General features: G+C 43.2%; 5 protein-coding genes across 16 annotated transcripts; 3 read left to right on the top strand and 2 right to left on the bottom strand.

Annotated features, from left to right (window-relative positions):
- The first annotated feature begins 359 nt into the window (after nucleotides 1–359).
- LOC129818640 (protein FAM222A-like) lies at nucleotides 360–42,176 on the top strand. 3 transcript variants are annotated; one of them, XM_055874736.1, is made up of 3 exons: nucleotides 360–656; nucleotides 26,122–26,285; nucleotides 37,634–42,176. In XM_055874736.1, exons 2-3 carry the CDS (start codon nucleotides 26,168–26,170, stop codon nucleotides 39,019–39,021), a joined length of 1,506 nt encoding a protein of 501 aa, XP_055730711.1. In that variant the 5' UTR covers nucleotides 360–656; nucleotides 26,122–26,167; the 3' UTR covers nucleotides 39,022–42,176. The 3 variants fall into 3 exon arrangements, with proteins under 3 accessions (XP_055730711.1, XP_055730710.1, XP_055730712.1); XM_055874735.1 differs by having other exon boundaries at nucleotides 360–660; XM_055874737.1 differs by lacking the exons at nucleotides 360–656; nucleotides 26,122–26,285 and adding an exon at nucleotides 33,265–34,224.
- A 12,660-nt stretch (nucleotides 42,177–54,836) lies between these two features.
- Nucleotides 54,837–77,470, bottom strand: LOC129818636 (ARF GTPase-activating protein GIT2-like). 3 transcript variants are annotated; one of them, XM_055874726.1, is made up of 21 exons: nucleotides 77,199–77,470; nucleotides 74,645–74,778; nucleotides 73,982–74,094; nucleotides 73,674–73,779; nucleotides 73,450–73,536; nucleotides 73,189–73,319; nucleotides 72,785–72,879; nucleotides 72,651–72,696; nucleotides 71,981–72,032; nucleotides 71,826–71,898; nucleotides 70,720–70,817; nucleotides 70,473–70,584; nucleotides 70,192–70,346; nucleotides 66,218–66,370; nucleotides 65,504–65,713; nucleotides 65,198–65,287; nucleotides 64,346–64,428; nucleotides 64,016–64,180; nucleotides 63,520–63,708; nucleotides 57,365–57,428; nucleotides 54,837–57,081 (listed from the first exon to the last, which is right to left on the bottom strand). In XM_055874726.1, exons 1-21 carry the CDS (start codon nucleotides 77,257–77,259, stop codon nucleotides 56,872–56,874), a joined length of 2,427 nt encoding a protein of 808 aa, XP_055730701.1. In that variant the 5' UTR covers nucleotides 77,260–77,470; the 3' UTR covers nucleotides 54,837–56,871. The 3 variants fall into 3 exon arrangements, with proteins under 3 accessions (XP_055730701.1, XP_055730699.1, XP_055730700.1); XM_055874724.1 differs by lacking the exon at nucleotides 63,520–63,708 and having other exon boundaries at nucleotides 77,199–77,469; XM_055874725.1 differs by lacking the exons at nucleotides 63,520–63,708; nucleotides 65,198–65,287 and having other exon boundaries at nucleotides 77,199–77,468.
- A 388-nt stretch (nucleotides 77,471–77,858) lies between these two features.
- On the top strand, nucleotides 77,859–95,515 carry LOC129818635 (small G protein signaling modulator 1-like). 2 transcript variants are annotated; one of them, XM_055874722.1, is made up of 23 exons: nucleotides 77,859–78,130; nucleotides 78,235–78,278; nucleotides 80,133–80,208; nucleotides 82,603–82,765; nucleotides 82,884–83,030; nucleotides 85,086–85,153; nucleotides 85,594–85,736; nucleotides 85,837–85,968; nucleotides 86,138–86,259; nucleotides 86,387–86,454; nucleotides 86,552–86,715; nucleotides 87,675–87,804; nucleotides 89,719–89,910; nucleotides 90,019–90,164; nucleotides 90,379–90,507; nucleotides 90,643–90,810; nucleotides 90,959–91,021; nucleotides 91,168–92,634; nucleotides 93,176–93,383; nucleotides 93,478–93,587; nucleotides 93,678–93,774; nucleotides 94,058–94,225; nucleotides 94,473–95,515. In XM_055874722.1, the coding sequence occupies exons 1-23, from the start codon at nucleotides 78,124–78,126 to the stop codon at nucleotides 94,559–94,561; spliced, it is 4,101 nt and encodes a 1,366-aa protein (XP_055730697.1). In that variant the 5' UTR covers nucleotides 77,859–78,123; the 3' UTR covers nucleotides 94,562–95,515. The 2 variants fall into 2 exon arrangements, with proteins under 2 accessions (XP_055730697.1, XP_055730696.1); XM_055874721.1 differs by having other exon boundaries at nucleotides 82,881–83,030.
- Nucleotides 95,506–96,895, top strand: triap1 (TP53 regulated inhibitor of apoptosis 1). The gene is made up of 2 exons (XM_055874734.1): nucleotides 95,506–95,948; nucleotides 96,256–96,895. Exons 1-2 carry the CDS (start codon nucleotides 95,802–95,804, stop codon nucleotides 96,331–96,333), a joined length of 225 nt encoding a protein of 74 aa, XP_055730709.1. The 5' UTR covers nucleotides 95,506–95,801; the 3' UTR covers nucleotides 96,334–96,895.
- Nucleotides 96,896–97,078: 183 nt separating this feature from the next.
- LOC129818637 (serine/arginine-rich splicing factor 9-like) lies at nucleotides 97,079–100,576 on the bottom strand. 7 transcript variants are annotated; one of them, XM_055874733.1, is made up of 5 exons: nucleotides 100,485–100,576; nucleotides 99,067–99,246; nucleotides 98,690–98,883; nucleotides 97,950–98,122; nucleotides 97,079–97,830 (listed from the first exon to the last, which is right to left on the bottom strand). In XM_055874733.1, the coding sequence occupies exons 2-5, from the start codon at nucleotides 99,222–99,224 to the stop codon at nucleotides 97,597–97,599; spliced, it is 759 nt and encodes a 252-aa protein (XP_055730708.1). In that variant the 5' UTR covers nucleotides 99,225–99,246; nucleotides 100,485–100,576; the 3' UTR covers nucleotides 97,079–97,596. The 7 variants fall into 7 exon arrangements, with proteins under 7 accessions (XP_055730708.1, XP_055730702.1, XP_055730703.1 ...); XM_055874727.1 differs by lacking the exon at nucleotides 100,485–100,576 and adding an exon at nucleotides 100,266–100,358 and having other exon boundaries at nucleotides 99,067–99,539; XM_055874728.1 differs by lacking the exon at nucleotides 100,485–100,576 and adding an exon at nucleotides 100,266–100,356.
- Between the last annotated feature and the right edge of the window lie 21,320 nt (nucleotides 100,577–121,896).

Here is a 121,896-nt window from a genome sequence, read left to right as displayed (position 1 = left end):
CCTTTTAGAAGAGGCTTAATTTTTGTGGTAGCCTAATTGATGACACTCAAAACGTCTTATTTCAGAAACCATGGATCTATTGGTGTAGGTTACATTTGTGTTCGATCATGTGCTAATCGAACAACAATGAGTAAATTAAACATATTTTAATCTCCTTTGTTGTAGAGTGAGACCCTGACAGAAGCCATGCAATACCCCTTTAAGTTTTTCCGCGAAATAACAACGTGCTCACCTAGACGCTTGCGGCGTCACCGTGGTTACCGCCTTCTGTTTCAAACGATTGGTTGAGCCGTGGGAATATTCAAATGTACTCTTAATTGATTGGTCGGATGCCCGGTTTGTGCAGTCGGGAGAATTCATTCCTTGCACTTCGACATCTTTCATTTCGGTCGGTTTTGGGGAGAGAAGAGGACATGGGAGACAATTTGAGCAGAATATAGCTACAAACTAATTTATTTTCAATATCAACCCATTTGGCATTTCGAACATACTTTTTAAAAGTGGTTCTCATGGATATTTTCAGACCGATAATTCCCAGTCTCATCGGACTTCAGCAACGTCTCTTTGGAAAAGGAAATACGCCTTCCGAACAGGGGAACAAGCATCCAGCAGTGGCGAGCCAAAGATAAACAAGCCTTATGATAACACTGAACACTGTATGTAAGAAATAGTTTTTATGTGCTATTCTAGTCTTCGTTGCATTACTTCATTTGACATAATCTCGCCAGGCTATCCATTCAGTTTAATGCATTGTTTGCGGTCATCAGCAGGTGCATTCATTTGACGAGACTATGGTTAAGATTTGTAGACCTTAAGAATGATGGGAATGGGAGGGAAATCAATCTCCTTTTATGAAACGTGGTGCATTTATATTGCCTAGATTGTTCCACTTGGATCAAATAAAGGTGAATTAATCCAGCTAATCCATCAATGTCTTGTGCGCAATGAGACCAGTAGCCCACTAATATGCGTATGGTCCCAGACCCAGTCTAGACTTGTTCATTATTTGTCCTGTAGTCTAGAATGACTTTCCTTTAGATTAACTGTTTTATGGAAACAGTCTTGAATGCGGCATCTATTGGACCTGGTTCGAGAGACTGTGGGACAGATTTGAGTAATACTAGAATATTAAATATATTGAACTGGGACACAGGGTGGAAGGCTACTTTCATGTCTTTGATTGTCCGCTCCGTTTTAAGGCATATCCAGATACCTAACTGCTAAGTTTATTCTTTAAATGTAGTATTAGACTAGCGTTTTTCAGTTCCCCTTTGTGCGCATTTGGAACTAGTCATAGCTGCGGAGGGTACTGCCCCACCCACTAAAAAAGTATAAAAAAAAGTATTTTTTTATACGTTTTTGTTTTTACTAGTATTAGCAGACTAGTTGTTGCCCTGTCCCCTTTTCTGCGCATGTCATTCTAATGGCATCCAGAAAGAACAAAACCCTGTCCTCAAACATTTACATCAAAAGGTGCAAAGTTATGGACAAAGACACAAAACATCCACATCAAATTCAATATTTTTCTTGATCAAATAACATGTAAAACTACAATGTTTTGTCCAGTATTCATTTACCGTCTTTACAAACCACAATGTAAATGTACATTACTGTATTGTACATAGGCTGTTCATCTAGGTTTGTACCCGTAGACTTTCCATCACCATGAAGAAAAACAACGTGCAATACAGTAATTGAGTACTCATGTGGCTCAGTTGGTAGAGCATGGCGCTTGCAATGATAGGGTTGTGAGTTTGATTCCTGCGGGCACCAGTATGAAAATGTATGCACTCACTACTGTAAATTGCTCTGGATAAGAGCATCTACTAAAATGGAAAAGGAATGAATAAGGCATTTCAGTTTTCACAGAACTAAGTTGCAAAGTATTTCAAGAAACTGGAAAACATATATCAAGTAATTGTTTTTCTATTGTATTATCAGTAACTTTTTTGTACAGATAATTATCATACTTTTCCAAAAAAGTGGTCCACTGGGCCTTTTACTAGTTCTGTATTAGCGGACCGATATAGAGGTGTTCAGCATGGCACCCCCAAACTACTTCTCTTCCATATGGAACCAGTCACTGATTGAAAGCTCCAAATGGGTCTAGTCTGGCATGAAGTTCCACTCTGTCTCTGAGGCCAGCAGAATGTTCTTTTGGCGGATGTACAGCCTGCAATAAAGGAGGACTTATGTGTCAGAAACCCAGTGGTTACAGGAAATGCTTTGAAGTATATTATTGGCCCTTCAAAGCTGCATCCAAAGGCTATCTTCCACGTCTATTGGCAAAGCCGGAGGAGGAATCCTCACACCTCATTGCACCTAGAGGCAGGGCTGAAGGTTGGCCGCAGTAAAGGGCCATCGATAATAGGCCGAGGTGTGAAATTCTATCCTGCATGCTTTCCTGACGGTGTCAGATCATTTATAGGGTAGAGAGCGGTCACATCTTCTTCCCATCTGAGGTTTAGCAATAAAAGAGAGACACAATGACAAATTAACAACTTACTCTACTATCTGACTTTTCTGGCAATGACAAAACTAAAACATTTTTTATTGAAGACATCTTTAAAAGCACATTTTAACCAGACTAAGTCTGAAATGCAAAGTTTTCAGTTTATGTTCTCAGTGTAGTATTTTGAAGCCCATCAGGCCATATGTATGATGGACAGAACTTGACTTGGACTGAAATAGGTGCCGGTACTCATTTTGTTTATATTTAGGTGCAGGAGCTCCACACTACTTTTGAGCTCATATTCTATAAGAGGAGCAGTAGAAGATTTGAGGTGCCGGTACTCCGCTCCAGTGAGCTCCTGCCCAAGTCAAGCACTGATGATGAATAGTCCTGAGAACTCATTCCATCCGTCTGCATGTCTCTTGCCTCAGTACCTGAAAGGCCTCTGTCTGTATAAATGTTATACCCTAAAGCATCTGAAACAAAATTAGGCAGGACCTGCTCTCACTCCAGCCCACTCACATAATTTAGCATCATTATGGGATTGCCTCTGAATATATTTAAATCATGAAATAAACATTATGGCCTTTTGAGTAGAGCGAATGTAATTAAACTAAATGAAAAATGCTCTGACTTACCCTCCCCCACATCCCCACTAAGGAAATTGCTTTATTCACACATCTTGAGTTGACATTCAATCTGTTTGACTGGGCTCTACTTTAATAATTCTGTCAAGTCTGCAGTTTGAATAGCAGTGGCAAAAAAATGTTACTTTCAGCTGCCACTCTGTGTGTAGTGCTGTATGTTTAATATATGACTGAGCATAAAGTCAATGTAATTACTCTGAAATTGCTTTGGCTTTGCCTGTAATGTCTGTATTGGTTTTGACAGACAACATCCTTCATTTTGGGGAACATTTGGGTTGGAGGATGGAAAGTGTCCTTGTGTTTATTATACTGGAGTGATATAACCCAGGCCTAGTGGGGGTGTCAGACATTTTACTGAGTAGCCTAGTAGCAAAACTGATATATCGGCATACTCCGCTCTAATTAACATTCTAGATATTGGCTTGGCTTGTGCTTTTTCTTGATCTGAGAAACAGTTAAAACGCTTAGCTTTTTATGGCTTGGCCAGCCTGTAGTCCGTGTATCAGAGGCTAGCGGGTAGAATTACAAACAGTCATGTGCACGTCTCCCTGGGGTTTTCTACAGATCACCTCACACCCATCAGCATTTTATCTCCGGATCCATGATGGGGATTTTGTCATCTGCTGGCTTGTTTCTCTCTGCTCTCCATGCAGGTCACCATAGGAGTAGCTCTTTTGAAGGTTCTGCGTTGGCCCCCCGGTCCACTCGTCTAGCCACTCAAGTTTTCAAGTTTTAATGTCACATGCACAAGTACAGTGAAATGCCTTTCTTGCAAACTCAAAACCCAACAATGCAGTAATCAATAACAATACAAAAAATAACACAAGGTAGAACAAAAAAACACAAGAAATAAGAACACGATTAAGTAAGTAAGCATACTATATCCTGTTTGGGCTGCAGGGGCAGTATTGAGTAGCTGGATAAAAGGTGCCCATTTCAAACGGCCTCGTACTCAATTCTTGCTCGTACAATATGCATATTATTATTACTATTGGATAGAAAACACTCTCTAGTTTCTAAAACCGTTTGAATAATATCTGTGAGTAAAACAGAACTCCTTTTGCAGCAAGCTTCCTGACAGGAAGTGGAAAATCTGAAATCGATGCTCTCTTCTAGGGCCTGCCTATTAAAGTCCTTGATATTTATTCGTTTAGATGCACTTCATACGTCTTCCACTAGATGTCGACAAGCAGTGAGAGAAGAAATTGAGTGTGTAACTTGATCTGGGCTCGAATAAATGCTCTTTGTATGACGTGTCACCAGTTTCCTGTTTTCTGGAGAGCGCGTCAAGGGACCTGGATTTGCCTTCTGTACAGCTGTCGTTATAGACGACTAATATCTCCGGCTTTGATTTTATTTGATACATGTGACAATATCATTGTAAAGTATGTTTTTTCAATATAGTTTAATCAGATTATTGAAATTTTTTCGGGAGTTTTGCCGTGTTCCGTTCTCTGAGTTTGTTGACGATGGAGAGATTCGCGCCACTTGGCAAGTGTGCTTGCTAAATCGAGAGGTAAAAAGGCCGTTCTAAATCCAAACAACGATTGTTCCCGACAAAGGACCCCTTGTACAACATTCTAATGAAAGATCAGCAAAAGTAGGACCCATTTTATGATGCTATTTCATATATCTGTCGAACATGTTGTGCTAGTCGTTTGCGCCCAGCTTTTGGGTACTCTCTCGCTATACCTAAGCAGGATGTCGTAATGAAGTTATTTTTAGAATTCTAACACGGCGATTGCATTAAGAACTAGTGTATCTATCATTTCCTATACAACATGTATTTTTTAGTTATGTTTATGAATAGTTATTTGGTCAGAATATGTGTGTCAGAAAAAGTGTCAGAAAAATATCCGGACGTTGTGGGAAAAATATGCTACGTTAGCACAATGTATAACCACTGATTTCAGCTCTAAATATGCACATTTTCGACAAAACATAAGTGTATGTATAACCTGATGTTATAGGACTGTCATATGATGAAGCTTATCAAGGTTAGTCAAAAATTATATATCTTTTGCTGGTTTGTTACGATCGCTAACTTTTGCTACTGGGGAATGGCTTGTGTTTCTGGCTATTGTGGTAAGCTAATATAATGCTATATTGTGTTTTCGCTGTAAAACACTTAAGAAATCGGAAATATTGGCTGGATTCACAAGATGCTTGTCTTTCATTTGCTGTACACTATGTATTTTTCAGAAATGTTTTATGATGAGTATTTAGGTATTTGACATTGGTGTCTGTAATTATTCTGGCTGCTTTCGGTGCAATTTCTGATTGTAGCTGCAATGTAAACTATGATTTATACCTGAAATATGCAAATGTTTCGAACAAAACATAGATTTATTGAATAACATATTATAAGACTGTCATCTGATGAAGTTGTTTGTTGGTTAGTTTGGTTGGTTCTTGGTTAGTTAGGTTGGCTTTGTGCATGCTACCTGTCCTGTGAAAAATGTCTGTCCTTTTTTGTATTTGGTGGTGAGCTAACATAAATATACGTGCTGTTTTCGCTGTAAAACATTTTAAAAATCGGACATGTTGGCTGGATTCACAAGATGTGTACCTTTCATTTGCTGTATTGGACTTGTTAATGTGTGAAAGTTAAATATTTCAAAAAAATATATTTTGAATTTCGCGCCCTGCACTTGAAGTGGCTGTTGTCATATTGTGGCCGGCCTCGGGCTTGCAGCCAAAAGAAGATATACAGGGTCAGTTTCAGTAGCATATTTACAATGTGCAGGGATACTGTATTGATAGTATGTTATGCCTCTGTTGCATGTTATGCTCTGCTAGGTTTCAAACCAATGAGGTGTGTGCATATTTAGCCTGGAGTTCTATGATTATCTTAGCTACTATCATTTCACCAAGAGATTTGGAAATGATTTTGGAGTGTGTAGGTGACATGCACATCCCAAATTTCTCCACCGGCTAAAAAAAAAGAAGAGTGATGATAAAAAAGACATTGAAAATAATTCTGCACCACCACAGGTAGTGCTACATGAATATCACATTGTATTATGTATCCCGTAGTTACTCTGCAGGAGGCTATATTTCCTACTGTGTGCAGCAGGCCCACCCACTCTCATGTGCCGATGAACTGTAAGATAGAATTGATAGGTTCAACCAGTCTTTCCCTTTATGCAGTCCTTTGCGCTTCATATCCAACACACAACTAGGCTATTAGGCCTAGTCATGGGGCAAAACAAAATGGCTATTATTACCAAGATGGTTTGTTGATGATAACCTAATAGTGGGAATTTGTGTTTCCTGCCCAGTGACTGTTTGCTTTTTTTTTGTTTGTGAGATCGAGAGAGTCAGTGGAGGTAAAGTGACCTCAGAGAGTGCATGGACGGCCAATCACCATGCTCTGCTTAAAGGGATATTGTCAATGGCTTGGTTGCTAAGCTGTTTCTCCCATGCATCCATAGTAATCACCTTTTATCTCCTAACAATGTCATGTGTAATTATGAACTAGCTGCCATCTTTTGAAATCTGCCTAATTGGTCTTTTTTACATTTTGATGGGATGAGGAGGCTAAGAGACAGGGGGTTAAGGGTGGGGGTTAGAGGATTGGATCTCCGGGGTCATTGGGGAGGGGAAGCTCTGGGGGCTGTCGTTGCTGTGTTTGCCATTTGAAACAGCCCGTTGTTTTGTGTACATTATGGTGCTCCGAAACCTCAAAGAATACACGTACTGCCTGATTGCACGCAAAGCAATGTTATCTGCCCTTACTGGGAAGGAAGCAGGCAGAGGTCGTTTTGGATTAGTCTAGGGACTAAAGTCCTCTTTCTCCAAGAACAGTTTGGTTTTTCCATGCCGCCCTGCGAGGACCAGAGCTTATCATTAAGTGTGGAAAAGGAGTTCTCTCCAGTGTGCGTACCCTGCAGGGAGCATTTTGCCAATCTTTTCTCATGACTTCTCTGTTTTTATTAAAATGTTTAATGACTTGAAGGAATCAGTGACCCTTAACAGCATAATGAATGGCCTTGCCTGCACTGACAGGAGAGGGGAGGGCATGGTGGGTGGGTATGTAGGAGTTTGGCAGTGAGAAGCACTTTAGCCAAAGCTATACTGTAGGAACATTTTTACTTTGTAGACAACATCTCATCAGGCAGGCATAGCTGCCACTTTGTCTCTAGAGGGTGGGTAAAAGAAACAGTTAGGATCTTGATGGGAAATTGATTATTAAACCCTAAGGACATACAAAGACTAGTTAAAGGATTTGTTCTTGGCCAGTTTGAGAGCATAAACTCAATCAAAGTACTTGTAAAGCCCAGTAACAATGATTGCTTGAGATGGTCAATGAGAATATTCATGAGAGGTCTAACTTGACTTTAGTCTGCCCTGTCTGTGGTATAGGCCAGTCCAGTCTAGTCTGGTTCTGTAGACTCTTCACCAACCATGCTAATCTGTAGAGAGAGTCAGAAGAACATCTGTCACTGTGTTTTGACTAGAAAAGCTTCCATCTCTCCCATGTGTGCTCTAACTGATTAAAGACAAAGACAGGCCTTTTGATTATTGCCGGGTTCATCTTTTGCGGTTTCCACTCCCAGCAGGTGAGACTGGCAGTCAGTAGGCGGATCATAGACGCAAAGCATCTGTAGATCAAAACGGATAGTTATTGCTCTGACGTTGTGTGTATGTTTATACCTAGCTAGCTTTTGAACATTGCTCATTACAATAACTTGGGATTTTCTTTGTTTGTCAAAGCTTCTTCTGTCAGAAAGCTTGAGTACCTGCAGCATAATATGCATGTTTTTGTAAGGCATGGACCATTTCTCAAGTTGATTCATTGGAAACAAACATCTGTTATGTCTGTAGTTGTTGGGCTGTGTTCTGATAGCTTAAGGTGTGTTTTGATTAGATCCAGGCATCTTGTCAGTGCCCTCAGTGAGCAGTCGTCTCTCTCTACCCATTTGTCAGCCCACCCACACCCGTTAAAACCTGTCAGAAACTGTTCAGGGTAAAAGAGCAGGCTTTATGGGAAGCACAAAGTCTAACATGTCATACAGAGGAACTGTATTTTGTCGTGAAAGCATTCATTCACAATTCAGTTCAAGGCCATCCAATGTGGTAGTCCACAATAAACAATTTTTACAAATATATTATGATGACATTTACATGCAGAGCACACAGCGGGCATATCGACGTACATATTATTGTTGGTTATTAATAGAGGCAGACTAAATAATGATCTCTGATGCAGCCAATACAAAGTGTCAGTGGTGTGGGACGGGAAGCCCAGGAATGGGGCATTTGATTGGCAAACATCTGTATGGACAACAGACAGGAAGAGATCTGTCTGTGCACTCTGCCTCACTAACTGTGTGTTTATATATATATATATATATATATATATATATATATATATATATATATATATATATATATATATATATATATATATATATATATATATATATATATATATATATATATATACCACACACACACACACACTAGAAGTCAAGGTTGGCCAATGTTCCCCAGGGTTATCCAGTCGGTGTGTGGGATGAGGATAAGATAAGGCCCTGTTTACTTTTTATGCTCCCTCGGCTATTGCCAGGCTCCATGCCCAAAGCACGAGCAGTGATTTTACCTTGGCACCTGTGCAAGGACAGGGTTGAGGGAGCCCAAGGCTCTGTTCCAAGGCTCCCTACTGTGAGATCCATTAATGATGCCCTGACAGAACTGAATGAGTTCATGGGATTTATGAGTAGCCTACATGGGCTGTATGTTTAGGTTACCTACTCCCCCCAAGTTGACAAGGTGTCTGGTAAAATATATATTTTTCTTTCATTCTAGTAGAGAATTTTATTTTTGGTTGGCGATTTTAGTATTTTTTTTGTGGTTGTGCATGTACTTGGCCTAGGTCTAAAGAAACGTTTAACTGAATTTGAATACTCTACTGAGTCTAGGCTTCTCATCCCCTCCCGCTCTCAAAATGCATCTGCCAGAAGTCTCTCGAGGGATATTCATATCGACCCATTGTATTTATATTCCATACATTTTCGAGCAAGTGGATGCATTGTATAGAAATAACAATCCTCCAAACCCTGCTTAACACTGTAGTAATACCTTTTTATAGAAGCTAATCTCAATGGAAATGAGGCTCATTGTTGTCGGCCTCAGGCCTTGTGCAGCTCATTGTTGTCGGCCTCAGGCCTTGTGCACGCTCATTGTTGTCGGCCTCAGGCCTTGTGCACGCTCATTGTTGTCGGCCTCAGGCCTTGTGCAGCTCATTGTGTGGGCCTCAGGCCTTGTGCAGCTCATTGTTGTCGGCCTCAGGCCTTGTGCAGCTCATTGTGTGGGCCTCAGGCCTTGTGCAGCTCATTGTGTGGGCCTCAGGCCTTGTGCAGCTCATTGTTGTCGGCCTCAGGCCTTGTGCAGCTCATTGTTGTCGGCCTCAGGCCCTGTGCAGCTCATTGTGTGGGCCTCAGGCCTTGTGCAGCTCATTGTGTGGGCCTCAGGCCTTGTGCAGCTCATTGTGTGGGCCTCAGGCCTTGTGCAGCTCATTGTGTGGGCCTCAGGCCTTGTGCAGCTCATTGTTGTCGGCCTCAGGCCTTGTGCAGCTCATTGTTGTCGGCCTCAGGCCTTGTGCAGCTCATTGTGTGGGCCTCAGGCCTTGTGCAGCTCATTGTTGTCGGCCTCAGGCCTTGTGCAGCTCATTGTGTGGGCCTCAGGCCTTGTGCAGCTCATTGTGTGGGCCTCAGGCCTTGTGCAGCTCATTGTGTGGGCCTCAGGCCTTGTGCAGCTCATTGTTGTCGGCCTCAGGCCTTGTGCAGCTCATTGTGTGGGCCTCAGGCCTTGTGCAGCTCATTGTGTGGGCCTCAGGCCTTGTGCAGCTCATTGTGTGGGCCTCAGGCCTTGTGCAGCTCATTGTGTGGGCCTCAGGCCTTGTGCAGCTCATTGTGTGGGCTTCAGGCCTTGTGCAGCTCATTGTGTGGGCCTCAGGCCTTGTGCAGCTCATTGTGTGGGCCTCAGGCCTTGTGCAGCTCATTGTGTGGGCCTCAGGCCTTGTGCAGCTCATTGTGTGGGCCTCAGGCCTTGTGCAGCTCATTGTGTGGGCCTCAGGCCTTGTGCAGCTCATTGTGTGGGCCTCAGGCCTTGTGCAGCTCATTGTGTGGGCCTCAGGCCTTGTGCAGCTCATTGTGTGGGCCTCAGGCCTTGTGCAGCTCATTGTGTGGGCCTCAGGCCTTGTGCAGCTCATTGTGTGGGCCTCAGGCCTTGTGCAGCTCATTGTGTGGGCCTCAGGCCTTGTGCAGCTCATTGTGTGGGCCTCAGGCCTTGTGCAGCTCATTGTGTGGGCCTCAGGCCTTGTGCAGCTCATTGTGTGGGCCTCAGGCCTTGTGCAGCTCATTGTGTGGGCCTCAGGCCTTGTGCAGCTCATTGTGTGGGCCTCAGGCCTTGTGCAGCTCATTGTGTGGGCCTCAGGCCTTGTGCAGCTCATTGTGTGGGGCAGAGCTGTTCTGGGTTGTTTGGATGTCCTGCAGTTCAACCTTGTTTTCTTTTTTTGTTAAAAAAAATGGAGAATAAGAGGAAAAATCTGTCTCTCTCAAACCATGTTCTGATACCAATTATGGAAACTATTAGAGAATTTAAACAGGATGGCTCTTATCGGCTAATCCGGGAGTAATAGATTCCATTAAAAATGCATGAGGGGGTGCAGAGATGAAACCGGCAGCTGCAGTAGCAGTGCTGTCTGTCAGTCTGTTTTAGACTCAGACTAGACTGCTTGCCCTGTCTCCCTGGCTCCATCGCTTTGGCAGGATCCTGTGTCCATTTAGAGGAGGCCTTTGAGAGTCAGTAGATAGCTTGCAGTCACACTTAAAGACTATCAGTCTGGCATTGCAGGTCATTGATGGATGTTAATACTTTAGGGCTCACTTTTGGCATGAATTATTCACAAAACCTCCTGCATTTTCAGTGCTTTTAAAGCAGTCATTTTATAACCATTTTTACTGTCATCCCCAAACAGAACCTGTTGTTTTGCAGGTCTTTGTGACCATATCACTAATGGTGAGTCTTATCCAATGTTTTTACCAGTGTACTGTAACACCGTTGATGCAGGGTGCCTATATTTCAGGTTGTAAAGAGCCTGTAGGTGGCTGACTGCTCTTTGCAAGGTTAAAGCTCTGTTATTCAGAGTGATGACGTTGTAAGGAGGCCACTCAGTGTAGAGACGTAAAAAAAAAAAAGAAGTTAAATTAGGTCAACGTTACTGTATGAAGTTTGTGTTCCTCCTGTGTCTGTGTTTGCATTTGGACCTGTCAGGGATTTCACAGTAGTTAGGGAAGGAAGGACGTTAGCATAGCACTCTAATGAATCCAACTAGAGAGTGAAAAGGGCGCTCAGCCTAAACCTTTTTTCATGATAATCTAATTATTAACTGAGGATTCTAAGAACTGCAAAGACAAGCTGAGACGATTGGGGGAGGAAGGAGGTGGAGGGGTTGAGGGAGGGGGGTTAGTGTGTGTTTTTTTTGTCTGTGTGTTTTAGTATTTATTGAAAGGAAGGGTCACAGGGCAATGTTACTCTGCTCCAGTCAAGGCCCTGGAGACCGTTCAGAGGAGAGAAGCGTCTGGAAGGTCAGGCAGATCACCGCCTTTTTATCTGTGTAATTTCCATGTAAAAGGACCCATGAGCACCAACGTGAAGTTCATAAGAGGATATCAAATTGGGTGTCAAATGAAGGCTGTCTATATTTTGAGGAAATGATACATACATTTTTCAACCATTTTCCATCTTAAAAATATGGCAATGGCTTTAATTTCTAGTCAAACAGATGGAAAAGGGCTCTTAGAAAACATCTACCAGAAAAAGTCTTAAAAGATAGAAGGGTTGGCTGAAAACGTCACGGAAAATGATGTGCGCCCATCGATGGGGCGGAAGCTGTGTTTTGCTATGATTCTGAATGGTCAGATCGCTGGCAACAATAACAAGAAGCTGTGTTTTGCTATGATTCTGAATGGTCAGATAGCTGGCAACAATAACAAGAAGCTGTGTTTTGCTATGATTCTGAATGGTCAGATAGCTGGCAACAATGACAAGAAGCTGTGTTTTGTTATGATTCTGAATGGTCAGATAGTTGGCAACAATGACAAGAAGCTGTGTTTTGTTGTGATTCTGAATGGTCAGATAGCTGGCAGCAATGACAAGAAGCTGTGTTTTGTTATGATTCTGAATGGTCAGATAGTTGGCAACAATGACAAGAAGCTGTGTTTTGTTGTGATTCTGAATGGTCAGATAGTTGGCAACAATGACAAGAAGCTGTGTTTTGCTATGATTCTGAATGGTCAGATAGCTGGCAACAATGACAAGAAGCTGTGTTTTGTTATGATTCTGAATGGTCAGATAGTTGGCAACAATGACAAGAAGCTGTGTTTTGTTATGATTCTGAATGGTCAGATAGCTGGCAACAATGACAAGAAGCTGTGTTTTGCTATGATTCTGAATGGTCAGATAGCTGGCAACAATGACAAGAAGCTGTGTTTTGTTATGATTCTGAATGGTCAGATAGTTGGCAACAATGACAAGAAGCTGTGTTTTGTTATGATTCTGAATGGTCAGATAGCTGGCAACAATGACAAGAAGCTGTGTTTTGTTATGATTCTGAATGGTCAGATAGCTGGCAACAATGACAAGAAGCTGCCATGTGGGGAATCGTAGGTGGCTAATTTCAGCAAGTTTTTATCTTGTTCTTGATACCATGTCTTGTTTTTAAGGTGTTTTGACTGATTTCATGTCGATGCTAATATGGCAAAAGAATTAGCTAGTTAACAACAGCAACGATGTATTTGATAGACAAGTGCTCTTTTTGCAAATGTATTTGGAGACTAAATATAATGTACATGTCGGCAACAATCTAAGCCAACCCTGTCTGTTTTGCCCCATAGTTGCGCACGTGTCGGTTTTGTTTCTAAACAACCAATCCATCTATTAGAAATACATCAAAACGCAATAATGTTGAAGCGACGACCCCTGCCAACCAGGGTGTCTGTTAGGAAAATGTGACACCTGACAACGTGACAGGGAATATTTCAATTGACTGGCTATTTGAGACATTTTCCGGACCCATATGCATTGGGTTCATAACAAATTAGGGCGTCTACCAACGGTGCTCAGAATGACAGAAATCACATGTAGATTCTGGTAATGCATCTGAACAGAACATGCAACTCATGTAATGAAGCAGCCAATAAAACGTCATTTTCAAACATTTGTCAAAATGCAATTCGCGGGAAAACTAAGAAAAGAGGGGGGATCTAAAGATGCAACAACTAGGATAGGTTGTTAATATGACTAGGATTGGCTTCTGGACAATTAAATAAAGTTTACATGAAAACCAATAGAACAGGAGAGAAATGGCATAGCGGTGGGTCCAATAGTGGAGTAAATGGAAAAATACATTTGCTAAAATTATATAATTACTACTCTTTATACAGAAATAAATAAAATCATTCAAAATACTTCACCAGAAGCATCGATTAGCCACAGAGGAATTGAGGATCATTAGCTTCTTTAAGAAATAGCTGTGGATTGTTTCAAATCACAAGCTCGTATGCGTATTTGGGAAGCCCGCAATTTGGGCAGCATGTGTGGCAATAGGCCTAGCTGATTATTGAGTTGCGGCTGTACGTGAAAAGCATCAAATATCTGTGACGATAATGTGTCGTGAGTATAATTTCAAATGTTGACAAGAAGAGGAGGGTGTGTGGTGACGATATAGGTGAGTTTCTCTCCAGAATGGCTCAGCTGTCTCCCGCCAATTCTTTCGCATTCATTGTTTCATTGTGTGAATTGTTTGCCCTTTTATTAAAAAAATAAAAAATAATCCCCATAATGACAGAAATCACACTCAGCAAAAAAATAAACGTCCTCTCACTGTCAACAGCGTTTGTTTTCAGCAAACTTAACATGTGTAAATATTTGTATGAACATAACAAGATTCAACTACTGAGACAAACTGAACAAGTTCCACAGACATGTGACTAACAGAAATTGAATAATGTGTCTCTGAACAAAGGAGGGGGTGAAAAATTAACAGTCAATGCAGCTGGTGGCCACAGATACTAAGTACTGCATAGCATTTCCTACTCATGGACTGCACCAGATTTGCCAGTTCTTGCTGTGAGATGTTACCCTACTCTTCCACCAAGGCACCTGCAAGTTCCCAGACATTTCTGGGGGGAATGGCCCTGGCCCTCACCCTCCGATCCAACAGGTCCCAGACGTGCTCAATGTGATTCGGGCTCTTCGCTGGCCATGGCAGAACACTGACATTCCTGTCTTGCAGGAAGTCACACACAGAACGAGCAGTATGGCTGGTGGCATTGTCATGCTGGAGGGTCATGTCAGGATGAGCCTGCAGGAAGGGTACCACATGAGGGAGGAGGATGTCTTCCCTGTAACGCACAGCGTTGAGATTGCCTGCAATGACAACAAGCGCAGTCCGATGATGCTGTAACGCACCGCCCCAGACCATGACGAACCCTCCACCTCCAAATCGATCCCGCTCCAGAGTACAGGCCTCGGTGTAACGCTCATTCCTTCGACGATAAACGCGAATCCGACCATTACCCCTGGTGAGACAAAACCGCGACTTGTCAGTGAAAAGCACTCTTTGCCAGTCCTGTCTGGTCCAGCGACGGTGGGTTTGTGCGCATAGGCGACGTTGTTGCCGGTGATGTCTGGTGAGGACCTGCCTTACAACAGGCCTACAAGCCCTCAGTCCAGCCTCTCTCAGCCTATTGCGGACAGTTTGAGCACTGATGGCGGGATTATGCGTTCCTGGTGCAACTCAGGCAGTTGTTGTTGCCATCCTGTACCTCTCCTGCAGGTGTGATATTCGGATGTATCGATGCTGTGCAGGTGTTACACGTGGTCTGCCACTGCGAGGACGATCAGCTGTCCGTCCTGTCTCCCTGTAGCGCTGTCTTTCGCGTCTCACAGTACGGACATTGCAATTTATTGCCTGGCCACATCTGCAGTCCTCATGCCTCCTTGCAGCATGCCTAAGGCACGTTTACGCAGATGAGCAGGGATCCTGGGCATTTTTCTTTTGGTGTTTTTCAGAGTCAGTAGAAAAGCCTCTTTACTGTCCTAAGTTTTCATAATTGTGATCTTAATTGCCTACAGTCTGTAAGCTGTTAGTGTCTTAACGACCGTTCCACAGGCGCATGTTCATTAATTGTTTATGGTTCATTGAACAAGCATGGGAAATAGGGTTTAAACCCTTTACATTGAAGATCTGTGATGTTATTTGGATTTTTACGAATTATCTTTGAAAGACAGGGTCCTGAAAAAGGGACCTTTTTTGCTGAGTTTGTCACAAGTAGTAAATCTACCGTTATCCCTGTCATTTGGTTGCATTAATTTCTGTTAATACATGTAATTACAGTCATTTACAATTCTCATTCTGAGTCAACGTTCTTTGCAGAGTTCACAACCTGCTGCACTTCTGCCATTTTCGGTTTATTTCATAACCATAATTTATGAGATTTTTCCATTTTTTTCATTGTCTTTTGTTTGGAGTACTCCATGTGAGCAGTGATCAATGAGCATGACTGGTTTCTCTGTCCTGTTAATGTTGAGGGAGCGCACGCGCCTGAGGACGCATAGAAGTACCTGTCCTGCTTGGAAATGTAGTAAAGTGTTTTTTTAACATCCATTGTAAATTATAATATATTGAAACAATAGTTCCTCACAGTAAGCTATTTGAAAAAAATCTTTCTAGCAATCTCCCTCTTGATAATCACCAATCCTCGGTGTGAAAGAGCAATGGAAGTTATAGGCCAATGCAGATGTAGGCATATAGGCAATGAGTTCCATGCCCTCCTTTTTATCTAGCCACCAATGGATCACGGTGTATCAATGAGTGCATATGGCAGAGGCTGGTGATCTCACATTAGTTGACTTTTAACTTTTACATTTGATCATTTTAATTCAATGATTTTGAGAAATTGTAGGGCCCTGTGTGGCTCAGTTGGTAGAGCATGGCGCTTGCAATGCCAGGGTTGTGGGTTCGATTCCCACGGGGGGCCAGTACAAAAAAAAAGTATGAATGTATGTACTTGTAAGTCGCTCTGGATAAGAGCGTCTGCTAAATGACTTAAATGTTAAATGTTAAATGTTAAAACGTTATTATTGAAATGACTGTTCCCAGAAAATGCGCATATGAAAATCAGAACTGGCACGCAGAATGGTAGAAATGGTAGGGTAAAGCTTCCCTAAACTTGAAACTCATGCGCTGCCTATGAAGTGTTTTTATAAATGAATTGCCTCCACATTTCCATGGTCATATTTTGCCAATAGTCTACATTAAAGCAAGGTAAGACATGCCTAATAATATTAAATAAAAAAATTCAAACAATTAAGTATGTTTCCAAAATGCATACTGCCTCCAGCTCACATTGTAAAGTGGCCTGATATAGACTGATAAGCATGACGGTCAAATGTATTTACATCAATCAATGAAAATAATTATTTTGCAATGGGATTTTTTTCTCCTGGTCATTTAGGCCAGGAACAGTTTCATTTATCAACTTTACATTTTTTGGCTGGTCCAAAAGCCGGCAATTGACGGCTAACGAAAACCCTGCTGCCAACTAATATCAGCACTTATATTTAGTTTTGGATCTTTTTTTTGCCTTTTGTAAGTTTTAAGAAGCATTGCCTTGTGCCTTGTAATTCCATGACCAAAACAATCCATGTATCTTTTAAGATATTTTCACATTTTTCTCCTTCATGAGGAGACAGGATAATGAATGTTCACAGAAGTAAAGGTAGACCTACCAATTACTTAGTCTTTTTACTGATCTCAATGTTTGTTTATGCATTATTAAGTGATTAAAATGTGTAGTTCTGTTACCAAATCAGTAACATAATTACGGACAAAACAGTAATGGAATGAATACAATTGAATTGGCTACAATGGGGAAATCATAATATTCGCAGTTGGGTCACCTGCTACTGTCCTACCTTCCACTGGCATTCTGTTATGCTCAGTTCAGTTCATAACTGATTTCTTTCTGTTGTATGGTCGTCAAAGCGAGAGTGTGAAAACAGTCTGGACAACTCCTCCCTCTCTCCAGTTAATGTTAACTCTCCCAACTCTTACTGATACCTACCCAATTTGTAAGTCGCTCTGGACAAGAGCGTCTGCTAAATGACTTAAATGTAATGTAAATGTCCCATGAGCCCCCCCCCCCCCCCCCCCCCCTCTTTCCATTTACTGTAGCCAGCATCTGAGCACCGACCAACACCGGACGTCAATGGACATTTCAACGTCCACAGACGTCATTTCTTTGGACCATTCCAGACCGGCCTTGATTTCCGCGTCTACAGACGTTGATTTTTTTGGTCTGGACCGGCCTTGAGTGAGCATAGGCGTCCATGATTGGTGACCGGATCAATCTGAACCAATCATAGACGTCTATGTTTTACATGTTTGGACAGTACAGTACGTGAAGCACAGAGTACATTAAAGAAAAGTATAGTACAGTAGAGCACACGAGTACAGTATAATGTACTGAACTTTATTGTGCTCTAGTGTTCTGTGATACATACTCAGTGCGTTCAGAAAGTATTCTGACCCTTTGACTTTTTCCACATTTTGTTACATTACAGCCTTATTCTAAAATTGATTAAAAAAAAATAAAAAAAAAATCCTCATCAATCTACATACAGTACTCCATAATGACAATTTGAAAATATATATAAATACATTATTTACGTAAGTATTCAGACCCTTTGCTTTGAGACTGGAAATTGAGCTCCGGTGCATCCTGTTTCCATTGATCATCCTTGAGATGTTTCTACAACTTGATTGGAGTCCATCTGTGGTAAATTCAATTGATTGGACATGATTTGGAAAGGCACACACCTGCCTATATAAGGTCCCACAGTTGTCAGAGCAAAAACCAAGCCATGAGGTCGAAGGAATTGTCTGTAGAGCTCCAATACGGGATTGTGTCGAGGCACAGATCTGGGGAAGAGTACCAAAACAATTGTGCAGCATTGAAGGTCCCCAAGAACACAGTGGCCTCCATCATTCTTAATTGGAAGAAGTCTGGAACCACCAAGACTCTTCCTAGAGCTGGCCGCCCGGCCTGACTGAGCAATCGGGGGAGAAGGGCCTTGGTCAGGGAGGTGATCAAGAACCCGATGGTCACTCTGACTGAGCTCTAGAGTTCCTCTGTGGAGATGGGAGAACCTTCCAGAAGGACAACCATCTCTGCAGCACTCCACCAATCAGGCCTTTATGGTAGAGTAGCCAGATGGAAGCCACTCCTTTAGTAAAAGGCATATGACAGCCCACTTGGAGTTTGCCAAAAGGCACCTAAAGGACTCTTAGACCATGAGGAACAAGATTATCTTGTCTGATGAAACCAAGATTGAACTCTTTGGCCTGAATACCAAGTGTCACGTTTGGAGGAAACCTGGCACCATCCCTACAGTGAAGCATGGTGGTGGCAGCATTATGCTGTGGAGATGTTTTTCAGCGGCAGGGACTGGGAGACTAGTCAGAGATCCTCAATGAAAACCTGCTCCAACAGGACAACAACCCTAAGCACACAGCCAAGACATTTAGAATTTTTTGAATTTAACCATTTATTTAACTAGGCAAGTCAGTTTAAGAATTTGTTCTTATTTACAATGATGACCTTCTTGTAAAGCCCCCCTGGCCAAACCCTACCCTAATCCGGACGACGCTGGGCCAATTGTGCGCCGCCTTCTGGGTCTCCCGATCACTGCTGGTTGTGATTATAGCCTGGGATCGAACCTGGGTCTATCGTGATGCCTACTAGCACTGCGATTCAGTGCCTTAGACGCGGGAGACCGAGTGGCGCAGGAGTGGCTTCAGGACAAGTCTCTGAATGTACTTGAGTGGCCAAGCCGGAGCCCAGTATTGAACCCGATCTTACATCTCTGGAGAGACCTGGAAATAACTGTGCAGCGACGCTCCCCATCCAACCTGACAAAGCTTGAGATGATCTGCATAAAAGAATGGGAGAAACTCCCCAAATACAGATGTGCCAAGCTTGCAGCGTCATACCCAAGAAGACTCAAGGCTGTAATCGCTGCCAAAGGTGCTTCAACAAAGTACTCAGTAAAGGGTCTGAATACTAATGCAAATGTGATGGTTTCGTTTATTTATTTATTTTAATAAATGTTCAAAAATGTTTCAACCTTATTTTTGCTTTGTCATTCTGGGGTATTGTGTGTAGATTGACGAGGGATTATTATAAATAGTTTTAAATCCCTTTTAGAATAATGCTGTAATGTAACACAGTGTGGGGGGAAAAGTCAAGGGGTGGGATTATTGTTTTAAGGCACTGTACGTCTATGACTGGTTCAGATTTGGACTGGTCCTGACCTAACACATTTGGTTTTGTTTGGGGAAGGAACTCATTAGAATAATAGCCCGTATGTAAAATAATACCTATATATGCAAATTATGATCTTGCATATTTCTAAATTTGTGTACCTATTCAGCATACATCACCATGAAGAGAATGGCATTAATATCCATAATTCTACATTTCTGTGTAGTACAGATCAGGGACCCATGATATATAATTCTGCACCAAATTCCGTTACCGCAATTCTGTTCCCGGGTGTAAATCCACTTCACTTACTGTAGTTCAATAACCAACTTTTTTTTTAAACTCAAGGTGTCATGTCATAGCTGACACCCCATTCTTTCCGCAGACATATTTGAATCTTTAATTCGGAGCAGATATTTATTAAGAGCTTTGGGAAAACGTGAACGCATAAAACAACTGAGGGAGATTTTACCGTAATTCTGTTGCAAAGTTTGTATCTACGCAGTTCTTTTAGTGAATGTGTTTTTTGTGAAATGTTTTGTGTAAATTGTTCAAAGTAGTCCTTGTGCATGGAGTTGTATGGTTTGTTAACCTTGGAATCAGTTTTTTTTTTTTGTTTGGCATACATTTTAAAGTAAAAAAATCTGAATGGCCTTTCACACTTTCTGAGGTTGTTTATTTCAACACACTTTCTTGTTTGAGGGAAAATTTTAAGAATCTATCCTGCACGTTTCATAAAATGTTTCCATTAATAGTCCAAACCATATTCTTCGACACTCCAAGGTTAATCCGTATGAGATCATACATCAATATTCTTCTTCCAGTGTCAATGCATAGCCAGCTTTCTTACTGCAACAGAGTAGGTACTGGCACCTCAAATGAGCTACTGCTTGAGTTCCTGCACCTCTTAGGGCGCTTTCACGTATCCTTTTATGATCAGGAGCATTTGGTACCCTGATCTGTTCAATAAAGCATGTGTGAAATGCAAACGAACTCTGGCTGAAACTAATCCTGGACCTGCGGGAGTAGTGGATCCAAGAGCAGAGTACAAGGTATTGTGACACGGCAGTGTGAGTGGCGTGGAACCTTTTTGCCTGTTGTAAACATGCTAGCAAGATGCACATTACGTTAGCGAGCTAACCGCAACCTGAAACGGTATTGTGAAAGCAAAACGTATTCTGTAGAATTCTCACAAACACTTCAGGAAGCCGAACCAGGGTGCTGAATTTCATATGTGAAAACACCCTGAAGAATATTAGGTCAAAGCCATTGTTGAGTTCCTGCACCTAAATAAACAGTACCGGCACCTTTTTCAGTACAAGTCAAGCGCTGATCTCATCCATAGGGGTGTTTCACAAATGACAGCCAGCCACCAAGTCAACCCACTCTTCATCAGTCGCTAACTGATTCTCATACTGTTGATGGATGCAGAAATCGGGGAGGAAGCTAAGGAGGATACTCTCTTCTGCCAGGTTCCGAGATAAACAGCCATGGCTTGACCGAAAGGACAATTGTCTGATGTTTAGATAAACAAACTAATTTTGAGGAATATACCTGGCTCATAATGCTAACTGAAGTGTTTACGGTCTGACAAACAAACTATTAGGCTATGTCACTTTGACTGTGATTCTGAAAACTGAAAATATTTTTGCCTGGTTTAAGACATTTTCAGCCTGACAAATGATTTCGGTAAATCTAAGGCAAACTTTCTAGATAAGAGATATCAGGTTTATGTGCCTTATCAATTGCTCTCTCAAGGGTAGGCTACTCTGAAGGATAGACTACATGTCCTTGGGGGACCATCTGGATCCAGTAAGAATATAAGAGGATCATTTTTAGACCTCTGTTCATTTAAACCATGACAGCCATCTAGCTCCCCATCACTACCCCTCTCCCTCTCAAAGTGACCTTGTTATCTTCCAATAAACAATCGTCTTTCTTCCCGAGCCCAGGACAAAAGGCAATAACTTGTAAAATGAGACATTTTATTTTCCAATGCCATTCCCGCAGACCCCCTCCCCCCAAAAAATGAGCCCTTAGCCCATCATTGATGGAGCGGCCAATTTGTCTGCCAAAACGTCCTTATCAGGGGAAACCTTGGGAGACAAAAGATGGAGTGCAGAGCCAGGGGTCTTATCAATGTGGCATACCCTCAGCGGACCTGCATCACGCCTGATAACGCCTCTTATCGCAGCCACTGATGTCACCCCAAAGTGGCAAGGATTTACTGTCCTTGCCACTCAAACTTTGTCCCCTTTTTTTGATTTTTGATTATTTATTTTTTATCCATCACCGTGGAGACCTTGCAGACAAAAAAAAAGGAAGAGGGAGAAGAAGAGGAGGAGCTGAGTAGATCTATGGGATTAAGCTGAGGTTTTTAAGTCAAATCAGGAGCTGAGGTTAGCTGGTGTTAAACTGCATGGTTCATTTGAGAAAAATGTGGTCAGCACTCAGCAGCAGTTTGAGGTTTTGTGAATGTCGGCAATTCTAACAAGAAAAAAATAAAGCAGGTGGGGAATCGGATAGATGACCATTACCATGCTTGAAATCCCAATTGGGTCATAGTCATCAGGCTTGAGTAGAGCTGTGTCGATGAATCTATCATTGTACCTTGACAGTTGTCTTCTTGCTGGCTGACTGATTGACAGGTAGCAGAGACAATTCACTTCAGATATCTTGGGTTTTAGTTACAGTTTTAACGATATGAGCTGTTGAGTTTCATGTATTTTTGAAATATGCATCTCGTCTAAAGTAAGGAGAACTGATGGGGATATCACTGAGCGAGTAGGGCTGGAAAAAAGGTCTGACAGACAATAGAAGGAGCCCTTTATCTCAATGGCACTGGTACTCTCTGAACTCACTTTTAGATCTGTCTGTACTCTGTCCTTTTTAAAGTCTCATTGAGAATGCAAAAGTACTTTTAGAGCCCTAAAATAACTGTTTATTTTACATGTACATTTTGATGGAATGAAAACAACATTCTGCCAGTTATGCCATTTCCTTTTTCTTCCTTTTTAATTTTGCTTAAATAAAGCAGCGGCCTCTCTCTGAATAATGCCTGCCTTGATGCATTTTTAATCAGGAGAAAATTGGGAGAGTAATGGAAGTTATTCTGATACCCGTCGCTCTCATTTTTCGACAGTAAAGTAGTGGAGGCATTTCCCTGGAGATTTCTCTTTCTCTGTGCCTTTTCTCCTCAACCCTCTTTTGACAAATGCGTGGTAATGGAAGGGTTGTTGTGAAATTGGTATTCTTTTCAAAATGGAGTCTGACCATAGAGAGGCTTTTAGCTTGTCAGCTGTGTGTGAGCAGATGAGAGAGCGAGAGAAAGAGGCTGTGCTGGGTGGTTTGAAGTGGGGCTGTCACATTGTGAGAGGCGAGGCAGGTGGGGGAGGAGGAGAGGACGAAAGGGGTGAGAGAGTTGGTGGGGGGGGGTCTCTTCAGGCACCTGACTAGAATGAAAGCCACTCTGTTCCTCCTTTCTTTTGGGGTGGAGGTAATCATGTTTCTGTAGCCAGTCACTGAGCTCTCTATCCTGTGGCTGACTCACTTAAGCTGGCCTGTGGACATTGAGGGGGAAATGAAAACAAGCCAAAGAATTGTAAAAGAAAAGAGGAAGACAGGGAGAATAAAGAAATGAAGCCGCTCTGAGACAGCTGTGTGCAAGACATTCACTTGAATTGAAATTTCAGGGGTGCTGTTTTTTTGGATAGAAGTAAAAGATTTGCTGACCATACAGTACCATTTAGATGTTGTTGCAGGTATATAGGCCTATGTGCCTACCTATAGAGAGTAGAATATAGTACTCTGCTTAAGTCTAGTATTCAGAATGATAACTACAATCAAAGATACTGTGGTAAAACACTTCTTAATCATACACAAACACACCTACACTCCCCTTCCGTATGTATTTAGACAATGAAGCTAAAATTGTGAATTTGGCTGATATATTTCAGCATTTTGGATTTGAGATCAAATATTTCACCCTTTTATTTGAAGGTATTTTCATGTATATCTGTTTTACGGTTTAGAAATGATAGCACTTTATTCAACTAATCCTCACCCCATGTGAAGAAGTCATAAGTATTTGGACAAATTCACTATTAGTGTATCAAAGTAGTTAAGTTCATTATTTGGTCCCATATTCCTTGCACGCAATGACCCCTCAAGCTTGTGTGGCGAGAATCTCGTTGGATGCATTTGCAGTTATGTTTTTGCCCAATAGTAACTGAACGGTGAAGGAAGACCGGAGTAAGTTTCTTTCTAAGTGACTAGATAAGATGTTTCTGACCACTTCTAAGTTAATCCTGATAATGCCGTGATTGAAAAAAAATCAGGACTGAATGAATCATGAATATTGATGAGTGAGATGCTGTTTAGAGGCTACACCTCTCACATTAACCAATAACGGGGGAGGTTAGCGTTTCTTTGTGGGTATGATCACTGTGCCTCTGTAACCTCATCATTAGTCACGATTTTAATTCATGATTATCTATAATCATGGTAGCATCCACATAGATGTAGAAGTGTTCAGAACATCTTTCTTACTTACAATAAAAATTACTACAAAATGGCACAATCCAGAACAAACTGCCAAATGCATCCAACAAGTTTGTAGTCACAAGCTTGATGTAGTCATTGAGTGCAAGGAATATGGGACAAAATACAAACATTTTTGACTACTTTAATACACTAAGTTAATTTATCCAAGCACTTAAGCTTTATCCCCTCCACCCTCCATTTGAAGAAGTCGTAAGTGCTTCCATTTCTAAACGGTAAAACCGTCAGTTAAGAACAAATTCTTATTTACAATGACGACCTACCAGGGAACAGTGGGTTAACTGCCTTGTTCAGGGGCAGAAAGACAGATTTTCACCATGTCAGCTCGGGGATTCGATCCAGCAACCTTTCGGTTCCTGGCCCAACGCTCTAACCACAATGCTAGCTAGTGCTAGATGACAATTTTCAGGTCTTGGCATAGATTTAAGTAGATTTAAGTCAAAACCGTAACTAGGCCACTCAGGAACATTCAATATTATCTTGGTAAGCAACTCCAGTGTAGATTTGGCCTTGTGTTTTAGGTTATTGTCTGGCTGAAAATTGAATTTGTCTCCCAGTGTCTGTTGGAAAGCTGACTGAACCAGCTTTTCCTCTAGGATTTTGCCTGTGCTTATGGCTGTATTACATTTTTATTTACAAAAAAAACTCCCTAGTCCTTACCGATGATAAGAATACTAATAGCATGATGCAGCCACCACCATTCCTGAAAATATGAAGTGTTACTCGGTGATGTGTTGGATTTGTCCCAAACAATGCTTTGTATTTAGGACAAAAATTTACTTTCTTTGCCACATTTTCTACAGTATTGCTTAAGTGCCTTGTTGCAAACAGTGTGTTTTGGAATATTTTTCTTTCTTTTCACTCTGTCATTTAGGAGAGTATTGTGGAGTAACTACAATGTTGTTGATCCATCCTCAGTTTTCTGAAATCACAGCCATTCAACTCTGTAACTGTTTTAAAATCACCATTGTCCTCATGGTGAAATTCCAAAGCAGTTTCCTTCCCCTCCGGCAACTGAGTTAAGAAAGGACGCCTGTATCTTTGTAGTGACTGGGTGTATTGATACACCATCCACAGTATAATTAATAACTTCACCATGCTCAAAGGGATATTCAGTATCTGCTTTTTTATTTGTACACATCCTCACTTGTCTTTGTGGTTGAATCTGTGCTTGAAATTCACTACTTGATTTGAGGGACCTTACAAATAATTGTATGTGTGGGATACAGTCATTTAAAAATCATTTAACCACTATTAATGAACACAAAATGAGTCCATGCAACTTATTATGCAATTTGTTAAGCACATTTTTACTCCTGAACTTATTTAGGCTTGCCATAACAAAGGGGTTGAGTACTTATTGACTTAAGCCATTTCAATTTTTGATAAATTTCAAAAATGTTCTACAAACAAAATTCCACTTTGACATTATGGGGTATTATGTGTAGATCATGGACACTCTCAATGTAATACATTTTAAATTCAGGCTGTAGGCTAACACAACAAAATGTGGAAAAAGTCAAGGGGTTTGAATACTTTCTGAAGGCACTGTACATATGGAGGGGAGTGTATCCTTGTGTGTGCCGAAGCCATTTGGTGGGAAAGAGCTACTTTTTGCTTTTCACTCCTGATCTGTATCAGCATCAATTCATAGAGACATTCTACACTTCCTGAGCTCCAGGCTAGTGACTGGGTAAAGGATACAGCCGACAGCAACAACAGGCCTTGTAAATGCGCTGTGTTATTTGCAACAGAGTAAGATGGAGAGCAGAAAAGACCCATCATAGCATCTGAGCAGAGTGGGGGAAGTTGACTTGATGTTAAGTGATATTACATGCTTAGATGTGTAGCCTCTGTAGTTCGAAGGGGGGGTTGCTGAGTTTGAATATGGTGTTACGGACCCGAGTGGGATTTTTATTTTTTTATTTAGGGCTTAAAAGGAAAGAGAGCGAGCACAGGAAACTCTGGAGGGGCAAAACATCCATCAGCATGGTAGCAGTTTGCTTTCAGGGCTTTGACTTAAGATTAGATAAAAGGTTTTGCATTCAGTTCAACTGCCAGCTGCTTATAATTTAATACATGATAAAAAGTCTAACTGATGTGTTTTTTTTCTCTCTGTCTCTCTCAGGATCCCCCAAGGTCCGAGCGGCTGTAGATCCCAGAAAGCAGCAGCCATGTTAGCCTGCCTACAGAGACGGCAGCAGAACCTCTCATCTCAGCGTCTGGTATGCACCCCCAAGATCCTGGATGCTCCGCAGCAGCAGCAGCAGCAGCAGCCCAGCACACGAAAAAGTGAGTCCCCGTGTCTCTGCTCTCAGCAGCTGAGGACAAATCAAATCAAATGTGTATTTGTCACATGCGCCAAATACAACAGGTGTACACCTTACAGTGAAATGCTTACTTACAAGCCCTTAACCAACAATGCTTTAAAAAAAGTGTTATGTGAAAAATGGAAAATAAAAGTAAAAAATAATTAAAACAGCAGCACTAAAATAACAATAGCGAGGCTATATACAGGGGGTACCGGTACAGAGTCAATATGCGGGGGCACTCGTTAGTCGAGGTAATTGTGGTAATATGTACATGTAGGTAGAGTTAAAGCGACTATGCATAGATTATAAACAGAGAGTAGCAGCAGCGTAAAAGAGGGGTCTGGGTAGCCCTTTGATTAGCTGTTCAGGAGTCTTATGGCTTGGGGATAGAAGCTGTTAAGAAGCCTTTTGGACCTCGACTTGGCGCTCCGGTAACGCTTGCCGTCCGGTAGCAGATAGAACAGTCTATGACTAGGGTGGCGGGAGTCTTTGACAATTTTTAGGGCCTTCCTCTGACACCGCCTGGTATAGAGGTCCTGGATGGCAGGAAGCTTGGCCCCAGTGATGTACGGGGCCGTACGCTCTACCCTCTGTAGTGCCTTGCAGTTGGAGGCCGAGCAGTTGCCATACCAGGCAGTGATGCAACCAGTCAGGATGCTCTTGATGGTGCAGCTGTAGAACCTTTTGAGGATCTGAAGACCCATGCCAAATCTTTTCAGTCTCATGAGGGGGAATAGGCTTTGTCGTGCCCGCTTCACGACTGTCTTAGTTTGTTGGTGATGTAGACACTAAGGAACTTGAAGCTCTCAACCTGTTCCACTACAACCCTGTCGATGAGAATGGGTGCGTGCTCGGTCCTCTTTTTCCTGTAGTCCACAATCATCTCCTTTTGACAACAGCCTCTGACTCTACATTTCACTACAGAGACCCATTTTGTTTAATTTGTGGCGCTGTGTTTGTATCTCTGTATAGTGACAGTCGGATTTCGCGAAAGAAAGCCCTGTATAAGATTTTTAGTGGGAAAGCTTCACTTTACATACACAACTGTAGTTTAGTTGAGAGAAGTAGAGCGTTTCACCCGGGTAAACCAGACTCTCCTGTAGCAACCATTTGTACCACTGAGCCTCCATCTGATGGAGTTGATTGGCTTCAATTATGCCACTCGTCTCTATGCTGCATCGGAGGTGTGGAGTTCTGCCTGCGGGGCTACGGAGCAGGAGCCCACAGGGCTGTTCTGTGGTGAGGAAGGGCAAGTTCACCTTGGTCTATCTACCTCTGCCTGCCAGGCTGTCTGGCCTGCTGAAGAGAACCGTGCAGGGTAGATATCTCCCACTCAGATCTGTGTGGATCCTCTGGGTCTTATCACAGGCAGTCATCTTGCACTCTTTCATTTCCTTCTTAAGAGCACTGATCAATGATGGAGCGGAACGCTGGTATGTTGTTGTTGCTGATGATGATTTACCCTGCCAAGGGCATACTAGCACACAACCCCCCCCCCCACACCTTCTCCTAGTCAGCCCTGAACTTTTGCCAATATATCTATTTTACACTTCTTACCTTATTATATGCCTCTTTCACATGTACTTGCACGCTCTGCCATTTTAACTCTAAACACACCGTGCTTACAGTTTATTATTCAGGTGTTTGCTATTTATGCTGCGTTTTGCTGCATTATATGGCTGGTACACGGTCAAAGAAAACCCTGTTGTCATGGCCACTCTCGCTCTGAGACCTAAATGACATAGGGGAGAGTGGGGTATGTTGAGGTGTTTTTTAAATTCAGCATCACTACGTCAAGGGAAATATATTATTCTTTCTAACAAATACAGTACCAGTCAAAAGTTTAAGAACACCTACTCATTCAAGGGTTTTTGTTTAGTTTTACTATTTTCTACATTGTAGAATAATAGTGAAGACATCAAAACTATGAAATAACACATATGGAATCATGTAGTAACCAAGAAATATTTGAGATTCCTCCAAGTAGCCACCCATTGACTTGATGACAGCTTTGCACACTCTTGACATTCTCTCAACCAGCTTCATGAGGTAGTCACCTGGAATGCTTTTCCAACCGTCTTCAAGGAGTTCCCACATATGCTGAGCACTTGTTGGCTGCTTTTCCTTCACTCTGTGGTCCAACTCATCCTGAACCATCTCAATTGGGTTGAGGTCAGGTGATTGTGGAGGCCAGGTCATCTGATGCAGCACTCCATCCCTCTCCATGGTCAAATAGCCCTTACACAGCCTGGAAGTGTGTTGGGCTATTGTCCTGTTGAAAAACAAATGATAGTCCCACAAAGCGCAAACCAGATGGGATGGTGTATCGCTGCAGAATGCTGTGGTAGCCATGCTGGTTAAGTGTGCCTTGAATTCTAAATATATCACTGACAGTGTCACCAGCAAAGCACCATCACACCTCCTCCTCCATGCTTCACGGTGGGAACCACACATGCAGAGATCATCTGTTCACCTACTCTGTGTCTCACAAAGACACGCGGTTGGAACCCAAAATCTCAAATTTGGACTCATCAGATCAAAGGACAGATTTCCACCAGTCTAATGTCCATTGCTTGTGTTTCTTGGCCCAAACAAGTCTCTTTTTCTTATTGGTGCCTTTTAGTAGTGGTTACTTTGCAGCAATTCGACCATGAAGGACTGATGAAGGCCTGATTCACACAACAGTTGAACTCTGAAGCATTTATTTGTCCTGCATTTTCTAAGGCTGGTAACTCTAATGAACTTATCCTCTGCAGCAGAGGTAACTCTGGGTCTTCCTTTCCTGTGGCGGTCCTCATGAGAGCCAGTTTCATTATAGCGCTTGATGGTTTTTGCGACTGCACTTGAAGAAACTTTCAAAGTTCTTGAAATGTTCCGGTTTGACTGGCCTTCATGTCTTAAAATAATGATGGACTGCCGTTTCTCTTTGCTTATTTGACCTGTTCTTGCCATAATATGGACTTGGTCTTTTACCAAATAGGGCTATCTTCTGTATACCACCCTACCTTGTCACAACACAGTTTATTGGCTCAAACGCATTAAGAAGGAAAGAATTTCCACAAATGTACTTTTAACAAGCCACACCTGTTAATTGAAGTGCATTCCAGCTGGTTGAGAGAATGCCAAGAGTGTGCAAAGCTGTCATCGAGGCAAAGGGTGGCTACTTTTAAGAATCTCAAATACGAAGTCTATTTAGATTTGTTTTAACATTTTTTTTGGTTGCTACATGTTTCCATATGTGTTGATACATGATTCCTATCTTTACTGTATGCCTTCATTCAGACTTCTCTGCTCAATATCACTTACCCTTATTTCTGGAACAGGGCTTTCGTTTTGATGTGCCAATTCGTAAGCAAGTTTTCTGCATTTGAGGCTACTAAGTTCATTAAACTGGTTAGCGAGATTCTTAATTTGTTTAGCAAATTCAGACTCCATGTAATCAGATAAGACCTTGTGTGACTCTGCTACTCTATCATAGCCTGTCTTTATCATAGCCTGTCTTTATCATAGCCTGTCTTTTGCACAGTTACATTTTTGTTTTCTTTTGTGTCAGTGTACCTCAGTGTCATTCAGTACATTTTATATTTTTTTCCCCCTCCCTGGCTGCTGCTCGACTGGACTTCTTCCCTTCTCTCACGTCCTTGGCTGCTCTCGCAAGAACCTCAAGGGGGGGCTAGACCCCCTGCTTGTTTTACGGGGCATGATGTCTGCTCTGTAACACTAAAAATGCACTATTTTGAGTTCATATGCATGACACACAAAAATACTATGCATATTATACATAAAATGTCATCCATTATTTGTATGGGGTATGGTGGCCATTGGCTCAACTTATCCTAAGGCAAACATTTAGACTATTATCCCACACAGATTCAAGGATGCACTTTCATGCTAGGTTTAGGACCTCATATTGTAGCTTATACAGACCCCAACTGATGTATAAAACGATCTACTTTGGTTTAGATAGAAGCATCATGAAACCTATAACACATCAAATTCATTTGACTTTGTGAAAATCTGTTTGTTTACCACTTTTCCCATGTCTTCCTAAATATTTGGTCACATGATTCATTTTGTGTATTGTTTCCTACAAACAAAGGGTGGCTCAACTAACCCTTTGGCTCAACTTACCCCGCTCTCCCCTATGTAAAATAAGCTAGAGATGACCTCATTCCCTAACCAATTGAGGATCTTCCTTTTGAACTTGGATCAAAGAAAATGCTTGCTCAAGCACATGTGTTAATCAGTTGATAAGTGATCGCAAGCCATGTTATCCATGTCATAAACAGAGATTTCAAAAGACCGTGTTTATTATTCCCACTGCCAGTGCACATTATTATCACATTTAATGAGAGTATATGTTGTGGCAGTTGTCGGCTGATGAAACCAGCACAGGGCATTCTGAGTTTACGTATCATATTTCCATGATTCAATTCAGAGATAATGTTTAATCACTGTGTTTTATACTGCTCTGTCAGATTTCTGTGGAAGTTTATGACATGAATTTATGGGAAACCACATATCATGCCGTGCCTATCCCCACATAGCTAGCGTAATAACATATTCACATTTTTTTTTTGTGATATAAATTGCCTATGGAAAATGCATAAATCGTCTGAGTGATTAACCTCTTGGCCGATGAGTAATTGTGTGGAGACATTCAGACTAAATGCAAACTGATGGATTTGTAATGTATATTGTACTTCTCTAGCTTCACTTCCCAGATTTGGGCCATGAAAACAAATCCTGTGTATCCCCCAGCTTTCCTTCACATTGAAACCTTTCACTAAGGCTCTCTGGGAGACTAGCAGTCTCTCTTCCCTATCTCATATCCCCATGTCCCTCATCTCTCTCCCGGGGTGAAACACCTCTTTTTGTCTCTCATTATTAAATATTAATTGGGAATCAGTAGAGCACTTGTCTGCTAAATGCTGGAACAGAAGGACCTAGTTTGCCTCAGGCAGAACCACGGGCGCCTTTCACATCCTGTTTACCTGCAGGAATCATTTCTCCCTCCCGGAGCTCTGTGTCTGTGTGTGTGTCTGTGTGTGTCAGTGGCGTACTACAAAACAGCTAATTTCCTACAATTCTACACATTTTGCAATGAGGCTGAGAAAATGTTAGTTTTACAGCTTTTTTTGTCACTGCTTCTGACGTGTTCATATGATATCAGGGGGGACGGGGACGCCAGTGGTGTGTGTGCGTCTGTGTGGAGCAGCATCCACCCCCCCTTGCCTCCAGCACTAACCTGACATTTCAAGCACATCCATATGAAACAAACTGCTCTACTGATTGGAGCCTGCTGGTTGGACTTGATTAGACCCAGAATAGTTCTCTAAAAGGTTTTTGAGTTGATGTTTTTCCCATTGGGATTCTGTGTTGAAAGAGTGGTTTTCACGCAGATTTTTTGGGAAAAGCTTTTGCAGGGGATTCAGAGGTTACAGATTTAGATGGACGAACCATTCTAATGGATGTCTGTGGTTTGGTTTCACAGAGGAATCCCTGACAATGCCAACCCATCTCTTAAATATGAGGAAGTGTGTATGTGTGACTGAGTGCGACGGTTTATGTGATGAAAGTTAATGAGTGCTCTGCTCTACTCTGCTCTTGGCCTGAACGGCAGATCAGAGCCGGGTATGCTTTTTCCCACGCTGCCGGCCTGTCTTTCCGGAGGGCTCTTTTAGAGCGGCGCACTGCTTTCCTCGGGGCTGCTGAGCAGAGTGGCACAGAGACAAATGGGGAGTGACACTCGCGTAAAGAGTTACCCGCCTGAGTCTCTTCAAGCACAAATAACTAAGTGTTCACCACTGAGGTTATTCTGTTCCACGACCAACACCCCTCATGAAGAGATTACAGAGAGCGAGAGAGCGAAAGCGAGGGATGGATGTTAATGGGTTGAATGAGTGCAGTTTCTCTTCATGTGTGTATGAGAGCGGGCGGCCTTATGTCCCACCCGGGACGAAGAGGACTAACTAATGAGAGCGAGGGAGCGGTAGACTGAATGGAGTGCTAGGCTCTGTGTGTGTGTGTGTGTGTGTGTGTGTGTGTATCAGTGCTTCAGCTTTGTCTTTCTCTCGTTCTGTGTCTTGGGGCTGATGAGCCTCTGGTTTGCCAGGGTCAGGAGCTCAGGAATAGTAACCTCAGTGGAGTTGAGTATGTAGGTCTGCACACAGAGGACTGGAACACAGGGGCTCTGTCCAGCCTCTCTCGACTCTCACTCCAGATCTATGTGAGGAGGCCTCAGCCTCGACCCAGCTAACCTCCTCAGACTCCATTAATATTAATGCATGTTAATATGGATGCAGAGGTGAAGAGCGCTGCAGGCGCTGCATCTCAATACCTCTGCTCTATAAGGGCACCGACCTGTGCACAGCTAGACACCATTCAGATGCTCTACCGTAAGATCCAGACAGCGCCCTAGATCCCCACTCCTGTGCACAGCTAGACACCATTCAGATGCTCTACCGTAAGATCCAGACAGCGCCCTAGATCCCCACTCCAGATGCTCTACCGTAAGATCCAGACAGCGCCCTAGATCCCCACTCCAGATGCTCTACCGTAAGATCCAGACAGCGCCCTAGATCCCCACTCCAGATGCTCTACCGTAAGATCCAGACAGCGCCCTAGATCCCCACTCCAGATGCTCTACCGTAAGATCCAGACAGCGCCCTAGATCCCCACTCCAGATGCTCTACCGTAAGATCCAGACAGCGCCCTAGATCCCCACTCCAGATGCTCTACCGTAAGATCCAGACAGCGCCCTAGATCCCCACTCCCCTCATGGATATCGAATGCATGCATGAGGTTTCTGACTTCATTTTCATTCACAGCAGTTACTGTATGCCTCGGTCAAATTGAAAGGAAAGTAACCATGTGGAGCTGTATTGTGTATTATATTGTATTGTGTATTGTACTGTATTGTGTATTGTATTGTGTAATGTACTGTATTGTGTGGGACGTGAGGCAGGTCCAGATAGTCGATACGAAGCGTCCTTGCGCTGCCTGAGCAGCAGGGGGGGATAGTCAATTACAGTGCCTTGGCGCTAGGAGCTGAATGGAGTCAGGGTCAATTAATTACATGGGCCCTAATGAGTGGGCTTATTAGGGCCAACTGTGCTCGTACCAGAGGTTGTCATGGCAACACAGAGGCCTAGGTTTTTGTGTTAATCAGCCTAGTTGTCAAGGACAGTCTGTGGTTGTGTAGGGCAGGTAGGTAGGTACGGTTAGTGTATAGTGGTGTTGATATTTTTTATGTTTGGATCGCCATCGTGAAACACTGGTGTGTAACACGATGTTTGGCAATGAGTGTTTGTGTGTTTGCTGGTGATTTCTGAGAACAGCACTAATTAACCTCCGTGAGTGCTGCTGTGTGGCGTGTCCCCAGTGAGGATTAGCTATTAATCATGTTTATCAAACAAACATTTTAATCTTACAGGCATTTAACACAAAATACCTTTCGTACAACCTAGACTTTTGGGTTTCTTGCCCTGTTTTTCAAATTTGTCTGCTAAGGATCTTTTTGTGATAGTTGCACAGGGACAATCACCAAGCATAGGACTACATTACTGGTTTTCCTGTTCATTGTAATGGAGGGAGATGTAAAGGTCATTTTGTTCGGTTCCTTCTGTTGGTCTCGGGGTGTTTTGTGAGAACCAGAAGAGCAGCAGTTGTGTTCTGTGGAACTGGAAATTCAGTGAGCCACTCCAACTGCAGTTTTTAGCCCTGGCTCAGGGGCTTGTTTTGCCTGTTAATCAGTGATTAACTCAAACCGCTCCAAAACAACGAGGTCTCCACTCTGATCTGTGGGGTATTGCATTAAGCTTGACCATGGGAAAAAAGATTAGCCAGCTTCCCGCGACTGAAAGCGTGGTGTGGGATTGTACGGAGGTGGACTCGGCGCAGGGTTACGGAAGACTGTGGTATGGTGAAGAATACTTAACGCTGTACATCATCTCCCCTATCTGTTTCTCATTGACTGTTTATGTTTGACACATTGTAAACCTTAACTATTAGGCCTACACACATTCATGCATGGAAATGTGTACACACACACACACACAACTCCTCACTCTCACATACAGATACACGGGATCAGGCTGCTGAAAATTGTTCATTTGATTTCCAGAATGTGCCTGTGGTTAATTCTGGATGGAGAAATTCTAGAGAAACTAGAGGAATAGACTCTGACTTCAGGCTAGACTTTAGCTCTCTCTCTGGCATGGCTTCTCTTCGGATCCTAAACACTGAGTTCACACGGAGGCAGTTCCTGGTGCACAGCAGCACAGCAATCCACATAATTCCAGGTTTCCACTTTCATTTGAACCACCCTAACTGCTGTGATATGCCATTCGTGCCACTGCCAATGGTATTCAATTGATAAGTGACTTTAATATTTGAGCGGGTGAGTTACAAAACGGCAGAGGCCTGTGTGTTGCCACATGAGCCGTTACTGTGGTGGCATGGCCACACTGCGTCTTTGTGCCGCTGACAGGGCTGTAATCTGTGGATTTATGGAGCGAGACGGCCTTTGAAGATGAGTTAGCATTCCGAGTGTTTTGAAGTGTTTACGGAAAACCAAGCCAATCTGGAGGGATCAGGGCAAAACATTGACTCCATACCAAACAGGAATGGCACCAACGGCACTCCGTGATTGGTTTCACAATATTTATCTCGCTGTGGTAATTGGGCGCGAGAGATGATTTGGAGCAGAATAGATCTCTCTTTGTGTGGTACATAACTTCTGATTGATGCTGGTGTGTTGTGATGGAAGATGCTGATGATGCCTTGAAGTGGTTTTCTGTAATTAACCAATAAGTCCTGAAGGGTGTGGTGTGTGTGTATATATGGGCCATAAAGCGGTGAATTGGGAGCATAAACAGTGTGCTGGGCTTCCTGTTCTTCCCAAGTATTCTTTATTAACCCAGCACCTGCATTTTGAAGGACGTGTGTATGACCACAAACGTTTGTATATGGCCAATATACCACGGCTAAGTGCTGTTCTTCGCGCCATGCCTGGATACAGCCCTTAGCCATGGTATATTGGCCATATACTACAATCCCTGAGGTGCATTATTGCCATTATAAACTGGTTACCAACCTAAATAGAACAGTGAACAAGTATCTTTGTGTCATACCCGTGGTATATTAGCTGACATAGCCTTCACATGGCTGAAATGCTGGTTCAGCCAGTCAGCATCCAGGACCCAAACTACCGGGTTTATAATAGATATTATATCACTGAAGTAGGTCAACTCATTATCGTGGAGAAGATTAGTGCTTTCAGGTGAACATGAAAGCACTAATCTACTCTAGTTATAACTGTCGAAGGGTCATGAACTCTCTCCCTGTTGTGACCAGAAGGCAGTTAAAGGCAGCTCATTCTTTATACACTCCTGGGTCCTGTTCAGTGTGACGCATAGTATCAAAACATTCTGCAACGGAAAAAGAACACCTCTGCTCATATTGGACAAGTCCAGGCAGTAACTCCCCGTTTCAAAAAGTATTCTCCTTACGGGATTAGTTTTTCACCTTAATGAGAGACTTGATGCTCACGCAGGATCACAGGGTTGTTTAGACGTCTAGAGGTTGAGTAGGCATCTGTTTAACACTCCCAGATGTCCTTGTTCTCTTTACCACTGGTGTATAGTGATACATAAATAACTAGTGTTTTTCTCTGTTGTATTTCTCTGTGGAATTCACTCTGGCTGCTGCTGGCACTGCTGCGGTGCTGTTCTGTTCCCTTGGCTCCACTGGGAGATGCTTGGATGGATAAAACACTCCGCCTCTTCTCTTTCCTCCATTTTAAACACCCAATTGTATTTCCTTTATGAGATGGATCTTGTAGATTGAATCATTTTCACAGTTGGAGGCTCATTGTGGGCCTGAAATGAAATTAACTCCCCAATCAATTCCGAACGGGCACAACAAGTGAGTTCTCCCTTGCATGGCTGAAGTGCCTCTTCAAATGGGTTCTGTTATTGAAAACGAAATGAAGTGTTTTGTTTTTCACGCTCCCTTTGTCGCCTCTCTCTGCCTTGTTCTGTGTGCTGTGGCAGTGATTTTCGCTGACGATAGAGTAGGTTAATTTCAGCACTTTTGGTTTTCATGTCAGGAATTCCATAAGTGTCGTTCAGAGGGGCGGTGGTAATTTCTGTCAGGTGATTTATTGCTTTTAAATGGAGCGCCTTTTGCGCGTCTCCTTTGTCGCTGTGAGCTAAGCAGCCATGAAATTGCCTGAATAATGGTGTTTTAAATCCAATCTTGGTTTGTCCCCTCAGCTTTCCCGTAGACCATTCAATAGCCTTCCCTGTGGAGATTGCTCTTTCTCAGTGTGCCCTGACTTCTCACAGTTTAAGCTCCAGGCTTTTACATTGCAGTTAATACAGGTCTGTAAGAGGCTAGCTGAATTTTTACTTTACAGGTAGGCAGCCTTGGAAGATTTGAAAGCGATCTTCATCTTCAAGTCACATTAGAGATGGTTGGATATAGGGCTACATGGTAGAACATGAGTGGGGGGGTTTTTATCAGTGAAATTTGAAGATGTAACAGTGAGAAATTACAAGGAATAAAAACATGATTCTCCTCATCATTTTCTTTCAAGGATATTGGCTGTCAGACTGTATGAGAAACCACAACAGCTTTACATTTCTGTTTTAGATTGGCCAACAATAAAAACACATGAGCACAGCTGTAATTTCTTCACTTCCAGTCCCATCCGCTCCAGCTTTTAACTCGAGTACATCCGACGGTAGTTTCATGGCCAAATGTCACCAAATGAATCCCACTTGAGCCGCTGCGACAAAATTGGCTTTCTCTCTCTCCCCCGCTGCCTCCTGCTTCCCTCCCTGATTTCCCAGGGTAATCCGATTCTGGGTTGAAATAAGTCCAAATTAATTTTATAAAGCACTGATCAAACAGTGCCGTAGGTGTTTCCCTCCCCCAAATGAGTTTATAAGAGATGCAGATGTCGACGGTTCATCTTCCTAAAGAGATGGAGGGAGGAGGGGGGGGGGGGTTGGGGGGGGTGAAACAGGAGAGTGTGAAAGGGAAATGGAGGAGATATTACAATAAGTGTGTTTTTATTGGTCTATTGGTCTTGTCTCAGCTCTGCTCCTTGGACATTGTGTTCTCTGTTCTGACATGCTTTGTTTATTTGTTTGAATATTTATCACCAGGAGCTTTTGTGGAAAGGTCAATTGATTGTTTTTATTTTAGTCCCAGCTGGCAAGTATCATCAAGCCTGCCCTTGTACTTTATAACCAGGCACATAGTGTGAGAGAACTCGTATGGAAGTATAACCATTTCTTTGTGTGTGTGTTTGTGTTGCAGGTGAGCTGTCCTCCATGAATGGCCCTCGGTATCCATCCCCTGCAGAGCTGGATGCCTTTGCCCAGAAGACGGCCAGCAGCCCCCTGTCCATCAAGATCTTCCCATCCAACATCAGAGTGCCGCAGCACAAACAGCTGAACAGGACGGTCAACGGCCTGGACACCACATGCACCCAGCACTACAGTCCCTACTCAGGAGCCTACCAGGGCCTACTGGGTGTTGTAAAGGCCTCCGTCTCCGTGGTCAAAGGCGTGCTGAAAAATTCTGAGGGCAAGAGGACGAAACATTCCCCCGCCCAAACTGCAGCGGCACCATACAACCTTTTCTGTAACAACAGACACGGGCAGCAGAAGAGCTACCGCATAGGCTCCTGCAAGCCTCATGACGGGCCAAATGTGTCTGTACCCTCTAATATCATTGGGGCTGCGTCAGTCATTCCCACCCCGGTAGAGCAGACTCTGGCCCCTCAGTCGGACCTGGACGTCCAGAGCCTGCTGAGGCAGATAAACAGACACACCCACAGCCAGGCCCTGCAGCACGGGGGAGGGGCCCAGCCAAGCCCTTCCCTTCAGGCTGTGGCCGCTGTAGCCTGCTCAGACTCTGGCTTTACGCTGGGAGTAGCGCCCCAGAGCAGTCTGGCATATTCGGGGGCCGTGCTGCCCACCCAGAGTGCAGATATGGCCAAGGCTGGCTACCTGGACAGAGTGGATTATAGCACATGGCAGCACAAACAACAGCAGCAGCACTATCAACATGGGGCGCTAAGGATATACAACAATGCTCGGATGGGCAGCGGGGGAGGTGCCGTGGTCAGCCGCTCTCCAGAGAATTGTCTCCCTTTGGCCTGCTCGGCACAGCTCTCCTATAGGCCTCACCCCCTCAGTGCAGGCACTAACGGGGCAGGAGCAGGGATAGGGCAGGACCGGGTTAGCTCCTCCCCTCTGAACTGTGCTGCCATGCATGGGGAGTTCTCTGTGGGCCAGTACTTCGCCCCTCCCTGGAACAGTGTTCTGGTCACTCCGGACAGCGACTGTTACAACCCTCAGGAGCTGCTGCCTGGCTCCTCTATTGTCCGGCCCAGAGACATGGGGCTCTCCCACCCTCATCCAAACCATCACCCCAACCGCCAGCTCCACCCCCACCCTCACCCCCAGGCCTATGCCACAGACCAAAGCCTGGGCCTCTGTTTTGGGCTGCCAAGCACCAGCCTGTGCCACGCCTCTGTGCTGAGCAGCAGCCTGCAGTCTCTGGAGTGCCTGATCAGTGAGATCCACCCACCCTGCATTAAGGAGCGCATGCTGGGACGAGGCTATGAGGCGGTAGGGATGCCCCAGCTACTGGACCACAACCTACAGCACACCCACATTCAGCTGCCTGTGTTCCGATAAGACGGGATATATCCACACAGGGCATACAGTGCCTTCGGAAAGTATTTAGACCCCTTGACTTTTTTCCACATTTTGTTACGTTACAGCCTTATTCTAAAATTGATTTTTTTAAATTAGCAACATTTTTAAAAAATGTTTCCAAATGTATAAAACTTTTAAGACAGAAATATTATTTATCTAGGTATTCAGACCCTTTGGTATGAGACTCGAAATTGAGCTCAGGTGCATCCTGTTTCCATTGATCGTCCTCGATGTTTCTACAACTTGATTTGTAGTAAATTGTGGTAAATCCACCTGTGGTAAATTCAATTGATTTGGAAAGGCACACACCTGTCTATATAAGGTTGACAGTTGACAGGTCATGTCAGAGAAAAAAACAAGCCATTAAGTCAAAGTAATTGTCCGTAGAGTTCTGAGACAGGATTGTGTCGAGGGAAGGGTACCAAAAAATGGCTACAGCATTGAAGGTCCCCAAGACCACAGTGGTCTCCTTTTGTTCTTAAATGGAAGAAGTCTGGAACCACCAAGACTCTTCCTAGAGCTGGCCGCCTGGCCAAACTGAGCAATCGGGGGAGAAGGGCCTTGATCATGGAGGTGACCAAGAACCCGATGGTCACTCTGACAGAGCTCTAGAGTTCCTCTGTGGAGATGGGAGAAACTTCCAGAAGGACAACCATCTCTGCAGCACTCCACCAATCGGTCCTTTTATGGTAGACTGGCCAGACGGAAGCCACTCCTCAGTAAAAGGCACATGACAGCCCGCTTGGAGTTTGCCAAAATACACCTAAAGGACTCTCAGACCATGAGAAACAAGATTCTCTGGTCTGATGAAACCAAGATTGAACTCTTTGGCCAGAATACCAAGTGTCACGTTTGGAGGAAACCTGGCAGCATCATGCTGTGGGGATGTTTTTCAGTGGCAGGGACTGGGAGACTGTGGCAGGGACTGGGAGACTGAACAGGAAAGAGGAAAAGATGAACAGAGCAAAGTACAGAGAGATCCTTGATGAAAACCTGCTCCAGAGCACACAGCCAAGACAATGCAGGAGTGGCTTCGGGACAAGTCTTTGAATGTCCATGAGTGGCCCAGCCAGAGCCCGGACTTGAACCCGATCGAACATCTCTGGAGAGACCTGAAAATAGCTGTGCAGCGACGCTCCCCATCCAACCTGACAGAGCTTGAGAGGGTCTGCAGAGAAGTGGGTGAAACTCACCAAATACAGGTGTTCCAAGCTTGTAGCGTCATACCCAATAAGACTCAAAGCTGTAATCGCTGCCAAAGGATGTGTGTCCAATGTGTCGGAGGAAACACTGTACACCTGGCGACCGTGTCAGCGTGCATGCGTGTCACGCCAAAGGAGTCGCGAGAGCGCGATGGGACAAGGGCATCCCGTCGGCCTAGGTCTCCCGGTCTCGGCCGGCTGCGACAACCCTGTATCGAACCAGGATCTGTAGTAACGCAGCTAGCACAGCAGTGCCTTAGACCGCTGCGCCACTCAGAAGGCCCATTTGCTAAACATTATAAAGAGCTATTTTTGCTTTGTCATTATGGGGTATTGTGTGTAGCTTGATGAGGGGGAAAAAACGATTTAATCAATTTTAGAATAAGGCTGTAACAACAAAATGTGGAAAAAGTCAAGGGGTCTGAATACTTCTTGAAAGCACTGTATACTGTATAACAGTAAATATGCTGTATAACAGGAACTCTATGGATGCAGCGTTTCATTTTGAAGCGACCACCTCAGAATGAGAAATGTACAGTACCTTTTATTTAGTGTGTGTGTGTTGTATTGGTAGAGGGCTATGTGGTTTGGATGTGACCAAGTGTTTTAAACCTTTAAAGGGTAATGATAATCATGACCTAAAGGGTCATCTCATTTGACATCTTAATGTTTTCATTTCGGAGGGTTTGTTAACCAATCATATCAGTTCACATCTTCTGGGAGTTCCTCAGAAGATTCCAGTGCTGTGCACTTTGTCAGAATCGTGTTTTGGAGCTTGTTTTTCCATCTGTCCATTGTTTAATTTTTAAACCATTTAAAAACAGTATGGCGAAAAGGTGACGTGCAGGCAATCCCCCTATTGCCCTTTACAAAGTGCCAAACTGGAAAATTTTATACTTAGGGGATACAAGGGCACAGCTCCAGGGCTCAAGACTGTCATGCTTTAACCCTTACACTTAACTGACCAATAAAGGTCACTGATTATAATGCACTGCTGTAAGAATGGCAAAGAGTAGGTTAGACATGGGGAAAGGTGTCTGGGATCTGTTATTTTAAAATAAAAACTTGAATATTTCTTGTCGTTTTGTATTTTTCTTTGGCATAACCTGTGTTGGCTGCTAATGGAGCATAATGTATTTTATATAATGATTGACCTTTTTTTGTTAATGTTTTGTCTGATCTTTGATTACTGACTGTCTGTTGCTAGGCTGCATGTCAGATATCTGCAAGCCATCACCGTTAATGTTTGATCATTTAATTTATTGGAATGACAGAGAATTATGTTTTACCCAAAACAACACTGAGACATTGAGGACAGGATGTGCCGTTTGATTATCTAATTTGTTCACATCTTGCTATTTTCTTAGCTTTTGTTGACATTCATCATTCATCCTTTTAGGTCTGAATGACAAAAATACTACCTTAATCATCAGGAGTCCCTCAGAGTTTCCCGGTGACAGGAGAACTGTGAAAGCATGACTATCAAAGTCCATGGAAGACCATTTGATTTACAAATTAGTCGAGTTCACTGGATAGGTGTCCCTGTTTTCACAATCACTGGAGAACAGGCATTCCTTATACAGTCACTGCTTTTCTGTCAATGTTTTCTTTCTAAATATGATATGTATTTATTTGATTTGGTGGTCTTATTTGATGGCCTGAGAAGTATGGCTATATAAAGAATCTCTTTATGTCAGCACTGTCTAAGATAATTGCTTTTTATTTTCTTCAACCAGTTAGTCAGGATTTATGTTGGTTAACAACATAAGTAACCGACTCAATGACTATGAAGTGCAATTATAATATGGAACAGTGAGGCCTCTACAAACATGTTGAAATGACTACATTTACATGAGTACATGTATGACCCCAGACTCCCATACCCAATCCCCTATTCTTAATTAAGATTGTCAAATAAAAAATCTAAACCCAGCACTTTGTTTCAGTTGTTGTTTTTTGGTGCATAAGTTGAAGTATTGCAGGCAAGGAAGCGGTTCGACTCAACTGCGTTCAGATAAAGTACAATTGCAAGCAAGCGAGAAAAAAGTTGTCAAGTTCTTCTCTGAAGTGTAATGCTTTAATTTTATTATAGGTGTGTATCATATATAATGCGAAAGAAAATTGCAGCGTGCGGAACATAGAAAGACCCAACACAAACATTCTGTTTCTCTGAGCCTACTTGGCTCCTCTAAATATTATCTAGGCTTAGTACAGTCACCTAAGTATCAAAGGCTAATCCGATTTCAGTATGACCCAACTGCTAACAAGGCAATCAACCCAGCTCACATCTCTAAGTACACGTACTAGATCTCAATGTAGCTCTAGTATATGTAAGCGCATCAGGTGCTGCCAATTAAGGTGATCGTCAGTCAGAGTGCCAGCTTGGAGAGCCGTGAGGCTGCTGGTTTGTTTGGTGACCATGAGGACTTTCCTTTTGGTTTTGAGTCTTTAGTTTGGACATGCCTTTTTTTTTAAACATATTTATGTCTCGTCCTCATCTGAACAAATAATAATCTGCTTGGACTGGCCAACCAAGAGGTCAAGAAGGAGCTGACCCTGGACCAACACCTCAGCGCAAACGCTTAGATCATACATTAAGCACACATAAAATCAGGTTACAGGCCATGTAGCTAGGCCTTAGGCATAATGAGTTCAGCAAAATCAGCGGGCTAGTTATTGGTTTTGTAACACTAGGCTTTGGAGAAAGGGGGAGTATACTACACATTGGAAGTGGTTGGACTGTTAATGGCCACTGAGGTTCTGTCACTGAGTGTGAACCCATAAAGAAATTATAGGTTAAAACGTTTTCTAAACGGCACATCGATTACATGATTATAGCATCATTGTCTAAGGATTTACTATGGACTGGGGAAATGGGGTGCTTTTTTGTTCATTTTGGAAGGGGGGATTCTATTCTCTTCAGTGGCTATTATTACAGTAGCCGCAATGGCTGGAAAAGCTTGAGGTACCTTGGAGCTAGTGCAACCTTAAAAGAGTCATATACAGTACCAGTCAAAAGTTTGGACATACCTATTCATTCAAGGGTTGTTTTTTTATTTAATTTTTTTTTTTTACTATTTTCTACATTGTAGAATAATAGTGAAGACATAAACTATGAAATAACACATATGGAATCATGTAGTAAACCAAAAAAGGCTGCTTTTCCTTCACTCTGTGGTCCAACTCATCCCGAACCATCTCAATTGGGTTGAGGTCAGGTGATTGTGGAGGCCAGGTCATCTGATGCAGCACTCCATCACTCTCTTTGTTGGTCAAATAGCCCTTACACAGCCTGGAGGTGTCTTGGGTCATTTTCCTGTGAAAAAACAAATGATAGTCCCACTACGTGCAAACCAGATGGGATGGCGTATCGCAGCAGAAAGCTGTGGTAGTCATGCTGGTTAAGTGTTTCTTGAATTCTAAATAAATCACAGTGTCACCAGCAAAGCACCATCACACCACTTCCATGCTTCACGGTGGGAACCATACATGCGGAGATCATCCATTCACCTACCCTGAGTCTCACAAAGACACAGCGTTTAGAACCTAAAATCTCTAATTTGGACAAGACCAAAAGACAGATTTCCACCGGTCTAATGTCCATTGCTTGTGTTTCTTGGCCCAAGCAAGTCTCTTCTTATTGGTGTTCTTTAGTATTGGTTTCTTGAAATGAAATGTGTTCCAGGTGACTACCTCATGAAGCTGGTTAAGAGAATGTCAAGAGTGTGCAAAGCTGTCATCAAGGCAAAGGGTGGCTACTTTTAAGAATCTCAAATGTAAAATATATTTCGATTTGTTTAACACTGTTTTGGTTACTACATGATTCCATATGTGTTATTTCATAGTTTTGATGTATTCACTATTATTCTACAATGTAGAAAATAGTACAAATAAAGGAAAACCCAGGAATGAGTAGGTGTTTCCAAACTTATGACTGGTACTGTATATGGAAATATGATTCCATAGGCCTTCCCTCACTCCTCTAACTGCAGTGTTGCATTTGTGTGTGAAAAATGCACGCTCTCCTCAGGATAAATGCGCAAGAATATATTACTTTTAATAATGTATATTATCCCATTCTTCAGAAATGGGCTAGCCAACTCTGAGCTGTTGAATATTTAGCCTGGTGCCGGAGGTTCTTTGTCTTCAGCACTGGTTATGCATCATTCCCAAAATGTCAGCTCACAAAAGATCTGATGATACCTGTAAATCAGGGATGTCAGTTAGTTTGGCCATTTTTATTAACGCAAACATCGGGAGAAGGGTTAAACGTCAGTGTGAAGAAAAACTGAAATAGAAAGAGAAACACTTCTGCTTACACGGTGGTGACACGTCATTCAGGGCAGGTGGGTCAGAGCCTGTTTTGCTTGTTATTTTGGCATTAATACATATCAGTTTGCAAACAATGTAAATATATATATATATCATTGAGTTAATAAAGCTGCATAACAAACATGGTCTCTTTTTTGTTTTCTTGAGTAAGGCAGCTCCAAAATGCAGATGTTCCAGCCTAGCTCAGTGCTTTCTGTGGCAGTGGGGCAAGCCAGCAGAAAATACGGAGCGTTGCACTGTGATTGGCTTAGTGTTCTGTCACTCATGAGGACACTAAGTCACTGCCAAGTCTAAGGGTAGAGCTTGAAAATTAAATTCCCTTGAGTGCTGCCATAGAGTTACATTAGAAGTGTCCATCCAAGAAGGCTCAAGTTCATTGGACACAGATAAAATGACGTCAAATCACGTTATATCTACAGTAGCTTTGATCATACTGATCATACAACATCATACTTTCAAAATCTTAGCTAGCAGTCATCATGAATCAAGTCGACAATCTACTGGCAAATAATTTTTAATCCTTGTCATATGAAGAGAAATAATGAAGAGAAATGTTAGATAAAAGGCATCGGTGCTCATCAGCCATTGGACATAAAGGCTTACACAACAAGTTGGAAATCGCAAATTCAACAATGAGTGGTTTGGAAGGAATCAGTGGATAACTGCAAGCATTGCAAAGCAATCATTAGACTCCTAATCAGTGTGGTCCCAAATCTAAGATTAAGGTCTCTTTTCGTAGTTTAAAATTATAAACATTCAACATTGGCCATACTGTCAATGAAGCATGATTTGTGCCGCGCTCAAAACAACTATTAATTCGGAACAGTAAAATCTGACTTTAGTTAGTTCAAGACAACTAGGAGCTCGGGAAAAAGGAGCGTTTGGAACTTTCATCCAACTCTGAATTGTAAATCGGGAACTCTGGCCTATTTCTAGAGCTAACACCCGAAGATCACTGACGTCATCATGATTCATCCTTTTTTCCCCCTGAGTTCCCAATTGTCGTGAAAGCACCATAAAGCCAGAGAATGCCAGACTTTAATGACAAAGTTTCACCTCTTAATTTCACCTACTGTTCTGACTTGGTGGTGCACATGTAGCCTATAACCTGTTTTTGAGAAATGTAATCATCGATAATTGTAAGAGCTTTCATTGTCTGCTTATATGTCCCCTTTATTTATCCTACGGTTCTGACTTGGTGTACAGGGAGAACACTGTAAGAATGGCCCATGTTCTGAATTCTGTCGTTGTACATTTCAAACGTGCTGAACAAATAGTTATATTGACTACGTCCGTCCGAGCTCGCTCATAAATGTCTTATCGAAATTATGGATTGCCTCTTATCCGCATGTCGTCCCCTTATGCCATAGTTTGTACATCTCAATTGTCAGTAGATACCACATTTGGTTAAGCAAGTCAATTGCCTCTTATCGTCCCCTTATGCCATAGTTTGTACATCTCAATTGTCAGTAGAAACCACATTTGTTTAAGCAAGTCAACCATATCAGCTATGTTTTTTTTTAAAGGCAGTAAATGAGGCTGAATGAACTGTTTCACTGGCAGACAAGGCTCCACTGATAGCCAGGTGTAGCAGTGGTGTAGTGCAATTCATGTATTGTTCAGTGTTGTGTTGTGTAGTGGTGTTGCTGTGTAGAGGCTTTGCTGGCATGCATCCCACATTTTTTTGCCCCACCAAGATTTACATGCTAAAATTGCCACTGTATTCACACCCCATGACTTATACCACATTCTGTTGTTACAGCCCAAATTCAAAATAAAAATATTCTTACCTATCTACACACAATACCACATAATGACAAAGTGAAAACATGTTATTTTTTATATTTGCAAATGTACTAAAAATGAAATACAGAAATCTCATTTACATAAGTATTCACACCCCTGAATCAATACTTTGTAATCGCTGCACATTTGGCAGCGATTACAGCTTTGAGTCGTCTTGGGTATGTATCAGCTTTGCACATCTGGATTTGGGGATTTTCTCCCATTCTTCATTGCAGATTTTCTCAAGCATTGTTAAGTTAGATTGTAAACAGATTCTCAATGGAATTAGCTGGGCCACTCAAGGACTTTCACATTCTTGTTCTGAAGCCATTCCAGCGTTGCTTTGGCTGTATGTTTGCGGTCATTGTCCTGTTGGAACGTAAATCTTGGAAATCTATGGACAGTTCCATGGACTTCATGGTATAGCTTCTGCGCTGACATGCACTGTCAACTGTGGACCCTCATATAGGCAGGTGTGTATCTTTCTTAATCCTGTCCAATTCAATTGAATTGGCCACAGGTGGTCCAATCAACTTGTATGGACAGCTCAAGGACGATCAAAGGAAATTGGATGCACCTGAGCTCAATTTGGAGTGTAATAGCAAAGGGGTGTGAATACTTATGTAAATTAGATATATATGTGTTTCATTTTCAATAAATTTGCACAAATCTCAAAAAACATGTTTTCACTTTGTCATTATGGGGTATTGTGTGTAGATGGGTGAGAAAAAAGTATATAATGCATTTTGAATTCAGACTAACACAAAAAAATGTGGAATTAGTCAAGGAGTACGAATAATTTCTGAAGGCACTGTATGTAAAAAGCTCATTCATGTTAGGCGCACAAATGGGGCCGCAATAAATCAGATCGGGACCGCATGTTTGACACTACTGCTGTAAATAGGGGCTGTTGATTTAGCTTTGTTTCTTCAGTGTTTAGGTGCTGAGTAGACCTGTCGTAAAGGTGGAGCTGTCGGTGAGGCCCCGTCTCTGGTCTTTTTGTCTGTTCTTGGTCTTTTGTCTGACCTGCCGGGAGGCTTCCCTTCCTGTTCCTCCCAGGCTGTCTGTCTATCCTGGCTGTCTGTGTCCTGGCTCCTGGCTGAGCTTTGAGGCAGCTGTGCTGATAAACCTGCAGGATTAAGAGGCCTGTTCAACCTGCACAGCACACGCTCACAAAGGATTAGAGGGACAGGAGCCACTCTGTCCTTTAGCACTACCACAGTCCCTCAGGGACAGAGAGGGGAGATAATGGGGGTCGGTGAAAAGGGGAAGGCTCTCTCATTAGAGCGGTCACCCCATTACATTGACTGCATAACACTATTGGTAATAAAGATGCTAAGTAAATGTAGAGGGTGAAAGTGTTCCAGTATGTTATCAAATACATGCCCTTTAATTTACAGCACATAAAGTATGTACACAATTTTTATGTTGTGTGTAAATAAACAGAAGGTGACCTCTGTTGGATAAAAGTTGCAACTGCATCCCATGAGAAGGGCACAGTCAATGAATTAACATTTATTTGGTAAATGTCCCTCCCATGAGGTTGACAAGTGAATTGCTTCTTATGACAGGTAGGCAGTAGCTGGTTTTATCCATTGGCTTGTGGTATAAAGTGATGAAGGACACCGTGACTCAATACACAATACTTCAATTCACATTTTAATGTTTAAAATGCAATAAAAATTAGGTTCATTATTTGAAATCTACAGTGCGTTCAGAGATAAAAATAAATAAATAAATAAATCACTATGACGTGAGCAATGCACATAACCATATTCCAGGTGTATGTACAGTACAAACCCAAGCATGTATCTTGCAAATGAACAAATATATGCATTGACTTTGTTCTTTTGATTGGCCCAAAACCAATCACCAGCACTATAGAATGACTCCCCTCAGTTTCCAACAATTAGCAAATACATTACAATTTCTGAAATAACCTTTCTGGAAAAAGAAAACAAAATGCTTTCAAAATAGTATGAAGTATGACAACCCGATAGTGAATGAAACTGACATGTAAATGTATGTGCCAAATACTGTTTGGCATTGTGTTGACAAAATTGAAGGAACTGAAAATATGGATTCCACTAATAGAAACTCTTACAGACTGAAATCGTTAACACAAAAAGACATGAAAGAAGTGCAACCCTACACAACTAAACGTTCAGTTGTTCAAACAAGCATGCAAAAACCACGCAAACAAAACATCACTTGATAGACAACTTAAGAACACCTATGTGAGAATGCTCTTCATTGACTACAGCTCAGCGTTCAACACCACAGTGCCCTCAAAGCTCATCACTAAGCTAAGGACCCTGGGACTAAACACCTCCCTCTGCAACTGGATCCTGGACTTCCTGATGGGCAACCCTCCAGGTGGTAAGGGTAGGTAACAACACATCCGCCACGCTGATCCTCAACACAGGGGCCCCTCAGGGGTGCATGCTCGGTCCCCTCCTGCACTCCCTGTTCACTCATGACTGCACGACCAGGCACGACTCCAACACCATCATTAAGTTTGCCGATGAGTTTGCTGATCAACGACAACGATGAGACAGCTTATAGGGAGGTCAGAGATCTGGCCGTGTGGTGCCAGGACAACAACCTCTCCCTCAACGTGATCAAGACAAAGAAGATGATTGGACTACAGGAAAAAGAGGACAGCGCACGCCCCCATTCTCATTGACGGGGCTGCAGTGGAGCAGGTTTAGAGCTTCAAGTTCCTCGTTGTCCACATCACCAACAAACTAACATGGTCCAAGCACACCAAGACAGTCGTGAAGAGGGCACGTCCAAGCACACCAAGACAGTCGTGAAGAGGGCACGACAAAACCTATTCCCCCTCAGGAGACTGAAAAGATTTTGCATGGGTCCTCAGATTGTCAAAAGGTTCTACAGCTGCACCATTGAGAGCATCCGGACTGGTTGCATCACTGCCTGGTATGGCAAGTGCTCGGCCTCCGACCACAAGGCACTACAGAGGGTAGTGTGTACGGCCCAGTACATCACTGGGGCCAAGCTTCCTGCCCCCCCCCCCCCCCTCTTTTACACTGCTGCTACTCTCTGTTGTCATCTATGTATAGTCACTTTAATAACTCTACCTACATGTACATATTACCTCAACTAACCGATGAGCACATACCTACATTCACATTGACTCTGTACCGGTACCCCCCCTATAGTCTCGCTATTGTTATTTTACTGCTGCTCTTTAATTACTTGTTACTTTTATTTCTTATTCTTATCCGTATTTTTTTTTAAACTGCATTGTTGGTTAGGGACTCATAGGTAAGGATTTCACTATAAGGACTACACCTGTTGTATTTGGTGCATGTGACTAAGAAAATGTGATTTGAAGTCACTAAAACCACTAATGGTGGTTATAATCTCTAAAGGCATGGGATAGTTGACTTCCCAGTAGCTACCAGGCAGTGAGGGCACTATCTCACATTTCAGGGCAGAGTTACAGTAGGAATTTTATGAGTCATGTGCAATGCTAATCAATAGCAAAAATATTCTCCCCTCCCACAGAGAAAGAGATTCTGTCTTAAAATAACACTGACCAGATCTCAGGATATCACTTCTGAATGTCTCTTACCTGTGGTGAATCACGTGTAACAGCATCAGACCGCACCAAGAGCTGTGCTAGACCTGTACGAATTAAAAAACACTCAACACGGAATATGCCACTGTCCAGTAGCAACTCATCAGGGGCCAAACTATCAACATTCAGTAAGGAGTGATTTAAAAGGAGGGACAGAAAAGTAATAATAACAATGGTGCCACGGATAAAAACGTCTTCTTTGAAACAGAATCCTCAATCCTCAAAAGATGGAATGTTCCATCACCTGAGAGAAAGGACGAAAAACAGAAGACTGAAAAAAAGTACCAAGCAGGATGCTGCTGCAGTCCGGTTTGGGGGACAACATCAAACGCTGTAGTCCAGCTCTGCATTCAGCGTTGTGTACATCTCATAGATGGCATCCACAGTTGCCGTGAAATTGATGAGGAACTGGCGTACACTAGCCATGCAGTCCTCCTCTGTGACCTCTTGACCTTTTGACAGGGCCTTGATAAAGTCTGACTTGTAGGGTGCTGCAAGCAACATCGCCTGGAGTGGACAAGGGGAAATACAGTTGTGTGTGTGTACTCAAATACGTGTGTATTTGACTACATGTTATTTAAATACTTATTTTCTGTGTATTTGAATATTTTCAAATTATAGGACCTGAATCAACTACTTATATTGGAAGTATTTGAAAGTATTATCAAATAATTTCGCAAACACTTTACTTGACATCCAACGTTATAACACATTATGACCAATATTGCATCTAAGCTGCGGGTTTAGAAAAAATATCATCCCTCGCAGAGAAGCACCAGATTGAACTTCACTTAATTTTGTATTGTTTTCCCCTTTAGTTAACACTATCAATGTTTTGCTCTACTGTGGGAATTTTGGTCAAACCAAAGCAATATTAGCCACTTTTAATGTAACATACCAAAACAAAACGAACTATGCAAGTTTTAGTATGCAAAACTAACTGTGCAAGAGATGGTCACGTGGGCAGAGTGCATTGGAGTAGGATTCTATTGCAGTGACAGGCACTACTCAGGCCCCTACTTTACACAGAACGGTGCACCATAACCAATCAGAGCTGCAGTAGGCCTATAAACAGCCATTTCCATATATGGATCTGTGACATTCACTTTGAACTGGATTGTGTTTATAGCAAAAGCCGCCACGAGTAGATGAGCTTGTTTTGGTATCAAAGCGAGAGCTGCATGTGCACATTTGTTCATATTCTTTGCTAGTTAGTGAGTTATTAGCCCAGTTATAGTCAACAATGGGGGAGTGATTGCTTCCTACAAGAGCACAAAATATGTGCATTTCTAGCCATCTTTGAAAAACTAATCAGGTAAAGGGGTAGTGTTGTATTTTGAATAAGCTAAATAGACAATAGGTAGAGGGTAGTATAATTTGTCTGATTCTCTCTAATAATGGTATAGTAATAATAATTAAAAAAAAAAAAAAAAGTGGTTTCTTGCATCAAACATCACATTTTCAGTCACCTCCTTGTCTGAAGGATAAACAGGTTAATGTCAGGGGGGGGGGTAAGACAGATGTATTATTTAAGATACACTCTTCTCTGAAGAGATAAGGTTTCAGATGTTTTCGGAAGATTGTATATTTTCAAATACCTGGGTTAATGCATGGGAGTGTATTTGAGTCAGTGTATTTGAGTATTTTCAAATACTTTCCAAGTGTATTTCCAAATACATTCCCATATTCAACTACTTGTCTTTTCAAATAAAACTTTTCTAAATACTTACTTCCAAATATCTTTGAAAGTAATACCCTAAATAGTATTTGAATCCAGGTATGTTACATAGTTAGTACACCTTCACTGAGCAGTTCATACACATTCAAATTCAATTATGTAGTTTTCAGTTATTATATTTATAAATGTTTTACTTTGGGTGAATGAAGTTCAATATGAAAGCAATACACTCAGAGGTGCTTGAGAACCAGGGTTAAGTAGAAAACCTGGTCAAAGGTCAAAGGAGGTCAAGACTATGCTACCACATGACTTCAGTCACATGGTCTTACCTTAAAGATCTTCTGCACGAGCCAGCCGTGGTATTTCTTCAGGGCCTGGTCGTAGGCTTTGGTGATGTTAACACGGATGAGGTTAGGGTTGTTCTCGTCTTTCTCTCCGTCTGCCAAGCTCTGCAGCAGGACCTGGATGAAACAGAGGCCTCTGTGGGAGAGGACAATCAGCTTAACTCACCTGATTTCAGTCCCACCATTATTCATGAAGTGTAGATCTCTATCTAGACATAAGCACACCATTTCACGGCCTGTAGGCAGTACAAACCTCTGATTAACACATTCAGATGTGATGATGCTGAGCTCACCTCTTCAGCCACATTAGGGCCAAGGTGGCTCCCACTTTGGGCCACTCTGTGCCATGTGTCTCCTTCTCTGCCTCCACTATCTGCTGTAGAGTTGCATACTTGGCAGGGTCCTTGTCAAACACAACTCGGATTTTCTGGAAGGAAAATATTACCATCCAAATATGAAGTCTTAGACATTAGTTATAGACGTAAGTTGCAGTAGGGTTACACACAAGGCACAATTACAGTTTGTGGAAAACATGCTTACTGTTATATTGCCACTGATGTCTGATTTGATAGGAGAAAATAGTTTTGACCCCAGGCAGTCTGGAAAAAAAGGAGAGGAATGAAACATTGAATTGAAATGCAACCAAGCAGTTGTGAGTATATGCTGAATCAGCATCTTGGACGTAGCTGGACACCTTCTTGGGGGGAGGAAAGATTAGAAATTGAATTTTTCTCCCACAATGCTTATGGGAATTCTATGATTGTTTCTTGTTAGGCAATCAATAGAGAAAAGGGTCCATTCATATAATCTGAAGTCACAAGGAGGTCAATGCAGTGTGTAGTGTGGGAGGAAAGAGAGGGGCTACAGCAGCTCCATACAAACCCACATTCACATGGTTCCTCTTGCGCTGGGGTTTCACTCCTTTGGTTTCACTACCTTAATACAATACCTTCCTTGGTTTTAAAATCAGATTCGTAAACTTTATGCCTAGACTATTCATTGAAATTTCCAAGATGTCAAAACAACATTGTGCAAGGTTGTTACAACAGACCCATTTAAATCCCAAGATGAGCCTATGATTGAGCCATCCACAAAGATAGTTTATTTGCGGCTCATTCAAAATTCCATAACCGGTTATTATGGTACTTCATTAGTATGGGTGATGGTAATCTTTGCAAGTCTGACATTGACCAAGTAAATATAACGCTGTACTCACTCCACATAATTTGTTATTTATTCACCTAGGTCAATGGCTCCCAAGTGGCGCAGCATTCTAAGGCACTACATCTCAGTGCTAGAGGCGTCACGACAGACACCCTGGTTCGGATCCAGGCTGTATCACAACTGGCCGTGATTGGGAGTCCCTGGTGGACATTCCTGCAGTCAGCGTGCCAATTGCACACTCCCTCAAAACTTGAGACATCCGTGGCATTGTGTTGTGTGACAAAACAGCACATTTTAGAGTGGCCTTTTGTGCCCAGCACAAGGTGCACCTGTGTAATGATCATGCGGTTTAATCAGCTTTGTTGATATGTCACACCTGTCAGGTGGCAAAGGAGACATTCTCAGTTACAGGGATGTAAACAAATTGGTGCACAAAATTAGAGAAATTTGCTTTATGTGTGTATCGAACATTTCTGCTATCTTCTATTTCAGCTTATGAAACTAACACTTTACCTGTTGCGTTTATATTTAAGTTTAGTATAGATGACTGGGGGCTCTGTTTTGAAACCTCCATCTTGGGACTCCCCTTTCATTGTATAAAATATTTTGGAAGCTATAGAAATGCATTTATTCATGTCTACATTTGTTTTTGCCACATGTATTCTACTACAGACACCTTAATGCATACTTTTATATGTGAACTAAACAAAACGTTTTTTCTTAAAGTATAACTTATATAAAGTTCTAATGTTACTAATAGCCTTAATAGCCTACATTAAACATTTAAATGAAATACTGTAGAGCTCCATTCATTCCTATGGAAGACTGCTTTTCTGAGGAGTGCCAATATGGCCGGCCGGTGGCTTCAAACCCTCTTATTGGCCATTACATAGCATCAGCAATCCAAGGTTTATATACATAACTCGATCTAACTCTTCCGAGTAGGTTAACAAGTCAGAAATTCCGACATGACATGAACGTGGCATATCAAACCTGTGTTTTGTTAAAACTAAATAACAATGTAAGTTTAGTTTATTTCAAAATGTCGTTAAGACAACCATGGATAGTGAGACAGAAAGAGATTGAAGCGACGATATTTTCTAGACAAAGGTATCGTTGAAGGTGAGACAGCTTGAGCGACTACAATTTCATGAAGACCTAGGATAGGCAGGTGGTCTACTCACCAAAAAAAGGTGGAAGATATGCCACTGACTCCAGAAACAACTTTGTATTCACTGCGTTGTCGGCTGGAAGCTTTCCGAATTGGTTATCCATTAATAGTGCCATCGTTTTTTGAAATAATACGACTAACCTGAATGATATCAATTGCTTTCTTCTGTGTTCACTGTGCAAGGGAACAGAACTGTATACTTTGGCAAGGCGCACCAAGTTGGCGTGGGAGTGCTTCTCACTTTACGTTCATTCAAGAGTTTAAAAAATAATAATAACATGTTTGAATGAAATACGCGAATGGCATGTCACGTTTAGACACGGAACACACCTGTGATTTATTCAGTGGGCAACGCTACTGTACAAAACATTACTCTTTGATAAAATTATCAATAAAGAAAAAAAAATGGAACATGAAAATTGGAAGGATATATGAAAGAACAGAACTGTAGCCTAATAGTTGAGGTAGGCCTATTCATTATTTATAGATTGAGTAATATAAAACAAACTAATAGTCGAGTTATAAATTCAAGTTTATTACTTTAAAAAGGCAGTTCTTTACAATGTAAGTAACTGTATTACTGTTGTCTGGCTCATAACATGCAATGGCACACAATTGATCCTCACTCCCACATCCCTGGACAATACATGACCCCCACATGACTGTATGGCCCATAATACATATAAAAAGGACAAATGCTTTTAACACATCTTAAAACCCTATTAGATGCACATGTTTTACCACTAGCAGCACAATAAAGACAATGTAAATCATGGGACACACACACATAGGCTGGGTTTAGCACACACACACACACACACAGAGAGTGAGAGAGATCACAAGCACATCTGATTGCCTGTGGATATATTGAAATCCAAATGCTGTATAAAAGACATCACCAATATGAAAACTTGCATGCCTTAAAACAGCACAGAATATATAGGAGGGAACTTTAACTGTTAAACATTTTAAGAAAATAAAATGTTGACAATTTGTCAAGTGTGAGATTGTATTCATACATAGAATATAGAGAAGGGTTGTATGAATTAAGAATAGATGGTTTGTACATTTTTATACTTTTATCTTTTTTACAAAACAAATTATAGATTTTGGGTTGGCTGTTTTGAGTATCCCTTTGGGATAAACGTCTTAAAATACACACTACACTAAAACAAAATTGATATTGGGCATGCGTGTGAGGTATGGCTACATTGGAGGTTTGGCTATACCTTTTGAACTCAAACAACTACAAAAAGAAACTAAACAATGGAAAATTGACTTGGCCGTTGTCCTCACCTTTATGGCTTTGGCATGAAACATAAAAATGGCATTCATGGAAAATACCTTGAGGAAAACGTTGTAATGGAAGCATCATGGCTCAGTATTCCACTAAGTTTCAATCAGGCCCATAATTATTGGCACCCTTGATAAAGATCAGCAAAAAAATACTGTATCAAATAAATACAAATACTGAGCTATATTGGTGGCTCAAAAATAATAAAATAGGTCAAAATTATTGGCACCCCTGTTTTCAATAGTCTATCGCCCTCCCCTTGTGAGGATAGACACTGAGCCTTTTGCTAAACTGTATTATGAGATTGGAGAACACGTTGGGAGGGATCTTAGACCATTCCTCGTGCTCTTATGGAGTGCCCTCTTCAATTTAAACCACTGGTGTTCAAGTCTGGAGAATGAGATGGCCATTGGAAAATGTTGATTTTGTGGTCAATTAACAATTTCCTCATGGATTTTCATTAGTGCTTGGGGTTATTGTCTTGCTGGAAGATCCACTTGCAGCCAAGTGTGAGCCTCCTGGCATTGGCAACCAGGTTTTTGGTTAAAATGTCCTGCTACTTGGTAAAGTTCATGAACACCAAACCCACCACTGGTGGCCAAAGAGCTCTATTTGTATGTCATCTGACAATGGCACTAGTTCCAATCCAAGTGCCAATGCCGTTTATCAAACTCCAGGCAGTGCTATGGTCAGATGTATTTATTTTTGTATTTTTTTGTTCATCATTATCAAGGGTGCCAATAATTATGGATCTGACTATGTTCAAGATCCCAATGTGTTTAGCCTTGAATAAGAAGTTAAAAGCGAACTGTTTGAAAGCTTTCGACAGCCAACTGTCCTTGTTGCATAGCAGAGAGCACCAAGAACAAGCACTCCCAGCAACCACAAATGTTCAGTCACCTGAAATTGATCCAAGGCTGGTTAAAATGTGTAATGTTGCAAAACTGTTTAGTAACTTGAATGTTTCCTTTTGAGGTAATCCCAGATAGATGTACTCATACTGCTAGAGTATGATGACCTGCCTAACAGACAAACTGATGACAAATCCCATGGGTGACCCACATTTTGCAAGGTACACTTTCTGTAAACATTCTTCACTAGAAAATTTACTAAGACGAATTGAGTACTTTAAATAAAATGGTGGCATACAAATAACAATTGTAACACTGATAAACACTAACTTGAAATTAGTACTGATAATATATATATGATCAAATATCTAAGAGGGATGTTAGTCCTTGGGTTAAAAAAAAAATCAGTTGCTGTTTTCTTTGGTTGTCACAGTGACGAGTTGCTTGGCAGCCTTGGCAATGTCATAGGCACACTGGATGACCTGCTGCGTGACCAGCTGCATGTCGGAGGGGCAAGGGTTGTGGGGCGTGGCCTTCTGGCACTCCCCATGGAGCCGGCTGGCACTAGAGGTGAGCAGCCGCAGAGACCCTCGCACTGTGTCTGAGCATGGCCTCTGAGTAAAGGAGAGAGGAGGCAGGAGGTACTGTTGGTAAAACATAGGCCATTAACGGTCCTATTAACACTGCAGTGTAAGGAGTGGATTTACTGGCATTGTGTGTGTGATTGCATAAACATTTCTCACCACCCTGAAGAAAAGAGTGCAACATCTAACAACAGAACACCAGCTGAGCTAAGATGCAGGACATTCATTTCCCATTCATGTTTACCAAACAAACAACCCTCTGGCTCTTGCATACAAGGGAGGAGTGTCTCAGTTAGAGGTCATCCCAGCTTACCTTTGGAAACAGGATGGCCATCTCTCTCACAGCCACATGGATCCTTTCTGAGCATGGTACAAAGCTGAGGGGGGAGGAGGAAGAAAACATCAAATAATCGAGTGATCCTTTTTCCAACATAGGTGTTAGTAGAAAACTCTGGCCCAGTTTCTCTCTCTCAATAAGACTGTTAAACAAATATGTTGAATACTTAGGAATGTTTCCAGAAGCTCGCAAAGCCATTGATCCCCGTACTACATAAAGACACTTCTTAAAGAACAAAATCAGCAAGCCATGTCCTGGTGGAGGTTTATTAGTGGACAAGTGAGAGAATGAGCAGCCCTGGTTATGTCCACTGTGGAGCAGACAAAATAGAATATACTGAAGTGTCTTCATTAATAGCAACCACGTGCTCCATTTGAGGTAATTGAACACCGGTACTGTATGGGTAATTCTTGAATTGTGGTGGTAAATGCTGTCCCTTGACTTTGGCACCCTGTAAAAACACTTTTAAAATGACAAAAACATGACTAATATGTTTTCTGTTTTATTTAACTTATTTAATAAAGAGGCCTCCCGACTGGCACAGCGGTCTGAGGCACTGCATCACAATGTTTGAGGCGTCACTACAGACCCGGGTTCGATCCCAGGCGGTGTCAGCCCCCAGTATTGTAGAAAGTAATAGGGGCTAGCAGGTTGCTGATGTGTAGAAGTATAGTGACTTGGGCTTGGGCGGTATACCGTATACACCGGGGTATTTGGAAGTTGGCCACGAGATGATTATTCAATCATGTAAATACCGGTGAAACTATTTAAAGTTTTTCTATAAATTGTAATATTTGTAGCTACTTTTAAGTAAATACCTGCAGTCAACGTGTGCAATGAGTTAGGAGATTCAGCAGATTGCGTTCTTCATTTCACCCGTCACATATTATGAAGCTTACCGTAGTTCCCCAGAACAGTTGAGCGAGTCACGTGTTTGTTTGTAAAATGGCACAATGGGAGAAAAAGGGAGCAGGTGAGTCCAGATGTGTAATGACATGGGTAGCGTTTTATATTGAAAGTCAAGTGATTTTTTTGCGTCAATAGAATGATCAAGGACATGAAAGTATAGTTTTACTTCTCAGAAAATAGATTAGTGCAAAAACATTCGCAGGACAATAGCTTCATTTTCAGAAGACAACAGAAGTGCAACGCTATTCGGCAAGTATATGAGCTTATAATGAAAAAAAGCGTATTTTTTTGCAAAGATGATGCATGGACATCATGTTTCTAATTTGTATGATTTGTCAGATGATCTCCGCATGTGTGGTTCCCACCATGAAGCATGGAGGAGGTGCTTTGTTGGTGAAACTGTAAGTGATTTATTTAGAATTCAAGGCACACTTAACCAGTATGGCTACCACAGCATTCTGCAGCATGCATCCATAGAAAATCACTATTACCTGTGCTATATCTGTTGGCATTCTGGTAAGACTCCCAAAGTTTTTTTTTTGCCACCCCCTTGTGTACTAAGCCAGTAATACCGTAAATAACGGGATGAGAGGACGGTATATGAAATTATATCTGGATACCGCCCAAACCTAATTATGACATGTTTTGGTGTATTTAGAGATCTATTTTGGATGCTAGACAACAAAAGTATTGGATGCTAGTGAACAAAAGTATTTAATATATTGTATAGATCAATAAAAATCAACGGCTATTAAAATACAGATTTTTTTTACTAATACAATGTGTCTTTCAGTTTACTGTCATTGGTGTTATTGCCTTAAATCACAGATTACAAAGTTATACAAGGACCTTGAGCATTCTCTCTCCAGCGGCAAACTGTTAGAGGGAGGGATCTATATTAATGAAAATTATTAGCTAAACACACCCTTTTAGTCAGTCTAAATTTGAGGATTCCAATGATCGTTTGGTGTGTCTAAACCCAAAATGTCCATTAGTGTTAGTCAATTTAAAGGAAGGGAAATAACATTGTGAGCAAATTGATAAATCATATCACTTTGGTAAATTGGGATTTTCTGAAATGGAAGGTCATCAATCCTTTAAAAATTATTTACAAAAAAACTTCTCATTGCTGTTACCATCAATGATGTTACTACTCCTACTGGTGGCACAATGTTATCATAATGGTATAAATGATTTAAAGTAATTAAGTTACCCTATAGGTTCATTTAGAATGGGAAGATGTACCCAAATATTTTCCCCCGTAGACTATATAATGTAGTAGAGTCCGTTACGCCCTGAAAATATCATCAACAATGAATCATTGTTTGAAACCAACACATGGCTTAGAAATCAGATTACGGAATGCATCATAACTTTCCACCATTTCAATCAATAACAATGTCTCCGTTATAACCCAGTAGACTGAGGATGCATACAAATTGGCAGGGTGAAATTCTTCACCAGTGTTCTGTGGTCACCATCTGGAGTGGGGGTTTGGCACACAAGTGAAAAAGCTAAGCAAATACGACACAGCTTTAGTCAAACGGGGGCCAATCGTGAGGGTTTGTGTTAAAGACAACAGTTTGAATTCAAGTGGATTGTAAAAACACTGAATGAATAGCCAGTGTATTTAATAAAAACAGAACCCCCACCCCAAACACAGACTAAAATATAAGAATCAAGAATTGCCTGTGTGTTGACATGTAAAAGCCCCATAGGCCTGTACAGTGCATTCAGAAAGTATTCAGACCCCTTGACTTTTTCCACATTGTGTTACGTTACAGCCTTATTCCATAATTCATTAAATTGCCCCCCCCCCCCCCCAATCCACACACACACACAATACCCCATAATGACAAAGCAAAAAGAGGTTTTTACTAATTTGAGCAAATTTATAAAAATATATAAAAAACTGAAATATCACATTTATATACCAGTCAAAAGTTTGGACACATCAAATCATTCCAGGGTTTTTATTTTTACACTGTAGAATAATACTGAAGACATCAAAACTATTAAATAACACATGGAATCATGTACTACCAAGAAAGTGTTAAATCAAATTATATTTTATATTTCAGATTCAGATTCAAAGTAGCCACCCTTTGCCTTGATGACAGCTTTGCACACTCTTGGCATTCTCTCAACCAGCTTGATGAGGTAGTAACCTGGAATGCATTTCAATTAACAGGTGTGGCTTGTTAAAAGCTAATTTGAGGAATTTCTTTCATTCTTAATGGGTTTGAGCCAAATCAGCTGTGTTGTGACAAGGTAGGGTGGTATACAGAAGATACCAAATAAGGCTAAAAGACCAAGTGCAGATTATGCCTAGAACGGCTCAAATAAGCAAAGATAAATGACAGTCCATCATTACTTTAAGACATGAAGGTTAGTCAATCCAGAACATTTCAAGAACTTTGAACGTTTGAAGCGCAGTCGCAAAAAACATCAAGCGCTATGATGAAACTGGCTCTCATGAGGACCGCCACAGAAAAGGAAGACCCAAAGTTACCTCTGCTGCGTAGCATAAGTTCATTAGAGTTACCAGACTCAGAAATTTCAGGCCAAATAAATGCTACAGAGTTCAAGTAACAGACACATCTCAACATCAACTGTTCAGAGGAGAATGCGTGAATCAGGCCTTCATGGTCGAATTGCTGCAAAGAAACCACTACTAAAAGGACACCAATAAGAAGAAGAGACTTGCTTAGGCCAAGAAACACAAGCAATGGACATTAGACCGGTGGAAATCTGTCCTTTGGTCTGATGAATCCAAATGTGAGATTTTTGGTTCCAACCACCTCGTCTTTGTAAGACGCAGAGTAGGTGAATGGATGATCTCCACATGTGTGGTTCCCACCGTGACGCATGGAGGAGGTGGTGTGATGGTGCATTGCTGGTGACACTGTGATTTATTTAGAATTCAAGGCATACTTAACCAGCATGGCTACCACAGCATTCTGCAGCAATACACCATCCCATCTGGTTTGCGCTTTGTGGGACTATCATTTGTTTTTCAACAGGACAATGACCCAACACACCTCCAGGCTGTGTAAGGGCTATTTGGCCAAGAAGGAGAGTGATGGGATGCTGTATCAGATGACCTGGCCTCCACAATCACCTGACCTCAACCAAATTGAGATGGTTTGGGATGAGTTGGCCTGCAGAGTGAAGGAAAAGTGCTCAGCCAACAAGTGCTCAGCATATGTGGGAACTTCTTCAAGACTGTTGGTTAAGCATTCCAGGTAAAGCTGGTTGAAAGAATGCCAAGAGAGTGTGCAAACCTGTCATCAAGGCAAAGAGTGGCTACTAAGAATCTAAATTACAAAATATATTTTGATTTGCTAAACACTTTTTTGGTTACTACATGATTCCATAACTGTTATTTCATAGTTGATGTCTTCATTATTATTCTACAATGTAGAAAATAGTAAAAAAGAAAAGAAAAACCCTTGAATGAGTAGGTGTGTTCAAACTTTTGACGGGTACTGTAATTATTCACCCTTTACTCAGTACTTTGTTGAAGCACATTTGGCAGCGATTACAGCCTCAAGGTTTCCTGGGTATGACGATACAAGCTTGGCACAACTGTATCTGGGGAGTTTTCCCATTCTTCTCTGCAGATCCTCTCAAGTTCTGTCAGGTTGGATGGGGAGCGTCACTGCACAGCCATTTTCAGGTCTCTCCAGAGATGTCCGATAGGCTTCAAGTCCGGGCTCTGGCTGGGCCACAAGGTCATTCAGAGACTTGTCCCGAAGCCACTCTTGCATTGTCTTGGCTGTGAGCTTAGGGTTGTTGTCCTGTTGGAAGGTGAACCTTCGCCCCCAGTCTGAGGTCCTGAGCACTCTAGAGCAGGTTTTCATCAAGGATCTCTGTACTTTGCTCTGTTCATCTTTCCCTGGATCCTGACTAGTCTCCCAGTCCCTGCAGCTGAAAACATCCCCACAGCATAATGCTGCCTCCATCATGCTTCACGATAGGGATGGTGCCAGGTTTCCACCAGACGTGACGCTTGGCAATCAGGCCAAAGAGTTCAATCTTAGTTTAATCAGGCCAGAGAATCTTGTTTCTCATAGTCTGATAGTCTTAGATACCTTTTGGCAAAATTAAAGCAGCCTATCGTGTGCCTTTTACTGAAGAGTGGCTTCCGTCCGGGGACTCTACCATAAATACCTGATTGGTGGAGTGCTGCAGAGATGGTTGTTCTTCTGGAAGGTTCTCCCATCTCCAAAGAGGAACTTTGGAGTTCTGTCAGAGTGACCATCGGTTCTTGGTCACCTCCCTGACCAAGGCCCCCCCCCCCCCATTGCTCAGTTTGGCCGTACGGCCAGCTCTAGGAAGAGTCTTGGTGGTTCCAAACTTCTTCCATTTAAGAATGATGGAGGCCACGCTACTCTTGGGGACCTTCAATGCTGTTTTGGTACCCTTCCCCAGATCTGTGTCTCGACACAATCCTGTCTCGGAGCTCTACGGACAATTCCTTCAACCTCATGGCTTGGTTTTTGCTCTGACATGCGCTGTCAACTGTGGGACCTTATACAGACAGTTGAGTGCCTTTCCAAATCATGTCCAATCAATTGAATTTTAAATTATAAAAATAAAGACCATGAAGAAGGCACAGTGATGCCGAAACGTTTGTGATTTACCCAATAAATGACGGAGTTGATATATGGAGTGTGCGACTATTTTTATTCGCCGTTAGTCAGCACATTCACATAAAATGATTTTTCTGGGTGTGCGCCAGCTCATTTTTAAAATTCTACAATCAATTGAATTTACCACAGGTGGACTCCAATGATTTGTAAAAACATCTCAAGGATGATCAATGGAAACAGGATGACCCTGAGCCCAATTTCGAGTCTCATAGCGAAGGGTCTGAATACGTATGTAAATAAGGTATCTGTTTTTTATTTGTAATAAATGTGCAAAAATATTTTTTCCAATGTTTTCACTTTGTCATTATGGGATATTGTGTGTAGATTGATGAGGAAAATGCTTTATTTGACACATTTTAGAATAAGGCTGTAACGTATCAAAATGTGGAAAAAGGGAAGGGGTCTGAATACTTTCCGAATGCACTGTATCTGGCATTCCAAAGGGGAATCTGAGACATCGTCCTCTTTGTTTCCTGCCAGCTGCGTTTGACACACGCCCCCGCCCCTCAGCACACAGACAGAGGAGACGTGATAGTGCCTGGGAGACAGGGACCGAGGCCAGAGTACCAGGAGCCAGGGGGGGCCTGGAGAGAGGAAGCAGTGGCCCCCTCAGCACTCTCAGAACAGGGCAGCAGGGTAGATAGACAGCCCTGGGCAGCCCTGTCAGAGCAGGCAGTAGAGACAAGCCGTCCGCAGCCGGCCCCCTCACAGCAGGGCAGCAAGCCAGAGAAGCGGCCTAGATTTCCTGGCCTGGAGCTAGCCCACACCGTGAGGAAGAAAGTCAGACAGGAAGACACAAGGACAGGAAGGGGAGGACAGAGTGGGAATACAGGACAGTTAAAACAGAACTCAGGAGAAGAACAGAAAGAAAAAAAAAATCAGGATACGTCCTCTGAATATCACAATTACTGAAGGTTGAAAGATGGACAGGTGAAGGAACAATATATGAGCAGCACCATTTCCCGTATTTAGAACCGATAGGGCAAGTTTCACACAAACCTTTAAGTCAAGAGACCTTTTCTCTAACTGCTGATTGGAGTTTTCTGTGTTCCCCTGACCTTACCTCTCACGTTTGTTCTCCTGCGCGGCCCTCAGCAGCTCCTGAATATTCTTGGTGATCTGCTCCGTCTTACAGATGACGTCCTCTGTGCAGGGCAGGGTGGAGTCAGCCTCAGTCTCATCCTCCCCCTGCTCTGCTGTACTGCTATCCCCGAGCCAACTGCTGTTCCTGCCCATATTGCATGGGGAGAGGAGAGGTTCTACGGTTAGGCACTCCCTCACTTGTGGATCACTTTGTATATGAGCGACTGCTAAAATGTTTCCACATTTTACATACAGAAGTCAGAAATATACAATATTTTTCTACTATAACGTTTTAAATCAAAAGTCCTACCCAGACTCCTCCAGTCCTGTGTGGTTTGGTGTGTTGTCATAGTCACTCTCCAGCATGTGGCTCTGTCCCTCCAGGCTACAACCCTACAATGGGATGAATGATCAAGTAAGATGATGCTTGTCTCTTAGTTTAGTTTGCAGACAACCTTTGAATCTGGTGAGAGAGCATTTGAACAGCCGCACAAACGTTACCACAGTCTGAACGTGCTTGATAAAGCAGACGGATCAGAATCATGCTCTCTGAACCTATAAAAAGCCATTTCATATTAAACCAGACCTCAACTGGTTTCAAAGCAGAGAGGAAAACGAGGTAGTACGTTTGAACCAGGGACCAGCTCTGTGTGGCATTAAGCAGTCAATGAGATCAAGATTCCTGTGGTATGGGTAAGGGCTTCAGTACAGATGGCTGTCCACCCCCTATGGCTGGTAAACACTGTTCACACTACAATGAACCATGACATTCTGTATTCCTTGTCTGCATCAACAACCCTGTAGCCTTCTGACAGGATGTATGGAAACGCCACAGTGTACATGTCGTGTTTCGGGGCCTTTGAAAACACACAGACACCCATGTATAGCTCTGGCATTTCGAAAACCAGAGAGTTTCTTCAGGTATTCGACACGGCAGTGCTGGCTGGGGGAATAAGGGTTAGTGAAGAACAGCAGCAGCAAAGTGGTGCATGCAGCCAGCCATACCATGCGGAGAGGAGAGGCAGTGAGGTACAGCAGCAGTTGAAGGATAGAGTATGAGGAGATGGTACAGGAGGAGAGGAAGTGGAAAGGCAGAGGGGATAGCACCCCTTCCCTGGGGCAGCTGCCCCCATCCTCTCAGAGGGAAGATTCGGTACTTAACCCTTCGAGCTCGCTCGTCCCGCGACCAGGACAGGGAGGAGGGGAAGGTAGGGAGGGAAGACGAGGCGTTCCCCAAAGGACCCCTCCCAATCTAGAAAGGGTTCAAACCAAGTTTACATAAAGGGAGTTGACTGTATCCTACAGGAGGAGGGGGCGGGGATAAATGCACAAACAAAAACTGAATTGCCACAAACCAAACCAAATATGCTTAAAAATAATTACCACAAACCAAAAACTCTGAAGGCAACTGTCCACAGTGAACGGCATAAAACAGTCCAGGAGGGAGCGGTGTGACCTCTGAACTTACGTTTGTAGGGAGGGGCTGGACGGTGAGGCTGTCGTCACGGCGGGGAGGCTCGCCCCTGTGGGGATACTGCCTCATGGCCGAGCCCGTCTCATACATGGACATGGGGCGGCCTCCGGGGAGAGGGGGGCGGCCGGAGAGGTCCTGGGGGTGCTGCTGGCCACCGGGTGTCTGCCATCTCAGGGAGGACTTCTCAGTCTGCAGGGAGTTCAGCTAGAGGGGACAGAGTTCAGAACAACAGCTTTATTTCTGTGTAATAGCCTAAAAAAAGGCCTGTGTGTGAAACCTAGGGTGATTATACCATGGAGGATGTGAGTATATCAGTGCAGGTTTGGATGGAGAAAAATCTCTCTATCCAGACTCTCCATGACCAGGCAGCTGCACTTCCACTGTGTTTTCACTTCCTTTTCTGTAAATAGCCCTGGTCTGGTCACGAAGGACACTCCCAGACTATTGTTCTCAACTTATCATGAGAAAACAACAAACCAGCTGCTTCCTTGAATGAGCTAAACGTTCCTGTCATGTTTGGATTACAATCTGAATGTGTTCAACCAATTACCCAAATACCTATTTGCACTGACAACATAAGAAACATGAGAAGGACCAACACAACAAGGGAGCAGTTCTTGTGGGTCTGCAAACATCTGAATCAGCAGAAAGCTACTAGACTTACTGTGGGATCGGTGGGTTGTTATAATGCCAAAGTCAGAAACGTACCTTGCTCTGCATCAACTGGAGCTCCTCACTCAGGTGACAGTTGACCTTGAGCAGCTGCTGTATCTTGGTCTCGGAGGCCGTGAGGGCGCTCTTCACCTCCATGAACTCATGTAACGTGATTGGGCCATCAGACAAGTCCGACGACTCTGAGCTCTGAAGGATGGGGAAGCATGGTGGGATGGAGATTTTAAAAGACGCAGATGTAGCACCATTACATTACAATCTGTTCATACACACCCTGAGGAAGACTACGACAGATTTTTCTCATTTTGAGACAAGTGATCACATAGATATGCTGCCTTTCATGTTTACGTACATTCATCGAATGTTTGGAGTTCAGTAGGCCTGAACAAAAGGTGTGCTATTCACTTTGAACTGGACTGTGTGTTTACACTACAGGGAGCAGCAACAGCTCGACTTAAGATCATTAAAAAGCAATTGCAAAAGCCACAAAATATACCTTAATGGGTTTCGTTAAATACAGTATGTAAATACCATGGGAGTTATCCTACTTTGGAGAACTTTACAGTTCTACCGAACAAACAACCAAAAAAAGGTAGGCTCTCTCTCCCTCAGTCGGCTACTGTATACACATCAACAACGAATTAGCTAAAATCTAGTGAGGGATAAACCGTCTCAAACTTTTTCAGCATGTGGTCCTGGCAGTCCAAATTGCACTGATACGATTAGGAATAGTAGCCTACTCGCCCTGGCTGACGAAGGAAGTAGGGTTGCAGGGTGCGACAGCTCCTTTGAACTAAAAATACAAATGTAATTCCCCCTACTGTAGTTACTGAAAATATGGACACTAACTGTAGTGTAATATATACTGAACAAAAATATAACACGTATAAACAATATACTGAACACGCAACATGTAAAGCGTTGGTCCAATGTTTCACGAGCTGAAATAAAAGATCCTAGAAATTCCCAGATGCACAAAAAGCTTAGTTCTCTCAACTTGTGTGCACACCTTTATTTATATCCCTGTTAGTGAGCATTTCTCCTAATACATCCACCTGAAAAGTGTGGCATATCAAGAAGCTGATTAAACAGCATGATCATTACACCACCTTATGGTGGGGACAATAAAAGGCCACTCTAAAATGTGCAGTTGTCACACAACACAATGCCACAGATGTCTCAAGTTGAGGGAGCGTGCAATTGGAATGCCAACTGCCAGAATGTCCACCAGAGCTGTTGCCAGAGAATTTAATGTTAATTTCTCTGATATAAACCGCTTCCGTCGTTTTAGAGAAATTGGCAGTACGTTCAACCGGCCTCACAACTGCAGACCAAGTGAATGGCGTCGTGTGGGCATGCGGGTTTGCTGATGTCAATGTTGTGAACAGAGAACAGTGGGGTTATGGTATGGGCAGGTATAAGCTACCGACAATGAACATAATTGCATTTTATCGATGGAAATTTGAATGCAGAGATAACGTGACGAGATCCTGAGGCCCATTGTCGTGTAATTTATCCGCTGCAATCTCCTCATGTTTCAGCATGATAATGAACGCCCCCACGCCGCAAGGATCTGTACACAATCCTGGAAGCTGAAAATGTTCCAGTTGTTCCATGGCCTGCGTTCTCACCAGACATGTCACCCATTGAGCATGTTTGGGATGCTCTGGATCGACGTGTACGACAGCATGTTCCAGTTCTTGCCAATATTCAGCAACTTCACACAGCCATTGAAGAGGAGTGGGACAACATTCCACAATCAACTTTATGAGGAGATGTTGCGCTGCATGAGGCAAATGGTGGTCACACCAGATATTGACTGGTTTTCTGATCCACACCCCTACCTTTTTTTTTTTTAAATGCATTTTATTAAAAGTTTAATTTTTTTTTTTTTGTAAATCGACAGATTTCCTTATATGAACTGTAACTCAGTAAAATCTTTGAAATTGTTGCATGTTGCGTTTATATTTTTGTTCAGCATAGTATTTCTTGCAGTGAAACTATACACCAAATTTAAAATTGTCTCAGGAATAGAAGTGGAGGAATATGTTTTCATTCAGCATCTTGAGATACTGAAAATGCGCAGTTAGGGACCGTGCAAACATGCAGTCTTTGTCAGCGAAATAAAAGGAGACAATAGCCTATTTCAACCACATAAAATATGCATCCAAGTCTAACTTAAATGTATCAGATCCATGTTGGATCATTTTCACAGCTTTTCATATCCTTGAAACTGGTCCAACTCATGTAATTTGAAAGTTTTGCAGGGAAAATCTTTTCGCTGATTTAGTTAGGCTAATGTATTTTCTCCCCGGTCCCTACACATCCTCGCTCAGAGCAGAAATGGAAGAGAACTTTACTGATGACAACTAGATTAGGCTAATTATTATTATTTTTGATGCATTCTATAATTCATTTTTTTTGTCTTCTAGAGTAACAAGTAAAAACAGAAGAGAAGCTGCATATAGGCTTGTCTAATTATAGAAAAGTTGGCTAACAAATAGCCTACCAAATGTCAGAAATGATATGGGGTGAAAGTAGCCTGAGTAGGCAGAGATGACTAGCTGGAACCATGACGTGTTCGGACAGTAGTGTACGCAATCAATCAATCATTATAGGCTACAAGTGTACCTAGTGACAATTGACAAACATCATTAGACTTTTGGTTTTTTAAGGTGAATGGCGGGTGCATAGTGCATTGTTTTAGATGCTGGAATCCTTATGGAGTGGATCGAACATGCGCAGGGAGCCTACTTTTTGAAGTGATTTGATGAAAACATCATGCCGGGTGGTGTTCATGTCACATTAAAAGGTATTATAGCCTACTTTTTTACAGTTAAATTACATCTTTAGTATTATGCCCCAAAAATATAAAAGGGCGTGCACACATAGGTCCCGCACCCACTATCAAAAAAACAAACATTCCCAATACATTTGATTGACAACTTGTTAAGAGAATTATGTTCTCAATGTTCATAAACTGAACTTCAATTGAACTACTCGGTCTGTTACCAAGAATTTGTAAGATTCTTGTTGAAATGAAACAGACAGAGGTCAGCCTACAATAGTCAGCAACGTTTATTTACGAGAGCTCTGCTTATCATTTCCTGTACATTGGTTTATATACCTCTCATTTCGTCATAAATGTCCCTCCTCCTCTCAGACAATGACAATATAGTTCACAAGTCTTCTCCTACTGATACATTGCCTGCCACCTGTTATACAATCTACTACAAGCCCAAGGTTTCTCCCTCCCTGGGTGGGGAGACTTCCTTCCCTGTTATCAGTTCCACAGAGGTCACAAGTTGTCTGCCACAGTTCCTCTTTTCTTATGGACAAACATTCTCCATCATTATACAGAGACAGGGTAGCATTCTGTTAGATATAGTCCTATTATTACTTTAAAATGTATACATCATTTAGTTATTATACATAAAATTCATAACACAACTAAGGGATATGCACTAACTGTGGATAACAGTCATTCAAGTTCAGCAAAGCGAGTCACATGCAAGCTAACCAAATGACACCAGCAACTTGTAGCTAGCCACCGAAGCTGCCACTCACCGACTTGTATGACATGACATCCCATCCCTCCAACTTGCTAGCTACGAGGCTCTGTGTTTTTAGCTTGCCAAATAAATACAGCGCTAAATAGATAAGCTAGCCACGTTATGACTTGTGATAATTGCCCTGGCTAGTTTACTTTCATCCGAACGGCTGAAGACAGCAAACAACGTACAAGCTGTGATTTACAACTATTATAAATATTTATTAGACTACCAAGCAATGTATTGGTGAATTATATGAATTATGCAAATAGAACCCATTTTTAAAACATCTTACATTGGTTTTGTAACAAACTGAATTTGATATTTTTTGAATGATAATATCTCTGTTTCATATCTGCAAGGTAGTTAAAATGGTGTCAGTTTCACATAATGGCTATGCCAAAACTATGTTAATGAAAATGAAAACCTAAACTAAAAAAATGACAAATATGGTGTTACCTTGGTCCTGCCATCTTTCCCATTCTTCCCAGAGGCTGGTTCCCGCTCTGAATCTTCATCAGACGCCACACTGTCATAATCTGGCTGGTCTTCATTATCCTGGTTATCACTCCCATGACGGCTGTTGATTCCCTTCAGGATGAGCTCTATGTCCTCTGAGGAGAGAGAGCAACGGTCAGGGGAGTGGACCACGCAACAACCATGCCATGGTGGGTACAGTAATGAGCTTTGTTCTAAAGTGCCAAATGTAAGTAAAGTAGCTTCAGATTACTGTACTATACCTCTGGGACTTTTACAGGAGTTCCCCCGTTGCCGACGTTTGGCGTCAGTTAATATATCAATGACGAGTGTTGCAAATTCACGTGCGTTGAACCTCGCTAGCTTCTGCCGGCCCTGCAAAACAAGACAACATTATGAAGCAGCTGTTCTGGAAGTTTAGACTCTTCAATGCATAAAACTCACCTAAAGGCTTGGGAAAGAGACCCACCAATTTGACATAACATTGAAATACATTTTTAGTTGACTTGCCTGGTTTCTGGTGGATGAGTACTCAGGGTTGACAGGGAGGAAAGGCACCACAGTTGTGTCTGTTACCAGAGTACCGTGGTTCTGAGTCACCAGCCACACTGATACAGCAAAGACGAACCATAAATATACATCATTTGTTTCATGTTAATAATAATCTATTAAACACACCCAGTGATACCTTTATCAAACACTTATAAGCAATCACAATTTCTGCTAAACCTACTGGGTCAGTCTTGAATTGCAGTGGCATTTGGGCATGACATAAAAAAAATTAAAAAAAATCATTTAAATGTATTTGGGTATGTCTTTCCATTCAAAATCAACTGATATGGCAGCTTAATTACTTTAAATAACATTGTGCCACCAGTAGGAGCTAGTAACACTAACGATGATAATGCCAATGAGACATTTTAGGTTATTGAACGTTTTCTTAAAATGGAGGCCACAGATGCCCAAATCTAAGGTCCCTTCACTAAATGATACCATTAATAATTTTGCTCACATTGTTATTTCTCTTCATTCAAACTGAGTAACACCGAGTGACACTTTGGACTCAGACACACCAAAGTATCAACAGAATCCTCAAATGTACAACATAATAAAAGATAGTGTGATTAGCTAATAATTTTCTTTAATATAGACCCCTCCCCCGATAACAGTTTGCCGCTGGAGGGAATGCTCAAGGTCCTTGTAGATCTTTAATGAGTGATTTTCAAGACAGTAACACCAATGACATAAAACTGAGGGACAGACATTACCCATTTTTTATTAAAATATACAATATATTAACTACTTCTGTTCACCTTTTAGCATTCAAAATAATAGATCTCTAAATCCCCAAAACATGTCATTATAACTCCACGTCACTACTGCGACAACCAATTGGCTTACCCTAAGTACTTTAAATAAAACAACCCAGTGAAAAAATACTTGCATTATGTTTTATCCTTGATAAACAGTTCAAAATAAACAAACATGTGATGTGTAACTATTTGTCATTATGAAGTGTTTTTTTTTTATGGTTGAATAGGCAAGGGCCACCAAATGCCACCGCAATTCAAGAACGATCCTACTACAAACAGTCAAATGTCACGGTATCTGTTCACCTGCATCAGTTTCTCTTCTGTCCACTTCATCATAAACATCCATGGCAAGCTCTTCAAACTGATGGTTAGTGAGCTGAAATCACAAGCCACAGTAAAATCACATCACTGGTATGTCTAAAAGGACCATAATAAAACAAAAAGTTAATTTCACTTACAGACTGGAGTTTTTTCTTTGCAGCTTTTGCAAATTCTGACAAATCCAGACTGCTGTGGACAAAAATAATAAATAAAAAATAATATATAAATTACACACACACACTACCAGTCAACAATTTGGACACACCTACTCATTCAAGTGTTTTTCTTAATTTTTTGTATTTTATACATTGTAGAATAATAGTGAAGATATCAAAACTATGAAATAACACACATGGAATCGTATGTAGTAACCAAAGAAGTGTTAAACAAATCAAAATATATTTGAGATTCTTCAAAGTAGCCACCCTTTGCCTTGATGACAGCTTTGCACACTCTTGGCATTCTCTCAACCAACCAACTTTTGACTGGTGCTGTTATATATATATATATATATATATATCTCATCAGTTTATATAGCAAATGCAAGACAATAAATTATAGCCAACAGTTGACATACTTACACATTTCTTTTCCATCAATATAAGAAAGCAAAGGGAGATAAACAATGGTGTGATAAAGGAATCATGTTTTAACCTCAGTTACTAATCCATTGGATGGATACACACAGATGCATTTCATTTTGGCTTATCAGACTTTGAGAAGAGGTTTTTGTAAAATGTCACAAAGATGCCTGAACAGAATTCTATAACTCCATAAGCAAGCAATGGTGTTGGGTTCAGTTCTTACCTGTCAGCCATTTGTGGAATTATGAAGTGCTGTCCGTTTCTATGATCTAGTAGGCAAACACAGTCAGATTAGAACAAACATCATTGTTCAATTCATCAATGAATCACCATCTCCCTATAACCCTGCACTCTTACCTGGCCTTCTCCCACAGAGGTAAAATGCCAGGCAGTCAGTGAGTTCATACTGGATCTCTACCAGTCTGTCTGCCAGCTCCTGATGCCCTGCTTGTCTGAGCGGAACAGAAATAAAAGGTCATGAGTCTTCTCCACATCAATATTAGTGGCGGTGAGGTCAATTTCTGTTTACTGTAAATGCCAACAATAGCACTATTTATTTTTAAGACCGCTCTACAATAAAGCCAAGGGTGGTAAAGTTGTAATTTATTCAGTGAGTTGACACATCTGTAATCATGTAGATTCTTCTAATAAACTTTAGTACTAGGCAGCCTCATAAACCGTTCTCTGTGAAAGAGTTGTGCAACCATCAGGGGTAATGGATTGCTCCCATGCAGTTTAAAAGAGTATGAAGACTGCATTACCTTGCGTAGTCAATAGGGGTCTTACCCCCCATGTCTAGGGCATCGGGATCCGCCCCATACACAGCCAGCAACTCTGCCTGCGACACCTGGCCTGCCTTAGCTGCTACATGCAGCGGAGTGTTTCCTTTTTCCTGAAGGACAAACAGGCCACCACCCCAACACAATAAGACACTGGACACTGTGTGGACACTGGTGTAATAATGTGCAGGCTCATTATCATTCTATTATGCATTGATACATTTCAGGCAATTTTTTACATACCGGGTGGAAGAAGTTGGCCTGGGCTCCCAAAGACAACAGTCTTAGGCACGTCTCCAGGTTCCCAGTCCGAACACTGGAGTGGAGTTGCTAGAGGCAACACCAAAGAGAGGTTTGGTTAGCTAACAGTTAAATATTATTATTTTTTGTTGATAAATTGGCAAATGAATGAGCTCAATGGCAACGAAGCTTGCAATCCAGGGGATGTTCTGGCGGCAATTTCTCACCTTACTGAGGTCCTTCGTAGTGACACTGTCATCCTCTCGACAGGGCATCCGATGGACATAAGCCAGCATCTGATATTTGGCCTTGATGAACTCCGTTTTATGGGGACTGGAAAGGGAACAGACACACACTTAGAAACCTCTGAGACTGTCCAGACAAACCTCACCCCAATGGCACTTTAATACAACAGAGAGTCCCACACTGATGGTGATAGATCATGGCGAGACTAGATGCTTATGCTTTGTCATGACATTGTTGAAAGTTCCATTGTTTAACCTTCAACAAAAAGTTTGAAATGTGTTCCACTCACTGGGCTCTGTCCTGGGGGTTGGCCTTGCGTTTCCCACTCGAGATAGATGAGGGATCCAGAAGGCAGTGCTCCCAGATGGAGTTGGACCCATTGCTGTACAATGTCTGAACCATCTATAAAGGAAGCAAACAATAAAACCAATTTGTAGAGGAAAAACAACATTTGAAGAAGTCGACTGTTCTCCGATGGTAAAAGTAAAGATACCACAATAGAAAATGACTCAAGTAAAAGTGAAAGTCACCCCGTAAAATTCTACTTGAGTAAAATAAACTTTTATGAAGCAAACTAGACGGCAAACCAGGGGCACACTCCAACACTCAGACATAATTTACAAACGAAGCATGTGTGTTTAGTGAGTCTGCCAGATCAGAGGCAGTAGCAATGACCAGGGACGTTCTCATGATAGTGAGTGAATTGGACCATTTTCTGTCCTGCTAAGCATTCAAAATGTAACAAGTACTTTAGGGTATCAAGGAAAATGTTTGGATTAAAATGTGCATTATCTTAAGGAATGTAGTGAATTAAAATGTGTCAAAAATATAATATAGTAAAGTACACATACCCAAAAGAACAACTTAAGTAAAATTACTTTAAAGTACTACCAAATTACTTTACACCACTGTCTGTTCTTGTGTCAGTACTGCTGTGTGAATTTGTGCTCACCTGTAGCTGGGAGGGGGGCCATGGTGTATGGGTCAGGTGCCGGACTTGGGAACTGTGTCGGCCCAGACCCCGGTGGATGCTGCAGCACTCATCACAGACCAGCACACCCCTGTTCACTGAGCCCCAACATGGGCCTGGAAAACACACACACACACACACACACAAGATTAGACTCAATATTACCACAAAGGCTCCAAGTCCACACACAAACACCATACTACTAAAAGAGTCATGCATCCAGTGCACCAGCCTGTTCTCAGAGCATTTCATTCTGTACGTAAATCCGAGACATTCAATTTAGTATGATATGTTACATTTGGTATAGTTACATAAAACAGATGGTTACTTAAGGCAAAAATCTAAGTATGTTGGTTGGTCAGGGTGGATGTATAACACGAACATCTAGCAACCCAAAGGTTGCAAGTTCGAATCGCATCTGGGACAACTTTAGCATTTTAGCTAATTAGCTACTTTCAACTATTTAGCATGTTACCTAAACCATTAATCTAACTCCTAAACTTAACCCTAATCCCTAGCTCGCTAACGTTAGCAACCTAGCTAGAATTCCTAGCATATATACGTTTAGCAAATTTCTAACATATCATACGTTTTGCAAATTCGTAACATATTTTATGTTTGCAAATCTGTTACATAAAACTTTAGCAATTTCATATTTTTTATTTAATTAGGAAAGTCAGTTAAGAACAAAATCTTATTTACACTGACGGCCATACCCTGGCTGACGCTGGGCAAATTGTGTGCAGCCCAATCACGGCCGGATGTGATACAGCCTGGATTAGAACCAGGGACTGTAGTGATGCGTCTTGCACTGAGATATATAAACATTGAGTTGTTATTTTACCTGAAATGCACAAGGATCTCTACTCCGACAATTCATGCACACATAAAACGGCCAACCGAATCGTTTCTAGTCATCTCTCCTCCTTCCAGGCTTTTTCATCATTTAAATTATATGGTGATCGCATCTAAACTTTCATTGTATTACCACGACTACCGGCAAAACAGTTCGTCTTTCTATCACCCACGTAGGTATAACCAATGAGGAGATGGCACGTGGGCACCTGCTTCTATAAACCAATGAGGAGATGGCACGTGGGTTCCTGCTTCTATAAACCAATGAGGAGATGGGAGAGGCAGGACTTGCAGCGCGATCTGCGTCAAATAGGAACGACATCTATTTTACATGCTGACCAGACCGGACACATCGCGTGCGCCACCAAATAAATTTAGAAATCCATGTTATTCAATTATTGCACCCACACTGCTTGCGAGTGTCTGCGACGCAAGGGCTAAAATAGAACTCATTCCTATTTCTGACACAGATCGCGCTGCAAGTCCTGCCTCTCCTATCTCCTCATTGGTTTATAGAAGCAGGTACCCACGTGCCATCTCCTCATTGGTTATACCCACGCGGGTGATCAAAAGAAGAACTGTTTTGCCAGTAGTAGTGGTAATACAATGAAAGTTTAGATGCGATCACCATATAATTTAAGCTAACTAGCTAAGTGCAAGCTAACTAGCTAAATTGCCATACATGTTTAATGCTTTTCGACCTGTCCCCAAATGAATGTAATTGGTTCAGAGTTTGTTTTGATATTTTAACCTGCTTGTTGTGATCGCGTTTGGTGTGGGGGGGTAAAATACATTTATGCACGATAGCGCACATGCGCAGCCGGTTTGGGTTCCGTGTTAGCCCTTGGTGTCGCAGACGCTCGTTGGCGGCGCAAAGCAGTGTGGGTGCAATAATTGAACAACATGGATTTCTACATTTATTTTGCGACGCTCGCGCACGGGACGTGTCCGGTCTGGTCAGCATGTTAGACCGCTGCGCTACTCCGGAGCCCAACATATTATGTTTGAAAAGGCATAACATATAATACGGATTGTAATATATAACATATCATACAAAATAGGTGAAACTGAAAGACATTCACAAATTAATACATACCATACGAAACTTAACATATCATACCAAAAACGGATTTACGTACATAATAAAACGAAATGCTCTGAAACCAAGTTGAGTGTACAAATCATTCTTCATGCATACTTTTTTTTAATGATTTCAGCCAGACAGCAACTCCCTAGTTACAAATGTCATAGCTAACTACTTTACTTTTACACAATACAAACGAGATATACCCCAACTAACGTTAGCTTGCAAGCTAAAACAAAAAAGAAAGACTCTTGTAAAGTCTAGCTAGCCATAAGCTAACCAGTTAGCTAGGAACAATAACAAAGTTGAGAGCTGCTAGCTAGCAACAAACAGCTGCGGTTACTGTAGCTGACTTCCCCATTCTTCTTTGTTAACGTAGATATCATTGTCATAGCAGCAAGTATGTAGCTAGTTGCAAGCAACGCTATGCATTGCTGGAACTAACGTTTCAAGAATGTGAATCCCATTGAAAGTGAAAATCAAGCAAACAAAGAATAAAAGGGCTTGGGTTATCATTCCATGAAATACAATTGCTAGCATAAGATAGCTAACTTGCTTGCTAAATTCATAAGGCTGGCCAGCCATCGTTTAACTTACCCGGGGCGCTACAATCAGCGCAGACCTGACAGTCTCTGTTATTGCGCAGACGCTTTGACATCCCTTTAGCGCGCAAACTAGCTGGTTGTATAGAGAAAGCCCTTTAAACTATCCGATTCAACGGAAACTCATGAGACACACTATGCTAGTATCTACTGTAGCTACAACGACGAGGTCAGAGAATTTGATAAGGGAAAATGCTAACTGTCTAGCTATCTCATTATCATCAAGATCCCCTCTCCAAGATCCCTCCCGTTATCTGACGTCAACAACAGAAAGCGAGAGGCATCTGGGTTGTCATTGAAAACGCAAACACCAAAATGATATATATGTTTACCTCAAATTGTGGTACTACTAATTTATTTTGATACACCGCGTGATTATAGCCTATTATATTTGTCAAATGTTCACATTGACTACAATGGAGATGGTGGTACATTGAAGCTAATTGTAGGCCTGGCTATATCTTAATTTTCATTAGCTGTAATTTTGACAATATTGGTAAACCTAATGCAGATTAGGTATACTCTCATAATATATTAGTTTGAGATAATCACAGATTACTCTACAAAATAAAACAGTGGACAGTTAGAATACCTTGGAACAGTGGAATATCTTTCAACCCACACATTTAACCCCTTATGTTGTGTGAATGGGTGAGTGAGTGACAAAGAGAGTGAGAGAGGGTGCGCGTGTACCTGCCTGTGTGTGTAGTCTACCTGCGTGCGTCCGTGCATTCTTTATCAACCATAGACTGCAAATACAAGCCCTATCATCAAGAATTGGCTGTGTATTGCACCGTGTCGCTTTAAAGGGGGCGTTCGGTCGCACATTCCCACTCTGCCAGTGTAAATTGAAGAGAGGGACTCATTTGAAGCAAATAGCTGTCCTTGTGCGATTGAATCAACAGCAACAGCGGGGCGCAATGGGAGGTAAATTAGGTTTTTCGATTTGAATAGTCTATGTTATAAAATATCAAAATTGGCTTGAATGCCTCACCAACTTTCAATGATACCGTTATGTTTTTTCATTCTAGAGGCCGAGACGCGTCAGAAATTGCTGCGCAATGTGAAGAAAGAGGTGAGTGCCTTCAGTATTTGCAATGATTTTAACGACAAATTATTAGAAGCAACCGTTGGTGATGGATCTCTGGCAGCCGTTCTGTTGTAGTTGGATGCCCAACATAAGATTGTAAAATGGAGACACCGGGAAGTCTGATGTATATGCTTGAATGAAATTGATCATAAGGATACATGTAGCCTAATAGGATATTATATTCTTTGGATCGTGATTTTATCATAAAGGATGCGTTCAGGGCCGAATTGGATTGAAATACGTGTATATACACAGAGACAGCAATTATTTGGTATCAGTAGGCAGGCCTAGGCAATAACGCCAAGATCAATGTAGCAGTAATGGATCTGTTATCTCTGCATGACGTGAATACGTGTGCATGTCACAGTGCAGAGCCAAGAACAGCATCATTGGGATTATTGATAACAGCTCTTACTTGTGTTTTTATTTTATCTGAATGCTAATGCTGTAATGGAGGGCAACTCAATTCACTGGGCATGCTCATATCTCGGATAGCCTATTACCCCTCTCTCTTTTATATGAAAAAACACGTAATCAATTGATCAGATGATATCTTGGTTCATCCTGTGCCTAGAAATGAGGCCTAAAGGATGTGGTCACACTTTATTTGGATAGTCCAGATAATGGTCACACTTTATTTGGATAGTCCAGATAATGGTCACACTTTATTTGGATAGTCCAGATGCTCTACAGATGGTCATAATATCAACAAAGGGTTAGGTTTAGAATAAGTGTTAGGGTAAGGGTTAGGTTTAGGGTTAGGATTAGTAGATAGTAAGTTGAAATGTTACTGGTAGTCTGTAGATAGTCCATCGGTAGATGCTCTACAAACTATCCAAATAAAATGATAAGGATGTTGCTCTTGTGACATAACGTCACAGTTTATTATTTGGGGACTCCTCTCAGTTATCTGTTAGCTACAGCCAGACCATTCTTCAAAGGGAAATTGTCTGGCTTATGGTATAGTTGGGCTGCAGCACTACAGGAACCTGAAAGGGAGAAAAGAAACCAACTGCACGCTGGTGTGTCCTCTGTTCTAGCTCCATTTATGAGATGTTATTTTGATTTGCCCTGATAGAAAACTAAAAGTAAAAGGGCATTATTAGCAGCAGATTGTATTGTGTTTTAATTTGTATGGATAGCCCTGTCCATCTTTGTGCCACACACATACATGCACACGCATACATGCATGCATGCATGAACACACAAGCAAACAAGCAGTCACACACATGCACACAGGCACATGCAAGAGAAACACTCTTATTCTGCCAATAACAATTTTTCTCATCTTATGAAGGCAATCATTGGTCACATGCCCCCTGGGAGGGTAAACAGGATGTTTTTCTCAGTAGATTTGATTCAATTTCTATCCATTTCCTCGCAATGTTCACAATTTCTCTGCACTGTATAATTTCATAATCTGGGAATTGGTCACACCATATTTCACTATTGTGTGTTTTATTTTGTGGTTGTATGAGAAATGCTAAAATAACATAGCTTTTAGGTTGTTTGATGAAGATGGCTATCTCAGAGTTATTTAACTTGAAAATCATTGACCTGGTCAAGCTCTGTCTTGTCTGAAGTGATAAACATCTCCCACCCTGTCTGTATTTAGTCTGTCACGCAGGATCTGCACACTCAGGATCTGCATTCCCTTCCCACCCTCCCTCCGCTTACCCGTGATTATCTATTGTTGCAAAATCGCTCCCCATCCTTGCCTCCTTCTGCACTTTGATTTCTTTTCTTTCTGTGCCTCCTCTTGTCAGACCCTGTCTCTGTTAAGTGCCTGTCATATCAAATCCCACCTCAACTTTATGTCTCTCTCTTTTTTTTTCTCAGGTGAAACAGATCATGGAGGAGTCAGTGACTCGGAAGTTTGTGCATGCAGACAGCAGCCATATCATATCCTTTTGTGGTGAGTGTGTTCATGTAGTAATATATTACTTATTGAATTTACAGTTCATATGGCTCATTGGAGTTTTGACTTGCTTATTTTGAGTTTTTATGGTTTGTTAACCCCCTATTAAAGGCCCAGTGCAGTCAAAACTGTGATAGTCTTGTGTTTTATATATATTTCCACATAATGAGGTTTGAATAATATTGTGAAAATTATGATATTTCCCTTCTAGCTGTTTAAAAAGACGACCTGAAATTTCACCCTGTTTTTGTGGGATGGAGTTTTGGCCTGCCTGGTGACGTCACCAGACGGTAAATTAGTTAATAGACCAATAAGAAAGAGAGTTCCAAACCTCTGCCAATAACAGCTAGTTTTCAGTTTTCCCCTCCTAGCAAAATTCTTGCTTGAGAAATGACTCTTTGCTAAGAAGCTATTTTTGTTTTCAATTTAAATGGTCAAAAATAAACAATCACAGTGAGGTACTTAATTATTACAAGCCCACTGAAGGACTTTAGTGCCACATGGCAGTGCTGTGCTCTAGTGACTGGATGGGAGGGAGGGTGCATGCCATGGTTGATGGCCAGGCCTAGCTGCATAGCTGATCTGGGTGGGTCGAAGTGTTGATTTAAATTAATGACTGCTTGGCTCACAGTATGTGTAACAGATACTTACCTGCTTGGTTTCTCATCTTTGACCGAAGACCATTACTATTGTAATAAGAGCCAGAGAAGAGTGGATAAAAAGAAGTAAGAGATTGTGGCAAGAAATACATAATATTTCTTTGTGAGATGAAAGTAACCCTATCTCCAAAGAGCACCTACCAAAATGTAGGTGGTACTTCTGGGCCACCCTATTGCAACCAATGATTACTTGGATAAGAGGACAAACTGTGATAGTAAGAACCCGTGGTCAAAGCATACGCTCCAGTTTTGGAGGAAAGTTCAATCTAGTCTCCATCTGCCTATGGGCATATCATCCCTAACTGGTACTGCAGATCTTACAGATTTTCCCACATCATCACTCGATTCAGGTTTCCAAAGGTGGTCATTTGCAATATGTACACCAAGTCTTGAAGAACAACCAAATTAAATCATTCGGTGAACTAAGTTCAGACTTCCATCTGCCAAAGTCAGATTTCTTTAGCTATTTACAGCTAAAGAGACTATTTACTGAAACACCACAAATGGGTAAAAATGAAGGGTGAGCCCTCTCTCATAGAAAAACATTTATCAATACTCAGAAAAGGGCAACTGGTAGTTAACAAATTACAAAACTATACCAATCTATTGCTGTCACGACATAGAGCAATACTCTGCAAAGTGCAAGTGGGAATCTCCTCAGTAGTTGGGAAAGGGTACGGGGGCTGGACACGCAGCAACTCAGACCACGCTGCTGATTGGAGATCACATATACTGACTCAAGGTAGTTTGAGGAATGGGCAGGGGAGCTAGACAATAATAATGATGACACTGACAATTATGTTTACACTACTTCTATTAGGAATTGCTATGCTTGAAAATATACTACAAATATAAGTTAATAAATAAATGAAAAACAAAGAGCACCTTTCTCTCTCATCGCAGACTCAAGCGATGCTGCTATTCTCCGTCAACTAAAGAATCACAGTTGGTTTGAACTAGTGCTTTGTAATCTCTTCACAATTGTCCTCCACCTCATCACTCTGGTGTCACAGCCTCACATTTCACAATTGTGATGTGACACAGGATTATTGTTACATTAAGAGCACAGCAGTAAGATTATGGAGTCAAAGGTAGGTGGATTATTGCTGGTTGAATTGAACGGAGGTAAATGCCAGTCAGAACATGTTTTTTTAAATTAATATGTCTCATGACTACGTTGACATTTACAGAGCAAGTGACATTGGGCATCATCCTGTGGAGTTGAAATGTCAAGCCCTGCCACCTCCTACTACCCAAATCTGTGTACGGTCACGTTCTCAACCGAACACAGCTTGATTTTAGGTTGGCACCGGCCACAGCCATAGTAAAGAATAGGAGATGTGTAGGTCCATCTGTGTTAAATTTAACTGACAGCAGACACTCTGCAAAGGTGTTGATACCACACCTCCACACATCCACACGGATATCCTAGCAACAGTAAACAGCGTTTGTCAGTTTTTAGTCTATTTCTGGTCCTGCTGAGAGCCACCTGCACCTGCCCTCTAACCTGTCTCTGCTTCCCTGCAGTAGCACTCAGACTGTCCAAGGGTTTTCACTGGGTGCACCTGAAAATCGAATTAGCAAACTCTGCATGTGGTTTATTTGTTGTTTACAGTGTATGCAATCATAGCTTAATGATTATCGCTTTGGGGAAAGTTGGTTTTGAAACCAAACTCTGTGTGTACTGTTGGTGTCTGTATATTCAATACTATGTGTGTCCGTGTGTCTACAGCTGTAGTGGAGGCATGTGTGCTCCATGGGCTGAAGAGGCGAGCAGCGGGCCTCCTTTGCAGTAATAAGGTAGCAGCACTCTTCATGAAGGTAGGGAAGAGCTTCACCCCGGCGGAGGAACTCTGTCAGAAGGTCCAGGAACTAGAGCAGCTCATCGAGACCAAGTAAGACATTGATCTTGGCTAGTCATTACTCCGAAGCCCCCCCCCCCACACACACACCAACATGCCATAAATTAATACAAAATGTGTATCAAACACTCCTCTCTGTATTCCCCAGCAGACAGGCTCAACTAAATAATGGCAGTGTTCAGAAGCAACCCGGAGTGACCAACCTCCCCCCTCAGGGCTTGAGGAACCTATGGATCCGCACTGCTCTCATGGAGAAGCTTCTGGACAAGATTGTCATGTACCTAGTGGAGAACAGCAGGTTAGCAATCAATCAACAGATCAGATTCCAGCTGAAAGTCTGACATTGTGTCTGATATTACAATCGTAGCTGCTCAATATGTATACTACAGATGTCTGATCTTAATTTGATCACTCTTTTGTCACATTTTTCCCCCTGAGCATCAGGAAATTTCAAATGAGCCTTGTGATTTACATACATTCACTGAAAACCCTCAGTTCTCTTTATCTCCATGTGGGAACAGTCCAGTCATTTCGGAGCAGTGCCAGCCATCAAAATCATCCTCCCTCTCTCGCTCGCTCAAATTCTAAAAGCACCAGACACGCCTCCCGGGTGGCGCAGTGGTCTAAGGCACTGCATCACAGTGCTAGCTGTGCCACCAGAGATTCTGGGTTCGAGCCCAGGCTCTGTCGTAGCCGGCTGTGACCGGGAGACCCATGGGGCGGCGCACAATTGGCCCAGCGTCGTCCGAGTTAGGGAGGGTTTGGCCTGCAGAGATATCCTTGTCTCATCGTGCACTAGCGACTCTTGTGGCGGGCCGGGCGCAGTGCACGCTGACCAGGTTGCCAGGTATACGGTGTTTCCTCCGACATATTGGTGCGGCTGGCTTCCGGGTTGGATGGGCATTGTGTCAAGAAGCAGTAAAATGCAGCCATACACATCAACAACCTTCGTTTTATATACCTTAACACAAGATAGATATTGGTCTCCACTATGACACGGTGTCAAGTGTATCTGAAATGCAGCCCTACAGTAGGCTACACCTAAATTATAGCCTACTGTAGCCTATCAAAACTAATTGCACACATAGGCTTATAATATCAGATGTAAAGACGAGATGAAATTGAGAATAGTGAGGTATCCTTTAATGGAGTGCAATGGTGCATGAAAGAGTGACTCAGATTTTAAAACCCCAACACCCCCCAGATCAACAGTATGTATATAATACACTGCTCAAAAAAATAAAGGGAACACTTAAACAACACAATGTAACTCCAAGTCTATCACACTTCTGTGAAATCAAACTGTCCACTTAGGAAGCAGCACTGATTGACAATACATTTCACATGCTGTTGTGCAAATGGAATAGACAAAAGGTGGAAATTATAGGCAATTAGTAAGACACCACCCAAAAAAGGAATGGTTCTGCAGGTGGTGACCACACACCACTTCTCAGTTCCTATGCTTCCTGGCTGATGTTTTGGTCCCTTTTGAATGCTGGCGGTGCTTTCACTCTAGTGGTAGCATGAGACGGAGTCTACAACCCACACAAGTGGCTCAGGTAGTGCAGCTCATCCAGGATGGCACATCAATGCGAGCTGTGGCAAAAAGGTTTGCTGTGTCTGTCAGCGTAGTGTCCAGAGCACGGAGGCGCTACCAGGAGACAGGCCAGTACATCAGGAGACGTGGAGGAGGCTGTAGGAGGGCAACAACCCAGCAGCAGGACCGCTACCTCCGCCTTTGTGCAAGGAGGTGCACTGCCAGAGCCCTGCAAAATTACCTCCAGCAGGCTACAAATGTGCATCTCCATTCTGTAGGATACCTCACTATTCTCAATTTCATCTCGTCTTTACATCTGATAATATAAGCCTATGTGTGCAATTAGTTTTGATAGACTACAGTAGGCTGTGGTTTAGGTGTAGCCTACTGTAGGGCTGCATTATGACTTGCCTTGAACATATAATAAAACAGTTTATTAAAAAAAAATGATTTTACCTAACAAAAAATATCTACCCCTACAAATATGTCAATTTATTATAATCCACATAAGAATTCACACGAGATGCGCTGTAGCCTGCACATAGCCTACATAGACTACTTGAACTGGGGCACAGTGGACCTCCAGTCTAAGGTACAATGTAGGTACGGTACTGCATTGTATTCCAGCTGCCCACTGGCGCCATTCTAAATATTTCTTCAGATATTCAAATCCTCCTGCTGCAAGATTATTTTCCTGCTGCAATTAAACTGGTCAAATTAAGATCTGACATCTGTACTTATAGTCGCTTTTCAGTGAACATGCAGCAATGGTTTTTCTTGCACCATTTTGAGGAAACATGATTTTCTTTCTTCCAGTACGTTCTATGACAGTGAGGCCATTCTAATGGATCCTGTGGATGGACCAATCCTTGCCTCTCTGTTAGGTATTGATGGAACCTCTTCTTATGGCCTCTCTTGCCAGGATGTGGCCGAACAGATCTCTGATAAGATAAGAAATAGCACACTGAATGGCACATTACAGTGAATGTGACTCCCTCTGAGATAATCTGTAGATAAAACATGACATTAGAGACTAGTGCTTTACAGTGGAAATTGCCTTATTTCAGATAATGCCATCATTCTGTGATTTAGAAGTTAAATATACTGGAAAATAACTCCAAATTGAATTTGTACTCATACTTATAATGGACAAGTGCATTTACCTTCTACTGTGAGGGTAACATTGACATTGCTGGTACCTCTAACTTTCACTCTGGATGATGATGGTTCAGTACAGTGCTTTAGAAGTTAGAAATAGTGACTACACCTTTCTACATGAAAACTGTTGTGGATCTCAGTATTTTCTTGCCCTTATGCCTTGCAGTCGGCCCCTGTGCTCTGGAGTACACTAAGGTGAAGACAGCCGACCACTTCTGGACAGACCCCTCTGCTGATGAGCTAGTCCAGAGACACCGTATTCACAGTGGCCACTGTCGCCAGGACTCCCCCTCTAGGCGACCTGCCCTGGTTAGTGTGTGGATTATGTGTTTAAACGAATGTGTGTGTATAATATATGATGCATAAAAAATGGTCCAATGGTCTGGAATACATTGATATTTTCTAATAGATCCAGAAGAGGCAGTCGAGTGGCAGTATGGAAGATCGGCCCATCCTGTGGGCTCGGGACTATGTTGAGTCCCTCCATCAGAACAACAGGGCTACACTGCTGTTTGGCAAGAACAACGTCCTGGTGCAGCCGGTGTGTGTGTGTGTGTGTGTCTCTCTCTCTCTCTCTCTCTCTCTCTCTCTCTCTCTCTCTCTCTCTCTCTCTCTCTCTCTCTCTGCATGTTAAAGGACTTGGCATTGCTTTTCATCACTGTTTAAACAGCAAGGAACGCTTTGTACAAATCTCCTGTCTTGGTCAACAGAGGGATGACATGGAGGCTATCCCAGGGTACCTGTCTCTCCACCAGACTGCAGATCTCATGACCCTGAAATGGACCCCCAACCAGCTCATGAATGGCACTGTGGCAGATGACACTGAAAAAAGGTAATGTAATATCAAATCACAGTAAAGAAACCTATTCTGACACTTATAGGTGTCTACAAAGGACATGGCAATTTATATAATTGGATATTGTTTAAATCTCAGCAATTTCTCATATTGATTTTCCCAGTGTTTACTGGGACTTTGCCATGACTATTCGCCTGGAGGAGATTGTTTATCTGCACTGCCATCAGCAAGGTACAGGAGGAACCTCTTTTTAATTATGTAGGCATATATCTTTGTATCCATGTGTTTGTGTGTGTCTTCTTGATCTTGTGATCACGGTTTTTCCCAGTGGACAGTGGTGGAACAGTGGTTCTGGTGAGTCAGGATGGGATCCAGAGGCCTCCGCTGCGGTTCCCCCGGGGAGGACACCTGCTCCAGTTCCTGACCTGCCTGGAGACAGGCCTGCTGCCACACGGACAACTCGACCCCCCCCTGTGGTCCCAGAGGGGAAAGGTCAGCATGGAACATAGAAATGTCCTAACATGCACCAGATATAACCCTCACATTTGGAATTCATGACAATGATTCAGATCTCAAATAATGTTTACTGTAGCTATTATGTCCACATCCACTAAACCAATTGAAACGAGATGGTATGATTTAGCTAGTTGTTTCTTGTAGCATTAGAAACAGGCTAATCTATAGCAGAGTGGATGTTGTTGGACTGAGGGTAACTCTGATCTCTGTGTTAGTACTATACACTGCTGCCAGAGGGTTACTTTTACACTGACACTGTAATTTCATTGATCTTATTACCAATTTAGCCTCCAATTAGATAATATTAACCCTGACCTGCCAAAGCAAAGGGAAACCCATGAGGAAGTTTTTAGAGGGGTTGTGATGATAAAAGTGGTAATCGTAGTAGAGATGAGACTATAATTTACAGGCTGCTGTAGAGTATAACTTTGTTAAGGTTGTGGTATATTACCCGGCGGAGCAGTGAAAGACTATACAACCTCGGAGTGGCAGAGAGAGTGAGTGGGGTCTTAATACGTCCTCAAACCAACATGAAGGAAAGTTGCAGACCAAAGACAAGGACCCCCAAAAATTATACAAATTGAATTTTCCTACTACTGTACCACTGACTTTGCTGTTAACTACTTTGAGGGAAAATGTACTTGTGACGTGTTGTTGTCTCATCTAGCTATCTTAAGATGAGTGCACTAAATGTAAGTCATTCTGGATAAGACTGCTAAATTACTAAAAAACGTTTTCTTTTTAAAACAGAAAAGGAAAAGATGACTGACTTGAGATTGGCTGGATCATTAATTACATCTAGCCTAGTCTTGCATCACAATTCAATGATAGGGATCTGAGTTTTAGGGTAATCAACTTTAATCACTCTCGCGAATCGTCATAATAACAACATGTTAATGTCTTATACTGAGTGCACTACCTTCCTTTGCCTACAGGGAAAGGTTTTCCCTAAGTTGCGTAAGAGGAGTCCGCAGGGGTCTGTGGAGTCTGTGTCGGATAAAGAGGAGGACGAGGCCACTGACTATGTCTTCCGGATCCTGCTCCCTGGTACACCGTCAGACTTTGGTATGTCACTTGTGATCTCCTTATTCTGTGTCAATTTTCTGTTGAAATTTGTACATAATATACTTTTTCATTATTTATTTTTCTCTCACCGTTCATTTTGTTGACCATTGCCCTTCCCTCAGCACCTCTCTGTCCAGCCCCTGTACCTGTAGCCCTGTGAACACCTTACATTGGTTACCCTGGATTTCAGACCATGCATGGGCATGAAGTTGTCTTTGTCACACCTCCATCTTCTGGCTTGGTTTGTCAATGTTTCCATGTTTAAAAAAAGACATATACACCACTGGTCAAATGTTTTAGAACACCTACTTATTCAAGGGTTTTTCTGTATTTGTACTATTTTCTACATTGTAGAATAATAGTGAAGACATCAAAACTATGAAATAACACATATGGAATCATTTAGTAACCAAAAAAGTATATTTTATATTTGAGATTATTCAAATAGCCACCTTTTGCCTTGATGACAGCTTTGCACACTCTTGGCATTCTCTCAATCAGCTTCATTGAATTTCAATTAACAGGTGTCTTCTTAAAAGTACATTTTTGGAAGTTATTTCCTTCCTAATGCATTTGAGCCAATCTGTTGTGTTGTGACAAGGTAGGGGGGTATACAGAAGATGGTCTTTTACCAAATAAGCTAAGTCCATATTATGGCAAGAACAGCTCAAATAAGCAAAGAGAAACAACAGTCCATCATCACTTTAAGACATGAAAGTCAGTCAATCCGGAACATTTCAAGAACTTTGAACGTGCAGTCGCAAAAACCATCAAGCGCTATGATGAAACTGGCTCTCATGAGGACCGCCACAGGAAAGGAAGACCCAAAGTTAACTCTGCCGCAGAGGATAAGTTCATTAGAGTTACCAGCCTCAGAAATTGCAGGCCAAATAAATGCTTCACAGAGTTCAAGTAACAGACACATCTCAACATCAAGTGTTCAGAGCGTGAATCAGGCCTTCATGGTCGAATTGCTGCAAAGAAACCACTACTAAAGGACACCAATAATAAGAAGAGAATTGCTTGGGCCAAGAAACACGAGCAATAGACATTAGACTGGAAATCTGTCCTTTGGTCTGATGAGTCAAAATTTGGGGTTTTGGTTCCAACCACAGTGTCTTTGTGAGACGCAGAGTAGGTGATCAGATGATGTCCGCATGTGTGGTTCCCACCATGAAGCATGGAGGAGGTGGTGCGATGGTGTGCTGGTGACACTGTCTGTGATTTATTTAGAATTCAAGGCACACTTAACCAGCATGGCTACCACAGCATTCTGCAGCGATACACCATCCCATCTTGTTTGCTCTTAGTGGGTCTATAATTTGTTTTTAAACAGGACAATGACCCAACACACCTCCAGGCTGCGTAAGGGCTATTTGGTCAAGAAGGAGAGTGATGGAGTGCTGCATCAGATGACCTGGCATCCACAATCCCCTGACCTCAACCAAATTGAGATGGTTTGGGATGAGTCAGACCGCAGAATGAAGGAAAAGTAGCCAACAAGTGCTCAGCATATGTGGGGACTCCTTCAAGACTATTGGAAAAGCATTCAGGGGTGAAGCTGGTTGAGATAATGCCAATAGTGTGTAAAGCTGTCATCAAGGCAAAGGGTGGCTATTTGAATAATCTCAAATATAAATATATTTTGATATAACACTTTTTTTGGTTACTACATGATTCCATATGTGTTATTTCATAGTTTCGATATCTTCACTATTATTCTACAATGTAGAAAATAGTACAAAAATTAAGAAAAACCCTTGAATGAGTAGGTGTTGTGAAACCTTTGACTTGTAGTGTATATTATTAAAGAAAGTCACCCAAATCATCCATCAGTTCTAGATGATCATGTTGCTAATGACAATGATGACGATGTTCCTGCTGATGATACCATTGATCCTGTTTGGTGTCCAGTGGCTCCAGAGCTGATGGACCAGGCGGTGAACATGTGGCACCCCACCCCCAGGAAGTCCTCCTGTTTCTCCTGCTCTCAGAACGGATCCCCTGTTGGCTCACTACCCAACGGCTGCAACCAGGACAGGGCTCCCCTGAAACTCCTCTGTGACACCATGAAGTACCAGATCATTTCCCGTGCTTTCTATGGCTGTGAGTACATGCATCATGAATTCCTTTAGGAAACTGATTCAAATACTATAGTCTTCGTGTTATGGCTGGACTGATAACCATGCGTGTTTCTTCACTTCTTCATTGAAGGGCTTGCCTACTGCCGTCACCTGTCCACCGTTCGTATCCACCTCTCTGCCCTGGTCAACCCTACCATCGTTGACCCTAACGTGCCTCATGATGCCCGGGGAGGGCTGACTGTGGATGTCTGGAGCAGCTTCCTCCAGGACTGCTCTGTAAGATCTACTGTACCATCTGCTCTAAACATACTGTACACACAACCACAACCTGCAGTGACTGTGCATGTTCCTTATGACTTAGCTAACAGGTCACAGCTTGAAAGCATCTGCATTCACCAACATCAACATTCCACTGCAACCGATGACCATACTAAACTTGTATGTTTCTGTATTGAGTCATTATGTAATCACATTCACAACCTTTTCTTAGGCGTATGATGAGCATGAGCTTCTGCGGATGGTGTACTATGGTGGTGTGGCCCCTACAATACGCAAGGAGGTCTGGCCATTCCTGCTTGGACACTACCACTTCGATATGAGCCAGAAACGTAGGCTGGAGGTGAGTACTGTTATATTGTCATGAGGTAAAACTACTAACTCTGGAATCCAAGTAGGGAGGTAGGTTATGTGTAATACTATTACATACTAGTGACCCTGTGTGTTCATCTGTGTGTGTGTGTGTGTGTGTGTGTAGGTGGATGAGCAGGTGCGGGCCTGCTATGAGCAGACTATGAAGGAGTGGCTGGGCTGTGAGGCCATCGTCAAGCAGAGGGAGGGGGAGAAGCATGCTGAAGCCATAGCCAAGTGCAATTCTGTGGAAAGACCAGGACCAGTGCAGCGAGACTCCACCATCAGCACTGATGTAAGGGGGTCCTACCTGTCCCATTTGATGAGGGCCATACATGATAGAGTTAGTGACTCATTGGCATATGGTTAACATACTGTACTAACATATGATTTTTCATGGTGTTCTCTTCCTGGATGGCATTTGACCCCATATCCTACACCAGTCCTCACAGAGCACAAGTTCAGAGAAACGGATTGCCCAGAGCGACTCCAGCAGTAGCACACAGGTACAGGAGGCTTTCTTTCTGGGGCATAACACATCACCACATAACATTATAGTTTTCCTTAATACTGAATACTTAAAGTTGTGCATTACAATAGTAGGGAGACTTTAGAATGCTGGGTATTCACTGTCTGTTGTCCGGTGTTGCAGGCATTTGGGTCTGTGGAGGAGGTGGATCAGATAGAATCCGAGATGAAGCCAGAGGAAGGCAAAGAGATGTCCAAAATTCCATTGAAAGACTGCCCAGATGTGGCCAACCCAAATGTTACCTCAGAATCTGGAAACCCACCCCAAAAAATATCTGTTGGCTCAGGTCTTCCAGAACAGCCCCAAAGCACAAACAACAACAGCCCTGTAACAAAACTTCCTGCAACTGATTTAACTGTCAAAACAGTTGCCACTCAGCCATCACCAGAGCCATCAGAGCCCCAGGGAGCTGCATCTAGGCCAGTGGCAGAGGCCCAGGCTGGGTCAAAGCTACCAGAGGATCTCCCTGTCTCAAGATCAACAGAGGAACCAAAGGTCACGATAACAGTTGATGACAAGGCAGGGGAGGAGCGTCCTAAGGCTCCAACACAAGAGTCCAAAGCCCCAGAGAGTAAAGAGGTTGAATGCTCTGAATCGGTAGAAATCATACAAATCCCAGAGAGGGTTAAAGAAAGGGGTTCTGACAAAGAAGACGTGAAGTTCTTAGGAAATACTGAAACCGAAAACAAAGTTGCGGGAAATGGGTTGTCTGAAGTTTCCACCACAAAAGACCCAAAGCTGCCTGTGAGAGCTGCGTACGCAACTGAGAATACTGATATTCTCAAACTAGAAACGGAGGTTTCTAATGTATATATTCCAGCTCCACCACTAGGCGAGGCCACAGTTAATAAAACACAAGAGAGCAAAGCCCCAGTGTCAGAACCATCCTGTGCCACAGAGCCATCTTTAACAGAAGGAAACAAAGCTTCAACAATAGCAGTGGAGGCTGGTATTGCTGAAAAAGAGGACCTAAACTTCTCTGACATTGAAGAAATCACAGAATCTGAATTACAAAACATTAAAACCCCTCAAACCAGCGAAGCTTGTGTTTGTGAGAAAGACATGGATAGTACCGAAGAAAAGGTTTCAGAAATAGCCGAAACCAAAACATTAGACACTGTGGAGGCCAGTGTCCCTGAGAAAAGCAATACCAAAGCTGCAGAAATGACAGTTGCCATAGATTCAGAGAAACATGCACCTTGCATGCCCGTACTGAAGCCACCTCAGCTAGAGGCCAGAGCCAGTGTTACAGTGACAGCCCACTCTATGCGTTCTCCTGATACACTAGATTCTGATGACTCGCCCTCTGCCTTAGAGATGGAGGACATTCCCACGGCCTGGGCAAGACCCTTGTCTGGCCTGATGGCTCCCCCTGCTGCCCCCTTCTTGGCCCTGGGGAGAGTTGTTTCAGGGGAACATGTCCTGCATGCAAGCTCCAACACCAGTCTTGATGGAACTGAGCCAACTCTGTCTGAGGAGGAGCCTGAGATGGAGAGTCTCTACCCCCAGTCTGACTTTTTGGTTGTGACAGAGGAACTCAAACCTGAGGTTTCACCAGTGGTAGTGTCCCCTGCAGGGACTACCTACTCTGTAAGTACTCCAAATTAGTTACCTGTGTGCACTGTAATGCATGTTGCAGATTTTAGGGGTTGATTGGCTAAGAGTTGGTTCAACATACAATACACTTATGCCACCAGGGGTCTTTTCAGTCCCCAAATCCTGAATAAATTCAAGAAAGCGTACAGTATTATATAGAGCCTTATGGAACTTCCTACCATCTCCTATTTCACAAATAAACAGCAAACCTGGTTTCAAAAAACAGATAAAGCAACATCTCGCGGCACAACGCCGCTCCCCTATTTGACCTAGATAGTTTGTGTGTATGAATGTATGTATGTAGTTCTGTCCTTGAGCTGTTCCTGTCTATTGATGTTCTTTCTGTATTATGTCATTCTGTATTATGTTTTGTGTGAACCCCAGGAAGTGTAGCTGCTGCTTTTGCAACAGCTAATGGGGATCCTAATAAAATACCCAACTACAAACAGAGCTGTCACAATGCTGGAATGAATCAGTAGCCATTTGAACATGAACCGCTTTAACTAACCTTAGTCCCTTTTATCACTCTGTGCAGCAAGAGCAGCTGGACTTGTACTTGCTCAACCTGCATCGCATTGATAAGGATGTGAGACGCTGTGACAGATCCTACTGGTACTTCACTCCTGCTAACCTGGAGAAACTACGCAACATAATGTGCAGTTATGTGTGGCAGCATCTGGAGATTGGCTATGTCCAGGGCATGTGTGATCTGCTGGCTCCTTTACTGGTCATTCTGGATGACGGTCAGTCTGCATGGAGAATAACTCTCCTAGAAATGCATTATTCACAGACATGAGTAAGATCAGATGCATCATTTGCTGTTGATGTGTTTCTCAGAGGTCATGGCTTTCAGCTGCTTCTCTAAATTGATGAAGAGGATGAATCAGAACTTCCCCCATGGAGGGGCCATGGACTCACACTTTGCCAACATGCGCTCCCTCATCCAGGTACATACACAATCACACATGCACATTATTATAAGTACATTGATATTACATTGTAGTAAAAGATAGGCACTTGCCGTTTTTTTCCACTAGATCCTTGATTCAGAGCTCTTTGAACTGATGCAGATGAATGGAGACTACACTCACTTCTACTTCTGCTACCGCTGGTTCCTGCTAGACTTCAAAAGAGGTACTGGCATCTGCATGGGCGTGTTCGACCGCATACAGTCTCTGCATGGTGACGGAATCAAACAGAAAGGGGGATTTCACATTGGAACCAGAGGAAATAGTTAATGCTGATGATGTTAAAACTTAAGTTAATTGTGTTCAAGGTATACAATAAGAAGGACCTGTATAGATTTAGGAAAATTTCATTGTCAATGTTTTTATTTCAGTAACATGACTCTTCTGCAGGCAGGTCACATCTGACAGTCCTACTCAGTATATAACCTGATGTGTCATTCTTCCTCCAGAGATGTTGTATGATGATGTGTTCTCCGTGTGGGAGACCATCTGGGCGGCCACGTATACCTCCTCCACTCATTTTGTCCTCTTCATTGCTCTGGCACTGGTGGAGATATACCGAGACATCATCCTGGAGAACAACATGGACTTCACTGACATCATCAAGTTCTTTAACGGTGAGGCTAAACAATGACATTAGATGTTGTTATGGAATATTTGATCATTCAGTTATTTCATTCATTTCATTGCCACTGAGTGTTTGCTTGCTAAATGTATGATCTGAAGGTACCACCTGCCTTTACTGTGCTTGCTGACAAAGGCATAAAGTCTAGCTACCTCCATAGACTACACTCATATGTAAATCAGCACAAGCAGCTAGGCTCGAGTGATACAGTGTGTTTTTGATTTGATTTCCCTCTTCAGAAATGGCTGAGCATCACAACATCCCGCAGGTCCTAACGATGGCTCGAGACTTGGTCCTCAAAGTGCAGATTCTCATAGAAAACAAGTGATCCAGCATGTGTATTTTCCTCCCCTTTCACTCAGTGTGCAAAATTGTGAGAAAGTCACATAAAATTAATGTATTCTGAAAATCGTAACTTGTATTTTTATGAAAGCTAAACCAACAATTGACAAAGCAGACATAGTGGTCAGTATTTTAAAATCACGCTTCTCAATCATTATTTTTATTCCTGAAATCGTCAGGTGAACCATACTGAAGCTGTTGTCACACCACAATAATTGCACAATGCAGTATTTCTGTCTCAGTCCCTAAAAGCACTTTCCTATGTTCAGGTAATTAACATTATAATCAATAAGTTTATGAAAAAATGCAATTGTTCACTTAGTGAATGTACCATTTTGAAAACAAAAACTCTTTGCATATTGCTTCAGAATGTTTTTGTATTTGTTTTGCCTTAAATGTAGCTATCTTGTGCAGGGATATTCTCAATATGATAACCAAATGAGATCTTGTTTGTACATTTCCGTCATATACTTCCCATCAGTTAGAACCATTCACAGAGTAAAGGTGCAGCCAAAAAGCTTACACCTTTCCAACATCGCAGGAACACTTGCTGAAACCCCTGGCTGTATCTCAAACATATTGTCCCCCATGTATTCCAGTGTTTTTGAATTAAGTGCTTAAATCTGTCTCTTCTCTTCTCCTTATCGGCTAAATGTCTGCGTGTATTGCTGTTGTACTGTAATGGTAACTGTACAATTATTTGAAACACACAGGCTAATATTCAAAAGTATCTGTGAGTATAACAATGTAGCTATACTGTTTAATATCAGATATGTACACACACGTAGGCCACTGTACATGTGATTTGTTGCTTGACGACCATAGATAAATATACCGACAAACATGAGAAAAATACTCTTATTTTTTCAATGTATTCTTGAATTGTTTATTGTTGTTATTACTTTGCTGTGTATTAAACAATCAGTATATTTTGGATTCAGCATTGTGCAAAGTTTGGTTTAATTCATTTCACTCTCTGTGCAGTCTTTGGTGTAAAATTGTTTGCTGTAGCCAAAGTGTGCTGTTGCTTTAACAATGTGTCGCTTGTATATTACGTCATCAAAATACGCAATGGTGTCTGGCCAAACAGATCATATAGTTCAAGGGAAGTCAAGAGAACTGTGCGGAAGAGAATTTTGCTTGCAATAAATTCAATAATTAATCGTTATCCTTATTCTTTCAGTATTTGTTATTCTCATACGGTCTATGTTTATTCTGCATTGAAGATGAATAGTGTTGGAGAGGGCTGCACTGACCTAAAACGGGAATATGACCAGTGCTTTAACCGTTGGTTTGCTGAGAAATTCTTGAAGGGAGATCGAAGCGGTGATCCCTGTACCGAAATGTTCAAGAAATATCAGCATTGTGTCCAGGTAAATACATGACATCAAAAACGGACGTATGTTAGCTATCTGCCTGCTCATCATCACCACGCATTGATAACTGCTGTACCGCGTACTATTAGCTAACCAAAATGATGCAACACCAATGTGTCAGCTGTCAGGCCACAAGTCTATTCTTCACATGACTGAAACACAGGGCATCTATATTCATATATTGTAAATAAATACACTCACTTCCTGATAGCCCATTCTCCTCTCGATCCATTGTCTTTTTAAACATCAAATGCAAGTGTCTAATCTAATGTTACAGCTACATATGTTGTGCTTGTATTTGCAGAAGGCCATAAAAGAAAAGGACATTCCCATTGATGGCGTAGAATTCATGGGCCCAAATAAAGAGAAAGGTGACAGATGAGATGGATCTCCCCAACAACGTTGCCTTGTGACTCACTGGCATTGCTTACTGGGCATGCAATGGAACATGAACAGGGTGTCCACCAATTTAGCTTGAATTGGGTTTTGTTTGAGGTCGCAGTCCTTCTAGTGTGGAGACTAAAGAGCATTCATATGAAGGATCCAAAGTGCTGAATGACAATTGGGATTGGACTTTGGATGTTGGGCATTGATTACAAAAGGAACATATGAATCTAGACATTTTGGGTCAGACCAATAAAAATCGTAATGTGGTGGTAACATCAGTTTATCATTGTAAGGGACTATGATGCTTTGCAAAGGGAGTTTCATTGAACTTTTTAAATTCTGGAATTGTCAATGTCTATTAGTGTCCTGGCATAATGTCCCTCAAGACAACTGAAGAGGGCATCAATGTGGATGCATTGGACTTTGTTTACACTGTGCAAGATAAGTTTTGTGGGTCTCTTTGCTCCAAGTAATTTTTTTTTACTGGAATGAGTTTAGTTCAGTGATGCAATGTGATTAACATATACATTGACAAAGCAATAAATAGAATAATCATGTTTCATTACTACCAATTCATATTTTCAGCTCTGCGGATGGACCAGATATGACATCAAAAGGTATAGCATGAAACCCAATCTGCAATGTGACAACCCATTGAGTGCAGGTGTTTGGTTTGAAAAACAAAATGATCTTGAATTCAGCCACCACAGGTGGCCAAAACATTGAGAGGGGAAGGAATGAACTGATTAAAAAGTTTGACATTTATTTAAAATAAAACAAATTTAAGGATTTCAGGTTTACCAGCAGATTACAATCAAACAATTTCCAAAAGGTATTCAGACACTTGGAGGTCCACACTTACAATTCATTTAAAAATATACATTGCAGGCAGATGTTCACATTTAGTTTTTGTTGAGTGTCACACTCAGGGCAGTGTTCATCACAAATGGATCATGTTCATACATGACCTAGAGCAGCAAGATCAGTAAATTGACAAGTTAACAAATGGTCTCACCAGACATCAGAACTCAGCTCACTACAATGCGCTGACACAGGGAACTGAAGTTTACATCAATCAACAGGAAAATAAATCAACCATATTAAGGCCAACAAGAAGGCAGGAGTGACTGACCATGGAATGCACATAGCAAGCAAAAGGGGGACAATTATTTGTGTGTCAGGGAGGAGATCTGGTATAAACAAAACCAAATTAAACTGCCCCTAATCATCAGTGCCCTCTTGTGAATGGCTGGCTGGTCTACCGGTAGTGGCGTGGGGGTGGGCTGTGGTGTGTTACTGGGTGTCGCCTCGCTGGGGGGCTATGGCGGGACACATGGCGCCGTGGAGGTGACTGGTAGCGCTGTGGAGGGGACCCTCTGCTTTTGTAAGGAGGTGGTGAGTAGCCACGCCCCCGGGGGGATCTGGAGCGGGACTGCGAGCGACCATAACTGGCACCATGTTCTCCGTGGACACGAATGTTTGCCATCTCCCCCTGAAGGACATACAGAGCAACTGACTGTGGAGACCATCTTCCGTCATGAGCTTGAATAAGCTTGTAACTCGCAAATGCACTCCTATTTGACATGTTTTGCTGTGGAGAGGTGTACTCACCTGATGGGAACGGAACTCAGTCCTGTCCAGTCTGCGCAGGGCATACTCCATGTCCTCCCGACGGACAAACTCCACCACCCCTTCACCATCCCGCTGCACATCGGCGAAACACACATCCCCTGCCTCACGCATGTGGTCTTTAAGATCCTGCCAGCTCCCTGATGGGGGCAAGCCTGGGAGGGGAGACAGCACATTGTCATACAAGAAGGTGCCAAGTCTGCATAATGCTTATTGGAGTAGAAAAGTGATTCTTTTGATACTATCAACTATGCCTTTTCAACTACAGATTCTTATAGACCTGTTTCAAGTGGCATATCTCCAATTCACATTTGCGTCTACATTTTCATGCAAAGCTTTGAGGGATACTATAAGTATGCACATACTGTCAGTTTCTCAACTAATATTTTCCCTTGATTTAAAAGAAAAGAGACGTATGATCTGACTGCCAGATTGAAACCTAAGACGTAGGAATGTCTAGCTATATTAGGCGACATACAACACAGATACAATTGAGAAATACCAATGGGTAAAACAAAAATGAATGATAAAACATACACCTACCAGTCACTATGGCCGGTGTTTGGGTATATGCAGTCAACATGATCAGTTAGAGCTTTTACTGTTTTGTTCCTGTTTGTTTTGGGCAGCTGACTTGACCTCCACTTAGTCCCTTTGACCTCCAGTCCGCCAAGAGAGAGAGACAAAAACAACACTGCCTACGACTCAGAACGTCCACCTACCAGTCACTATCACCCGGAACTCAGATCTCCGAGTTGGAGGCCCAAACCTCCCCTTAGGACCCCCTCCTTCTCCTCTTTCTCCGCCTCCCATAGGGCCACTAAATTTGGCGCCAGAGGAGCGAGGGTATTCTACACGCAGCTTGGAGTCTCCGAATCCATATCCATTCCTTCCATAGACAGCATCTTCTGCATCCCTAAGAGAAGAGAGCACAGAACTCCTTACTTACTTGCCTAAGGGATATACACTTGTCAACGCCTTCTCCATCCAGTCACTGAGGTCAGTCCCAGGCGATGTTACTAAATCAGAGAACACCTTGCCAAACAGCCAGGTATTGTGATTGGACGTGTACATACACTAGATCATTCCAGGAACTCACCGTGGATCTTCGAAGCGAACAAAAGCAAAAGGGATGGTTCCCCTGTTATTCTTTAGTTCGACATCCCGAATTTTTCCATATTTGAAGAAGAGATCCTCTATGTCCCTCTCCTGGACATCCATTGGAAGATTTCCCACGTAGATCCTTCCATCAGTCATTGTTGGTATTGGATAGGCCCTGCTAAAATAAACCGAAGGCACCTGCAGGCTTCAAACTCACTGATCCATTCCAAGAACAAAGGTGGAGGTGAGCCGTATCCTAATCCCAATCCATCCTCTTCTAATGCTTTAAATTTACCCTCAAAAATCTAGAATCCGTATCCTAATCTTAGTCCCAATCCACATTTGTCCATTCTCTTCTAATGCTTTAATTAGGAAAAATCTAGAATCTTTGTGGAGCAGGAGGAGTAGTAGTAGTAACGTTACATGTTGAGTTCAAGACAATCTGCACAGCACCTTGGACCAGTCTGAAAGCTTTAAAACACAGGATAATGATGAATGCCTTAGCTCAAACCATATAGCCATCAGAAGTCGTTTGAACATACACTAATTAGTGGCTAGCTAGCTAGTACTACTCTGGTACTACTGACCTTCCCTCAAAGTGACGTAGCCTATAATTTACAAACTGCTTCGTAGCAAAGAGGCGGGCTACACAGACAGCAAAGAGGGCTGGCACTTCAAGGTGTGTTTCATGTATTTAATACCATTTCACACTTATGCCGCTCCATGCATTACCATGAGCCCGTCCTCCTCAAATGTGCCACTAGCCTCCTGTGACGAAGTGATTGACTAGGTAACGTTCGATACAGTAGTTAGCTAACGTTAGATAGCAAACGTTAGCCCTCTGATTCCATCCTTGTTAGCTAGGCTAACGTTAGCTAGTTAACGCTATCGTCTACTCTGCTCTTCCGTTTTAAAGTGTAAATAGCAACAGGTACATCGATCGGTTATGAATGTTTATGAGTAGTAAAATATTTGTTATAAAAATTCAGACATACCTCAGTGTAATTTATGTAAAATACGGGATCGCTATCTAGCAGTCTCTTCCTCAATGCAGGAAGTCAGCTCGAGCGGTCGTTTGATCTCTACGTCAGAAATACTACGCTAGTCTACTCTTCTCTTCAAATTTAAAGTGTAAATAGCAACAGGTACTTTGATCGGTTGAGTAGCGAATTATTTGCTATAAAAAAAATGACATACCTCAGTGTAATGTATGTAAAATACTGGAACAGCTATCAAGCAGTGCTTCTACAATGCAGGAAGTCAGCTCGAGCTGTCGCTGGATTTCTACGTCAGAAATTCTAACGCTGAAGTCTACTCTCCTCTTCAATTTTAAAGTGTAAATAGCAACAAGTATTTTGGTCGTTTATGAGTAGCGAATTACTTGCAATAATTTTTTAAAATTATTTTCAGACATACCTCAGTGTAATGTATGTAAAATACTGGAACGCTATCAAGCAGTGCTTCCTCAATGCAGGATGTCAGCTCGAGCAGTCGCTGGATCTCCACGTCAGAAATGCTAACGCTAAAGTCTACTCTCCTCTTCAACGTTAAAGCGTAAATAGCAAGAGCTACTTTGATCGGTTATGAATGTAATAATAATTGAGCTGTCGCTGGTTCTCAACGTCAGAAATACGCGCCCACTTTTGAGACAGAAAATGATTTGCATAGGTTTATCAATATAATCTTCCCTTTGGAGGCAAGGCACAATCTAATTTTAACAGTCTGACCCTGTTACTTTGTTTGCTAACTTGAGGGTTGGATGGGGCTGGCGAATAAATCACTCTCAAATGAATTTACAGTTAGTAAAAGTTATGGATGCAAGGACAGTCAACAAGATTGTCAAAAATGTCAGATAATTTACCCAATGCCATGTTAATCTCACTGACTGGTTTACTCAATACTTTTTGTATGTTACTCAATTACTTTTTCTATGTTCTGTCCATTTTTCTGATATGGCTTCCTTCCTTTAATACTGTAGCCACCACCAGAGTGAGCTTAAGAGCTAGTTGAGGTTCTGCTGCATTGTGGAACATTGAACCATAGAGATGAGGAGGGAGGCCAACAGAAGAAGGTGCCAAAACACTTCTGTGTCACCACTGTCTCTGTCATGCTGTGGGACACATCTAATCTGACATCTAAATGCTTCCATGACAGAGATGTGTGCATGTGGATGGGAGGTCTGATTTTTCAGGAACAAGCAGAGGGGCAACTCTCAGAACTGAGCATTTAAACATCTGTAGAGGGTGATTATTACAGCCCTATCAGGTAAATCTCATTTCATTTGTATCAATAAGGTTTATGTGATTTGTCTCCCTTGATAAAGGATTTTTAAAATAACATTGCAGGCTTTTTGTTATCACACAGTTGTTATAGAGGGTGAATATGATGTATAATATCAAATCAAATATATTTATATAGCCCTTCTTACATTAGCTGATATCTTAAAGTGCTGTACAGAAACCCAGCCTAAAACCCCAAACAGCAAGCAATGCAGGTGTAGAAGCACGGTGGCTAGGAAAAATTCCTTAGAAAGGCCAAAACCTAGGAAGAAACCTAGAGGAACCAGGCTATGAGGGGTGGCCAGTCCTCTTCTGGCTGTGCCGGATGGAGATTATAACAGAACATGGCCAAGATGTTCAAATGTTCATAAATGACCAGCATGGTCAAATAATAACAGTCACAGTAGTTGTCGAGGGTGCAACAGGTCAGCACCTCAGGAGTAATGTCAGTTGGCTTTTCATAGCCGATCATTGAGAGTATCTCTACCGCTCCTGCTGTCTCTAGAGAGTTGAAAACAGCAGGTCTGGGACAGGTAGCACGTCCGGTGAACAGGTCCGGGTTTAATAGCCGCAGGCAGAACAGTTGAAACTGGAGCAGCAGCATGGCCAGGTGGACTGTGGACATCAAGGAGTCATCAGGCCAGGTAGTCCCGAGGCATCAGTCTTTGGGCTCAGGTCCTCCGAGAGAGAGAAAGAGAGAATTAGAGAGAGCATACTTATATTCACACAGGACACCGGATAAGATAGGAGAAATACTCCAGATATAACAGACTGACCATAGCCCCCTGACACATAAACTACTGCAGCATAAATACTGGAGGCTGAGACAGGAGGGGTCAGGAGACACTGTGGCCCCATCCGATGATACACCCGGACAGGGCCAAACAGGCAGGATATAACCCCATGAGCCTTGATGTATAACAGTGTCTTGCAGGCATGGTATTCACTAGATAAAGGTAACACCAACATAAAGTGTCTTAATAGAGCGTTGGGCCACCACGAGCTACAACAGCTTCAATGCACCTTGGCATAGATTCTTAAAGTGTCTGGAACTCTATTGGAGGGATGTGATGCAATTCTTCCACGAGAAATTCCATACTTTGATGGTGGTGGAAAACGCTGTCTCAGGCACCGCTCCAGAATCCCCCATAAGTGTTCAATTGGGTTGAAATCTGGTGATTGAGGCGGCCACGGCATATGGTCTACATAGTTTTCATGCTCATCAAACCATTCAGTAACCACTCGTGCCCTGTGGATGGGGCATTGTCATCATATGGGGGCATAGCCATGGTAGCCAAAATAATGGGCTGTTCAGCATTTTTATACATGCCCCTGAAGATCGAGATTTGTAGCAATATATATACTTAATTTTTATTTCTAATGCAATTATGCACACCTGCTCTTTCCATGACGCAGACTTTCCATGTGAATTCAGGTGAAAGCTATGATCCCTTATTGATGTCCTTGTAAATGAAGGGGAGAATGATTTTTAAGCCTTGTGGCATGGATTGTGTATGTGTGCCATTCACAGGGTGAATGGGAAAGACAAAAGATTTAAGTGCCTTTGAACGGGGTATGGTAGTAGGTGCCAGGCACACCGATTTGTGTTAAGAACTGCAACGCTGCTGGGTTTTTCATGCTGAACAGTTTCCTGTGTGTATCAAGAATAGTCCACCACCTGAAGGACATCCAGCCAACTGTGGGTAGCATTCGTAAACAGAGTTAACTCTCATAACAGCCACGTTATTTTCCGTTGTGGACTTCAATGCACAACAAATCAGCTGTATGTGACCAGGCGAAAAAACCTTTCCAAGTCAAACCTCCACAAACAGCCTACATCGTTGTCATCATATTAGCTAAACTAATGTCATAGTCAGCATAGCTAATATAATTAACGCTACAATCGTGCAGTAATGTTAGTGTACAGTTAGTATGCAGTTACACCGGCGGCCCCGGTGTCATGTTTTGTCTTTGATCATCATGTCTTGTCCCTGTGCTTCCCTCTGCTGGTCTTATTTGGTTCTTTCCCTCTTTCTATCCCTCTCTCTCCTCCTCCCTCTCTCCCTCTCCCGCTCTCTCTCTCTATCGTTCCGTTCCTGCTCCCAGCTGTTTCTCATTCTCCTAACGACCTCATTTACTCTTTCACACCTGTCCCCTATTTTGCCCTCTGATTAGAGTCCCTATTTCTCCCTCTGTTTTCCGCTTCTGTCCTTGTCGGATTCTTGTTTGATGTTTGCTGTTCCGTGTCCTTGTTCCGCCCTGTCGTGTTTTTGCCTTCTTCAGATGCTGCGTGTGAGCAGGTGTCTATGTCAGCTACGGCCTGTGCCTTCCTGAAGCGACCTGCAGTCTGTGGTCGCGTCTCCAGTCGTTCCTCTCTACTGACGAGAGGATTGAGAATCATTGTTTGTTTAAGACTGGAATAAAGACTCTGTTTCTATTACGTCGCTTTTGGGTCCTCATTCACCAGCATAACAGAAGAATCCGACCAAGAATGGACCCAGCGACTACGGATTCTCGCAACACTGCCGTCGAGATCCAGGGAGCAATGCTCGGCAGACACGAGCAGGAATTGTCTGCTGCTCGTCATGCCGTTGAGACCCTGGCCGCTCATGTCTCCGATCTCTCAGGACAGTTTCAGAGTCTTCGTCTCGTGCCACCAGCTACTTCCTGGTCTTCCGAGTCTCCGGAACCTAGGGTTAATAACCCACCATGTTACTCTGGGCAGCCCACTGAGTGTCGCTCCTTTCTCACCCAGTGTGATATTGTGTTCTCTCTCCAGCCCAACACATACTCAGGAGAGAGAGCTCGGATCGCTTACGTCATATCACTCCTTACTGGTCGGGCTCGGGAGTGGGGCACAGCTATCTGGGAGGCAAGGGCTGAGTGTTCTAACGTTTATCAGAACTTTAAGGAGGAGATGATACGGGTTTTTGATCGTTCAGTTTTTGGGAAGGAGGCTTCCAGGGCCCTGGCTTCCCTATGTCAAGGTGATCGATCCATAACGGATTACTCTATAGAGTTTCGCACTCTTGCTGCATCCAGTGACTGGAACGAGCCGGCGTTGCTCGCTCGTTTTCTGGAGGGACTCCACGCTGAGGTTAAGGATGAGATTCTCTCCCGGGAGGTTCCTTCCAGCGTGGACTCTTTGATTGCACTCGCCATCCGCATAGAACGACGGGTAGATCTTCGTCACCGAGCTCGTGGAAGAGAGCTCGCGTTAACGGTGTTTCCCCTCTCCGCATCTCAACCATCTCCTCCCATCGGCTCAGAGACTGAGCCCATGCAGCTGGGAGGTATTCGCGTCTCGACTAAGGAGAGGGAACGGAGAATCACCAACCGCCTTTGCCTCTATTGCGGTTCTGCTGGACATTTTGTCATGTCATGTCCAGTAAAGGGCCAGGGCTCATCAGTAAGCGGAGGGCTACTGGTGAGCGCTACTACTCAGATCTCTCCATCAAGATCCTGTACTACCTTGTCGGTCCATCTACGCTGGACCGGTTCGGCTGCTTCCTGCAGTGCCTTGATAGACTCTGGGGCTGAGGGTTGTTTTATGGACGAAGCATGGGCTCGGAAACATGACATTCCTCTCAGACAGTTAGGGAAGGCCACGCCCATGTTCGCCTTAGATGGTAGTCCTCTCCCCAGTATCAGATGTGAGACACTACCTTTAACCCTCACAGTATCTGGTAACCACAGTGAGACCATTTCCTTTTTGATTTTTCGTTCACCTTTTACACCTGTTGTTTTGGGTCATCCCTGGCTAGTATGTCATAATCCTTCTATTAATTGGTCTAGTAATTCTATCCTATCCTGGAACGTTTCTTGTCATGTGAAGTGTTTAATGTCTGCTATCCCTCCTGTTTCTTCTGTCCCCTCTACTCAGGAGGAACCTGGTGATTTGACAGGAGTGCCGGAGGAATATCATGATCTACGCACGGTCTTCAGTCGGTCCAGAGCCAGCTTTCTTCCTCCTCACCGGTCGTATGATTGTTGTATTGATCTCCTTCCGGGGACCACTCCCCCTCGGGGTAGACTATTCTCTCTGTCGGCTCCCGAACGTAAGGCTCTCGAGGATTATCTGTCTGTTTCTCTCGACGCCGGTACCGTGGTGCCTTCTTCCTCTCCCGCCGGAGCGGGGTTTTTCTTTGTCAAGAAGAAGGACGGTACTCTGCGCCCCTGCGTGGATTATCGAGGGCTGAATGACATAACGGTTAAGAATCGTTATCCGCTTCCCCTTATGTCGTCAGCCTTCGAGATTCTGCAGGGAGCCAGGTTCTTTACTAAGTTGGACCTTCGTAACGCTTACCATCTCGTACGCATCAGAGAGGGGGACGAGTGGAAAACGGCGTTTAACACTCCGTTAGGGCATTTTGAATACCGGGTTCTGCCGTTCGGTCTCGCTAATGCTCCAGCTGTTTTTCAGGCATTAGTTAATGATGTACTGAGAGACATGCTGAACATCTTTGTTTTCGTTTACCTTGACGATATCCTGATTTTTTTCACCGTCACTCGAGATTCATGTTCAGCACGTTCGACGTGTACTCCAGCGCCTTTTAGAGAATTGTCTCTACGTGAAGGCTGAGAAGTGCGCCTTTCATGTCTCCTCTGTCACATTTCTCGGTTCTGTTATTTCCGCTGAGGGCATTCAGATGGATCCCGCTAAGGTCCAGGCTGTCAGCGATTGGCCCGTTCCTAAGTCACGTGTCGAGTTACAGCGCTTTCTCGGTTTCGCTAATTTCTATCGGCGTTTCATTCGTAATTTCGGTCAAGTGGCTGCCCCTCTCACAGCTCTGACTTCTGTCAAGACTTGCTTTAAGTGGTCCGGTTCCGCCCAGGGAGCTTTTGATCTCCTCAAGAAGCGTTTTACATCCGCCCCTATCCTTGTTACTCCTGACGTCACTAAACAATTCATTGTCGAGGTTGACGCTTCAGAGGTGGGCGTGGGAGCCATTCTGTCCCAGCGCTTCCAGTCTGACGATAAGGTCCATCCTTGCGCTTACTTTTCTCATCGCCTGTCGCCATCGGAACGCAACTATGATGTGGGTAACCGCGAACTGCTCGCCATCCGCTTAGCCATAGGCGAATGGCGACAGTGGTTGGAGGGGGCGACCGTCCCTTTTGTCGTTTGGACTGACCATAAGAACCTTGAGTACATCCGTTCTGCCAAACGACTTAATGCACGTCAAGCTCGTTGGGCGTTGTTTTTCGCTCGTTTCGAGTTCGTGATTTCCTATCGCCCGGGAAATAAGAACACCAAGCCTGATGCCTTATCCCGTCTCTTTAGTTCTCCTGTGGCTTCTACCGACCCCGAGGGGATTCTCCCTGAAGGGCGTGTTGTCGGGTTGACTGTCTGGGGAATTGAGAGACAGGTAAAGCAAGCACTCACTCACACTGCGTCGCCGCGCGCTTGTCCTAGTAACCTTCTGTTCGTTCCTGTCTCTACTCGTCTGGCTGTTCTTCAGTGGGCTCATTCTGCCAAGTTAGCTGGCCACCCCGGCGTTCGGGGTACGCTTGCTTCTATTCGCCAGCGGTTTTGGTGGCCTACTCAGGAGCGGGACACGCGCCGTTTCGTGGCTGCTTGTTCGGACTGCGCGCAGACTAAGTCAGGTAACTCTCCTCCTGCCGGTCGTCTCAGACCGCTTCCCATTCCTTCTCGACCATGGTCTCACATCGCCTTAGATTTTATTACCGGTCTGCCTTCATCTGCGGGGAAGACTGTGATTCTTACGGTTATCGATAGGTTCTCTAAGGCGGCACATTTCATTCCCCTCGCTAAGCTTCCTTCCGCTAAGGAGACGGCACAAATCATCATTGAGAATGTGTTCAGAATTCATGGCCTCCCGTTAGACGCCGTTTCAGACAGAGGCCCGCAATTCACGTCACAGTTTTGGAGGGAGTTCTGTCGATTGATTGGTGCTTCCGTCAGTCTCTCTTCCGGGTTTCATCCCCAGTCTAACGGTCAAGCAGAAAGGGCCAATCAGTCGATTGGTCGCATATTACGCAGCCTTTCGTTTCGAAACCCTGCGTCTTGGGCAGAACAGCTCCCCTGGGCTGAGTACGCTCACAACTCGCTTCCTTCGTCTGCTACCGGGCTATCTCCGTTTCAGAGTAGTCTTGGTTACCAGCCTCCTCTGTTCTCGTCCCAGCTCGCCGAGTCCAGCGTTCCCTCCGCTCAGGCTTTTGTCCAACGTTGTGAGCGCACCTGGAGGAGGGTCAGGTCTGCACTTTGCCGTTACAGGGCGCAGACTGTGAGAGCCGCCAATAAACGTAGGATTAAGAGTCCTAGGTATTGTCGCGGTCAGAGAGTGTGGCTTTCCACTCGTAACCTTCCCCTTACGACAGCTTCTCGCAAGTTGACTCCGCGGTTCATTGGTCCGTTCCGTGTCTCTCAGGTCGTCAATCCTGTCGCTGTGCGACTGCTTCTTCCGCGACATCTTCGTCGCGTCCACCCTGTCTTCCATGTCTCTTGTGTCAAGCCTTTTCTTCGCACCCCCGTTCGTCTTCCCCCCCGTCCTTGTCGAGGGCGCACCTATTTACAAGGTACAGAAGATCATGGACATGCGTTCTCGGGGACGTGGTCACCAGTACTTAGTGGATTGGGAGGGTTACGGTCCTGAGGAGAGGAGTTGGGTTCCATCTCGGGACGTGCTGGACCGTTCGTTGATTGATGATTTCCTTCGTTGCCGCCAGGGTTCCTCCTCGAGTGCGCCAGGAGGCGCTCGGTGAGTGGGGGGGTACTGTCATGTTTTGTCTTTGATCATCATGTCTTGTCCCTGTGCTTCCCTCTGCTGGTCTTATTTGGTTCTTTCCCTCTTTCTATCCCTCTCTCTCCTCCTCCCTCTCTCCCTCTCCCGCTCTCTCTCTCTATCGTTCCATTCCTGCTCCCAGCTGTTTCTCATTCTCCTAACGACCTCATTTACTCTTTCACACCTGTCCCCTATTTTGCCCTCTGATTAGAGTCCCTATTTCTCCCTCTGTTTTCCGCTTCTGTCCTTGTCGGATTCTTGTTTGATGTTTGCTGTTCCGTGTCCTTGTTCCGCCCTGTCGTGTTTTTGCCTTCTTCAGATGCTGCGTGTGAGCAGGTGTCTATGTCAGCTACGGCCTGTGCCTTCCTGAAGCGACCTGCAGTCTGTGGTCGCGTCTCCAGTCGTTCCTCTCTACTGACGAGAGGATTGGGAATCATTGTTTGTTTAAGACTGGAATAAAGACTCTGTTTCTATTACGTCGCTTTTGGGTCCTCATTCACCAGCATAACACCCGGTGGCAGTAATACCAAAAGCTTACCTTGACTTGAATGAGTTCCAGTGTTGTGTTGGAAAGTCATAGCCAGCTAGCTAACATAGCATCCCTCTATTTGAGGAGGGTGTTTCTGTAGGCTAAACTAGCTAACTGCATTTTTTTATTTGATTTATTTCACCTTTATTTAACCAGGTAGGCTAGTTGAGAACAAGTTCTCATTTGCAACTGCGACCTGACCAAGATAAAGCATAGCAATTTGACACATACAACAACACAGAGTTACACATGGAATAAACAAAACATACAGTCAATAATACAGTAGAAAAATAAGTCTACATACAATGTGAGCACATGAGGTGAGATAAGGGAGGTAAGGGCAAAAAAAGGCCATGGTGGTGAGGTAAATACAATATAGCAAGTAAAACACTTGAATGGTAGATTTGCAGTGGAAGAATGTGCAAAGTTGAAATAGAAATAATGGGGTGCAAAGGAGCAAAATAAATATATACAGTAGGGGAAGCGGTAGTTGTTTGGGCTAAATTATAGATGGGCTATGTACAGGTGCAGTAATCTGTGAGCTGCTCTGACAGCTGGTGCTTAAAGCTAGTGAGGGAGATAAGTGTTTCCAGCTTCAGAGATTTTTGCAGTTTGTTCCAGTCATTGGCAGCAGAGAACTGGAAGGAAAGACGACCAAAGGAGGAATTGGCTTTGGGGGTGACCAGTGAGATATACCTGCTGGAGCGAGTGCTACGAGTGGGTGCTGCTATGGTGACCAGTGAGCTCAGATAAGGCGGGGCTTTACCGAGCAGAGACTTGTAGATAACCCGTAGGCAGCGGGTTTGGCGATGAGTATGAAGCGAGGGCCAACCAACGAGAGCGTACAGGTCGCAATGGTGGGTAGTGTATGGGGCTTTGGTGACCAAACGGATGGCACTGTGATAGACTGCATCCAGTTTGTTGAGTAGAGTGTTGGAGGCTATTTTATAGATGACATCACCGAAGTCGAGGATCGGTAGGATGGTCAGTTTTACGAGGGTATGTTTGTCAGCATGAGTGAAGGATGCTTTGTTGCGATATAGGAAGCCGATACTAGATTTAATTTTGATTGGAGATGCTTAATGTGAGTCTGGAAGGAGAGTTTACAGTCTAACCAGACACCTAGATATATATAGTTCCACACGTATTCTAAGTCAGAGCTGTCCAGAGTAGTGATGCTGGACGTGCGGGTAGTGATCGGTTGAATTGCATGCATTAAGTTTTACTTGTGTTTAAGAGCAGTTGGAGGCCACGGAAGGAGAGTTGTATGGCATTGAAGCTCGTCTGGAGGTTAGTTTACAGTGTCCAAAGAGGGGCCAGAAGTATACAGAATGGTGTCGTCTGCGTAGAGGTGTATCAGAGAATCACCAGCAGCAAGAGCAACATTATTGATGTATACAGAGAAGAGAGTCGGCCCGAGGTTTGAACCCTGTGGCACCCCCATAGAGACTGCCAGAGGTCCGGACAACAGGCCCTCCGATTTGACACACTGAACTCTATCAGAGAAGGAGTTGATAAACCAGGCCAGGCAATCATTTGAGAAACCAAGGCTGTCGAGTCTGCCAATAAGAATGTGGTGATTGACAGAGTCGAAAGCCTTGGCCAGGTTGATGAATACGGCTGCACAGTAATGTCTCTTATCGATGGCGGTTATGATGTTGTTTAGGACCTTGAGCGTGGCTGAGGTGCACCCATGACCAGCTCTGAAACCAGATTGCATAGCGGAGAAGGTATGGTGGGATTCGAAATGGTCGGTAATCTGTTTGTTAACTTGGCTTTCGAAGACCTTAGAAAGACAGGGTAGGATAGATATAGGTCTGTAGCAGTTTGGGTCTAGAGTGTCACCCCCTTTGAAGAGGGGGATGACCGTGGCAGCTTTCCAATCTTTGGGAATCTCAGACGATACGAAAGAGAGGTTGAACAGGCTAGTAATAGGGGTTGCAACAATTTCGGCAGACAATTTTATAAAGAGAGGGTCTAGATTGTCTAGCCTGGCTGATTTGTAGGGGTCCAGATTTTGCAGCTCTTTCAGAACATCAGCTATCTAGATTTGGGTGAAGGAGAAATGGTGGGGGCTTTGGCGGGTTGCTGTGGCGGGTGCCGGGCAGTTGACCGGGGTAGGGGTAGCCAGGTGGAAGGCATGACCAGCCGTCGAGAAATGCTTATTGAAATGATCAATTATAGTGGATTTATCGGTGGTGACAGTGTTTCCTAGCCTCAGAGCAGTGGGCAGCTGGGAGGAGGTGCTCTTATTCTCCATGGACTTTACAGTGTCCCAGAACTTTTTTGAGTTAGTACTACAGGATGAAAATTTCTGTTTGAAAAAGCTAGCCTTAGCTTTCCAAACTGCCTGTGTATATTTGTTCCTAACTTCCCTGAAAAGTTGCATATCACGGGGGCTATTCGATGCTAATGCAGAACGCCATAGGATGTTTTGTTTTGTGCTGGTCAAGGGCAGACAGGTCTGGAGTGAACCAAGGACTATATCTATTCCTAGTTCAACATTTTTTGAATGGGGCATGCTTATTTAGGATGGTGAGGAAGGCACTTTTAAAGAATAGCCAGGCATCATCTACTGACGGGATGAGGTCAATGTCATTCCAGGATACCCCGGCCATGTCGATTAGAAAGGCCTGCTCGCAGAAGTGTTTTAGGGAGCGTTTGACAGTGATGAGAGGTGGTCGTTTGGTCGCAGACCCATTACGGATGCAGGCAATGAGGCAGTGATCGCTGAGATCTTTATTGAAAACAGCAGAGGTGTATTTTGAGAGCGAGTTAGTTAGGATGACATCTATGAGTGTGCCCATGGATTTGGAGTTGTACCTGGTAGGTTCATTGATAATTTGTGTGAGATTGAGGGCATCAAGTTTAGATTGTAGGATGGCCGGGGTGTTAAGCATGTCACAGTTCAGGTCACCTAGTAGCATGAGCTCAGAAGATAGATGGGGGGCAATCAATTCACATATGGTATCGAGGGCACAGCTGGGGGCAGAGGGAGGTCTATAGCAAGCGGCAACAGTGAGAGACTTGTTTCTGGAAAGGGGAATTTTTAGAAGTAAATCAAATCAAATCAAAAAACAATTTTGCTAATCAAATTTATTTATATAGCCCTTCGTACATCAGCTGATATCTCAAAGTGCTGTACAGAAACCCAGCCTAAAACCCCAACCCGCAACCAATGCAGGTGTATAAGCACGGTGGCTAGGAAACACTCCCTAGAAAGGCCAAAACCTAGGAAGAAACCTAGAGAGGAACCAGGCTATGAGGGGTGGCCAGTCCTCTTCTGGCTGTGCCGGGTGGAGATTATAACAGAACATGGCCAAGATGTTCAAATGTTCATAAATGACCAGCATGGTCAAATGATAACAATCACAGTAGTTGTCGAGGGTGCAGCAAGTCAGCACCTCAGGAGTAAATGTCAGTTGGCTTTTCATAGCCGATCATTAAGTAGAAGCTCGAATTGTTTGGGTACAGACTTGGATAGTAATACAGAACTCTGCAGGCTATCTTTGCAGTAGATTGCAACACCGCCCCTTTTGCAGTTCTATCTTGTTGGAAAATGTTATAGTTAGCGATGGAGATTTCAGGTTTTTTTCAGGTGGTTTTCCTAAGCCAGGATTCAGACATTTGCTAGCTAAGTAAGTGAAAAGAATGACACTTTCTCTTGCTTCTCCTTCATTTTGGAAGAAATGAATTTGTTCAAAACTGTTAAACTATTGTCTTTCTCTCTGAGTCAACTACTCACCATATTTTATACACTGCAGTGCTAGCTAGCTGTAGTTTATGCGTTCAGTACTAGATTAATTCTCTGATCCTTTGATTGGGTGGACAACATGCCAGTTCATGCTGCAAGAGCTCTGATAGGCTGGAGGACGGCCTCCGGGAGTTGTCATAATTACTGTGTAAGTCTATGGAAGGGGGTGAAAACCATGAGGCTCCTAGATTGTTTTTTTTGGGCTCCCAAGTGGCGCACTGCATCTCAGTGCTAGAGGCGTCACTACAGACCCTGGTTCGATTCCAGGCTGTGTCAAAACCGGCTGTGATTGGGAGGCCCGTAGGGTGTTTCAAAATTGGCCCAGTGTCGTCCAAGTTAGGGTTTGGCCAGGGTAGGCCGTCATTGTAAAATAAGAATGTGTTCTTAACTGACTTGCTTGGTTAAATAGAAATAAAAAAGGTTTCGTATTGAGGTAGACCTTCTTTGCAAAATAGTGTGTTTTAATCAGTTATTTGGTGACGTGATTATATTTAATATAGTTTTATCGAAAAAGGATCACTTTTAACAATGTTTTACAGTTACATTTTTTAAATGAATTTCACCGAGGAGGATGGTCCTCCCCTTCCTCCTCTGAGTAGCCTCCACTGGTTACACAGTAATTGAACTACTGACCATTCATGTCCAGCCTACAGTAAATAGAAATATTTGTACACTCTACAGGTGTCAAAACATTACTTACCAGGTCATTCCACGAAAAGAGTGTCTTTTCGGTTGTCAGGCCCCAGGGTCACTTAGGGCACCCAACCGCTAGCGGGCTCAGATCAACTCAGTCGGGGTCTCACTTTACTATTGAGAGTAAGAGTAGTAGAATACACCAGGTGCAATTTCTTTTGTTATGTCAGTTATGGACAGTCACTCAATTAGCCATGTCAGCTAACAATTTTTGGATTGGTAAGTTTTGTATGGGACCAGGCGAAAAAACCTTTCCAAGTCAAACCTTTAAAGTTCATTTCCTGCAATTCTACACATTTTGACTGGGGATGGAGATAAAATTTGCTATCTAAACTTAGTAATCCTGGCCAAATACGGACCGGGCCGGGCACGTGCCCAGGGACCCTGACCTCCAGGGGGCCCCCATTTGATTTTGTTAGTCATTCTCATTCAAATATCATATTAACATGGCATAAGTCATGGCAAAATGTGTAGAATTTAATGAAATCTGTTATAAAATTGCCAAATTTTCTCTCCATCCCCAGGCAAAATGTGTAGAATTGCAGGGAATGACCTTTAAAAAAATTAATACATTCTCCGCCGTCAAGACGGTATGGTGCCCCCCAACCAAATCTCACTTAGGGCACCCAAAATGCTGTGGGTAGTGTAATTCTGTCAAAATTCCACTTAATTCACCAAATGTTAATATAATGTAATAAAGAGCACATGTTCCACTTACAAAATATATATGTTTTCCCATCTCAAGAGGTCAAATTAAGAAAAAAAAGAATTAACGTACCAGGGTTGACATTTTCATCCTAAATCACCCAAGACAGGGGGAATGGAAACATGTGTGCAACAGGGAGGGGCATTCAAATGATGCAAGCTTAACACATTTGTCTAACTTGTTATTTGTATTCCATCTATCTATGGGTAACAGGGTTGATACGTTATTTGCGGCGCTCTCAGTTATCTACCACAAAACACCAGAAAATGTCCAAAAAGAGTAAAACCAGCTCCCCTTATTTTACGCTATGATTTGACTATTAGATGTTCAATGTTTCCTTTGAAACAAAAATTTAAAAAGGAATAGTTTCACCATATTAAAACGAGAGTTCAGTTCACGTAACAGGGTTCACCTTAAATTGAGGGACACCAATTTATTAATCGCTAATCACAAATAAATACTAATCATCAGAAAATTACTTTGTCAAAGCAACAAAATACCTAGGGCTTTCCAATTATGGTGAAAACTTGGGGAAATGTTGGGGTTAAGTGGGTTACAATCTTCCTAGAAGTCAGAAAAACATGATGTAGGACATGTCAAAATCCAGATTTTTGGCACTTTAGCAAGTTCCATGTGTTTTATATTATAAGGCACTTAATTTAATATAACAGGCTTTTAAAATTATATATTGGTGCACAATTTCTATTTAAAATATCACTGGGACGCAAAAGGCACTCTATTGGTGAAATGACCCATCTGTGCAACAGGTTTTAAGAATTCTGTTAATCTGGGTTAAATGGTGACATACAGAAATGGGACTCATAAATATGCAAAGTGAAGATGAGATCCTACACTAGGGCTGTTACGGTGGGTGGTCACGAGTCATGATGACAGTCAAATTCCATGTGACCATTTATTCACAGTAATTAGGCTTCTCCAAGCTCTGATGCTGCTGATGGTCATTCGTAGTCTACCAAACCTGCTAACTGCCTGGTACTCTGCACTCTATTGTCCCTCTAATCACTCTGACATCAATGCAAATGTATTCGAAAATCTAATCAAACACTCAAACACTAGAGCCCATGAGCTCATGTTGGTCAACATTTCTATAGGCTATGCAATTGTGTGAAAACAGAGTGATGGCGTCTATTAAAAAGAGTATCCCATGAGCTTTCTATTGGCTAGGCCTACTATATTTATTTCTCAACTTTCCTAATAGTAGCACATGGCTTCTCTTTACAACAGGAGTATAGCCTACCTGGCTGGCATGAAAATGAACCACGTGAAAACCGTCCTCCATTAGCTATTTAAGTGCATAGGTGACATACATTTTTTAAACTGCCCCTGTTTCTAGACAGCTGTATGATAATGGTCCATTCTAAATCAAAACAAATTTCACACATATATTATTGATGGGTAACAATATTAGCCTATCACTTGTGAATGATGCCCAGCTTAAGGCAAACAGCGCATGATCTCTTTTGGCGACTTTTTTAAATCATAGTCACACACCTCAGCCTAGCCCATAGGCCTATATGTTTTGATAAGGTTTGTATCACCAACTAAAGTGGCCAAATAAGTTTTTTTTATTAAACACATGAATCCACTTTACAACGGGTGTAGAGCCTAAGTGGCATATATATGCAGCGTGTGAGTTTCAATTTTGGGGAAGATAATTTTCACCATAACAATGCACCTTTTTAATAAAAGCAATACATGCATAATCGCAAATGTTGTCACTTTTGAGAATGGTGTTTTCCTGCTAATGGAACATTCGCACTTATAGCCTACTGCCGTGTCCGCATTGCTGTGCTTATAATGTGAAGAAATAGCATAATATTTTATCAACATTTTAAGCTAAGCGTTCTCATCTGTTGCCTCAGGCTCATTGCTTAAAACAGTTTTTTTCATGCTAGTGTGTCATGCCCTGATCTGTTTCACCTGTCTTTGTGCTGTCTCCACCCCTCTCCAGGTGTTGCCCATCTTCCCCATTATCTCCTGTGTAGTTATTCCTGTGTTCTCTGTTTGTCTGTTGCCAGTTCGTTTTGTTCGTAGAACCGACCAGCGTTTTGTTTCCCTGCTCCTGCCTGTTTCCTTGCTCCTGTTTTCTAGTTTCCCGGTTCTGACCGTTCTGCCTGCCTGTGGTCCTGTACCTTTGCCCCACTACTCTGGATTACCGACCCCTGCCTGACCTGACCCTGAGCCCGCCTACTGTCTTGTACCGTACACCCTCTCTGGATTATTGACCCCTGTCTGCCTTGACCTGTCGTTTGCCGGCCCCTTTTTGAGGAATAAACTTTTGTTTCTTCAACACTGTCTGCACTTGGGTCATACCTTAAAACGTGATACTAGTGGTTGTATTCATTTGAGATCTTTCGCATCCCACAACTGTCCCAAACTATAATTGGAATACTTATTTCTCGCACAGAATAGAGTAGGTCCACTTTTTTACTATTGGGGATAGTAGATTGACATAGGCTAGTGCTTTTGCTGTTCGTTAGGCCTACTCATCTTGTTGGCTGACAAAAAGTAAATGTGAACGGTTCTTCCAATATCTTCCATATGCGCCTCGGACGGATGTGTCTGTCTTCACTTGTAGCCTGTGGGAAAGACCAGATCACTTGACAGAGAGCTGAGAGATATTTCGGCATGCAGCCGGGAGAAGGGAATTATAATTATTACATTCAGCCTAAGGGCACAACGGCCACTGGCCGCAAAAGGCATACATTGTTTAGGGGCATTACTGTCACACAAAGGGGATGCAGCCGAGAAATTTGAGGCATTATCAAGTGCTTCTAAAATTGTGAGAGACTGATGGTGTGTACAGCCTGCGCAAAAAAACTAAACAGAACTCATGCTTTTCATGTGACTTTTTTCATATCATTAGAGTCCCCTCATGTATCCTGGAAGGTATTAAAAATCAAAACATATAGCCCAACATTTGTATCAAAACTAAAGTTACATAAATAACTCTAAATTAAGCATATAGGAGTACCTGTTTCTTTGTTAACCGCTCAACACATAATAGCCGCATGTGCGCACTCCCTCAAATCGTTGCGAAAATGTCCTTTCTATTTTATTCAGCTGTGTTCAATTGTATTCTTCATACTATAAAATAATACCATGGAATTCAGGGCCTAACAAAAGGACAACTCAAAGTATGCTATTTTGTTCTTCTGAAATAGAATACATTTGCTTCATATCGTGTTTCTTTAGACCTGTCTAAAATAAACATGGACAATGGATTTATTGTGATGGTGTAGGCTATATTACATGCATTTATTAGAGTTTTTAAAATGTAGATGTTCCGAAGGTCTAACTAGGCAAGTCAGTTAAGAACAAATTCTTATTTACAATGATAGCCTACCCCGGCCAAACCCAGACAATGCTGGGGCAATTGTGCGCCGCCCTATGGGACTCCCAATCACAGCCGGATGTGATGCAGTCTGGATTTAAACCAGGTACTGGAGTGACACCTCTTGGACTGAGATGTATGTGTCTTAGACCACTGCGCCACTCGGGAGCCCTATAGCATGTTCATATTCATATACCTAAAAAGTCATATTTTATATATATATGTATACAGTGGGGAGAACAAGTATTTGATACACTGCCGATTTTGCAGGTTTTCCTACTTACAAAGCATGTAGAGGTCTGTAATTTTTATCATAGTGTAATGACCCGGCTGGGTCATAAAGGGAAAAGAGACGGACTCTAGGTGTGCAGGTCAGAACACAGGTTTATTCATAAACTGGGCTATTGTTCCGGCCACAACCCACGCCGCTAAATGCCGAACGTACACAATGTTACCCTGTCGGGTCAAGAGTCACTCTCATAGGAACAGATCAAGGCACGAACAGAAGAGAGAGAACAATGAGACAGTAATCCCTATTTATGCATTTCCAAATCCCGCGGTATTACCCATCATACCCCCCCAACCTTTCCATCTGTCCTGACATATTCAACCCCTGCTAGTAGCCATGAGAACCATAACACACCCACAAACACAGAACACAATACCGGGTCGTTACATAGCCCCCCCCTTTCTAAACCCTAGCCCCTAGGGTTACACAACAAAATCCTTAAAACGACCCGGAGGTCGCATCAGTCTCTTGGGCCTCCCCGTGACTCTCAGCGGTGGCCCCCCAGAACGCTCCTCTGCCCCAATGTCATTTCCAGCGCCCTCCGAAGAAGCAGCCCCCTCCCCAGGCTCAGGTTGTGCTAGAGTCTCCTCGTTAGACTGTTCCCGTGGGCTCACATCAGAGCCCTCACTCCCATTCCCTACCGTTTTCCTCCCTCTGTAGGGTGCCAATCGATCCCGGTGGACCACCACCTTCCTGCTCCGTGGGGGAACCTCCACCCGGTACGTCACCTCCCCCACTCTCTCTATCACCAGACACGGCCCCACCCATGCACTGTCCAGCTTTGGGCACCGCCCCTTCTTGCGCGTGGGGTTGTGAAGCCACACACATTCTCCCGCTCCAAAGTGCCTCCCCCTAGCGCGCGAGTCGTAGTGGCGCTTTTGGCGCACCCCTGCGTTTTCGAGTTGCTCTCTTGCGAAGGTGTGAGCCGCTTCTAACCGGTTCTGCAGACGACACACATAGTTCGGGCCAGGCAAAACCCCGTCGTCATTATCAGGAGGGTGGCCAAACGTCAGTTCGGCTGGGGTGCGCAACTCACGACCTAACATTAGTAGTGCTGGGGAGCACGCAGTCGATTCTTGAACAGCCGACCTACACGCCATAAGAATAAACGGTAAGTGGGTGTCCCAATCTCTCTGGTGTTTTGAGGTAACGATGGCCAGCTGCTGTGCTAATGTTCTGTTAAATCTTTCCACCAGCCCATCGCTCTGCGGGTGAAGCGGAGTAGTGCGCGTCTTCTCCGCGCCTAACCGTCTACACAACTCTGAGAACACCCGTGACTCGAAGTTTCTTCCCTGGTCGCTGTGAATAGACTGTGGCACCCCAAACCGACTGATTATTCCCCCCACCAACGCATCAGCTATTGTCCCCGCCTCCTGGTCTGGGAGAGCGTAAGCCTCCGGCCACTTGGTGAAGTAGTCCATGGCGGTTAGAATCCACCTGTTACCGCTGTCTGTGGTTGGAAACGGCCCTACTATGTCTACCCCCAGTCTCTCCATGGGCTCCCCTACTGGGAATTGTTGTAGGAGGGCGTGTGACTGACCTGGAGGTCCTTTTTTAGCAGCACACTCGTCGCACTGCCTACAAAAGTCCTCAACATCCCTCCTGTGCCTTGCCCAATAGAAGCCTTTACGCATGCGCTTTAACGTTTTGGAGACCCCAAAATGCCCTGCGCCTACTCCCCCATGAAGCTGCTGTAACACGCTCCCCTGCAGCCTTTTGGGCACCACTACCTGCCACGTAATTTCTCCAGTCGCTGGCTTTTTCCACCCCCTCTGGAGCACCCTCAGCCACTCTAAGGACTGTGAATTTAGCCCACAGTCCTTTGGTGACTGGTGATAGAGGGGCTACTTCCCCCCACGGCGGTCGTCTTCTCTCTTCCACCCACCGCAGCACAGGACGCAGCTCTGCGTCCTCCTCCTGGCGACGCCTCCACTCCCCAACGTCCACAGCCTCAAGCTCCCGGCACTCTGTCACACTCAGCTGACTCACCGTGGCGGTGACTCCCTCCTCCCTGCACAGTTCTCTCTCTCGCTCCACCCGTTTGGCGCAGTACCCACAGCCATCCTCAGCACACGGGCGGCGGGACAAGGCGTCTGCATTGCTGTGGCGAAGGCCGGCTCTGTGCTCCACCTGGAAGTCGTAGGGTTGTAGCTCCTCCAGCCAGCGGGCAATCTGACCCTCTGGCTCCTTGAAGGAGAGAAGCCACTGCAGGGCGGAGTGATCCGTCCGGACCACAAACGGCAGGCCCCCCAGGTAGTACTTGAAATGGCGTACTGCTGCCACGACAGCCAAAAGCTCTCTCCTTGTCACGCAGTAGCGTTTTTCAGCCTTATCAAAAGTCCTGCTGTAATAAGCTACTACGTGTTCCCCATCAGGACCCCGCTGAGCCAGCACAGCCCCCAACCCCTCATTGCTTGCGTCGGTGTCCAGGATGAACGGACGGTTCGGGTCTGGTGAGGCCAGGACAGGGGCCTCCATCAGGGCCCGTTTGAGGGCCTCAAACGCCCGCTGGTGCTCTTCGGTCCACTGAAAAACAGTGTCCTCCTTGAGTAGCTGGTTCAAAGGAGCCGCTACCCCCGCAAACCCCTTCACAAACCTACGATAGTAGGATGCCAGTCCCAGGAAGCTCTTAACCTCTTTTTTTCCCCCTGGAACTGGCCACCCCCTCACAGCCTCTACTTTGTCTGGCATCGTGCTGATGCCCTCACCACCCAGCTGATGCCCCAGGAACGCCACCTCCCTTTGCATGAAATGGCACTTTCCCGGATGTAATTTTAGCCCCGCCCCCGAGATTCTCTCCAACACTCGCCTAATTGCCCCCAGTGCCCCCTCAAACGATGTGCCGTGCACCAATATGTCGTCTAGGTACACAACACACTCGTCTCTCGGAACCCCCGCCAGCACTCTGTCCATGAGCCTCTCAAAGGTGGCAGGAGCATTACAGAGCCCGAAGCACAGCACCTTGAACTGCCAATGGCCCCTATCTGTGGAGAAGGCCGTTTTTTCACGTGCCCCTGGCGAGAGGGGCACCTGCCAGTAGCCACTGCGCAGATCAAGGGAGGAGAACCACGAGGACCCTCTCACGTGGTCTAGCGACTCATCAATCCTCGGTAGGGGATAAGAGTCTTTAGTGGTGACAGAATTTAGGCCCCTGTAGTCAACACAAAACCTAAGTTTACCCCCTTTCTTAGGCACCATGACGACCGGCGCGGACCATGGGCTATCTGATGGCTCAATGAAATCAGCCCGCAACATGTCAACAATAGCTGTGTCTGCTGCTTCCCTCCTGGCAAGGGGAATACGACGGGGCCGAATTTTAATGGGTCGGGCGTCCCCAGTGTCTATTTCGTGCTGAACTAGGTGCGTTTGTCCTACCTCATCTTCCCCCCAAGCGAAGCTATCTTTAAAGTCCAACAGCAGCTGCTTTAACTGTCTCTGTTGTCCCTCATCCAGACCCTGACAGTTCTTCAGCCACACAGCCTCGACGGCGTCGATAGCTTCCTCCTTCCCCCCGTCGGGCTGATGGGTTGAAGGGGCCAGTGTGTTTTGGGCTACTGGGCTGCCTGTGCTTGCACCATGATGGGGAGTGAAGGCCGTCGCCGCCGGAGACAGCTGCTGGGATGGCACAACGACCAAGGGAGCAGCCGGGATGACCGGTGGAGTTTCTGCAAGCTTGGAGGAAGACGGAGGAACAGCCCTGCCCCCTGCTGGCCCTCCCGAAGGCGACATTCCCACTGTGGGCCCCCCCGACAGCCTCAAAGTACCTGACGCTAAGTCCAACTGAGCCCCACAGTTTTTCAAAAAGTCCATTCCCAGTATACAGGGGTCCTGCACCGCTGCTACCCACACCGGACACCCCACAGTTCTCCCCCCCACAGTCACAGATAGCTGACACTTCCCTAACATGGGGGCTAGCTCCCCCGTGACAGTCCGTAGCTGGACATGGGTCGGCTCCACCCGCACCCCAACAGGTAGTATGTCTGGTCTCACCAGGGTTACTGTAGAGCCCGTGTCGACCAGGGCCAAACATTCCACCCCCTCTACCTTGACGACGACATTGCAGAAGTCCCCAACGGTGGTACGTCCCACCACAACTACCGGACTAGGAAACACGGCGGCAGCTACACCCTGGGGGAGCAGGACCCCACCCTCTTGTCTGCGCTGCTGGGTACCTCCTTTGCTTACAGTGGGTTCGGGGGCGGGGGGGTGGGCCCGCGCTGCCCCCTGCGCGAGAACCCGTTGTCGTTTCCCTGGTGACGGGGGAATCTGCCACACTCCCGCTGAATGTGGCCAGGTTGGCCACAACCCCAGCAGACAATAGGAGTTGAGCTGACACTGCGACGTTGCCTGGAGCCCCTCTCCATGACAAGCGAAGCAGTCTTGACCAGCCCGCCCAACTCGTCAACCCACTCTGGCTTTGTGACCCCTGGCACCCCAGCCACCGCTGCTCTCACCTCTGGTTGACTGGTGACTTCCA

This window comes from Salvelinus fontinalis, chromosome 21 (assembly GCF_029448725.1).
Source record: "Salvelinus fontinalis isolate EN_2023a chromosome 21, ASM2944872v1, whole genome shotgun sequence".
NCBI classification, from domain to species: domain Eukaryota; kingdom Metazoa; phylum Chordata; class Actinopteri; order Salmoniformes; family Salmonidae; genus Salvelinus; species Salvelinus fontinalis.
This window is presented reverse-complemented; position numbering and strand designations above follow the sequence as displayed.

What these genes read in the sequence shown, in the direction of transcription:
- LOC129818640 (XM_055874735.1), top strand. An exon ending in GCAGCCCAGCACACGAAAAA is followed by an intron (nt 26,286 to 37,633) that starts GTGAGTCCCCGT and finishes TTTGTGTTGCAG; the next exon opens with GTGAGCTGTCCTCCATGAAT.
- LOC129818636 (XM_055874726.1), bottom strand. Translation starts at nt 77,259, where the DNA reads ATGTCAAAGCGTCTGCGCAATAACAGAGACTGTCAGGTCTGCGCTGAT. An exon ending in TCCAGCCCCTCCCTACAAAC is followed by an intron (nt 65,288 to 65,503) that starts GTAAGTTCAGAG and finishes AACCCTTTCTAG; the next exon opens with ATTGGGAGGGGTCCTTTGGG. An exon ending in CAGGAGAACAAACGTGAGAG is followed by an intron (nt 63,709 to 64,015) that starts GTAAGGTCAGGG and finishes GGTGTGGGCTAG; the next exon opens with CTCCAGGCCAGGAAATCTAG.
- LOC129818635 (XM_055874721.1), top strand. An exon ending in GCAGATGACACTGAAAAAAG is followed by an intron (nt 86,260 to 86,386) that starts GTAATGTAATAT and finishes TGATTTTCCCAG; the next exon opens with TGTTTACTGGGACTTTGCCA. An exon ending in ACTCCAGCAGTAGCACACAG is followed by an intron (nt 91,022 to 91,167) that starts GTACAGGAGGCT and finishes CCGGTGTTGCAG; the next exon opens with GCATTTGGGTCTGTGGAGGA.
- triap1 (XM_055874734.1), top strand. Translation starts at nt 95,802, where the DNA reads ATGAATAGTGTTGGAGAGGGCTGCACTGACCTAAAACGGGAATATGAC. An exon ending in AATATCAGCATTGTGTCCAG is followed by an intron (nt 95,949 to 96,255) that starts GTAAATACATGA and finishes TTGTATTTGCAG; the next exon opens with AAGGCCATAAAAGAAAAGGA.
- LOC129818637 (XM_055874733.1), bottom strand. Translation starts at nt 99,224, where the DNA reads ATGACTGATGGAAGGATCTACGTGGGAAATCTTCCAATGGATGTCCAG. An exon ending in GTTCGCTTCGAAGATCCACG is followed by an intron (nt 98,884 to 99,066) that starts GTGAGTTCCTGG and finishes CTCTTCTCTTAG; the next exon opens with GGATGCAGAAGATGCTGTCT. An exon ending in GTTCCGGGTGATAGTGACTG is followed by an intron (nt 98,123 to 98,689) that starts GTAGGTGGACGT and finishes CTCCCCTCCCAG; the next exon opens with GCTTGCCCCCATCAGGGAGC.